Source organism: Micromys minutus, assembly GCF_963924665.1.
Source record: "Micromys minutus genome assembly, chromosome: 29".
NCBI lineage: Eukaryota > Metazoa > Chordata > Mammalia > Rodentia > Muridae > Micromys > Micromys minutus.
Window position 1 is genome coordinate 14,228,971 of NC_137964.1, and position 121,896 is coordinate 14,350,866.

The 121,896-nt window shown below is 44.8% G+C and overlaps 2 protein-coding genes across 2 annotated transcripts; one reads left to right on the forward strand and one right to left on the reverse strand.

Moving 5' to 3' along the window:
• Window positions 1-61,649: 61,649 nt before the first annotated feature.
• Window positions 61,650-63,783, forward strand: FZD9 (frizzled class receptor 9). Its single transcript, XM_080941160.1, has one exon. It carries the CDS (start codon window positions 61,996-61,998, stop codon window positions 63,772-63,774), a length of 1,779 nt encoding a protein of 592 aa, XP_080797286.1. The 5' UTR covers window positions 61,650-61,995; the 3' UTR covers window positions 63,775-63,783.
• A 2,898-nt stretch (window positions 63,784-66,681) lies between these two features.
• Window positions 66,682-121,518, reverse strand: BAZ1B (bromodomain adjacent to zinc finger domain 1B; the record flags this gene model as incomplete). The annotated part of the gene is made up of 19 exons (XM_080941159.1): window positions 121,046-121,518; window positions 113,453-113,569; window positions 110,604-110,748; window positions 104,685-104,886; window positions 100,919-101,040; window positions 99,471-99,668; window positions 91,916-93,605; window positions 88,101-88,239; window positions 86,947-87,080; window positions 83,359-83,461; window positions 81,736-81,834; window positions 80,212-80,389; window positions 78,521-78,703; window positions 73,816-73,963; window positions 72,026-72,173; window positions 70,709-70,824; window positions 68,348-68,478; window positions 67,232-67,335; window positions 66,682-67,039 (listed from the first exon to the last, which is right to left on the reverse strand). Exons 1-19 carry the CDS (start codon window positions 121,150-121,152, stop codon window positions 66,682-66,684), a joined length of 4,422 nt encoding a protein of 1,473 aa, XP_080797285.1. The 5' UTR covers window positions 121,153-121,518.
• Between the last annotated feature and the right edge of the window lie 378 nt (window positions 121,519-121,896).

Here is a 121,896-nt window from a genome sequence, read left to right on the forward strand (position 1 = left end):
GGTGTCTGTGCAATATACAGACATACATGCAGACAAAAAACTCATACACAAAATAGGTAATTTTTTTAAATGGCACTACTGGGGGTAAATCCTTCCACATGCTAATAAACAAGGGCTTTACCACTGAGATACATGTTAAGCTTTGAATTTGACTTCTTCGTGTATGTGGGAATTAGTTTTGTATTGTTGTTTTGAGACAGGATCTTTTGTAGTTCTAAGCTGGCCTAACTTACTGTAAAACTGAGGATGATCTTGAGGGTCTGCTATTCCTGCCTCCAGCTCCTGAGTGCTGCAGGAGTGCGCCACAATACCCAGGTAATGCTGTTCTGTGGCTGGAGCCTGGGTCTTTATGCATGCTAGACCAGCATTCTGTCTACTGACCTGTACCCCAAGCCCTGATTTGTTTGTTGTTCTTTGATTGCTTGAGACAGGCTTTCTCTGTGTAGTCCTGCCTGTCATGGAACTCACTCTGTAGAACAGACTGGCCTTGAACCTCTTGCCTCTGCCTCCTGGGTATGTCACCATGTCCAGCTTCCATCCCTGATTTTGACCTTTGTTGCTTTCCTTAAACCCCAGAGCTGTCACAGACTCAGAAAAAAGCAGGGGTGAACTGGGGGGAGCCTAAGGATTTCAGACCTGATAGATAAAGGTTGTAAAGAGATGGGAGCAGTAGGGTGCTCTTGTGTACAGTAGACAGCTAGCTGTTCAATCATAGTGGAAAGGAGGTGCCAGCCCTGCTATGGTGAGGTGTCAGCATTCATTAGTTGTGGTCAGCATTATAGCTTGAACAGACGATGGATGGATGGAAGAGACTTTTCACCACCCTAATATCCTAATACTAACACTTCATGATTGGGCTAGGCAGTGTGTTCAACAATATTACAACTATGTAACAGATCTTACTTGGTAGGCTTATTAAAGGGAGGGGGGCACAGAAGTGGCCTCTGGGAGAGGGAGGAGAGAGTGGGGAAAGGGAAACTGACTTTTATTGCGGCTATGGCACATGTGCATGGGGACATTCAACAGGGTTGTCAGTGTGCCACCTCTGAGCAGCTAATGATGACATGCCTTGTTGCAAGGATAGGGTCCCTTGAAAGCTAGCTGTAAAAATACATGATTGTTGCAGAGTTACTTTTACCTGTCCCTGAATGTGCCTGATTGCCAACATTTCTTTTTTTTCTTATCATAGAGGGGAATTAAAAGGGTGAGGTGGGAATAGGGGTACCAGATTTTTAAAAGTACTTTCTGTTTGTGGAGAGTGGACTGTGCCACAAGGCAGAAAAACTGGTAAGGTTGACTAGATTCAGGAACCCCAGTACTTCTCCTAATTGAGAATGTTTAAATATGCTCCTGACCAGGTTCCTGTCCAGGAACATGTGGCTGTGACACCCCATAGAGAGGACTGTGGCAGTCAGTCACATAGGGACAACACCTGAGGTCCATCCACATGCAGATGAAGAATCACTAACATCTCAGACTGAGCCAATAGAAAGCATCTGTCTCTAGATCCTACACCATCCCCAAATGTTTATAAGGCCCTATCCACATGGAATAAAGTGTATTTCACCAAAGATCATGAGATGATTGAGCTGTAACACTTCAGGGAAGAGTTTTTTCTCTTGCAGCTTTTGTCACTAGGCCTGGACCAGGCTTAGCTAGCCAGGTACACACACTCAACCACAACCACTTCTTGCTCAATGTCCCCAAATCTGGCTCCTAGCTGCCCACTGCATGGCAAGGCAGCCTGCCTTGCTCTGGCTTCCCCCTTGGAGAGCTGTAACACTTCGGTTATTCTGGCCATGCCCAAGACCTTTTGCTTCCGCTGGCCAGGCAAATGATTCCCTACTGGCTGCAACCCAGTACACAGACCTATGCAGAGAGGCACCTGCTGTCCAGGAATGTCATCACTTTGGGGGTGTAGTTGATCCTCACTGTTGGGACTCAATAGTTGTTGGCATCAGCCTCCTCTGTGTGCAGCAGTTGGTAATCCTGTAAGAGGAACTACTTAATAATTTGTTTGGAAATCTTTTAGATTTGTCATGAGAAGAATGTGGAAAAAAAGGTTGATGAAGCAGTGCACAAATAATAAAAGCAGAAAATGATAAGAAGGTGGGTTAGGAAGGGCAGTATCCATTTCCATATGGGGTTTTCAAAGGCCCAGGGATCAGAGTCATTGAGTTTTTCCATACATGTTTGGAGGTCTGTTTGTAGTTGTTGGATTTATTCTTTCCTATATACCCAACTGATTGACTTAGAAGCAGCACTCTTGGAGAAAAAGGCAAAGGCCACCCTCTTCAGCTGTAAGAAGTTCTAGTCTCTGTCAGTTGTGAAGTGCCACTGCTGCCAGGGAATCAGTCTGTCTTTGAAGAGTGACTGTGGCTTGGGCCACCTGTGAAATCATGGAAAAACTGGGGATGGCCAATCCTGCTGTTTCAGTGGCAACACCTGCAATGGCCACGAGGGACAGGATTTGAATTGCCCTTCTGTTTTTTGGGCAGCTATTGAGTCCACAAACTGCAATTGGTAGGGGCTCGTCTCCATGGATTACCTCCAGCTTAGGGAAAAGAAACACCAGTATGCAAACCTGACCAGCTGGAGGTAAATGATGCTACACCTGAGTTCCATGAAGAATTGACATTTACTGGACAGTAGAACCCTGTGATAGAGACAAGGTATTGAGAATTATGGTTTTGTTACAGTCTAGAGAACATGTGATTCCTGTGTAATGTGAAACAGTCTGTCATGCCAAAGAGAGTAACATAGAAAAGGTGTGGGACAGTGGCAACATCAGGGCCGAACAGTTGGTGAAAATGAAGCAAGGCTATTTGACAGAGTTACTGGAGAGCTGTAAGTGGCAATTGTGAGCTAGTTCTAGGGTGCACACATAGCCAGCAATCTTCAAAGTGGTGAGGTTGGGTGACTTGAGTTGGTAGGCTAAGGTTAGGGTCTAGAGTAGAAGGCAAAATGATAGGTTAGTGTTATTTAGGAGACGGAATGTCAAAGAAATAATGGTCTTGGAGGAATGTTTAATTACCTTCCCTATTTCTCCTATCTCCTGAGGTTAGATAATTGGGACATATTTTCTCTGGATATGAATTGTGCTTATTGAGAGCCCATATTTGTTAGTACATTAGAGTTTTCCAACAGTGTCTGTTTCCTACCTGGGATTCTATGGGTCCTTGATATAGAAGAAGGTCTTGTGTCATTGGCAAAAGAAGCGATTATTCTGTGATGCTAACAGCCCGCCTTATTTTTTGTCTAGCCATTTCTTATAATAATCCTTTATCCGGTCAAAAAGGAAGCAAACAAAGAGGTCATACTATTCAGAAATGGTAGATATAGGGATGATGGCAATTTTTTGGACTTCTGGCACCCAGCTATGGACCAATTTTCTGACCCTATTTAGAGAGACTGTTAGAAATGAGGGGTTCCTTGAACTTTGAATCTATAAACATAAGGATTACCTGGATGGAAACAAACAGCAGGGGAGGAGGAAAAGCCCATATCTAATTCAGTGGGGTGGAGCACAGCTGCCACAGTGGAGTCTCATTCTTCTGGGACTAGGGACAAGGTGGTTGGTTCCAATGTTCTCTGAAGCTTAAGGGAACAGAGTCCTGTTGGGGTCAATGTGTAAGAAAAATAGCTATTTTGAGGTGGAGTAAAGGGCTTGCGGTAAGACAGGTGAACCCAATGAGAGAGTCCCTCAAGCTTAGCAGCTGATGGAGTCACAAGAATTACCTAGAAGGGACCCTGCCATTTGGGGGAAAGGAGTGAGGGGCAATGGTCCAGAGGGAAGAGAAGAACCTAATCTCCAATGTTGACAGGGAGTAAACAGGAGACAGTGTGGCTGTGGTAGAAGGTGGTCAGTCGGTCACTAAAGTTTCATAGGAGGGAGTAGAGATGACAGAGTAAGGAAATGAGTAGGTGATCAGGGAGGGGAAAGGTTTGGGTGAAAGACTAGGGGTCAGAACCAGTCATCTATCCATGAGCTTAAAGGGTGAGATGATAAAGGGTCCTGAGCCAATGTGTCATCCTGGGGTGGGGGAGCACTAGTCCCTCTAAGGTCTCAGTGCAGGAGTGAGAGGTGTACATGATTAGAAAGTAAGTGTGGAGTCTTCTATTCATGCTGCTTGATGGGAAACAACCCTGGAGAGAGGTACAGCCTGTAAACCTTTGTAAGTAAAGAGCTGGGTCAGGTTATGAAAGGAGAAGACAGTAGTAATAGGTGACCCAAAGGTTACTTTTTTTGTATTCTCAAATAAGGAGTTCAGCATCTGCTAAAGAACATATATAAGGTGTCCATCCCTGGTTGGCCTGGTCTAGTTTCTTTGACAAGTATGCTACAGGTGCAAAGGAGAGTACTAGTTGGTGACATAGGACTCTGAGGACATATCCCTCCTTTTCTGTTACATAGATGGAGAGCAGACAGGAAAGGTCTGGGAGGTGTGAGGCTGTGTCTTTTGGAGCCTTTGAAATGGCTTAGTAATAGGTTTTAGAAAAAGTTCATGGGTGGAGCCTAAGGCTGCTTTATATATGGAGTGGGAAAGGAGAAAAAAGGAAGGAACCCAGGAAGGTAAAACACCAGCTATTCCTAGGAATGATAAAATCTCCTTTTTAGTAGAGGAGGCTGCTAAAGGCTAGATTAGATTTTTTTCCTAAGGTAATGGCTTTGTGGGTTGGAGTAATTGTTTGTCCCAAATAGGTGGCCTGAGAGGTGGACAATTAACCTTTAGAAGGTGAGAAGAGCCTTGGTTGGACAGGAAATTTAGAAGAGCAGAGGTGTTTGTTGGGTTAATCTCTAGAGAGGAACTGCAGAGGAGAATGTTATCAACGTAATGAACCATCTTAGATTTAGGGAGAGACAGAGTATAGGTCAGAAGCCAATGTCTGGCCAAATAGCTGTGGGCTATCCCAGAATCCCTAGGTAGAACAGTATAGATAAATTGGGTAGAGGAGAAGTGGGTGTCAGGGTCAGTCCATGTAAAAGCAAAGAATTGTAACTGGGCATCCAGGAGGATAGAAAAAATTGTGTCCCTGAGATCTAGGACCCATAAATGAGAAGTCTCTGATGGGATAGTGGAAAGAAGTGTGGAATTAGCCACAACAGGATGGAGAGGAACCACTGGAGAATTAAGGAACCAGAGATGTTGAACTAGGTGATATATCCCATTGGGTTTTTTTTTTTAAACTGCTAGTACAGGGGTGTCAGAAAGGGAAAGAGGTAGGAAGAAGTTTTATTCTTAGGTCAGAAATTGTAGGCTTAAGTCACCAAGGCTTTGGAGAGGGAGTACTGATCTTGGGTGATATAACTAGAAAACAATAGGGTGATGGTGTTTAGCAACTGACGGGTTCTGGGTGTCCCAAACTCTGGGGTCTATCTGAGAGGCTGGCAAAAAGAAAAGACATGTTAGAGCCGGTAGGTTGGGTGGCTAGAAGAAGGAAGAGAGGGGCTGCTGGTGAGTTTGAGTTCAGGCTTATAGGAGGAGCAAAAGAAATAGAGGCTCCCACTTTGACTGGAAGATCCCTTCCCAATAAGGAAAGGGACACATTGGCATCATCAGATTTAAAAAAAAAAAAAAAAATGAGTGAGAGGAACGCCCGTAAAAGTGCAACTGTGTGGTGGGGTCTGATGAAATTGATTCCTTACCCTGACAATAGGAAAATGAGAAGAGATGGGTTCCCAAAACTCCATCAGGACCAAGTAAGAGGCCACAATGTCTAAAAGGAAGGAGACAGCTACATTGATACTGTAATGACTACTTGGGGCTCCGTGTTGGTGATGGAAATGGTTGAGTTATGAGAGTTCGGGCCCCTTCAGTTGTTCATGGCCAGGCCTAGAAGATGAGCTAGAGGGTGATCTGGGAGTGATGTCCCTCTGCCATGAGCAACAGGAAGACAATCAGCAGCCCAGTTTCACTCTTGATGACACTTTGAACATGGCCCTGGTGGCTTGCAGGTGTTAGCGCAGGTCTGTGCCCAGTGATTCTGTTGACTACATTTGAAACAGTGACCCAGTGGTTTTGAGTCTTAGGAGACCAGGAAGCCCAGGCAATTTTTGAAGTCTGTTGAACAGCCTTGGCCAGCATATAGTATTTGTATTTGTTGGCCTTTTCATCTCTCCCATGGTATTCTTTAAAGGCCAACACCAAGACTTCTGCCTGTAGAGTTAGAGATCCTCTGTGTGAGGCTCATATTGGATCTCTACCAGGAGCCCCTGAATGAGACTCATGGAGTTGGTGATCGATGCAAAAACAAGAATTTTATTGCTTCAACACTTTGGGGCCATCCCAATTCAAGAGGGAGACGGCCCTGAGCAGACTCTAACAGGGAATTATATACATTCGATAAGGGCAGTATTCAAACAATTATAACTGGGCAGGGTACTCATTCGTGGAGCGAAGCAACTTTTAAACTGACTCATGGTCAGTGGACCAACCATTCAAGGACTTTCCAAGGTGGGGTCAGTTGGGAGTCACAGGTGGTTTTGTTTGACAGTTTGACTTGAAGTTGTTCCAGGAACTAAACTAGCTCTACCCTTTCTGGAAAGGAGGGGTCTTTGTGCTCAGAGGTTTGTGGTGGAATTTTCCCACTGCCTTAGATTGACCCCCAACTCTGGCTCTTTCATTCCCCCTTTCTTTTTGCATAGCTTCAGTCTTGAAGCTTGTCGTCCTCTAGCTTGTACTCTTGATTCCCTGCTTCCAGCTGCGTATTTTGTTGCCTTAAAATCATTAAATGGACTGTATTTATTCATTCTCTTACAAAAGCTACTAGTCAGTTTAAAATGGAGGGGCCAAAAGTCAGAAGTAAAAGTAAAATTATCAATGATCCCAACAAGGTAGAAATAAAGGTGGTAAGCCAGGGGGAGCTATTAAACCATGATCCAAACCATCCTTGGACCTGTTCTCTTTCTCTTGGCAAGTCCTCTAATTTTGGCCATGGAATCTTTAACTACTTCTGAATGGTCTGTATAAAAACAGCATTCTTCTCAGAGGGCTACACAAAGACAAGGAGGTCAAGAAAAACAGGTCTAGACCGTGTCAGTTCTGCAAGACCACCTCAGAGAGAGAGGTCAATGACTCTTGTAAATGGGAGATGGAACTCTCAATTCTTTCAATATCTGTATCTATAGCTATCCTGAGTTCTTGTTACCTCCTTACAGGTAATGAAGGGATCTGGACTCTGTCTTGGGCAGTTCCCACTGTCCTACTGGTCTTTGTGCAACACTGCCTATTTCCCAGGTTACCGAGCTTCATACATTATAGCACCCCAGAATGGAGGGTGGGCTTGCTCCACGGGTCTCATGCCCTGTGTTTACACACAAGTATTGGACCAGACAAGATTTCTGTGTATTACTACTGTTAGTCCCACAGATAATATAGCACCCTTTTGAAGAAATGCTAGATAGATGGACAGAGACCACTGAGTCAAAAGAGAGCCTGTAGCTATAACTGTGTCTTTGCTACTGGGGCTGGGGCTGGGTGCAGCAGGTATGGCCACTGGGACCACCTCCTTAGTACTCCAGGGATGGAGAGCTGAAACAGGGTGGTCTTGGGGGCCTCCTGGTTGAATTCCACTGCCACTGCTAGGGCTCTCAAACATGGCTGGCATCCATGATAACCGACTGGGCTTTCTATGTCTTCCCTAGCTTCTGAATGATGACAGAGACTTGTTTATTTACAATGTTTATGGCTTAGCTTAGACTTGCTCCCCAACTAGTTCTTAACTTATATTGACTCATTTATACTATTCTGTGTCTGCCACATGGCTAGTTACCTCTGTCAGATTCATACCTCTGATTTCCTCAGACTCCAGATGGTGAATCTCCTATGCCTATTTCCCAGAGTTCCTATCTCTGTACTGGAACTCTCATTTCTACTTCCTGATTTTTGCTAATAGTCCATCAGCTTTTCATTGACAAGTGACTCTTTGACACAGCGCATAAGAGATTATCCCTACACCTCCCCCTTTTAGACTAGTAAAAGGCTGTTTCTCTGACATCAATAATCTATAAACAATAAGAACAATTATGAAAACTATCAGGCAAGAATTATATTCACAATGTCTAGTCATTTGGCAACTTTGGAGAAACTACTATTATTTATCCTATCTTGGCGAGTTCAAATTTTGTACCTAATTCACTTTCTATCATAACTTGCATTTAGCAACCTAAAAACATCCTTTTACACATTAAGACATTTTCTTTTTTATCTATTTTATATATATGAGTACACACTGTAGCTGTCTTCAAACACACCAGAAGAGGGCATCAGATCCCATTACAGATGGTTGTGAGTCACCATGTGGTTGCTGGGAATTGAACTTAGGACCTCTGAAAGAGCAATCAGTGTGCTCCTAACCATTGAGCCATCTCTACTCTTGAGTGGAAGCAAGAACCGGGAAAGGGGAGGGGGTGGAGAATGGAGGCAGAGCCCACAAAGATTTCTGGAATTCAGACTATGGAGACTAGCATTAGGGTATAGATGTAGTTTTATTGTTTAGTACACTAAACTTTTATACAGTTTTTTTAAAGCCAGTAGTGTTACAGTTATGTAATCAAGAGCCAAGCAGTGCATTACACATATTGTCCTGCCTAATCTAATTTGCTTACCCATGACTCTATAGGGAAGGGGTCAATAACTTTGGGGAGATTTCCATCAAGAGGAGACAACCATTACCCTGGCAGCATGTCCTTTGTTATGTCTCACCAATACCGAGAGCCATCTTAGCTCATGTACCATGTATGCAGATCAGGATTCCTCGAAGAGTCGCAAGAGCCCATGAGGCTTTGCTCTCCATCCCACTTCTCCCTCCACCAGATTCACTCCCACATCCCCACACTTAAGCTTTATTATGAGACTCTATCTAGTCTTCAAAGCTATCAGAGACTGAGAGGATAAATATTACCTGAGTAAACAGGAAGTGCAGAGCAAGCAGCTTCCAAAATTATACACATGACAGGTTGCTGGCTATTTGAACAGTCACCCAAGGTTTTTCTGCAGTGTGGGAGCATCATCTTTGGCCTATTGTCCAAGAGTGTCTGACACGCTTTTCTGTGAAGCAGGACTTGCCCATCTTTCCTTGGCAAAGCTTGGCAGTCTACTTCTTCCATGTTTTACTTGTCCACGACTTGGATAGCATACTTTCTGCAGTTGAAACAAGGGCAGATTTTTACCTGGTGGCTACATTTGCCACATTTGAAACAAATTGCATATGGAGGATCTTCAGTGTTCATCATCTTCTTTGAAGTAGAACGGGGGAACTGCCAGGAGCAGACATAGTATTGTCATGAAATCCTTTATTAATAAAGCATCTTTAAATGCCATATTCTGTGTATCTCTGAGGTTTCTGAAGGCCATCTCTATCTATAGTATATCTGAATAGGCAAACATTGCTCGTTTCTGCCTATTTTACTATCTGTTGATATTCTGTAATAAACAATACTATTTTCTAACATGACCATAAGTTTGACTGACTACTAGCTTGGATTTTCTTAATTGTCCTAAACAGTTTGCAATAGCAGCTTTAAAGGACTAGAACTTAATATTGCATTCTAAAAGAGCTGAATTGGTACAATACTTTAAGAGAGTTAAAACATGCATATATAGATACACATTCAAGTATATATGTAGTATGTTGTAACAAAAGTAATCTTAGATTTGTATCAGTATGCAAAGATCTATACCAAATGTAAAATATTTGGCTGGCTAGATGCTATTTAGTTTAAAAGTTGATTCAATGTAATCTACCCAGTTATTTTATCATTCTGTATCCCCTTTTTATCTTTTCATCCATTCTTCCCTCTTTTCCCCCAACATTAGATAGGAAACAGAGAGGTTAGAAAAGGAAAAAAAGAGAAATCCCTAAATCTGACCTTCTTTATTTTGTATCCTCCCTGACCAAGACCATTAACAACTTGCATCCAACTCCCTTAAAATGGTGAATAGCATTGATCACCTACCAAACAACCAAAAGCTATTCACCCAAATATTTTGGGAATAGGGTATCATTCTCTTAAAATTGCTTTCTGGGAATGATTTTTTTTTTTTGGAGGCCCATATGAACTTGGGATATTGGTCAGTTCCTAAGCTATATTATTTCTTGTTCAATTTCTGTGTGACAGAAAAGTGCAACAGGGCTTAAATGAAGTCCAGATAAAGCAGTCTGTGATGCTGGAGGATCGAGCAAGCCATATTCAAGTTTTTCTGAATACAGATCTTTGAAGAAACAGCAATAGAGGCAATCAGTGAAGTTGAATTACCTAGGCTACTTGTTTTGTTTGGTGTCTGGTCCTTTGGCTCTGCAAACATATAAATTTTCAAAGGTAATATACATTTCTACATTAACACATATATGAAATATGTGGTGTGCACAATTCGGCTAAACATGATTGTTTGCCCTTTGTTCTAGCAGGAAAAAGCATCTGACATTATAAGTCTGTCTGGACTGTATTGCCAGACTGCAATATAAAATCTCTATCCATGTTGTATGGGAGGATGGCATGATAAGTCCTGAAGACTCTGTAGCCAACAAGATTTATTGGCTATGTTTAGCTGGTGATCTGGTTGGAGACATTTTCATGTCTCAGCCAGTCTCTGAGCTGTTCCCATGTGGAGGAATCAGTGTTCATGTTACCTTTTGGTTGTTCTTTATTTCTTCTTTCATGGGTGTGATCTAGATTTTTAGGAGCTGTCTTTGAATTTTGATGGAATCCATAGTTTTTCTTTTGTTGAAACAAAGACAAAACCTGTTCCCCAATGCAACATACTTCCTGCCTTCCATTCTGAAGTTAAAACATAATATATATAGGCTGATCTAACGTAGCAGTTGTTTCTCAAATCTAGTGTTTTTCAACAGTTATGCTGTCTGTCTCAATGACATTTTAAAACTTTAAATTTAATAGAACATTATTTAATAGATCTCTTGGAGATTTCATTTCCCCCTTTGGTTTTATGAGCATATCTTTTTTTAAAAATTATTTTATGTATATGAGTGCACCCTGTAGCTGTCTTCAGACACTCCAGAAGAGAGCATCAGATCCCATTACAGATGGTTGTGAGCCACCTTGTGGTTGCTGGGAATTGAACTCAGGACTTCTGAAAGGTCAGTCAATGCTCTTAACCACTGAGCCATCCCTCGTCCTTGTTAGATCATAAGATATATCTGTAACACGTTCTATACTGTAATGTCTACAGTATTGCTGCATTTTATTAGATACATATGCTGAAGCATTATCAGCTTTAATCTGCAAAGCCATCTCCAAGATAGCCATCATCTTTAATAAATGTACAATCTTAGAATCAGGCATTTCAGAATTCAAGGCAAAAGCCCCTTGGAGTTCTGAACATGCTTCAACTGTATAATATATTAACATGTACATACTTAAAATTTTTAAACAATACATAAGCTACTTACAACAGTGTTCTAAAATGGCTTCAAATATAAACTGCTCTTAACTCAGAAGTCTCTACTAGGAATTTAATCAGCTGCCATTCTGCAATTTTATCAAAAGGTGGCAGCTTAGGCTTTAGATTGTATTCCTCTGAGGATCTTTCGTTTTCAGAGGATTTTCCAATCCCATTTTTATTGCCTCCACTCTAGCATTTGGTTTTTCTTTCTGTAAGTCTCCTTCTACTTCCTACCTTTTGCTAATAGACCATCAGCTTTTTATTAACAGGTGATGCTTTTACACAGTACACAGAGATTATTTCTACATAGTGGGATCTATCTGTTTGGACAAAAAAGCTAAGGCCCATTGGGAGGCCCAAGTTGAGCTAAGACACCCATAGCCACTCCCATCCTTTCACCTCTACAGAGTGGTAGGGGCGGGTGCAGTACAGACAGCCCAGGGCAGGGACCACTTAGAGGGCATCCTGAAGTAAAGAGAAGTGATGGCAGACTGTAGCCAGGTAGGTAAGGAGCCTGGGAGTCTCTCTGTTTGCCCGGTACAGGTGCTTTGCCATAAAGGTCCAGTGGCAGGGGAATCCCATTAGGTCCACAACTAAATGAAAGGATTTGGACCACCAAAGCTGGGGTCTGCAAGTCCTGCAAGGCTCAGACTTGGTCAGAATAGAGTCTTAGTGCCTGAACTGAGTTGGAAGCCCAAGTACATAAAAGCAGGAGAGCATGACTGAGCTTTAGACTGAGAGATGTGATAACCCAGGGAACCAATATAGGGACAAGGCTTGGAAAAAAAGAAGAGAGTTATCTTGAAAGCCCTTAGGGAGAACTGTCCATGTGGCTGTCTTGCATCTCACAGAGTCCTCCTAGGTGAAGACAGAGAAAGTATGAGTCATAATATAGGGGATAGTAAAGAAAGCATTCTTTATGTCTAAGATGGTAAAGTGGGAAATTGTAGGAGAAAAGTTAGGAGGATATAGGGATTTGCTCAACTGAAAAAGCATAAATAATGACTCAGCCCAACTCCACTTCTCTTCTCTTTATTGCTTCTTGGCTTCTTCCTACGAGAGTCACAACAGGCAGCAAATCTCATGAAAGAGATTTATTGGAGGGTCCAGGGTGTGGAGGGAAGAATCCAAGGATGTCTGCTCTCTGTTCCTGGGAGCAGAAAGCAGGGAACTGGGTAAAGGGTGGGGCATATAGGATTTCTTATGGAGCAGAGCTTTTCAGAGCAGAGATTTCCAGATTGAGATTTGTGTGGAGCTCGGGGATTGATGGCTTTTTTACCGTATTTTCTCTGCATCAGACCCATGGGTTAGGACACACACACACACATACACACACACACATACACACACACACACACACACACACACACACACACACACACACCTCATATATTTTAACATACCTCAAACAGCTCAATAGTTTGGCCACTCCCAAACTTCCACACTAATACAATCCCCTCCGATATTCCTGAGTTATTACTTACTAAAATCTATATTCTATCTTTGCTGTCCTAGGGCCACTCTTCACTGGCTGTTACATGTTGGTTATCTCTGTCCTGCCTTCTCAGGCATAGCAGCTACTCCTCTCCCAGCACAGCAGCTCTCTCCCCTCCTCTGCTTCCTACATTTCTTGCCCAAGAATCCTAAAAGTCCTGCCTCTGTCTCCCTGCCCAGCCATTGGTGGCAGGTAACATTATTTAGCAATCAAAACTAACAGGGAGCAAGGACCCTCAGCTTCTTATGTGTGCACATGTGGATTCTTGTACAATTTTGGGGACCCAGTTAACGTAAGTAGCATTAAACCAAGTCCACAACACCCTTGAGGCAGACAAGTCCAAGTCAACTTATTAAAACCTGAAGTTAAATTCAGTCATGTATCAGCAATGGGCTAAGCCACTTTCACTCCTGGCCTGTCACACATGTGCACCCACCTAGAAGCTATCTGGATTCAAGAATAAAAGACACAGGCACATGCTAGTTAATTTAAAAATGCCTTGGCTAGCTCAAAGGCTGGGCAGTTCTAATCCTCCCTTTGGCTAGCATACCTTTCCCTCCTATAATCCTAGCTTAATGCCCTCTAATTCTGTTTTTTATCTTTGTTGCTTTGGCTCCTTCTGGGTGGCTTGACTCCTTAGTCTTTGCTGCTCAAGACGCTTCTGGGGCAGCCCTTTGGGGGGGGGGGTGCATTCCTTCTCATCTACATTTCTGATGATTTTCCTTCTGCAGCTCAAAATTTGATCCAAATCGTGACAATTCTCTGTCTTTCCTATCAGGTTTCTAGGGTCCCAACTCATTCTGCCTGCCCAGCCATTGGCTGTTGACTCTTTATTGATCAATCAAAATCCAATTGGGAACAAAAAACTTCAGCATTTGAACATGCAGATTTTGGGGGCTGGATTAAATTCAAAGCATTAGAGCCAATTCCCAGTACACCCAACCAAAGGCAAAGAGGGGTGACTGCGCATCCAAGGGAATGTTGAAGAAGGTCTAAAACAGTATAAATCTGTCTCCTTGTGGGGAGCATACTGAGAAGAGTATGGGTTTGGCATTATACCATGTATGTCCTCAGTCCTTGTATTTACCTCCCGGAGATTCTGTGTCGGGCAATGGCCATTGGTGCCAGTTTTGTTTAGGAGCAATAGGGGAGTGTTCCAGGGGACTGACAAGGGACTCGGATCCCAGCTTCCATCAGACAGGTAATGTGTTTAGCAATGCCAACTTTGCCTCTACTGACATGGAATAGTGCTTGACCCTAACCTGGTTTGCACAGTGTTTCAGTCTTACAGTGACAGGTGTCAAATGTCCTGCCCAAACAGGAGGCAGTTTCTGCCTCCAGCCTCTCTCAACAAGGATGTAATTTGACTCTTGTAATTGTTTACCGGGGAGAGGAGGTATTCTTCCCCCAAAGGCAATAAACATACAGTAGAAGGGGGGACTAGTTGAGAGTTCAACTGCAATTACATCTCCTTGAAAGACAATTTGAGCCCTTACATTACTTAAAAGTTCTCTGCACAGTGGAGGGATATGGGCAGTCAAAAATGACTGAAGGAATGAGTGTACCTTTTTGGAGATTCACAATTCTGATGGTGGTCCAGGGCTATGATTTTGGTTCAGTGGACTATAGTCCCACTGGCTGGTCAGTAGTCTGTCAGGTTGTTGTAGGACTGAGAGTTGGGCTCCAGTGTCAACTAAATAATTGGAGGGTTTTCCTTACACTTTGAGGGTCACCCAGGGTTTGGAGAGGAAGGCCAAGCCCTGATACCCTTCAGTTCTCCCCTAGACTTAATACGTTGGGGCTAGCCTTTCTGTTTGGGCATTCATTCTTGCAGTGCCTATCTCCTTGCAGTAAGCACATTGGTCTCTCTTTAATAATGGCCAATTTTGCTACTGCCTAGGGGGACAGCCTCTCCGCCAAGGCTTCTCTTTTTCCTGGAATGTGGTCATAAGTTTAGCTGTCTCCCAAAAAGGGGTGTTATTCCCTCCTTGCGGTATGGGAGCCTGACAGGCAAATTAGAAGAGGCTTCCACTAATGGTGAGAGGTGAGGGGGCATGGGTTCTTTGGATGGCTAATATGTGGATCTGGAATGTATGTGGGGGATGAAAGGAAGGAGTTTGGGGGCCTAGGTGGAGATTGGAGAGGAGGTTGAGATTAGGGTTTAGCAAGGGAGGAGTTTGAGATAGGCTAGTTGGAGGTTTAGGGAAAGAGGGACCCAGCTTCAGGATCTGGGGTACAAAAGGGGAGGAAACAGTTGGGAAGTTATAGCAGAAGTTGGGGAACAGAGAGAGGATGAGAAGAGGGATCTGGAAGTGAAACTAGGAGAGGAGTGGAGAGTGATGGGGAAGCTGTTTATAGATCGATGGAGGCAGAGGCTGAGAAGAAAGGGAATAAGGAGTTAATGAGGTCTCTTCTACAGTAGGAAGGACTGCCATTTTAGATTTCAGTGTGAAAGGGGAGAAGTGGGTGTTCCTCCTTTGTTCTGAAGTTGGGGTGCCTGAGTTAGGATTTCTATTACTGTAGTGAAACACCATGACCAAAAAGCAAGTTGGAAGGAAAGGGTCTATTTGGCTTACACTCCCAAAGGAAGTTGGGACAGAAACTTAATCAGGAAAGGAACCTAGAGGCAGGAGCCGATGCAGAGGCCATAGAGGAATGCTGCTTACTGACTTGCTCAGCCTGCTTTCTTTAAGAACCTGGAACCATCCACCCAGGTATGACACCACCCACAATAGACTGAGCCCTCCCCCACCCTCCCCCATTGGCTAATAATTGAGAAAATGCCTTACATCTGATTCTCATGGAGGCTCCTTCCTCCATGATGAGTCTAGCTTATGTCAACTTGATAGACAAAACCAGCCAGAACACGGGGTTTGAGCTATTTCAGGAGCTTTTCCACCAGGGAAATCCAGGCAACTGTAGTTCTACAGCTGAGAGGGGGTCAGAGCATGCTTTAAATCCTGGATGTTCTCATCCAGACACAGGCAGGAGTTCAGCTGCTTCCCTGCCTCGCTCTAGTGCCCACAGACCTCACCAGATAGACTTCCCCAGGTGCTGACATACCCTGGTGCTTGTAGCAACTATGAAAGCTGGTTGCCATTTATCTTACTATTGGGCCTAAAACATCCTGTGCTGGACTTCCTTTCTATATGACCTCATAAGGGTCCTTCCTGTGGCCTCTGCTGCTCCCACGTATGCAAATGAGCACCCTCAATGTTCTTGGCCCTACTAGGGTATAAATATTCCATCTCCCCTCCTAATAAAGGAGCTGAGCTGTCCTCCAACACAGTCTCCCAGGTTTTTTCGTCGTACACTGCTGCTCAGGCTTCCGCCTGGGATTGGGCTAGTGCGCAGTGGTTAATCATACTGGGACAAAGTATGACTTAAGTCCAGCAAGCAATGATGTATGTGGCCTGGATGGCCAAGGAATCCAAAGACAACATTTTGGACTACAAATAACTCAGACAGGTTAAATGAGCACTCAGAGGGCCAGTTGGTTTGGAAGGCCAGCCATTTAAGCTGGCAGAATGTACTGAGTTTCCAGGATAAACTGTCTCTGAAGATGATGCCTGACTTCTGGAAAAACTTGAAATGCAATAAGACAAGGTCTAAGGGAGATGAAACTGAGTGGGGGCTTTGACTCATGTTTTTAAAGTAGAGAATGAGAAATAGACTATAAAAAGAATCATAAATAGAAACAAAATTTGGCGCAAAGGAACAGAGCAATGGGGTGACAGTAGGACATACAGAACATCAGTTCGGTGAGAAAAAAAATGGATGAACAAAATTCAGAACCAAGCACTTCCCCAAATGGAACCAGGGATTAGGGTGTCCCACACCCTAGAAGAAGCTCTGTATCCAGCTTGTCTTCTTTGGTTTCCAGTTTGATACCACAGACTTACCTATAGGACTCAAACAGGTGTGAGTGCTCAGTTTCCTGGACAATACACTTAGTTAGGGTTTTGCTGCTGTGCACAGACACCATGACCAAGGCAAGTCTTACAAAGGACAGTGTTTAATTTGGGCTGGTTTACAGGTTTAAGAGGTTCAGTTCATTATCATTGAGGTGGGAAGATGGCAGCATCCAGGCAGGCATGGTATAGGAGGAGCTGAGAGCTCTACATTTTCATCTGAAGGCTGCTAGCAGAATACTGACTTCCAGGCAACTAAGATGAGGATCTTAAAGCCCTGCCCATAGTGACACACTCCAACAGGACCATACCTTCTAATAGTGCCACTGCCTGGGTGGAACATATACAGACCGTCACACACACCAAATCTTGTGTTGGGGAGAAGCCAAGAAAACTCACTTCCAAGACAGAAACTTAAAATGAAAGCTTTATTCCTTGTGTGGGCAGGAAGGCAGACAGTTCTAGATCTGAACTACATCTCTGAGGAGATTGTACACCATTTTTAAAGGATGGAACTACAAAGCAGGGGGGAGAGGGTTGGGCTGTAACACTGTCCAATCATATTTTGACACAAGGGATTGAGCAAGAAAGTAAACACAGGGCCTTATCTGGGTCACCTGGTTTCAAGATCCTTGACTCAGCTTTTGTAGTCAGGTCCCCTCTTGGACTTTTGGCCCATAATTCATAATGATAAGGGAACAAAGGAGTGGGCAAGTTGTCTGTAGACAATTAAGTCCTGAGTACATTTACAACTGTGTGCCTTAGTTTAGATAACAGCAACTCAGACAGTGTTGAACCACGTAGATAAACAGTTATAGGAGTTAGTTCCTAGGCATGGGGATAAGAACTCAGTTTTGAACCTGTCAGCAAAATAGAGGTCGTTCCTGAGATGGTGGGCCTCCTAATGAGACAGAGCCGTGCTATCTGAGACCTGAAAAGGATAAAGTGATCAGGTATAACCAAGTGGCCTCTATGAAGTAAAAGGATACAGACTTACCTGCTTCCTGGATAGCCATCTGGGATCCTCCATGGTGATCTCAATGGCTTTGTTGGGTCAGAGGTCGTCAATCTTCTGCAGTCACACAGGGCCTTGGGTGACCAGACCCAGATGATCTAAGAGATTTTTCTATAGAGGAGGAATGTTGGGGAACTTTCAGAGGCAGAGTGGGGCAGTCAACCCAAAAGTGTCCAAGGTTTAGACAGGGCCCTGCCAGTGGCTGAGGCATGAGGCAGTTCTTTGTCCATTGGTCAACATTAGCACATTCAAAAGCAAGACCATTGCTGCCCAACTTATCTCTGTCAGGGGGAGGCTTTTTTATTAAGCAATTTAAATGCCTTGTTCATTCATTCAGCACATTATTTTGAGAAGTTTGGGGCTGTTTTCTAATCTATTGAGTATACTGAATTTCTTGTCTGTATAGCCCTGACTATTCTAGAACTCACTCTGTAGACCAGACTGGCCTTGAATTCAAAGATTCACCTCCCTTACCTCCAGAGTGCTTGGAGTAAAGATGTGTGCTATTGCCCAGCTAAGAGTGCCTGATTTTAAACAAATTTTGGTTCTGGTTGCTTGCTTTAAGTTTAACCTTGATACCATACATAGAAGGCCAATGTTTGTCCCTGTAAAGGAATTACATTTGCACTTAGCATGACTATGAACATAGTTCTGAGCACATTAAAGAATTTGCAATTTATAAGTCAATTGACCACTAACTTGCATGTCTTAAGTATTGGTAGCAGTTTACAAGACATAGCTTTTATATGAATAGAGTTGTACAGTTTTATACATATTAAGTTTGAGCCTTAAAATTTAAATGGAAGATTTAATTGAAGATGTTTTAGCATCAAAATAAACTTTAAATCATAAATAAAGTCTACAGAGAGTCTAGGAACTTCATTTTTCTGATCTGATCATAGGTACATAATCTTACAGTTTCTTATATGATTCTGTTTATCTGAATAGCTAAAGTTTAGCAAAGTTAGCAAAGACGAAGAGGCTAGACATACATCTTCACATCAGTTTCTGCCTGAATAGACCATACAACCTTATGAATTTATAAACCTTAATCATCAAGCATACATTGCTAGTAAGTTTTACTTTTTATAAACAAGAATTGGTACCAAGCTACCTACACAATACACTGTAGCAAATATCAGTCCTTTGTTACAAGTTTTAAGCTTTTTGTTAGTTTTTTTAACCACACCTAGTAAATGTATTAGTTCTGAGATAAAGAGAATTTAAACAATGGTCTTAAGACATTTTTTTAAGAGTAGAGAGTAGAGAAAGTGAGAGATGAGTGTTTGGGGATCATCATGTGCTTGTACAGTGGCAGAAGTTTTACAATCTCAGATTGCTTGGAAATTGAGTGTGCCCTTTTCTGGCCATTGAGCTGTACTGAGGTGAAACCATTTATTATAAGACAGTGAGGCTTTAATGAAACTTCTGAGTCTGAGGGAGAAAGAGACTAGTGAAAGCAGGTGAGGAGTCTTAATTCTAAGTGGGAAGAGCCCACAGTTAGATACAGGAGTGAGCCAAAAGCAAGCAGGAAAGAAGACATCCTTCCGAAGCAGATCGAAGAAGAGATGAGAGAGGCTTAGGGGAAAGGTGGCAGACAGGATGTCCTGTTTCAGTAGAGGAAGAAGTGTAAGAGCCTTGGCAGAGAGGCCCTGAATCACAGTGGAGGAGTGTACAGCAGACTCCAGTGAGCCAATGAGATGAAAGAGTCTTTGTATGCGATGGGCACCCAGCAAGGCATAGCAGGTTCCAGGAGCAGAGAAGTGAAGAGGACAGTTCCTAAGCAGGTGAGAAGAGACAGTGGTTAGAGTAGGTGGAGGAGAAAGCATCTAAAGAGTCAGACTCTAGAATTTGAAGTCAAATATAGTAGGTGGCAGAAGCCAACAGAAACAAGTGAGACAAACTTTAGAAGAGTCAATCAGCAGCTTGGTTCGGTTAGAGAACAGGCTACTGGGACACAGGGTCCATTTGTCCTCTTCCCAGGTCTGTTTCTAGGGACACAGTGAAGAAATTGTCTACCTGGCTGCTCCATTGTTGGGGGAAAGTTTCTATTGTGCATAAATGAAAGAGAAAATGTCCAAAGGCATCTAGAGGACAATTTTACCCATCAGCATTTCCTGGCCACTCCCAGGTTAGTTCAGTAGCTCAGTGCAGTAACTAGTACAGGCCTCTGGTGTCTTAAGCTTCATCCTGACTCTCCTGCATAAGAATATCACTATTCTAGAACATTCTTTTCTAGTGTATCAGACCTTCCTGGTGACTGAAAGGAAGGGTGGGGGGAAGACAGACTGAAACCAGGAGTCTGTACCATTCAGACAGGAAAGGGAAGGCCTGAGCATAGAAGGTGGTGTGGAGAGGACAGGTGATGGTCACAAAAGCTCACAGTTGGTGTTGGAGTGGAGCAGATGAGAGAAGCAGTAGAGGAGGCTCCCACATTACCAGTTTTGGTAGCTGGTCTCTCACAGCTCAGCGCAGCCATGTTGTGTTTGTAGTTTTGGAATTTGAGATATTGCAAGACATGAAGATAGAGGTGACCAGCAGACACTTTCTTGGAGGAGACTCTAAGGAAGCATGATTGGTGAGAGAAAGGGGGCCAGAATGCATGCAGAGGGGGAGGGGCTGTCACCCAAAACAGGAAACTCAGGCTGCATATTCTTGAGTTTAGTCACCAGGATTCACATAGTAAAAAGAGAAAACCAACTCCTGAAAGTTGTCCTCTGACCTCCACATGTGCACTATGGACATGCACATCCACCCACACAACATACACATACATAAAATAAGCAAGTGTAAAACTGAAAAGGGGAAAAGAAAACCTGGAAAACAGAGCTGGGCTTGCATGGGCTCTTGCCCCAGGACATCTGCAGGCTTCAACAACTGTAGATGCCCCACCATTTCCATTCTGTAGACCAGGCTGGCCTTAAACTCAGATATCTACGTACCTCTGCTTCCAGGATGCTGGGATTAAAGGAATGTGTGCGTGCGCTCGCAAACACACACACAGTGTTAAAGTTGATTGTTATAAGTAACATCACAGGCCACATCCTTAGCTATTCTTAATTAAATGTTCCCACTCCCAGGTTAGACACCTTTGAGGGATGATTGAGGTCAAATGGCTAAAAAGGACCAAGGTGATAGTGGCAGGCAGTGTGGCAGGGAACAAAGGCCCAACTGCCTGCTGTGGAGAGAATGGAGGATACTTGAGCTGGCACTCCTGGGACCATACCCTGAAAGTAGAGCAAGCCCAGTGCACAGCTTTGGGTCCCTTCCAGAGATGGCAACCAGGAGATCAGAGGCCCTTGAGATTGTTGTTTCTGTTCTGAGTAAGTAGGATTGTAGCTGACTATGGGTCCCAGCAGTGGGGTCTTCTCAAGACATAACCACGAGAACGTGAAGATTGTAAGTAGTAGCACATTAGATGGTGTGACTGTTGTTTTTAAACTGCCTTGAGCTTCAGCTGCTGTGGTAGGATGATGCTGTGAGAAGGGGTAGCAGGTGCTTGCTTCCTGACACTGAACCATGTAAAGGATGGTTCCAATCATCCCCCAGGCTAATGCCTGACTCAGAAGAGGAGGCTAGGTCTTGGCAACCCATGCTGAGGTATAGCAGCACAGGAGGGCAGAGGGACCAGAGGACCAGCAAGAAAGGTGCAAAAGTGACATCAGAGAGTGCTAGATGATGCTAGAGGGGCAAGTAGAGGAAACCTGGCAGGGAGGGAGAGTCTGCTTCAGGACCATTGTCCAGAGATCCAGCTGCCCAAAGTGGCCAGAGCACAGAATCAGTGATGAGCTTCATCTCCTCCAGTGAGATGATGAGGGATGACCAAGGTATTAGTTTTGTTCAGGTGTAAGGCATTCTAGGGAAGAGCTGGTTAAGCAGCCTCTTGGAAGGTCTGAATCTGCCCCATGTAAGTGTGTATGTGTGTGCATGCATGTATCTACACCAGAGATTGATGTCAAGTATCTTTCTCAGTGACTCTCCACCTTATTTTTTGAGATAGTGTCTATCACTAAAGCTAGAGCTTACTAATGGATTGATTGGCTGGCCTTTGAGCCCCAAGAACCTGCCTATCTCTGGGCTCCAGCACTGAGATTACAGGTGTGTCACATGCCTAAGTGTTTATGTGGGCTCTTGGAAGTCAAACTCAGGTCCTCTTGCCTAGTGGCAAGTGATTTGCCCTCCTGTGCAGCTGAGTCCTGCATCTCTCCACTGAGGCTTTGGAGCAGGAGCCAGAGCTTTCATCTGTGGGGTTCATTTTTTGAAACAATGTCTTGATATATAGTCCAGGTTACCCTTAAACCTGTAATCCTGCCTCAGCCTCAGAAGTGTTGAGATTACAGTATACCTATCATCATGTTTTCATGAGATGAAATGTTTCCAGAAGCTTCTCATTAGTGAGGTTCACTTCTGTCTGAGGACTGAGTGGCTGTCATAGAACCATAGGGAAGTGCTGAAAGGGCAGCTACCTTGGGAGAACTGAATTTTGCTTCCTAGCCCTGATCCTTAGCCCTTTGTCCTCAGGTTCCATGTGCTATAGACATCTCAGGTCTGCAGCCTGCACTGGAGGTGGCAGCATTGCCTGTCTTCTCCATCCTGTCTCTGTTAAGTGTTCACACTCTTCTTCAATTACTGCCCATTGTGTGGGTAACAACTGTGGACACTGATTGTATCACTCCATCCAGTTTCTGTTTCACACTGGCCTGTGCCTTGTCCAGAGGCCGTGGGAAACAGCTTGCTCAGTATTCACAGGTTCAGCTGGAGTCTTCCCTCAGACCAGGCTGTGTTGCTTCCATTGTCTTTTGGGTCTCTGGCAGCAAACACTCACCTCTGTGGTGTGCACACTAGGTTTTCACAGTGAAATAGGAGCAATTCTCCTCTGACTCTGTCAGGCTAAGATGTTACTTTTTATCGGTTCCTGTTTGTAAATTCAACTCATTGTACCACACAAAAGGCCTGGTGTGACAGGGATCTTGCCACCTTAGTGCTCAAAGCACACTGAATCTGAGGCATCTGACACAGAACAGACAAAAACTCTCCTCTATCTGGGTGATCACTAAACCTTTCTCCCTGCCTTCTTCCCAAAGGTAAAGAGACTAGCGTGGCTGCCACTGTGTACTCATGAGCTGTCTTTGACATCTAGCAACCAGCTAGCTGCTTGTTACACTCACCTTTTAGGTTTTTGGAAAAAATAGTCTATGTTTAATATTTTGAACTAACATTCTAAAAAGGGACAGTAAGTCTTCCCAGGCTCTGAAACTACCCTACACTGATATTGCTTGTGACTTTTGTTGAAGCTTTTGATAAATTTTTAAAATGTTAAATGTGTATTTTCTCTACAAATACATTATATACTAGAATATTTGTAAATATATTTTGTGTATTTATAAGTCAACATATGAGAGCTACCTCATATTTCTATGTCATGAGTATTCCCCATAATATCCTTTTGTGGGTTTTTAAAGATTCAATTACTGTAGAAAGGGAAAACAACCAAAAGGTGTGATTATTTAACTTGTACACGTCTCTGTGTGGGGGCACGTATAGAGAGAGACACAGGGGAGTGTGTGGATGGTAGTTGGGGTTGAAGTTGTTGATAGTATTGATGTTGTCTCTTGCAGTAACTCATCCCAGGTGTCGGCGTTTATGACATGAGTTGAGATCCAGAGGATTCCTCCTTGTCTTCTGGCACCAGGTTTTACCTAGGGCCTGTAGGAGAAAGCACAGATGCAGGGCCTGAACTCTAATTAATAAGTGGGATAGGTCCCAGCTGTTGGTTGGACCCCCAAGGAAATTTATATAAAATTATTGGTTTGGGTTCAGCTTCTTGTTTATTTTGTTTTTCTACTGGTGTTATGGAAATTGGAAGGAACAATTTATAAAAATTTGAAGTATCAGCTGCTTTAGCAAGTTACTCTCGAGCAGTCAATCCCTTACTTTTTTCTTGCTTATGTATTTGATTTTTGAGTAATAAATGAGGCACTAATTATGGCTTGTGCTAAGGCTTATAGGAATGCCTGAGAGACACGAGTTTCCCAAAGTTGGCAAAAGGAATAAAAGTTTTACATAGGTAAGCAGGGCAACTGTCCATTTCCATCTGTTTGGGGACTCCTGTTACAGAGAAGACAGCGTCTGCAAACAGCCTGAGCAGACTAATGTGTCTGAGCCGAAGGAGAAATAGGGCATGTAGAGGTGTCAGTGCAAACATGAGCAAACTTACAACAACCAAACAATTTATGTGGCTTCTATCCTATTGCCAAAGGTAACTAGGACAAGAGACTGACCCCTTGGGATGGTGGCCCAGGACTGACAGTCTGGACAGTTGTTGAAATTTACATCTGTGGTCATTGGCTTCTTGATAACAGGAGTAAACAACAGCAGCTGCTGAAGAGACGGGACTCTACCATGTGTGATGTATTTGCTCCAGGGGCAAAAATGGCTACTCTCCATAGTGAGATTTTTGATTTCTTTAAAAATACAGAAATATTACAGGAATATGTTTTTGTTTTAATTGTAGGTAGGGGATATAGAGTTGCTTCAGATTGTCCACAGCAGCTGATGATGATTTTTACCTGGTGCCCCAGTAGGGGCGTGATTTTGTCAGCAGCAGACAGTTTTTGCAATTGGGTGATGTTTGGAATTCTGAGGACCTTTTAGAGGATATATAAATGCTAGGACCCCTAGAATTGATTTAGTTGTTGTTGATTATTAGTTGTCATGGTTTGTTAAGTAGTCATACAAAGAAAAAAGAGGAGGAAGAGGAAGACGTAGTAATTAGATATTTTAATATTGAAGATCAAACTTGCCCCAAGGAACTCAATGCCCCTAATCATCAGGACATAGTCTAATGACGGCATCTCCCCCTTTCTGACCCCCAACTTTATTCGGGGAGTTTCCTTTCCCCTCTTTTCTTTTATCTTTTATCTAGTGTCACAGGGTTGAAAGGATAGAAGAAAGGGAGTGGAAAGGGATGGGAAAAAGAACCCACTGAGTAGGAAAAACCCAGCTACAAGTACCTTAAAGTATGTGTACTGAGGGGAGAATGGGCCTGTGTGGGAAGTAATGGAATTCCTTATAGGACTTATAGATGAAGAAAATGAAAGGTTTGTCTTTGAAATAAAACAGTATAAATCTTTTGTTTTCTGAGATTTGCACTGGAACCTGTACTTTTGTTCTCATGGTTGCACAGCAAGTGTTTTGAATCCCTGAGCATCTCTCCTGCTTTCCATTGGCCATCTCGTCCCCTTTATTACTGTCAGATTCTACTCTATAGCTGTCTTCTGAAACCCTCACCACTTCTTGTTTTGTTTTTTATTAGTTAGGGTTCTGTTGCTGTGATAAAAATCATGACCAAAAAGGGAAGATATATTTGGGTTTACAGTTCCTGAGGGGTAAGTCCATCACTGTCACAGCAGTGTGGTGGCCAGCAGCTGAGAACTCAGCTCTCAGACTGCAAGCAGGGAGTAAAGAAAGTGAACTAGAAATGGCATGTGGCTTTGAAACCTCAAAGCTCATCCCATTAACATACTTTCTCTTGCAAGGCCACACCTCCTCAACCTAAAGCCACCTACTAGGGACCAAGTACTCCAATCCCTGGGCCTAGGTGAGGATGTTCTCATTTAAACATTCACAGTTTTGTTTTGTCTTTGAAATTCAGTCTCACTATGTAGCTCAGACTAGCCTAGAACTCAGAGATCCACCTGTTTCTCTCTCAAGTACTAGGATTAAAGATTGTGCCACCATACCCACATCTGCCATATTTTTTGAAACAAGTTATGTCACTGAACCTGGAATTATCAGTTTGACTAAACTGGTTGCTCAGCCAGTTTCAGACAATCCACTTTTCTGTCTTCATCTCCCCAGCTCTGGGGTTGCAAATGTATGTGTACTACTGACTTGCACTGTGGTGGTGATTTTGTTATTTGTCTTTTGTGGGCAGTGGGGAGGGGTTGTTTTATGTCTTGGTGCTAAGAATCAAACTGGTCCTTATGCTTATAGGGTAAATACTATCCACTTTCTCTCTCAGGCCTCTTGCTTTAGCTATCTGAGAGTTGTCAGTCAGCTATACCATGTCAGCAGCGTGCAGGATACACTGGACATCTGCATCCTGAACTGGAATTGCTCTCTTTTCCTCCAAGTTAACATCCTTGTTTTTTTTTTTTTTCAGAAACAGATAAACAGTATATTTATTAAATGAGTTAAGACAAATAAACTTTACAAATAGACAAATAATAAAAGGCTCAGTGGCTAAAATAAACATCCTTGTTTTATTCAGAACTTGTCTGTGACTCTGCCCTTGGGGATCATAGGCTGAAGGCTTAGGGTACCAAGATACCTCATTAGCATGGATAAACATTTCTACAACCTCAGGTGCTACCTGAACAGGTTCTTATTAGGAGAAACAAAGTTGATCCTGTAATCTAACTAAACTACATGACATTCCCCGTGTGTGTGTGTGTGTGTGTGTGTGTGTGTGTGTGTGTGTGTGTGTGTGAATTCCCCAGTCAAAGTCAGAGAAGGAGAAACCTGACAAAGAAGGGAATCTTCCATTACATGCTGAGCTCCAGAAGGCTATTCAGTCAGTGGTGGATTTGGACCTTAATTAGCAGGATTCTCCCACACTTCTTCTCCCTGGTTAGCAGTGATGGACAAAAATTACAGGCCTTTCTTGTCCTGTGGTGGAGCCATGGCCCTTCTGACATTGACAATGGTGCTGGCTCTGAGTTCAGACATTTTTTTCAACTTCAGTTTAAAGAAATTATTTCACTAAGGGCTTTTATCAAAAGCATTACCAAGTACCTTCTAGCACAAAGACTCATTTCTCTCCTCCTCCCCATTTGACTTATTATGGTTTATGTAGTTGCTCTGATGTGGCAAGAATAAATGTGCCAGGCCTCTGTGTAGGCAGCAGCTTCCCTGAGCACAGTATTGCTTTCCCTAAGTAACTGCTTGATGGGATACTTGCTATTGAAAGGCTTTCAGACTCAGTGAAGACAGACAGTGTGCAGCAGCGCTTCCGTGTGCAGTGCTTCAGACAACTGCCTGTATGCCAGCTCGGTTCCCTCCATAGTGCATAGAGGAAGGAGGGGAGCCTGGGCCTCTGTACAGATGTGCCCTTACCCCCACCATTGTGTATTGATCGTCTGCATAGGAAGATTAGTGACCATTGAGAACTTGTCCTGTGCCTCCAGTGTGGATATTGACATTGTGAGGAGGTCACAGTATCCAATGAAAAGCAGTTCTCATGGGTGGCCTTATGGGCACCATTCCATCTTGAGATAGTTTAAAGACATATATGGGTGCTGGAGAGATGGCTCAACAGTTAAGAACACTGACTCCTCTTTCAGAGGTCCTGAAACTACATGGTGTCTCACAACCACCTGTAATGGGATCCAATGCCCTTTTCTGGTGTGTCTGAAGACAGCTATAGTATACTCATATATATAAAATAAATAAATCTTAAAAAAGAAAAAAGACATGTGCTTGTTGAAAAACAGTTGGAAATAACAACTTGAAGAACCACCTGCATCATCACTTTAGATACTCAGCCTAGCAAACAGCCCAAGAAGCCATGCAAAAAAGCCAGGTGATCAGTGGACACCAGGCCAGCCAATGAGACAACCTGGGTCAAAAGCCAAGGCAGGACTAGGCATGGTGGAGCAGTCCTTTAGTCCCAGCACTTGGGAGGCAAAGGCAGGTGAGTCTCTGATCGTTTAAGGCCAGCATGGTCTACATTTCAAAGAAGAAAACACAGCCCAAGTTGGAGAGCCCCTTAGGAATGACCCTTACGGTTGGCCTCAGGCTTCATATACCAAGAAAAGAATTGAGGGCTATAGATATCTTAGTGCTTAAGAGTACTGGTTGGTCTTCCAGAAGACCCAGTTCAATTCCTAACACCCACATGACAGCTCACAACTGCCTGTAGTTCCTGTTCTAATAGATCTGAACTTTGCAGGCACTGCATGCACATACTGCACAGACACATGCAGGCAAAACACATGTACACGTAAAATAAAAATACATTTTTAAGAAAAAGGCGAACCACTTGGAATCTCATCTGGAAAATTTTTTGACCTGATATTCTGAGGTTGAGGCCTATAGATTTTGTTCATGGTTCTGGTTTTCTGAAGTCATCAAGGAGGCCATACTTAACAGCATGTGGCTTTCTGTGTCACCCACCAGGGAGCTATGCCTGTTCCCTGGACCACAGACTCACCTGGGGCCTGGCTTCCTCTCTACTTGTATGGGACACCACACTCTGGTCTTACTGATAGCTGCTTTCTTCTGAGACTGCAGGTCCTGGCATGTGCCTCACACTCTGTTCCTTTCCTAGGGTTTCAGCTACTGCAAACAAGACTGGACTCCTCCATTGTACTGTGGCTGGGGATGGATGGAGCTCCCTGGTACAGACTGTTCCAGCCACCCCTGGAAGACAGCAACACCCTGCCAGCACTATACACAGTAGCAAAGAGTAGTCCCTGACAGCAGAAAACTTAACTGCTCTGAAAGTAGGTTGTGTGCATGTGTGTCTGTGTGTGTAAGAGAGAGAGAGAGAGAGAGAGAGAGAAAGAGAGAGAGAGAGAGAGTGTGTGTGTGTGTGTGAGAGAGTGTATGTGAGAGTGTGTGAGTGTGTGTGTGTGAGAGTGTATGAGAGAGTGTGTATGTGAGAGAGTGTGTGTGTGAGTGTGTGAGTGTATGAGAGAGTGTGTGTGTATATATGTGTATGTGTTTGAGAGAGAGTGTATGTGAGAGAGAGTGTGTGTGAGTGAGAGAGTGTGTATGGGAGAGAGAGTGTGTGTGAGAGTGTGTGTGTGTATGTGAGAGAGTGAGTGTATGTGAGAGTGTGTGTATGTGTGTGTGAGTGTGTATATGTATGTGTGTTTGAGAGAACTCTTGGTTTAGCTCTTCAGCCTCACCCCCACCTCCTTTGCAACTGCTGATGTCAGTGGGTCAGTACAAATAGAAATGGTTTTGTATATTCTGTTGGATTTTTTGAAGAGAATTATGTTACAGTTGTTTTGTTGTAAATAAAACACATTCTTGTCCTAGCAGTATACAATACAATTCATTGTGTGAATTGTGCTCAACTCCTGAAGTCCATGGCAGAAAGAACCATTTTCAGAGAGCAAGAGTGGGTATTGGGTCTGTTTACTAGAGCCACAGATTCTCCCATGCACCTAGACCAGGAGCACACTTGACACCTCTCTTTGGGGAGCTGTGATCAGGCAAGTTCATTGGAAACTGAAAGCCAATTTGTCTTCCTGCTGGCGCCCCAGAGTCTCCCCCAGTGTCCTGTGCTTCCTCTTGGGGCTGAAGCAGAAGTGCCCCTCCTCCCTCTCAGATGCCTCTCAGCTGCTCAGTTCCCAGCAGAATATACCTGGCAGGGTCTTTTACATGGTGCTCACCCTGCCCCCAGGCCTCCTTGCCAACCTGAATATCCCTTCACATTGCTGTGACTGGCCCTGGTCCCCTTGTCTGGCCATCCTTCAGGAATGCTGGCTGTTGTCCTGCTTTTCTCCCCCATGGCAACCAGTTTCCTCTATACTCTGCCTTCCCATCTTTCCACTAAGCTCAAACAGCAAGCTGGCAGGCATTTCAGATGCTGACTGGCCTCCACTTTGCAGCTTTTATTTATGCCACTACCCAGCCAGGTTTCTGTGACCTGCCACCCAGCTTGGTTTCCTTGGTCTCAAGAAGAGCTTCCCTTGAGCTGTCTCAGTCTTCTACCACTGAAAAGTTTCTCAGGCATTCATTGTGTCCTGAAGACACTCCAAGGGTAAGAATAAGAACCCATGGAGGCCACATACCCACTGGAGAATAATGTGCCCCTGACCCAAACAAAGCCCCTGGCTGTGCCCCACCTGCCAGCAGCTTATTTGCTGAGCAGAATGTCTGAGGTAGGCCAGCCTCCTTCTGGAGAAGATGGTACATACTCTGAACTATAGGATTTCTGTTGGTGAGATAAAAGCCCTCACTCCTGGGGTGGGGGTGGGAGGCTTGTGAGACCAGGTCTCTTCTGCCAAAAGGAGCCATTTCTCTTACAAACGGCTACCTGTGGCTACATATCAAAGCCTATGCCTCTCTCTATGTTAGCATCCTGCCCTTCTCACCTCCCCTAGCCAGAACTCCCTCCCTGTAGCTACTTACCCTTCTCATAACCTGGGTAATGCTTTACATCTGTTAAAGAATAAGGGAAAGGTCTCAGTGAGGTCACTGATACAGCTGGGAATGCAGTGTGTGGCACCTGCTAGTGGGGCCCTTGTGATGATCCACATTCCCCCAGGATGGAGAAGGCTAGCTTAGAAAGGACCAGAAGCTTTCAGAACCATCTTTCTAGTCAGACACAGTAGGATGATCCTCCCAGGGCCTGCTCTAGCCAGAGGAATGAATCCCCAGGGTTACTTCAGAATTAGCCTCTGAGCCCGAGGAAAGGAAAGTCTTATATCAGGTGACACATGTGGGCCTGAAGTGAATACAGGTGCTTAGTGTTTAGCACCCACTTGGGCCCTAGCCCTCAGATCCCATTATTCCACCAGTTGCTGGTTTGGTTTGGATTTGTTGCCTTTGTCCAGTGCTGGGCACTGAAACCCAGGACCTTGTGCAGGTTGGGAAATAACTACAGCTAAGCTACACACCCAGCCCTTTGCGTTTTTATATTAAGAGAGTCTCCCTTGCCCAGGGTACCCTCAAGCTTTCTTTTCTCCTACTCAGTCTTGCTTGTTGCTTGTCTCTTTTAAAAAACAAAACTTGAGGGACTCTGAGCAAGCACATAGGGTACCAGCACATGTGGTCAAGCCTGGTCATCTGAATTTCAGCCACAGGGCCAGCGTGGTGGAAACAACTCCAGCTAGTTGTCCTCTGGCCAGCAATATGGCATGCAGACATACACCCACCCCAGGAATAAGCATCAAACTGACTCATGCAGTGTACATCAGGCTATAGGGGGCGACATAGTCCACATCATGCCATCAGTCCCAGCCACTGGTCCCTGAGACATTCATGAGTGGAGGAGAAAGGGGGGTGCAGTCCAGGATGTAATAGCTGCACTCCCGGAGTGGAACAGGTCCTCAGCATATAGTTCCAGGGTCAGAGAGGGGACCTTGGTGGCAATAGAGACAGGCAACACACAAAGGCACAGTGTGTGTCCTGACTCCAGTGGACCCCTCCCTCCACAGACTTAAGACACAGATGGGCTCATTCCTCCAGTACTCTGGAGGAATTTTATTTTGAGACAGGGTCTTAGTATATAGCCCAGGCTGTCCTGAAACTCATCTGTAGACCAGACTGACCTTGAATTCACAGATTTCTGTGCCTCTGCCTGCTGAGTGCTGGGATTAAAGGCATGCGCCACCACCATCTGAATAGTGACTTTTTTAAAAAACAAAATCTCACTCTGGCTGCCTATAACTTGCTGTATAGGTCAGGCTGGCCTCAGTCTCAGAGATCCGCCTCCCTCTGCTTCTGCCGTGCTCATCTTAAAGGTGTATGCCACCAGTCACAACTCCATCTCACTGAAATTAATATTTGTGGCTTTGGGTAGACAGGCTGGGCAGCAAATTCCTGAGATTTGCCTCTCTGCCTCCCCCATGCTGGCGTTACAGGCACAAGCCACCTTGCCTGACTTTTTAACATAGGTTCTGGGAATCAAACTAGGGTCTCATGATTGTGTGGCAAGCACTTTGCATGCTGAGCCTTTCTAGGAAAAGCCCCTCGTTGCTTTTGAGACCCTGTGTTTAAAGCCCGGACTAAAAAACCCTAACAAACTAGCCTTGGCCACCTTCCCAGTACAATTAAAGAGAATGCTGGGAGAAAAAGCAGAGAGCTTTAACAAAGTTTTGTATCTGAAAGAGAGACCAATAAAGAGGTCTAGTGACCCCAAGACTGTTTTGGGGTACTGACATGAACTTTAGGTTTAATCTGAGGAAGAATCAAAGGAGGTAACAGGCATGCATAGTTAAGCAGACCTGGTCAGAGCATAGTCTGGCTGATCATTGTCTCAGCTCTGTAAGGTGATCCTAGAAGTCATTGAGGGGGCACTCTGGTTCAAGTGACTGCTTCTGCTTGGAAGCGGATCTCATCCTAGGTGGTCTGTCTTCAAAGCTTTACTATGTCCCTAGAATCCAAGGTGACTGTGGACTTGGCACAGTGTTGGAGAACCTCAGATCTTTTCTGGAGATCTAGAATGGGGCATCTTAGAAGCCAACAGTAAGATGCCTCCATACCTCCTCACTCAGCCTAGATCTTAGCAAGGCTTTTGTCTACTGAACCCCTTATGGGATGGACTTGGTAATGCAGGCCTGTAGTCACAGATATTAAGGAAGCTGAAATGGGAGGGACTCAGGTTCAAGACTTGCCTTCGCAAGTTTGAAGCTAGCCAAAGTAATTTATCAAGACCCTATTAGGAGGGTGGTGGTACATACCTTTAATCCCAGCACTCAGGGAGGCAGAGGTAGGTTGATCTCTATGAATTTGAGGCCAGCCTGGTCTACAGAATGAGTTCTAAGACAGCCAGGACTACACAGAGAAACCATGTCTCAAAAAACCAAAAATACATACATACATACATACATACTTACTTACATACATACATACATACATATATACATACATACGTACCATGTTTCAGAAAGAGAAGACACAGCGGATGCGCAGCTCGGTGGATCCAGTGATCCCCAGCAAAGAGCTTGGGGGGGTCATGGTGCAGTGATAGAGTTACTGCTCCGCATGTAGGAGACCCCAATTTCAATCCCTAATACCACCAAAGTAGTAATAACAATGATAATTTTGTATGAGACAGAGACTCACTATGTAACCTTGGCTGGCTTGGAACTTCCTATGTAGACCAAATTGCCTACAGAGATAGACCTGCCTCTGCCTCCCAAAGGCCACCACACCTGACTATGATAATAATTTTTAAAATGTTATTTTTATGTGTGTGAGTGTTTTGCCTACATGTATATGTTTGCCCCATGTTTGTAAGCTCTATGTGTGTGCCAGGTACCCACAGTGGCTTGACCAGAGTATTGGGTCCACAGAAGCTGGAATTACAGATGTCTTGAGCTATCATATGGGTCCTGGGAACATTACCCAGGTCCTTTGGAAGAGCAGCCAGTGCTGCTGTCAAGCACCTCTCTAGTCCCTTCAGTAATAATTATTAAAGGAACCCCTGCTGTGAGGAAAGATGGAGTGGCAGTACGTAGCAGGTAGTCTAGACTGAGTCTGCACCGGTGTGCCCTGTAGAGGAAACATAAGTGACCGGCTCTCTTCCCTCTCATGAATTTCTTCTGGTTAGCTTTCACTGCCAACTTGACACAGCCTAGCGTCACCTGAGAAGAAAGAATCAGTTGAGGAATCACCTAGATCTGATTGGCTTTGGACATATTGATGAGGGAGGGAGTTATGATTATTAATTGATGTGGGAGGGCTCAGCCTACTGTGGGTGGCACCATTCCCCTAGTCAAGCAGGTCTGGGCTGTATGAGAAAGCTAAGCATGTGCCTACATGATCAAGCCAGATAACAGCATTCATCTACCACTCCTGCTGGCTATAAGTGAGTTTCCTGGTCACAGGTAATTCTGCTGTTTAGAATAGCAAGCCAGCCTTCAGGTTCCTGCTCTATGTTCCTGCCCTGGCTTCTCTAGATGATGGATTGGGACATGCAAAGCTAAGCCAAATAAGTCCTTTCCTCCCCCCAATTACTTTTGGCCCCCCAGAGTATTTAATCTCAGTAACAGGAAGGAAACTCAAACAGAAGCCCAGGCAGGTCTTCAAGCTGCAATTCTGAGTGCAGCCCCCATCCAGGATGTGTTCAGAGAGCTGAGCAAGAAACCCAGTTCAATAACTCAACTATGACACATTGGGACCTCCCTCCCCGCTGGCCCTGAACACCAAACCTGATGATGACATTCTCAGGTCTGGCTGCACCTTGCCAGACACTAACAGGGAGGGATTTGGGGGAGGCACTGTAAGCTCAGAGTTAGCTGGAAATACAGGGAGAGTTTGGACCCCCTTCTATAGCCCCAACCAACTCAAGTTTTCGCTCACAGATGGCAAGACTCCTATAGCCCTTAAAGAAGGGCCCTGACCCCACTGCCTGCCTGTGTCTCCTTGGCTGTGCTGCCAACTTAGTGTCACATACACACATACCCTGCACAGCCTGCTGCTCAGTGGAGTCTGCCCCACCTAGCTAAGCATTTAGAGAGAAAGGCTGGCACCTGGAGGGGCCTGACCCTATCCAGGCACAGAAAATCAATGCCACAGTGTTCCACAGTGTACAAAGAGCCTCACTCAAGCCCCATGGAATAGATGTAAAAATCACCGAGGTACGTTTCCAACCTCAGGATTCCTCAGCCGCCCCTTAATGCGTCACTGGCTCCCTTTTGATTTCATGAGAAAGCCCTCCCTCACCCTGCCTTTGATTCTCAGGTCTCTCTCCTTCCAGGTATACCTTTCCAGTTCTCTCTCCAGGCCCAGAGGCTGTTCTTACTCCTCCATAAGAAATAAATAACAAAGCTATCTGTCATGAAGGAAGCAGAACTTCCCCCTGCCTGAAGCCCTCTTGCTTTTTGCTTCTTCCACATCTTTCTGCTGTGGAAGGAATCCCTGGCCTCAAACTTGCTGGAAGAGCCTCTACCACTGAGCCATGCCCCCAGCCCCTCACTGGGGGATTCTAGGCAGGGGCTCTACCACTGAGCCACACTTCCAGTCCCTCATTGGGGGACTCTAGGCAGATCCTTTTCTGCCGAAGCCACACCTTCATCCAAAGAAAGAATTTATTATTAATGTGTGATGTGGGGTGTGCTGTGTCAAACATATGGATACCAGAAGACAACTTTGAAGAGTCAGTTCTCTCTCTGCACCTTTATATGAGTTCCAAGGACCAAAGTCAAGGCATCGGACTTGCACAGGAGGTGCCTGTGCTAGCTGAGCCACAGTCCCAAAGAGGGATGTCCAAGAAGAGAGATTATTCAGATGTGGAAGAGGCAGACTCAGAAGTTGCCCCTAGAGACTGAAGTCCTAAGAGTGTTCATGGAAGTTGTTGCTGATGTCTGGCATCTGTGTCTAATGGAGCAGGAGCTGAGACAGCTCAACCAACTGATAGGCAAGCACCGGTTCACATAAAAAGTAAAGAAGTTCAGTGGCGTCGTTCTGGGACACAGTGCTTGCCTGATAGGCACAAGACCCCGAGTTCTATACCCAGTATCACAGGAAAACATTGAAAAGGAGGTACAGTAAAATTCTAACCCCAGGATGGTTAGCGAAGACAGTCTAAAAATAAAGGATTAGAGGCATTAACACTTAAAATAGTGACACTCTGGGCATGGCAAGATGGTGCACACTTGTCTCTGAAGCACCCATGAAGGTGAAGCAGGAGAATCATGAAACTAAGGCTAGCCTGGGCTATATAATGAGACGGTGTTGAAGTGTCAGAGGCAGGGAGTGTGGTTCAGTGGGGTTTTTTTGGGGGGGGGGGTTGTTTGTTTGTTTGGCTTTTGTTTGTTTGTTTTGCTTAGATTCTCCTAGTGAGGGGCTGGTAGCTTAGCTCAGAAGTAGATCACTCACCCGGCATGTTCAAAGCCCAAGTTTGATCCCCATCACAGAAACAACACAATTCCTGTTGGGTTCAGACGTACACACCTGTAATCCCAGCCGAGGTAGGAAGACTGGGGGTTCAAGACTTCAGTAACACAAACCATATATCAAAAAAGCCTGGTGAGGTGCGACACTCCTGTAATACAGAACTAGGTGGCTGGGAAAAGGATCACCTCCAATGAATGGCCAGCCTTGGCCAAAGACTTAGCTCCAAGCTAGTCTAGATTAGAGAGAGACTCTGCCTCATACTAAACTTCTTTCTCTTGTGACTTTCACAAACCTTCCTCCTGGCTCTGCTCTGTCGTTTGAATCCTCCATGCCACATCCTCTTCTTCCTCTTGTCCCTTTCTTCTTCATGTACCTCCAACATGTGGGCTCCACCCTGGATTGTCCTTCCTTTCCCAGAGAGGATTCATCTAAAACAACTTCATAACTGTAATTTTGCTACCGTTATGAATTATAATGTAAATATCTGTGGTTTTTGGCAACTCCTGTAATAGGGTCGTTAGACCCCCCCCAAAGGGGTCTCAATGCACAGATTTAGAACCCCTAATCTAAGCAAAACTCCCAGGACTTCCATCTTTATCCACAGTCTTCCCTAATCTCTTGCTCAGCCCCTACCCTGTGGGGCTTGTGAACTACTAAGCAGTCACTCACTTAGGGAACTCTGGGAGTAAGGATGCACCACTCCCTCCCTCCTTCTAAACACTCTGTCCTGAGGCAGACCAGTCAGTCCCCTGGCTCAGTAACAGGGAGAGAGAAAACAGCCAGGAGCTAAGGGTGTTAGAAACATTGTGTCCTTGAACACAGCTGGAAGCTAAACTATTTCTAACAGGGTCACTGCTGTTTATTCCACCCCATGTGCCGGAGGTGGGAATGGGAGCCGGAAGCCTGATGTGGTGGCACACCTTCAATCCCACCAGCACTTGGGAGCCGGAGGCGGCCGGATCTGTGACGGCTTCCAAGCCAGCCAAACCTACATAGTGAGACCCTGTCTAAAAAAAGATGGATTCCTGGGACTGTCTCCGGACTGTCTCTTGGACATTGATTGGCTCCGCTTGGCTCACTGCTCATCCCTGAACCAAACAGGAAGTTGGGTAGTAATCTCTGATTGGCCGTTTGGTTTTGTCCCCTCCTCTGATTTGGGGATGAGAGTTCAGTAATGAGGTTCTGAAACCAGAGAGCAGGGAAAATGGCAAGTAACCAGACCTCTTCCGTAGGGGGGGGGGGGTTTGGAGCTTCCTTCATGAGGGGGTGGGAGGCATAACCTTGGAGCGGGATGAGGAGGAGGATGTGAACCGTATCCAGAGAGAGAATTCCTGGCTAGTAGTAAACACCTTATTGGAAAAGAGTCATCGTCCCTGCGGTTCCAAGCTGTCCATCTTTGGTATGGTTTGTAGCGGTTCATCCACAATGGATTCATGTGTTTAAAGTTTGATCTGCAATGAGAGTAGATCAAGGATGTGGAACCTTTGACCTTTAAAGATGAAGCACGGAAGGAGGTTCAGTCCTGGGACGAGGTTGGTGTAGTCCTCATGGAATTTGGTTTATTCTCCTATCTACAGACTGCTTTTTTTTTTTTTTTTTTTTTTTTTTTTTTTAATTTTGAGACCGAGTCTCACTGTGTAGACTTGGCTGGTCTAGAACTCAGTATATAGACCAGGCTGGCTTTGAACTCACAGAGATCTCCCTGCCTCTGCCTCCCAAGTGCCAAGATTAAAGGGGTGTACCACTATGTCCATCTAAAATGGATGGCTTTTAATGCCGTCACTAGGGAATAGGGAGAAGAGGCATATAGATCCCAATGAATCCCAGGCCAGCCTGATCTACATAGGAAATTCCAGGCCAGTCAGAATTGCTTGGTGAGACACTATCTCAAAAATCAAACCTGCGCCACAATACAACAGCCAAGACTTGGAGTCTGGAAAGATGGTACACACCAGTAACCCTCTCACCTGAAAAATGGAGGCGGGAGGGTCCGAGGTCACGATGATCTTTGAGTACATGTCTAGCTGGAAGCTAACTTGGTACATGAGCCCTTATCCCAAAGATGGATGGATGGATGAATGAATGAAACTGACCTTTCATTGGTCTCCAGCATCCTTATAAATGTGAGAGAAACTTTCCACAGCCATCATATTTCCTCTCACCAAAAGCGAAGACTGGACAGACAATACTGCCTAATCTAAGACTGTGCTCGTCTGATCCATTCATAATGAATAAAATTAAAACAACCAAGATGGCTCAGTGCAGAAAGGCATTTGACACCAAACCTGGTGACCCGAGTTTGATCCCAGAGCCCACATGGCGGAAGGAGGGAATCATCTTCTACAAGTTGTCCTTTGACCTCCACACATGCCCCACCTAGATAAATAAGATACATTTTTGATTAGTGTTTATGAGTTTGGGCCTTGTGTAGGAAGCACACAGTTCTGGTTTGAGTCCCAGCTAACTCTGGGGACCTGGTTTCAGGTATGTCTGTTACAGCAACAGAAAAAGACCAATATACGTCCTGTCGATACTGCAGTGCTGAGTCAGAGGTGGTGACTTGGCTGTAATCATTGTGCCCCTGAGATCCAGTAGCTTTCTCTGCACAGTTGCACAGACCCTGGCACCAGGGAAAATGAGTCTGAGGCCAGCCTGGGCTATTGAGTGAGTTTGAGATTAGCCTGGACTACATAGCTAGTCCACCTCAAAAGAAAAGAAACCAGGCCTGAAGAGATGGTTCTGGGATGGAGGTGGAGGTAGGGTGGGTTGGGGCCTAGGTTCAATTCCCAGAACCCATGTAGGCACCAGGTACACATGTGGTGAGTACACACACTAACACACACACATGCATGCAGCCCAAACACCCATACACATAGAATAAAATATTTTTAAGATTTATTTATTTTATGTATATGAGTATACTGTAGCTATCTTCAGATACTCAAGAAAAGGGCATCAGATCCCATTACAGATGGCTGTGAGCCACCATGTGGTTGCTGGGAATTGAACTCAGGACCTTTGGAAGAGTAGCCAGTGCTCTTAATCGCTGAGCCATCTCTCCAGCCTGAATAAAATATTTAAAAAATAAAAAATAAAAGCCCAAACAAAAGGAAAAGTCGAAGACTGAGCATGGTGGGTCACCTTTAATCCCAGAGATGGGGGTGGGGGGATGGATCTCTGTGAGTTCCTGGACCACCAGGGCTATGTAGAGAGACCCTGTCTCCATAACAAACAAACAAACAAAAAAAACCACACACACACACACAGCTTGCAGGGGATTGAAGAGATTCCGGGCCCCAGCTGGTGAGCCATCAGACCACTAAGGAGTAGGAAAGAAATTTCACACACAGCGCCCCAGCCACCAGGGCAAGTGACTCAACTAAGAGCCTCCTCTATTTACTGTTCCTCGTCTCTCTTTCATTTATGCTTTTGTTTGTTTGTGAGGAAGCGTCACACAGCTCTTGTGCAGAGCCAGAGGACAGGAGTCTGTCCTTCCCTCCCACCCTGGGGGCTCCCGGGATCAAACTCTAGTCCTCTGGCTTGGTGACCTGCAGAGCCATCTCATTGGCTCAAGTCCTTTTTTCCCTTTTCCTTTCACACCCTGTTCCCTTCTTTTTCACTTTTGAATGTATGGTGTACATGTATATACACATCTGTTATTACACGGTGCACATGGTGTGCACCCTGGAGACCAGAGGTCCCAGGGGGTGTCTCCTCAGTCACTTTCCATGTTATTTTTAATTCCATTGTATTTATTTGTGTGTGAGAGAGGAAGACAGACAGAGAGAGACAGACAGGGACAGGGAGAAAAAGAATGCGCACTTTGGGGGGTGGGGAGCAAGCGCTCGTGAACGGTCAAAGAACAACTTGAAGAAGTGGTTTTATTTGGGTTTGTTTGTTTGTTTGTCTTTCTTTCTCCATGTGGGTCCCCGGCCCTGGCCCTCTTCACTTCTCGGGATGGGTCTCCTAATGAACTTGGAGCTCACCCATTAATCCTTCTGTCTCTGCCTCCCCAGCTTTCAAATGGGTGCCAGGGTGAACCAAACACAGGTCCTCGGGTTTCCTCAGCAAGTGCTTCACCCACGGAGCCATCAGCCCCAAGAGCCCTGTCTTGTCCCCCTTCACCGTTGCAGACAGCGAGGGGCATGCTGCAGGAGGGACACGCTGGTTAGAGGCCTGGCTCTGGTCGCTGGGAGCCAAATGGGCTTCATAGCCTTTATTCAGAGGATAGTGCATCATCACAGTGGTGACACTGAACCGGGTGCTCGCCCCCTCCCCCCATCTCCTAACTCCCCACCCCCTCCCCCACTCTGTGCCCGGAGGTTTCCCACGTTGTCTTTGATTCCAGCGCTGTCAGCAGAAAGCAGCGTGGCGCCAGCTCGGGGCGGAGGGACCGCGGGCTGGAGCGTGGCCGGCGCTGCGCGGGTTCGGATCCGCCTGCATTTGTGTTGGCAGCGGCCCGGGGCGCGCGGCCTGAGCGATGAAAGGGGCCTCTGTCTGCGCTCGACATTCCCTCCTCACTATACTCTTAGCAGAGCTTGGAAGCTTTCCTCCTCCTTCCCAAAATACACGTGCGTGCGTGGAGAGTGTGTTTGGGGGAAAAAACAACACTCTTAGTGAAAGTGAAGGTTACGTCCTGGCCCAAGCACAGGAAATGTGAACCCGGCGGCAGAGGAGAAGGAGACTAAAGCTCTTCCTAGGCAGAGTGGCTGCTTTTCCATCGGCCCAGGAGAAACGGGCTCTTCCTCAGTCTAAATGGATGATGAGTGGGTGCTGCCTCATCGGTAATACTGTCACCAAATGTGGCCGGAGGGGCCCCGCGGAGCGTAAGGAGATGGGCGGATCCCTGGGACTCACTGCCAATCATCTAGTGAATTGCAGGATCTTTGAGAAAGCTCGGCTCATAAACGAAAGGGGAGGGACTGGCTTTGTGGGTAAAGGCGTCTGCTGCCAAGTGTCACAACGTGGAGTTCGATCTCCTCTCCCGGGTATACTGCCCACGGGGGAAGGACCTCCACATCCCCCACACACAGACAAATGAAAGTAATTTTAAAATATCTAAATGTAGGCAGAGAACAAGGGAGGAAGGCACCTGGTACTGACCTCCGATACCCCAGGACCGTGAACTTCGGGTGCTTCTGGCTCTACTGAGATTTGAGGTGCACACAACTCGACTCCGGCTTTATATAGTGCTGGGGTCAGAACTCAGGGCTGTGCTCGCTTCGGCAGCACATAGAGTAAAATTGGAACGATACAGAGATTAGCATGGCCCCTGCGCAAGGATGACATGCAAATTCGTGAAGTCCATTAAAAAAAGAAAAAAAAAGAACCCAAGGCTTCCTGTCAGCTGAGCTACATTCCCAGGTAGCCCAGGCTACCCTTAAACCCCTTCTGCCTCAACCTCCTGAGTGTGGGGATTACAGCATGTCACCCACAGAATCGGCTCCCCCCCTCTGTTTCAAGGCCACTCAGGGGCATCCAGGTACAGTGTACTGAGGACCCAGGTAGTCTCTCTTTCCATGTGTGGACCCCGGGGGGGTCAAACTCAGGGTGGGCAGCTGATACCTTCACTCACTAAGTCATCTTGTCAATCCCTCCATCTTCCTTTTTGAGGCTAGCTTTCTCTGAACTTGCAACTCGGTAATTAGCTAAGCCAGCTGGTCAATGAGTTCCAGCCATTCACTTCTCCCCAGGTCCCCAGCCCCCGGCTTACAGAGAGAAGCTTGGCTTAGTGGCCCATGCCTGTAATTCCCAAACTCACGACCTCATCATTCTCTGAAACAAAGAGAGTTTAAGGCCAGCCTGGTCTACATGAGACCCTCTTTCAAGCCCAAACAGTGGATTCTTTGTCTTTCAAGCCAGAGGCAGGAACCCAGTAGCCCTAGCATTAACCCCCCCCCCCCCAACAGCTTTCCTAGTGGGAGCGTATATGCCAGCGAGAGGGGCCGCAGTGTTCTTGGCTGTGCAGCCCGGAGTGGATTTTCCATCTTGTCCTGCATAGGGAGTGGGCAAAGGATTGTAGCTCAAAAACCACAGGCTCTCGCTGTGCTTCCCATGTGTCAGTAGATTTTCTTGAATAAATGTTTATTCATCTTTTTATATGCCTTTCAGACCCATTCCAAACGGGGCTGCGGTAAGCAAAGTGCCCCCGCTCTGGTCTGTGTACCCCAGCAGACCAGGAAGACCCTTCCCTCCGCTGCCAGGAGGAGGGAGGTTCTGCTGACATCACAGATCTAGGTCTGGAGTTCCCAAAATGGAGCCAGAAATAGATCAAAGAGCTGGAGGGGTGTGCAAGCCTGTGATCCTGGCACCCCAGAGGCCATGGGAGGAAGAGAGAAAATTCAAGGGTAACCTAGGCTACATAGAGAATTCTAGACTTAACCTGAGTGATAGAAGGAGATGTTTGGAAACAGAAGTAAAGGAGAAGGGAGGGAAAGAGGGAGGGCAAGGGGGAGTGGCTCCACAGGGAAAGGTTCCTGCCACCAAGTTGACAACCTGAGTATCAGTACCTAGGGCCCGCATGGGCTTCCACAAATTGACCTCTGACCTCTGCATGACTGGGTCCTGTACCTCCCACCCACACCTACACCCTGACAATAAAAATGTTAAAGGAAGAGAAAGTCAGGTAGGGTGGTACACAGGCCTAATCCCAGCACTCAGAGAGTGGGGCAGAGCAGAGGCAAGCAGATCTCTGTGAGTGCGAGACCGACCTCATCTGTATAGTGAGTTTCAGGCAAGACAGAATAGCAAGGTGAGACCCAGTCGTAAAATAAAAAACAGGGAGGGAGGGAGGGAGACAGAGAGAGAATGAGAAAGGAAAGGCTGTGGGAGATGATGGTTCAGTAAAGCACTTCCCTCGAAGGCACAAAGACCTGAGTTCTGATCCCAGGAATTCACCTAAAAAGATGGCACGTGTGGTGGTGCAGGGGTGGTGGTCCTCGCCTCTGACCACGGCTGCGGTGGAGGGAAGCAGATGTCTGCAGTCTACAGTGGTCACATCACAGACACACACACACACACACACACACACACACCTGCATAAACTTGCATGTGTACACACAGGAAGAAAAAGGAGGAAGGGGAGTAGGACAGACAGTGAGGAGAGAAGGGGGGGCTCAAGGCATGTGACAGTGGGGCATCCTGAGAAATCAGATTTCTAGCCCATTCTAAGGCAGTTCCTGATGCAGGCCAGGAGCGCGTTCACAAATGGCCTCTGAGATGCAGCCTTCAGAGACGAACGACAAATATCAGAGTAATGGCATTACCTCCCTAAGACCTCCATGAGCTGTAAACATGGCTCAGAATAACAGAACTAAAACAACCTCAGCGTTATTAATATACCCTGTGTGGTCGATATTGATTACATATCAGCAGAATGTAGTCACCTAAGAGGCTAATCTCTGGTCCTTCAGATGAGTCAGCCTCTGGGAGGCCTGTGAGGTTGATTGAACTGGGAGGTCTGCCCTGAGGGAGAACTACATTATTCCCCGACCTTGGTCCTGGGTTGAATATAAAGGGGAAATCTAGTGGAGTATTGCTTTTTAAAAAATTGTTTTATTTTTATTTTTTAATTTTATTTATTTTATGTTTGTTTTCCCTGAATGTGTACAGGTGCATCTTGCTTATGCCTGATAACCTCAGAGATCAGAAGAGGGCATCGGCTCCCCTGAAACTAGAGTTATAGGTCATTGTGAGCCACTGTGTGGATTCTGGGAACAGAACCCAGGTCCTTTGCAAGAGCGATGAGTGAGTGTATTTAAGCACTGATGTGTCCAGACACATCCTGTTTTTTTAAAATATATTTTGTGATCAAACTCAGAGGTTATCTCTCCTCTTTTCTTCTTCCTCCTCCTTCTTTGAGACAGGATCTCTCTCTCTCCCTCCCTCCCTCCCTCCCTCATTCCCTCCCCACCCCACCCCACCCCCAGCCCTGGCTGTCCTGAAACTCACTATGCAGACAAGGCTGGCTTTAAGCTCACAGAAATCTGTCTGCCTCTGTCCCCTGAGTGCTGGGGTTAAAGGCACACACTACCATACCCAGCGTAGAGGTCTTCATTCTCAAAAGGAAAACATTTTATCAACTACTCTAGCTCCCATCCCACCCAAGTGTGTGTGTATGTGTTCATGTGTGTGTATGTTCATGTGTGTGTATACATGTGTGTTCATGTGTGTGTGTTTATGTGTGTTCATGTGTGTTTCATGTGTGTGTTCATGTGTATATTTCATGTGTGTATGTTCATGTGTGTGTGTTTGTGTATGTTCATGTGTGTGTTTATGTGTGTGTGTCCATGTGTATGTTTCATTGTGTGTGTTCATGTGTGTGTGTTCATGTGGGTGTGTACACATTGCACCTGTAGGCATGGGTGCAGAGGCCACAGGTTGACATTGGTTGTTCTCCACCTTATGTTTTGAGACACAGTTTCTCACTGAAGCTGGAGCTCAAGTCGGCCAGCCTGGCTTGCCATCCAGTTCCAGGGATTGATTCAGTTGCGTCTACTCCTCCAGCATGGAGGTTAGAGATGCACACCAGACTTTTACAAGGGTGCTCGGTATTGAACTCAGGTCCTCGAGCTTGCCTAGTGAGCACTGGCTGAGTGAGCCATCTCCCTGGTTCCTAGAGTCTCTGTTCTTCATTTCTTCATTATATTCTATGATGTTCCTTAGAACAGAAGTGTCCTGTGGACAGGGACACTTTCCCGTCTCACCCACCCACCCAGGGCATGTATAGAATACAGGAGAGTTTCCCAGATTGGAGCTGTCACAAGCAAACTGTCAGCTGGATTGGAATTTATCAGACATGGGAGAAAACTAACTCCCTCGAGATCTCCCAGGGTTTGGTGTGGCCAGAACCGCTGCTCAAGTCTAATTAGATGAGTTAAGTACCCGAAGGCTCTGGCAGAACTTCAGCGCCAGGGGCACAGTAAAGTTCTGCCTGGCAGAGGTTGATGCCCAGGGAAGGTAGAGGGAGGGCAGGGCACACTGCCATCTCTGGCTTGAACTCAACTGGATGCCTACATCCTGAACATCACAGCAGGGAGACATAGCCAGGTTAGTGACGACTCTGGGTTTGAATGCCAGAAAGAAACTGCGGTTTTCCATTTTGAGTCAGACCGTGTGGATAACTATCAAAGAGACCCTGGCCGAGACCCCTCTGTATACGTAGAAACAATGGATCCAGGTGTGGTGGCTGGTACAGGCCTGTAATCTAGCACTTCAGTAGCCGACATTAGGGGATCATGAGTTCAGAGTCAGTCTGAGCTGCATAAGGTGAGCCTGTCTCAAGAGAAGCCGAGCAGGACAAAGCAAATGAAGTGAAAACAAAAATTAAAATGTAGCTTGGTGTGGTGTAATCCCTGCACTGGGGAGGTGGAGGCAGGAGGACCAGCAGTTCATTGTGATCCTTGGCTACACAGTGAGTTGGAGGGTAGCCTGGGCTATGAGAGATGATTCTATCTCAAAACAAAACAAACACACAAACCCCAAAAAACAAAAAACGTGCTGTTAAATGTGTTGTTCCACAGGTTTTTCCCTGTGATTCCTCCCAGATGCGACCGAAGACCTCATTTACAACAAGGCCACCTCTCCTGACCCCCAGAGAGACTGAAACACCTGCCGGCCAAGGGAGGGTGTGATCTGCCCCAAATAGGTTATTTTTCCAGTAGGTCACTTTTTTTCCACAATAGCTGACCCACAGACAGCTGGAAAACTGGCTGGCTCAAGGGGAAGGGACTGAGGGACAGAGGGAAGTGGGAGGGGTGGCCCTGACCTCGTCCAGCTCCCAGCATCCGTGGAGTGGCAGGACACTGGGTTTGAGGGCAGGTTTGAGGGCTTCGAAGAGCCACAAGCAAGATTACAAGTGTAGACTGGGAAGAAGAGACAAGCCCCCCCCACACACCACCACACCCCAAACCCAAGCTTGAGGACCAGAGTTCAGACCCTGAGATGTACAGAAAAGCTGTCACTGTTGGTGGGGCCTGTAATCCCAGCACTCGGGACACTAAGGCAGGGTGAGTCTAAAGCCAGCCTGAGCTACGTAGTGAGTTTCCAGGCTCTCTAGGCTACGTGGTGAGACCTTGTCTTAAAGTACGCGGGGGGTGGGGGGTGGGGAGGTGGCTCAGTTGATGGGGTGCTGCCCCGCATGCCCGAAGTTCTAGGGTTAATCCCTCACATTTGATAAGCTGGGTGTGGTGATCCCAGCAATCTGGAAGTAGGAGCAGGAAGTCAGAAGTTCAAGGTCACCTCTGGCTACATACTGAGTTTGAGAGCAGTGTGGACTATGTAAGACCCAGTTTCATAAACAAGCAAAATGTAAGTTGCCTAGTGTGGTATGAAGCCCTGATGTGGAACCCAGCACTGCCATGCCCCCAAATTAAATCAAAAGCAGTCTTGACTACACCCCACAGCATCCATGTGTCAAGGATGTACTGAGGGCTCCTGGTGAAGCATCCCCAGACGGCCTATGGCAAAGGGGCTTTCCACTGGAGTCTTGATTTGGGTTCTGCAAAGGTTCTCCATTTCTTCTGCCTCAGTTCCCCCTGCTGTCAGATCACAAAAGGCCTCACATGCACCAGGATATTAATTAGGGGTTCTTTAGCATATACTCCACATCCCCACCTTGCTGTTACACCTCACGGGATGGGGTAGGGTAATAGGTATTCAGAAGGATTCAAGCAGGAGGCCAGATTGGCAGCCGAGCTGGATACCTGACTCCAACCGTCCCTCCATCAAACTTTGTGTTGTCACTTGTCCCTCTCTGAGCAGGCCGGAGACAGCCCAAATTACCAGTCTCTTAGCCAGTTTCCCCTAACCCCGCCTTCTTCAAGTGAGCCTTCCAGCCCTGTTGGGGGGCACCCCGGTCTTGGGAGATGAACACAGTCAGCAAGCTGGTACCATGAGAGCAACGGAAACCTGGCCCTGACTGTCAAAGCAGGCGTGGCCAGGGGGTGAGTCTGGGGGGGGTGGGTGGAAGGTTGTCGAGGCCAACTCCGTCCCATGTGCTCAGGCCTAAGCAGCCTGCCACAGGCTATTTTTACTCATGCTAGGAAACAGTGTGATTTATGTGCGGCCTGGTCCCCTTCAAGGCCAGATTATAAATACACCCAGCCCCACTCTCATTCATTTGAAGAGAAAGCCCAGGCCCTGTCCTGTATGGCCTGGTTCCCACCTCAAATGCTCGCCTCTGTCCCTCAGGTTTAGTATAAGTGAGTGTATCAGGCAAGGCCAGGAAACCCAGTTTATGCAGAGAGGGGTGTCGGGGAAGGGTGCGGGGAAGGGAGCAGAGAGGAAGAAACAGGCTTTGGATTAGGATGGAGGATGGGTCAGGACAATAGAATGGAGCCCGGAGCCAGGCAGGAGGTCAGGGTGAGAGGCTGACTGAGCCAGCTTTGTCTCTAATCCAAAATGTCCCCATAGGACACGCCCCCTCTCAGAACCGTTTCAAGGGGTGTTCAGTCCTCAAATGGGCCTTACCCCATTCCTGTTGCGTCCTTCAGTCCGTCCTCAGATACGGTCATTCACCCTGTACCAGTTCCATTTTGCCAGGTTTGGGAGCTCAGGAAAGACCTGTTTCTCTTTGTTTCTTTGATCCTTGGGGCTGGTGAGATTGCTCAGTGGGCTAACCCGCTTGCTCTTGATTGTTGCTATAGGAGGTCTGGCCCAATGTGAGTAGTGCCACCCCTGGGCAGGCGGTCCTGATTGCTCTATGAAAGCTAGCTAAACAAGGCAGTGGTGATGTATGCCTTTGATCCCAGCACTAGGGAGGCAGGAGGATCTCTGAGTTTGAGGCCAGCCTGGTCTATAGAGTGAGTTCCAGGACAGCCAGATCTACACAGAGAAACTGTATTGAAAGAGAAAGGGTGGGCTGGAGAGATGGCTCAGTAGTTAAGAGCACTAACTGCTCTTACAGAGGTCGTGAGTTCAAATCCCAGCAACCACATGGTGGCTCACAACCATCTGTAATGAGATCTGATGGTCTCTTCTGGTCTGTCTAAAGACAACTACAGTGTGCTCAAATAAACATAATAATAAATACATTAAAAAAAAAGAAAGAAAGAAAGAGAAAGGGTTGGGGAGGGGTCAGGCTGAGCAAACAACCTGTGGAGAACAATCAATAATCAATCCTGGAAGCACTGATCCTCTATGGTTCCTTCCCCCAGGTTCCTGCTTGGGCTTCCTCTGATGATGAACTATAAACTGTCAGCCAAATAAACCTTTTCCTTCCCAAACTGCTTTTGGGGCATTGTCTTTGTCCCAGTAATAGAAAGCAAGCTGAGACATTCCCAGCACCAATCAAGCCAAACATAACTTCTCCGAGAATGTAGAACTTTATACTCCCTCAAGCCTCCCTTTGCCATATATACCCAGTAAGACCTCCCCATTGAGGACACAGACTGCTTCTGTGAACAGAGTTCAGGACCAAGGAAGCACCTAGCAAACACCGGCAGAGAGAATAAATGAAGCAAAATTGGGGAGCATTGGCGGGACAAGGGTGGATGCTAAGCATTGGAGCAGGTGTCTCTTTATGAGTGTGTTAGGTGGCCACAGAGAAGATGGAGCAGATGGCAGGTGGTAGATGGGCACTGGTGAGCAATGGGAATGGATGACAGTCTGTGGGGGATGATGGAATGGATGACGGTCCGTGGAGGATGATGGAATGGATGACGGTCCGTGGAGGATGATGGAATGGATGACGGTCTATGGAGGATGATGGAATGGATGATGGTCTATGGACGATGATGGAATGGATGACAGTCTATGGACGATGATGGAATGGATGATGGTCTGTGGAGGATGATGGAATGGATGACGGTCTGTGGAGGATGATGGAATGGATGATGGTCTATGGACGATGATGGAATGGATGAGCAATGGTATTGCTGAGTATCGTAATACTAAGTGCAGGCCCCCCAGACCTGGTTGCCCAGAGACTAGCGAGTGTGCACATAGACCCAAGTAATGCTATGTGATCTTGCCCGTAAGTTATTTCTGATTGGTGAATAAAGATGCCAACAGCCAATAACTGAGCAGAAGAGACATAGATGGAGTTTAGGATTCCCTGGCTGGGGTCAGAGGAGAACTGTAGCCAGATTATGTTCTTATGCTAATTATGTTACCCAAAAGTCTGTTTGCAGTGTGTGTCCTGCATGAGGAATAAAGAAAGCCTATCCCCAGTTGGTTTTTGACTGGTCAATAAAGTTATCAATGGCCAATGGCTGGGCAGGGAGACAGGCGGGACTTTTAGGATTCCCAGGAAGGGACTGAGGAAGAGGAGGAGAGGAGGAGGGAGAAACGGGAGAGGAGGATTCCACCATAATGAGGGCATAGGAGACTGGACCACACCAGAAAGGTGCAGGAGGGTCAAGTGACCAACATGTAGGTACAGAGGAAAAGTGGCCACAGGAGGGCTGCCCAGCAGGGTCTGTGATAGCAAAGATAAAAATGTAGATTTAGTAAATCTTAACTCAGGAATAGCAGAGGGGAGTGTGTGTCAGCCACATAGAGTTAGGGAGTGGCCCAGCCACTGAGCTGTGTAAGGTATTTAAAATATAAGGTTGTATATGTGTGTGTTTCTTTTGGGAATCCAAAATCCGGGCAACATCGAGAAGTGCATGCACACCCACCAGGAAAGACATTGTATTCCCTTATTACCACAACAGACAACCACAGGAAAGGGAAAGAAGGTAAGAAAAACATGGTCGCCATGATTTAAGACTCAGCTGAGGGCTGGCCAATTAGAGTTAAAAGCAGCTCAGACAAAACATAGTAATAGTTCAGGGTTATCAATAAAAAAAAATAGATTTTAATAGCACAGAGGATAGAGATCTGCCCAGCTTTGTGCAGTTTAAGGCTTATTGTAAATAATAAAAGTTGTGTATCTTTTACACGAAAACTAAATGGGCAAAGGCCTAATTGGGACTAAAATGTCTCCAACAGGTGGGTGGATGATGGACAGACAAGCCATGGATAGGTGATGAATGTGTCTTCTCCATGAGAGAAACGTGTTGGTGGTCAGAGAGACAGAGACAGATAGACAGAACCAGCAAGACAGAGAAACATATGGGGGGGGCATAGAGAGAGAGACAAAGACAGATAGAGACAGAAACAGCGAGACAGAGAGACATACAGAGAGAGGGGGAAGAGAGAGAGAGAGAGAGAAAGACAGAGACAGAGAGACATACGGGTGGGGGGACATGTGTGAAGGTGTTTTGTCTCCCCGTGTTCTTCTTACACTTACGGGGCCGTAGCACGCCCAGCTGGAACCCGGAGGAGGAGGACAGAGAAGACTCGGGCAGAAGCGAGGTGAGGGTGCAGAGCCTGACACCGGAGACTGGAGGAGCTGGTGGACTTCTCTTCTGCGCTCCTTCCTGACTATCATAGTTGTCACCGTTGTTTTATTTAACACGCAGCCTGTGTGGTCCAGGCTAGCCTTAAATCTCCAATTAGACAAGAATAACCTTGAAAGCTCAATCCCCCTGCCTCCATCTCCAAGTGCCAGGCTTGTAGGTGTGTTCCATCTTGTCCAGTTTATGCAGTGATGGGTTCAAACCTAGGGCTTTGTGTGTGTTAGGTAAGAACGCTTCCGTGTAAACTCCACCCCCGCTCTCTCTCGTCTTTTTTCCCTTTTTCTTTTCATTTTTTCCTTTTTTTTTGGGGTGGGGGGTTCTGTGTAGACCAGGCTGGCCCGTCCTCCTTCCTCAGCCTCTGAAATACTGTGCGACAGGCGCCTGCCACCATTCAGGTTCCTCTTCTCATTTTCTTCACAAGAAAATTTAGTCCCACTTGGGCGTTCCTCGCGCGCAGCTGTAGGGTCTCCCACACCCATGGAGACAGCTGAGTGCCTGCATTCTGTAACCGACCAGCCACTCTGAAAGAGGAAATGCCCCCATTTTGAAGCCATGGAAACCGAAGCCAGAGGACAGCAAGCAACTGATCCACGTCAGAGCTGGGGACCAGGTGTCGAGGCTCTCCCGGAAGCGCCCCATGGGAGGAACCCATATCCAGAGCTGGATGGCTGCCATTTCCTTCCTGAAATCAATGCCAACCGGGCGCAGCAACACAGGGCTCACCATGCACCCCAGATCCCTTTTCCGGAAAGCATGCCAGTTGGTTTTGCCCCCTGCCCAGGCCCAGGCTTCCTCTCTGGGGACAGCACTGGAGGAGGGGCAGGATTGGGTACCCAGGGCAGAACACCCAAATCTTCAAGAGGAGCTTGTCGTCCCAGAAGTCAAAGAACCTCAGAGAGCAAGGGCCCAGCCTGTGGGGTGCCAGAGGTAGGAAAACCCCAACACCCCTATCCCCACCCCAGGCCCCAACTTCTCTGTATTTGTTTATTTACCTTGGAAAAGGCCCCAAGGCCCAGGCAGGAAATGGGCCAATTCCAGCAGGCTGAGCTGGGGAACAAGGAGCCACATTGTGTTCCCTGCCCGAGTTCCCCACCCTGGGCCAGCCACAGGAGCCTGGGGACAGGAGGCAGCATGGGGGCCCAGGCAGGAAGGAGGTGTGGACCAGAGCTGCCAGCCCTGTGAAAGGGCTTCTGTGTGGGGAGGGACGGAGGGCTGCTGTGCATGATAGGCTTGGGATGGACTGAGGCTGAGGGAGGGGCAGGAAAGGATTCAGGGACCAGGAAGATTCCCAGCCACGGTTAAGGTACCATAGCACTGACCTATGAGCCCACAATAGAGGGAAGCCTCGGGGTCAGCTAACTGGACGCTTCCATGCTTAGCCTGGGTTCAGTCCTACCTAACATCTCGCCTGTGGCTCACCAATCTCTGGAAATCCTTCCTTTCTGTCCACTCAGAGGCTGGAGGCTGGACAGTGCTGTGGTCTTTGTGGAGAGGCTTGGAGAATACTGACTACCCCCAACCATAGATTATTGTTTCCTGACAGGACGGTGCCTGTGACCGATCCATCCATTCACCCACGCATTCACTCATCTGTTCGTATAATTCATTCCTTCACTTACGCTCGTTCCTTCATGCATTCATTCATGCATTTTCGTATTATTATGCTTATACATGCATTCCTTCCTTCGAGTCTTTGGGCATGCGTGCGGTTCAGGTCTTCTGTGCGTTATAGATCACAGTCCGCGTCTTTGACTCCTGCCCCCACTTGCCATGCACGGTTGTGCCTTGCTGAAAGCAAGCTCTTTTTTTTTTTTTTTTTTTTCTTTCTTTTTTCTAAGTCTCTTGTAGCCCAGGCTGTCCTCCAGCTTGATACGAGGTCAAAGATGACAATGAAATTCTGATCCCCTGCCTCCACCGGCTCCCCGAGTGCTGGCAGTACTGAAGACAGAACCCAGGCCTTCATTAAGTCAGGCAAACTTGCCATCAACTCAGTTAGTCCTCAGACATAAATATGGCTCTCATCCTGTCGTCTTGATTTTCTTTTCCTTTTTAAAAATTTTTTTATTTTATTATTTATTTATTTGTATATACCTTTGTTGTTTGGCCTACATGTATGTCTGTGTGAGGGTGTTGGTCCCCCTGGAATTGGAATTACAGACAGGACCTGCCCGTGGGCCCTGGGAATTGAACCCAGGTCTTCTGGAAGAGCAGCCAATGCTCTTAACCACTGAGCCATCTCTCCACCCCCATCATCTTGATTTTTAATTTTATTTCTAATTTTTTTTTTTTACAGGACAGGGTTTCTCTGTGTAGCCCTGACTATCTTGAAACTCACTTTGTAGACCAGGCTGGCCTCAGACCCAGAGATCAGTCTGCAGATGCCTCCTGAGTGCTGGGATTAAAAAACATACACAGTCACCACCCAGCTCTGATAATGTCATCTTTACCTGTTGCAGTAACTATTTAAAAAGTTCTGTTGCTACCGGTTCCCCAGTCTCACTCCACAGGAGCCCTCACTCCTCGGGAGCCACTCCAGTGTGGAACTGGGCACTCGGTCACACACAGTCCTCTAGGCAGTTAGTTACCAAGCCTGGTACCTACACACCTCCTTCCACGGGCCTCGAGTGCAGGCAACAAAACTGGAACTGCAGGCTCCAGCTGCCTCTCAGCCATTGCTTTCACACACTGTCCTCCACAGCCCAGTAAAATCACGACTCAACAATCAATAACTTATCAAACAGGTTTATATGTTAAAGTCTCAATCCATAATACCTCCAAACAATAAATCCACTGCCAATTAATGAAGATATAAACCACCCACCTAGACAAGATAAATCGATCTAGTTTCTTGATCTAAACCATCCTCCTCTACTGCCTCCATCTTGAATCTCCTGCTTTCTCCTCCTCCACCTTACCAAAGCGTTGTCCCTGCCCCACTCTCTACTGTCCAATCATGTATCACCTTGACCTAACTAGTGCCAGCCCTAACCTGCAAATACACATCAGCCTACGTTTACTTCTCTCCAATAAAAATGCAGACTTGAGTCAGAAGACCTGGGTTTGGTTCCCAGCACCCTCGTGGTAGTTCACAACTATCTGTAACTCCAGTTCTAGAGGGTCCAACGCTCTCCTCTAAGGAGAAAGCATCCTCCGTGCAGTTCCTTCATCTCAGTATTCAGGGACTAAAGATGGAGGATCCTAACGAAACAAATACATGATCATCATTAACACTGTTGCCATTGATGTATATACATGTATATATACCCGCACATACTAATATAAACACAGCTATAATGCCAGCTCTTGGATTTTAAAAAAATATTTATTTCATTATTTAATTATGTATGTATAGGGCTAGAGAGATGGCTCAGGGGTTAAGAGCACTCACTCACTGCTCTTCCAGAGGTCCTGAGTTCAAATCCCAGCAAACACATGGTGGCTCACAACCATCTGTAATGGGATCCGACGCCCTCTTCTGGTGTGTCTGAAGACAGCTACAGTGTACTCATATAAATAAATAAGTAAATCTGTAATTATGCATGTGGAGTGGGGCAGAAATCAAAGGCATTGGATGCCCCTGGTGCTGGAGGCCTAGATGGATGTGAGCCTCCTGGTGTGGGCGCTGGGAACTGAAATCTGGTTCTCAGCAAGAAGACCTCTGAGGCCTTCGAGGGTTCTAGGCAAGCACGGAACCTGTCCCGCTGAGCTATATCACCAGCCCCCAACCCCTGTTTTGAGATTACGTCTCATTGTGTAGCCCTCACTAGCCTGTGACTCCCTCTGTAGACCAGACTAGCCTCCAACTCACAGTGGCGGACCTGCTCCTGCTTCCCAAGTGCTGGGATTAAAAACTGATCCCTCTTGTTTATTATTTTGAGAAAGTGATGCTAATTGACATCCCCCCTCTTAGGACAAACGTATTATCATTAGTCAAAGAATTTAAGGGCAGACTCAAATGGAAGCTTAAGGACAATTTTATTAGAGTTTTAAAGGACAGCCCTGGGCTGGAGAGTTAGTTCAATGGTTAAGAACACTTGTCACCATTGTAGGGAACCCAATATCCACATGGTGAGTCAGGACCACCAACATGATAACTTCTGGCCCTGGAAGGCATCGGGCACACAGATGGGACACATACATATATATATACAGGCCAAACACACACACATAAATCTGAAAGAAGAGACACCAAGGCAGGGGGCTGCAATCTCCGCAGCAGCATCAAGGAAGGAAATAAAGAAGAAAGGGAGGGAGAAGAGGCCATGTTGTCTGAGTTAAACCAGGAGTGGACACGAAGCCAAACAACAGGGAGGGGTGTTTGGGAAAAGAAGCCCACAGTGCCAGGAAAGGCACACATAGGCTCTGGGGTCAGCGCTTCCAAAAAACAGGCACACCAGAAACAAAGGCACTTGAGGCATTGTGTTAGGGGTAGGGATTCCTATTCTGGGAAGAAAATATATATTATCTCATCGAAGGCTAATTATTCCTGCCACCTCTTCTGTACAACTTCGTGTGAACCTGCCTTCCTGAAAGCATGTCCTTGGCCAGGTTTGCCAGTCCAGCTGGCTTAACTCTTAGGGAGAGACAGTGGCAGGCCACCACTCAGAAGCAGATTTTTCTCTTTCTTCCAGGATCTTCCCTGTAATGTGCCTCCAAGTCAGCTGTTCTCCCAGAGTCTCCCTGAATTGTCCCATCTGGCCTTGAACTCCCTCTGTATCGGGACAGGCTCTGAAGTCTATATCCCCCTTTGCCTCTGCCTCCTGAGAGGCCGGCCGCACGCCGACTCTAGAGAATCCCACACTCACCATTTGAGTGTGTACATTCGCTTTATGACCAACTTCCTCCCAGTTCCTTACCCCGCTGTCTCTGAATTCTTTCTTTGACAGTAACAGACCTCGAGACCATGGGACTGAGCCCTCACACTGCCAGGCCAAACCTTCCCATTGCTCCCCAAGACATCACTCCCCTTAACGTTCTCACTGAGCAAGCGTGCTGCCGGCACCAGGTCCTCCCCCTGGCCCACAATGAATGGCCACCATTGTTTTTGTTTGTTTTGAATGTGTAACCCTGTCCTAGAACTCTCTATGTAGACCAGGCTGGCCTCAAACTCACAAAGAATCTTCTGACTCTACCTCCCGAGAGCTTGGACTAAAGGCCTGTGCCACCACACCTAGCTCTTTGGGGTGACATACACATGCCTCAGCCTGTGAGTATAGGTCATTGGACATCCCTCCAGGGTATACTCCTTCCACCGTGTGGGTGACCAGAATCGAACTCAGGACCTCAGGCTTGGAGGCAAGCTCCTTTATTCATCTCTCTCACACAAGGCACACACAGATACATGCAGATACATACACAGGCACACAGATACACAAACAGACACAGACTTGCATGTACGTACACAGATACATGTAGATACATACCCAGACATGCAGACACACACACACACACACACACACAGATACAAACATAGACACAGACAGACACACAGATACACAAGCACACAAAGACACATAGACACAGATACACACAAAGGCACAGACACACACAATACCACCCCCTTTTCTTCCTTCTTTGAGATAGGAAGTTGCCGTGCAACTGTAGTTAGTCTTGAAATCATGCCGGCCCTGTCTCAGCTCCAGGAGTGCTGGGGTCACAGGGGTTCCCTGCCATGTTCCGGAGATATGGTCACCTGGCACTATCCACCCCCACGGACCAGTACCTGGTGAATTTGGTCACCAAATTTCCAACCTAGATTCAATCCCTGGCAGCCATACTGCTCAGACTAGATCGGAAAGATGGAGCTCGGGAAGTAGAGTTCATCCGAGGGGTGACTTCCTGCCGCTAGCCAGGCAAGGTGGAGAGATCTCTATAAAGCCACGAAGCCCAGCTAGACCCTGGCAAATGTTACTGGGACAAGATGAGGCTTGGCAAAGGCTGGGTGCCCCTCCCACCTGGTTGACCCCCACCCGGGGCCATTTGCCACCGCAGAGGGTTGGTGTCCGGCAGGGAGAGACTTGCTAATGGACTACAGGTCTGGAGGACTACCCTCAACCCTCAGGGAGTGTGGGCAATCCCTGGGACCTCGGGCAGCTTGAGGCTTCTCCGCCAGGCTTTTTGAGGCCCCTCCGGGCTGGGAAGGGCTGTGGAAGTTGGCAGGGCCTCTTTCCTCCTCGCTAACTCAGCAGCTGAGGCTTTTTCTTTTTCTTTTTTTCACCCGCCTGGGCCGCCGCTGAACTGGATAAATAAGCAGGAGCGTCCAACGTCAACGAAACAGGAGCTCGCTCCGGGCTCAGCTGCACAAAAGCCGCTTTGAGCAGCGGCGGGCGCCTCCCGCCCGGGCCGTCGGGGCTCCCCCAGCCCAGCCAGGCTGCACTTGGCCTTCGTTCTCGCCCCCGCCTTTTCCCAGCAGCGCCCCCAGCCCCGCTCGGGATCCCGCCTGCCCCCAACAGGGTCTGGTTCTTTGTCCCGGTGCTAGCAGGCGCTCGCCCCTTTAAAAGCTTTCCCTGGCTCTCTGATGCCCTAGGAGGATGGACCCCCGAGTCCTGGCCTCCTCCTTACAATCAGTGCGTCCTCAAGGGCTGATGCTTTTCTCTTTCCCTCCCTCCCTCCTCTCTCTTCCTGTCCCCCTCCTCTGCCCTTTTCTCCTTGCTTCCTCTCCCTCCTCTTTCCCTCCTCCTCCCCTTTTCTCTTCCTCTTCCTTTCTTTTCTTTCTTCCTTCCTTCCTTCCTTCCTTTCTTTCTTTCTTGCTTGTTTTCTTTCTTTTTTTTCTTTTCTTTTCTTTTCTTTTTTTTTTTTTTTTTTTTTGGTGTTTTCAGACTGGGTCTCATGAAGCCCTGGCTGATCTCAAATTCCCTAAGCAGCACAGGATGATTTAAACTCGTGATCCTCCTGCCTCAGCCTCCCAAGTGCTGGTATTTGTTGTGCACCCACACTGCGCATCTTGAACACCCTTCCCTTCTCTTCTCCGTGGCTTCCCCTTGGGATTGAGATTCAGTGAGGCAGGGAGAATCACTTCTCCGCTTTCTCCCCAGCATCTGGACCATCTCTCTGTGTCTGTCTCTTCCGCCTCAGTATCCACAAGTAAAGTAAAGGCTGTGAACTGCAGGGGGCGCAAAGGAGTCTTTGCCTGGCACGGAGTAAGGACGCAGTTAAAGTCTCCAGTTGAAAATCAAGCTATTGGTCACATGCTTTTAATCCCAGCACCCGGGAGGCGGAGACGGGGTGGGGGTGGGGTGAATCTCTGAGTTCAGGGCCAGCCTGGTCTGTAGAGCTAGTAGCAGGACAACCAGAAATACTCAGAGAAACCCTGTCTCAAAAACGGGGGAGGGGGGTTAGAAAGAAAAGAGAAAAGAAACTAAAGACACTTAGTGGCACAAGTCATTATTAATTCTAGCAGGTGGGTCTGTGAGTTTGAGGATACCCAGGGCTATACAATTAGACCCTATCTCCGAACAAACAAATAAAAGAGGTCTTTTCTAAAAAATCATATCGTTAGGTCAGCAAAATGGCTCAGTAGATAAAGGCATTTACCACCGACCTGACTAGTCCCATATAGTGGAAGAAGTGAACTGAATCATAAACTCTGACCTCTGTACTCTTCCCCCTGGCATGTATACCCAATATGCAGACAGACAGACTGACTGACAGACAGATTAAATGTCGAGGGCTGTAGACGTGGAAAAGTTTCATCACCAAACCCCCATGGTAAAAAGAAAAAACTGATCCCTGCAATCTGGCCTCTGACCTCTCCACGTGCGCTATAGCGCTCACACAAAAGCATGTTACATCCATGTATGGAAATGTTATGTAAGACCATTGTTTATCATTGGTCTATGCTAATAAAACATAAACAGAGCCAAATGTGGTGCCATATGTCTTTAATCTCAGCACAAACTCAGAGGCAGGCAGATCTCTGAGTTCAAGACCAGCCGGGTCTACATAGTTCCAGAACAGCCAGGGTTAACCAGTGAGACCCCGTGTGGTAGTTTGAATAGGTTTGGCTCCCATAGACTCCTGTGTTTGAATGTTTGGCCCGTGAAGAGTGGCACTTTTAGGGGTGTGGCTTTGTTGGGATGGGCGTGGCCTCACTGGAGGAAGTGCATCACCCTGTAGGCAGGCTTTGAAGTTCCAGTCAGTGCCCAAGCTCCAACCATTGTGGAATTCCAGAACCCCTTCCTGGCTGCCTTTGAAAGTCAGTCCCCTTCTGCTGCCTGCCGATCGAGCTGTAGAACTGTGGTTCCTCCAGCACCACTTCTGCCTACATGCTGCCATACTTCCCACCAGGATGATCATGGACTGAATCTCTGTGAGCCAGCCCCAATTAAATGTTGTCCTTTATAAGAGTTACCTTGGTCATGGTGTCTCTTCACAGCAATAAAACCCAAACTAAGACACCCTGTCTCAAAAACAAACAACCAAAAACTCAAAACTTTAAAAGAAAAATAGATTTGCTATGTATATAATGTTCCTCAATATGATCGTCTGATTTCTAGTCCAGAGGAGTTTGATGACAGGCTTCTGCCACCATGCCTGGCTTTGCATTTGGCCCTTTATTAACTGTGTAACCTAGGCTGTCCTTGAATTCATGACAATTCTTCTGCTTCCCCAAATCCTGGAATTACAAGTAATTGCCACCATGCTTGGCTTCTATTTTATTTTGAGATGGGGGTTTCTCTGTGTAGCCCTGGCTTTTCAGGAATTCACTATAGGCCAGGCTGGCTTCAAGATACATTGATCCGCCTGCTTCTGCCTCTGAGTGCTGAGTTTAAAAGTGTGTGCCAGCATGCACAGCATGCCCAGGTGGCTCAGTGGTTAGGAACCCTGACTGCTCTTCCAGAGGTCCTGAGTTCAATTCCCAGCAACCACATAGTGACTCACAGCCATCTGTAATGGGATCTGATGCCCTCTTCTGGTGTGTCCCAGCACTCAGGGGGCAGAAGCAGGTGGATCTCTCTCTCAGACGACCAAGTTTGCTTCCCAGCACCCATGCCAAACACCTTACAACCACCTGTAACTCCAGCTCCTGGGTGTCTAACATCTTCTTCTGGCCTCTGAGGTCCCCAGATCTCATGTGCACACACCCCTTCCTATGCAGGTGCACACACATAAAATTAACATTTTAAAATAATTCTTTAAAAGGAAAGATCCCTTTTTAGGGCTGGCAAGATGGTTCATTGGGTAAGGGTGCCTGCGTCCAAGCCTGATGACCTGAGTTCTATCCCCAAAGGTCACATAGTGGAGAGACTCAACCCCTAGGTTGTCCTTTGACCCTCACGGGCACATTGTAGCCTGTGGCAGGTATATACCTCCCTCCCCCAAATAAATACATGTAATAGATTTAAAAATACTTTTAGCATTTCTTTAAGACAGTTTCACTGTATGTAGCGTGCGATCTTTTGTGTGTATGTGTTGCTGGGGTGAGGCGGGGTGGGGGAGAGCGTGTGGTATGTGTGGATGTGTCCGTGCTTGTAGAGTGGACAATCCCAGGTTTGAGTCAAGGCTCAGGTGTCCATTCGTCTGTAAACCAGGGTAGCTAGCCTGGGGGCTTACAGGGACTCTCTCCTGTCTCCACCTCCCATCTCCCTGTGGAAGCCTCTAACATGCCTGACTTCAAACGGGTCTGGAGACTCGAACTCGGCTCCTTACTCAGCAAGTGCTTTACCCACTGAGCTGTCTCTCCAACTCTCTTCAAGCATTTTTAATAGTCCCTCCCTTTCACACGTTCTTTAACACAATGAACATTTATAGGCGCCCACTCCAGGCCAGGCGCCAAAGCCTTGTCTGGCATGGCCCGGTGCCTTCCTCCTGAAACCCCCAGGTTTTGTAGGGGAATCAGACTCTGAAGCAGTTAGCTGCAACTCTGCAGTGGGGTGTCTGGTAGGAGGTGAGGTGGGACTTGGGGGAGGGGCTACGGGTTTATCCTTGAAGGGAGGGAGGTTACAATGTAAGAGAGGCCTAGGGAAGGTTGGTGTGGAGAGGGTGGGAACTCAGGACAGAAGGCTGTCCCTTCCCACAGCGGCCCCCAGCCAAGGCCCCTAGGAAGGCTGGCATCTTCCAGGGAGGTGGAGCTTCGAGGGGCTCCCGGTGGGGGTGGGCATTGATGGTAACCTCCTTCCGTCGCATCGTCTCCCTTTCAGTGTAGACCGGAGGTATTGTTCCTCTTTTGTAAAGAGGGGGATCGGGTAACAAAGCCGGGTGGGTGGGCAGGCAGCCCAAGGGGCCTCTTCTCCTCTCTCCCCCAGCAGCATCTGCACTGAGGGGTAGGCACACATACACCTTTGGCTTTCCAGGAGCTGGCTGTTGCCATAGTGACAGGCAGGCTTTGCATCCCACTGGCCCCTGGAGTGCCCTCCCCACTATGGCTGCCAGAGTTAGGGCCCCCAACTCTTTTGCATCCGGAATGGGAGGCAGGGACATACAAAATAGGACTCCCAGGCTAGGCTCTACCTCCTAGCTGGCTTTGAGGAAAGGGACAACTTTCATCACAGAGAGCCCCGGCCATTCGGACTGATGCTCAGGATGCAAGGCTAAGCCTCAAGATCAGAAATAAGTGCTCCCTGCCCCACGGGTCTGGTGTGGTTGTTAAGTGTTCAGCAAAAAGGAAGGGAAAGATAGGCAAAAGCTCACAGGGCGGGTTAAGGACACGGGGGGGGGGGGGGGACCCAAAACAAAGCCTGCTTCTAGGAGGTGGTGATTGTGTGTCTACTGTAAGTCTGCTGGGATGGTTGGAATAGGAGAAAGGTCTTGGAATGTTTATTAAGAAAAAAAACATAGAGAATGGAGAAGTGAGGGTAGTTCATGGGGTGGGGGTTGGGAGGAGGAATATGAAGGGCGGGAAGCATAACCCTCAAAGTTCTTCTTGTCTCCTCGCCAGGAGTGTGGTCAACAGGTGTGTATCACATCACCTGACTTTGTGGGTGCTGGGGCCCCGAACTCACCTCATGTTTGCCCAGAAAGCACTTCCTGCCTCAGTTATCTCCTCAGCCCCATGTTTAGGATCTTGCAGCAGGACCTCTGAGGACTCCCCGGGGGCTGAGTTTGGTGTGCAGGGCTGGCTAAATCTTCACAAAGCCTCTTCTCTCCAGCATTCTCAGGGGAGGAGGGGCTGGGTGCATGCCAGTGACACATATGCTTTTCTTTGTCCCTGCCGAGCTGCAGCTTGGCTCTCAGGGAGCTGAGAGACTGGGAAATGACCGCCCCATTTTCTCACTGTGGCCGTCAGCGCTGCCCCAGCTCCTTTCTGAATCCCAGCGCTAAATATAGCGGGAGGGTATTGGTCAAGCCCTGCATCTGCCTTTCCGAACACGTGCCTCGGTGCGTGTGTGTGTGTGTGTGTGTGTGTGTGTGTGTGTGTGTGTGTGTAACAGGCAATTTTGAGCAGGGAAACAATATACCTGCCAGCCTGAAACCTAGGAGTAAGTCTGAGTTCTATAGGGCCACAATACAGGCTGAAAGCATCATTGTGAAATGCCTGGCTCGGGCACTGGAGTACTTGGTACCCATCACCTCAGCCCTTGTGAGGCGGAAGCAGGAGAGTGAGAAGCCCAACAGCATTCTCTAATGCCTGGACAACATGAAACAGTTCGGGAAACAAACAGGCTAGAACGAACAGCATAAAATTCATGATGTGGTGGCAGCCCTTATGAGAGGATCAGGAATTCAAGGTGAGTTTGAGGCCAGCCTCGGTTATATGAGACCCTGTCTCAAAAACAAGATCAACAAAAATAGTCTGGAGAGGAGAGAAAGGGAGGGAGAGCTTGGGAGACCTTGGGATGATCCCCTCCCACCTGGAAAGAAGAGGGCGCACTTGACATTGCGAGGGAATACACTGGAAAGTGTGTTCCCGCGGACTGTGGAGTCTGCAAAGGAATGGAAAGGAGCAGAAGAGTTACCCCACAAAGTCGCCTACACGCCTCCAGCGTGGCAGAGAGGCGCGGCACCTTTAAAGCGCGACGGGGGCGTGCCCAGAGGGACTGCCCCGCCCCTGGGCGTGTCTTCCTGCTGACCACGCCCTCGGGGTTCGGAGCTGCGGCTGCAGGCGGCAGAGACCGCGCCGGCTCGGGCTGGAGTGGTGGCAGCAGCAGCGGCGGCGACGGCGGTGGTGGCGGCTGTTCCTCCGAAGGCGCCGCGCGCTCCGCGACACACGTGGGCGGCCGAGGGATGGCGCGGGACCCGCGACGTGGTGCGCAGATCCCGGGACGCGGGATGGAGCGGTGCGTGTGAGCCGGGGCGGCCGCGCCGCGGGGCGATGGCGGTGCCACCGCTGCTCCGCGGAGCGCTGCTGCTGTGGCAGCTGCTGGTGACGGGCGGCGCGGCGCTGGAGATCGGCCGCTTCGATCCGGAGCGCGGCCGCGGGCCCGCACCGTGCCAAGCGATGGAGATCCCCATGTGCCGGGGCATTGGCTACAACCTGACCCGCATGCCCAACCTACTGGGCCACACGTCGCAGGGCGAGGCGGCCGCTCAGCTGGCCGAGTTCTCGCCTCTGGTGCAGTACGGCTGCCACAGCCACCTGCGCTTCTTCCTCTGCTCGCTCTACGCCCCAATGTGCACCGACCAGGTCTCTACTCCCATCCCCGCCTGCCGACCCATGTGCGAGCAGGCTCGCCTACGCTGCGCCCCCATCATGGAGCAATTCAATTTCGGCTGGCCGGACTCACTCGACTGCGCCCGGCTCCCCACGCGCAACGACCCGCACGCGCTCTGCATGGAGGCACCCGAGAACGCTACCGCAGGCCCCACCGAACCCCACAAGGGCCTGGGCATGCTCCCTGTGGCACCCCGGCCCGCGAGGCCACCGGGAGATTCAGCCCCTGGTCCCGGCAGCGGTGGCACCTGCGACAACCCGGAGAAGTTCCAGTACGTGGAGAAGAGTCGCTCGTGCGCTCCGCGCTGCGGGCCAGGCGTCGAGGTGTTCTGGTCTCGGCGCGATAAGGACTTCGCGCTGGTCTGGATGGCTGTGTGGTCCGCGCTGTGTTTCTTCTCCACCGCCTTCACCGTGTTCACCTTCCTGCTGGAGCCTCACCGATTCCAGTACCCAGAGCGCCCGATTATCTTCCTTTCCATGTGCTACAATGTCTACTCCTTGGCCTTCCTGATCAGAGCCGTGGCAGGTGCGCAGAGTGTGGCCTGCGACCAGGAGGCCGGGGCTCTGTATGTGATCCAGGAGGGTCTGGAAAACACCGGCTGTACCCTGGTTTTCCTATTGCTCTATTATTTTGGGATGGCCAGCTCACTTTGGTGGGTGGTTTTGACTCTCACCTGGTTCCTGGCTGCAGGCAAAAAATGGGGCCACGAGGCCATCGAGGCCCACGGCAGCTACTTCCACATGGCAGCTTGGGGCTTGCCAGCACTCAAGACTATCGTGGTCCTGACTCTGCGCAAGGTGGCTGGGGATGAACTGACTGGGCTCTGCTATGTAGCTAGCATGGACCCGGCAGCCCTCACTGGCTTTGTGTTGGTACCCCTCTCTTGCTACCTGGTACTGGGCACCAGTTTCCTCCTGACCGGTTTTGTAGCTCTCTTCCATATCCGCAAAATTATGAAGACGGGCGGCACCAACACGGAGAAACTGGAGAAACTGATGGTCAAAATCGGAGTCTTTTCCATCCTGTACACAGTGCCTGCCACCTGCGTCATTGTCTGCTACGTTTATGAACGCCTCAACATGGACTTTTGGCGTCTTCGGGCCACAGAGCAACCATGCACTGCAGCCACTGTGCCTGGAGGCCGGAGAGACTGCTCGCTGCCAGGGGGCTCGGTGCCCACTGTGGCTGTGTTCATGCTCAAAATCTTCATGTCCTTGGTGGTGGGCATCACCAGTGGAGTCTGGGTATGGAGTTCCAAGACTTTCCAGACTTGGCAGAGCCTGTGCTACCGAAAGATGGCAGCTGGCCGAGCCAGGGCCAAGGCCTGCCGAACCTCGGGGGGCTATGGCCGAGGTACCCACTGCCACTACAAAGCTCCCACGGTGGTCTTGCACATGACTAAGACAGACCCCTCTCTGGAGAACCCCACACACCTCTAGAACATAGACTGGGCTATGAGTTATGGTTGCTCCCTCTTTGCCCTCCCCTCCCCCTTCAGAGACAGCTGACTAACAGCTGTCCAGCTGTCAAGGTCAGACAAGTGAGACACTGGGGGCTGAGGACTAGGGTGGGGACCCAGTAAAGCTCAGGGCTTTGTCTTTCCTTCTCATGCAGGGAGTGGGCCTAGTTAAGTCCACAGAGGGTCCTAAGATAAGAAGGGGCAGAAGGGAACAGAGCGGAGTTTATTTAATGATGTAATTTATTGTGGCATTTCTCTGGAAGCTGTGACTGGAATAAACCCTCGTGTGGCACTGCTGTGTCCTATCTGGGCTGGAAAGAGAGACAAGACAGGAGGCCGAGAAACTTTATAAGTAGAACTGGGGGTGAGAGGCCATGAGGTTCATCCTCTGACTTCCTGTAAAGGAGGAAGTCCCTCCATGACCGTGTGTGCATGTGTTTTCTTCTCACCTGTCTCAATACTGAGATCCTTGTCAAACAACCTTGTGAATACCCAGGAACCCCTGGCTGTGACGTGGCTACTTGTCATCTAGCCGGTTTGGGGAAGCAGGACTGGCAAGAGAGCTCAGTGGATAAAGGTGCTTGCCCCTAAAACTGAGGCCTTGAGTTCAGTCGCTGGAACTCACACGGGGGTGGGGGGCACCACACACAACTCAAGTTGTCATTTTGACCTCCACTTGTGCTGTGGTACAACTTCTACCACACAGATAAGTAATAAGATTCTCTTCCATGAGAAAACCTCCGCACTGGGAGTGGAAAGGTTTGCTCAAGGACCCGTAGGACTTTGGCAGCCAGGGTACTGGAAAGGGAAAGACGGGGCCGTGTTGAGGTGGAATGGGCAAGCAGTGCACCCACGTCCCTTGCCAGTCAGTAAGGGACCATCAGCACTTGCTGTCCGTGCAACAGAAACAAGACTGGTGTCGGTTTCTGGAGAAACCAGGAGGAAGACGGGACGGAGATTGGTGGTGAAGGGCATGATGCCTCAGGAATAACCACTGGTCACAACTCAGGAGGACACAGAGGCCCTGCTAGCAAAGGCTTCAGGTACCTAGGTCCTGTTTTATAGCAGGGATGTGTTTGGAACAGGCTACAGCCTCTCCTGGGGCTCTAGGCAGGTGCTGTAAAGTTTACTGTCTGTTCATGCTTGAAATACCCAGCTCCCAGGGTGGCACTGCCACCACTGCCCCCAGAGAAAAAGGAGCCATTAGAGTTGTCTCTTCTTTATAAACACAAGTACATAATGTTTATTTGAAATTCCAATTTATTACAAGTCTACCCTTTACCGTGGCCCTTTCTCCTTTAGGACAATTTAAAATGCAGGTAGATGTCACTGCAGTGGGAACACCAGCTTTCTGCTAAAACACCAACACCTAGAGTAGGAAGCAGGGAGGCAGCGGTGGCAGGGATCACAGCGTGAGTGTTAGTGCTGACCTCAACCAAGCCTGTAGGAGGGAGCAGAGAGGAAGCTGTCCTCAGTCACTGTACTGGGCCATCCCCAGAGCCACAGCAAGGCTTTCTCCCTCAGCCCTGAGAATGCTGAGCTTCCAGACCTGGATTGCTTTTCCTTTAAACAAGAAAAGCTGAGGGACTCACATTTTCCAAATTCAAAATCGATGGAAAAGAAAATTAAACCCTGTCTTGTACTTTTATCAAAATCTGTCATAAAAGGGAACGCAGACTACAAACTTTTGCCTAAATACAACACAAGGCTAGACTGGCTATGAAGGGCAGAGTTGGCCCTCTCCATCCTCCAGATGGTGACAGCAGTTACCATCCACCCTGCTGAGAAGCCCTCTGAAGGAGCACTAGGTCTGCAGTGGGCCCTGGAGGAACAGCACCCACAGGTAGGTGGGGTGCCCTCAGGGCAGAGAGGCTCAACCCCAGATCTTGCTGCCCACTGGCCTCTTTGAGGGTAGTAAAGCGAACACGTATCATAGAAACTGTACTGTACATGTGCCAAAGCAAGATGACAAGTATTTTACAAGATGTTCTTTATACAATATCACTGCGGAAACAAGCAACTTTAATAACTACAAAAGTCAATTTAAAAAATTAAACATTTTAACTTCTTCCTGCTCTTTTTCCGGCTCCCTAAGGGCTTGTCTGGTTTGTGGGTGGGCTGGGCTCCAACACCCTCTGGCCAGACCCATCAAGCCAAGGTCATAGCATGATTGGAAGCAGGACTCCAGTCTATGGGAAGTGCCTTCGTTTGTTTTGTTTTTATGAGGCGGTGAGTTGGGTGAGGGTGAGGAAGGGCTGCCACAATGGAGACAGTCCTCAGGAACAGCTCCAGAAAATGTCCCTCTGCCACGATCAACTCAAAGCCCACACTGTCCCAAGATGCTGGTGAACACAGAATTCTGTATGGCACTCTGATACTGTCACCTGAGAGGGAGGAGGAGGAAGAGACAGTGCGGACGTAAAGAAATAGGACTGTGTATAAATATAAATTCAAAAGACCTGCACCTCACCCAGCACGGCCAGATGACATTCCTTCCTACTGTGGGGTACAGCACCCTCTGGGACTGGGGGGCTTGGCACTGCTGTCGTGAGGTGGGAGGAGGGAGAGGAGGAGAGCAGGGCAGATCTCATAGGAGAAGCCCTATCTAGGCTTTACCCCAACCTCTTAGAACTCAAGGTGAGGTCCATGTCTGCTGTTGGCTTTCTGGGCAGGGTTCATTGGGCTAGCATGATGCTCCCCAAGAGCTTGGCCTTGCTTGAAAAAGGCCCCATGGGAAGTTGAAGGAAAAAGCCCAAGCTTGGCCTGACAGGCATTTCTGGATGCTAGTTGCTTCTTTAAATTCTCCCAGCTTTCCTGCCTCTCCCACAGTCCTTGGAGGTCTCCTCCTATGCCCCCTCCTCGGTTCCCTCACTAGGGCCTTGCCTCTTTACTTCTTCTGTCTTCGTCCCTTAGACTGTCCAACAGACTCTGAATCACTGTCCCCTTCATCATCAGCAAGCCTATCAGGAAACTTCCTGCGTTTCCTGCGGATGTAGGGGTGGCTGGGGAGGTGTTTTTGCAGCAGCGCCAGCAGACACTGCTCTGTCTTCTCCATGCAGCTCAGCACGTGGCTGCCACGGCAGTTATAGAGCTCAGCATTAGCAAACACTTGCTTCACATCTGTGAGGAACTCTTGCACAGATCGATAGTTTCCACATGAGCATTTGTTCTGTATGGTCTGGAAGTCCATGGGGTGGTCGATCACATCATAGTAGTCCTCAGCCTCATCTCTGGTCACAGGCTCCCTGAAGGAAAACACCAATTGAGAAACATACCCAGGCTAAGAGAAGCACTAGACCAGGATGCTTGCAGCCACAGGTCAAGCCAACCCAGGAGACAAGGTGTGCTCCCCTTCTAGAGGCCTGACTCCCCATTCCCTTGCCAAGACCTGTCTCAAAGAGAAGGGGCCAGAGTAGCCCGTGAGGCAGAGCACTCACCGGAAGGGCCAGCTGAAGCGGTATTTCACCAGCTTGTGAAGGATTTCCTCACACTTTTGTAGCTCCAGACTCTGCCTCCTTGAGCTACGCTTGGTCTGAAGTACCTAGCACCAGAGGAAGCAGAGTGCCGGCCAGTCATTACAGGACTTTAAAAAGTAGAAGAGAGGACACACACACACACACACACACACACACACACACACACACCTATCTGTTAAAACACAAAGGAAGAAAGACAGTTCATCACTTCCCTGGGCATCATAGTTGGGTAATGATATTCAGGGCAGAGACAGTGGTTAAAGTAGCAGAGGGGAAGCAACAGGTGCCCATTGACAGAACAGAGAGGGCGGCTAGAGAGGACTAACCCTGTGAGAGATGGATCCAGGATTAGGAACATGAACAAATAGTCTCAGAAAGCAGCCGCAGACCCCAGTAGCCAGCTTTGTGGCTTAGGAAGAAAAGCAGGAGTATAGCACCAGTCCTCAGCCGGCTGCAGGAGGAGGTGGCTAAGAAGATGGGGGTAGGGCACCTTTCCAGGCAGCCACAACTGGGTGGAATGCCCAGTAGTAGGAACCTCACACAAGGCACTGGCAACTTGAAGGACTGTTCCTCTCCCTAATGGCTTCTTTCATGTCCTCAAGCCCAAACTGAACTGTAAAGACAAAACAGTTCCTGAGAGCTTCCTTCTGTTCAAGCTCCAGCTGTATCTAAACTACTGCAGTGACGTGGTGCCTGACAGAGGAGTGGGGCAGCATCCTCCTGACAACTGTGGCTAAAGCAACAGTTAGTGGCTCTGGCATTGCTGGCATTCCCACAGGGAGGCCCACCCCTCTGGGCCCACCAGAGACACATGGATACTATTTTAAAGTCCTTAATGAGCTGCAGGCTGCTGCTAACTAGGGGAGACTGTCTGCAGGCTAGGCAGGATGCCGGGCATAGCTGCTCCTAGAGGGAGCTGCCTAGTCTGCCCAGAGCATATCCATCTGCTGCCTCAGCCCCCAACCCAAGTGGGGGCAGGGGAGGGAGGGCAGGCTCCCACCTGTTGCCTTGTGAATTCCCCATTGTGGACTAGAACATAAAGAATACAAAGACTAGAGGAGGCTAAGTAATTCTTACCAGCTCATCGACCTCTGTGTCATCTTTTGGTCGTGACCTTCTAGCAGAATGTGACCTCTTACCCGGTGGTCGGCCTGGCCTCGCTGCAGGGATGACACTCTGTTTGCCTCGAACGGTCTTCCGAGGTCTCACTGAAATGAAACATGGGCTCAGAGCACAGCAACAGAGGAGGGTTAGGGAGGGGAGGAGCGAGACCACCAGAGCAAACAGGCAGTGACTCTCTGGGGCTGCAGAAGGCCAGGTCCTACACTTCTATCCTGTCTCCACCTGTTTCAGCTATATTCAAGTCAAGGTCTCTGAGGAGTCAACGGTCAAGTAACTCAGTAGGAAACATGTTTGCTAACAAGGCAGCGTGGCTCTCCTATAGGCCAGACTTAGCCCAAGAGAATCTACACACTTCCGAGTACAAGGGAATCTGACTTTGCCTTGTAATTCCCAGTTACTCTATGCCCTTTACCCAGTGTTTTCAGGGAAAATTCCACTCACACAGTGGCCACAACATTTTGCAAATCCAAGTCAGAACCAGCTTTCTCATGTTTCTGAAAACCAAGATGGTAGGTGAGGACTCTTTCCGTAGAACCCTGCCTGGAATCTCTGAAGAGAATAAACTTGAAGGCACGTAGACTACTCATGTCGCTGGTGGGCGACAGGTGCTCAGGACAGGCAAACCAACATTCCTTGGGATGCCCTTGGGAACATTCTCTGCAAGGATTAGCTCAAAGCTTCTTCACCACTAAACCATTTTCCACAACCTTTCCTTACTAATACCCTGAATGGGGGGAGATGACATTTGGGCAGAGAATGTGTTCAGAGAAACAGCTATGTAGAGAACCAATGAACGATGCTTCCCATTCTATTTCTGGACCATGCTAACCCTTCAGTGGCTATTTTAAGGCTTCCAGCTCCAGACAAGGTTCATGAGGAAGAGGCTAAGGCTCAGGTCCTAGGTCTGAAACCACACAAGGGAACCAACACTGGTGGCCTGAAAGGTTGAAGGCACCAAGGGCTCTGAAGTACCAAATACTTCCTAGATTCTTGGGCGATAACCCTAGGAGCCCAGCAAAAGAAAACAGTTGCCTCCATTAAGTAGAGGTGGGAAGCAGTCATGATATGAAAATAAACAGATGCAGCACGCTGCTGCATTCAGCTATCTAAGGACAGTGGGCACCCATGCTATACATCATTATGAGGAGTCTCTTCACGGCACAGGTCAGCCCCGCACCCCTGAAGTCAGCCCAAGTGAACCAACAGTCTAGTGTGGTAGCATGTGTCTACAACCCCACCAGTGGGGAGGTATTCCAGGATAGGTTTGAAAATATACCTTTAATCAGAGCATTTAGAAGTTCTAGGCAGGCATCCTGATCTATGAAATTTGAGGGCATCCTGACCAACACTGCAAGTTCCAGGAAAACCATGGACAAACGGTGAGTTCCTGTCTCAAAACAGCCTGAGATGGAAAAGATCATTCAATTGCTGTGCAAAGTGTGAGGTAAATTAGGACAGGCATGGAAGCCAGAACACATGGGATGTGTCACCATAGTAGGAAATGGCCACATCAAACACCTGCTTTTTTTTCTCCTCACAGCTGTGAAACCTGTGCTCCATTTTCTACTGGCTTATAAAGACAATACCACTGAAAGGATGACTAGAGCCACTGGCTACATCAAAGACATCATGAGCATTCTCAGCATCCCTATGACGGAACCAAAGGAAAACCAGCCTTATTTTTCCAAACATGGAAAGCTGAAGATGTGCACAATTCAAGGAGCATCCATCAAGCAAGTGTGATGAGAGAAGCAAAGTCGCTGAAACCACCCCTGGACCATAGGCCAAAGACCACTGTGGCCCCTGTCACTATGCATGAATGGGGCTAAACAAGAAACCTGTCACAAACATGCTTGAAAGCCACTAAATCTTAGAACAAGTGCTCTGCTGTGGGCAGAGCTGGGAACCACACCACCTGTTCCCTGACAGCTTAGGAAGATTTATTTGAAACTATGTTTCTATGTGAGCCTGTGTGTACTTGTATATATGTGCACATGAATGAAGGTACCCAGAGTCCAGATAAAGGTTCTAGATCCCTGGAATTGGAGTTATAGGCAGTTGAGAGCTGCTCAACAGGAACACTGGGAAGTGAACACTGATCATATGGTAGACGGGTAGATTCTTAAGAGGTGGTGGGCAACACTTCTCTACCCTAGCCCATCTTGAAAGCCAATACAGACACATGGCAGTTCATTTACCCACACCCCCAAGAGAGAAGAGGAAGACAGCAAAATGGCAATGCTGAATTTCTCCTGTCAGCCAGACTTCTCTGGTCAGTTTGAAACTGAGGACAACTGTGCTGTACTAGACACTTACACCGCAAGCCAGCCACTTCATAATCCTCTTCTTCCTCTTCCTCCTCTTCCTCTTCTTCCTCCTCACTGCTCTCATCATCCTCACTGTCCTCAGAGGTAGACTCTTCAGTGTAATTCCTATGGGGGAAAAAAGCCAAGGAGAGACACGGTTTTAGTTTAGTCCAGGATGGCTTAAGGAGAGATCTCTGCAACATTTCTATTCATGGACCAGACTGAGCTGACAGTAAGGAGAGAAACCCTGAGGGTAGGCCAGCAGTTTCTACTATTCTTCAGCAGTATCCCTCCCTGTTCTAAGTCTAAAATGGTTTAAGGGACACCCATGGGGGAAGGGGACCAAGAACAAAATGCAGCCTAAACGATATTACTACTTTTGTCTTACAAAAGCCAGATAAGGTAACATTTTAGACACCAAAGTTACCAATGCTGGGGTAGACTGAGAGCCTGCAGGTGTTACTGCACACCTCCATGGCTCTCTTCCAGGAGCTGAGACTGCTTTTGGATGACCACACAACAAAGCAACTAATCCCAGCTCAGACCAGCTGGAACAAAACACTGAGCAACACGCCTCATGGCCCTACTAGAGGACATGGTAATGGAGGTAGAGGAGAACTAACTCAGCAAGGCTGTTAAGATGTGGTTGGAATTAAACAGCTTTAAAGTAAGCAATGAGGTAAATTTAATGACAGAAGATGCTATTGCTACTGGAGAATGAAGTGTATCAAGGGGCTAAAAGAGATGGCTCAGAGTTAAGACAGTGGCAGCTCTTCCATTGGACCTAGGTTTAATTCCTAACACCTACAAAGACTATCACAATCTGTAACTTGTGTCTCAAGAGGATCCAATGATCCTTTCTCACCTCCATGGAAAAGATATACATATTACTTATATACACACTCAGGCAAAATATTTATACACACAAAAAAGTAAAACGAAGACACACACCCACACACACACTCCAACCAAACCAAGGTCATATGATAGCACCTAAGCTCCTATATCCGTACCACAAATGACCAAGCTTTGTGTCCAAATAAGCTTAAAGCTCCTTGGAAACACTTGGTTTTGAGTAACTGAAACTAATTTTCCGATAAACTTATCTGATGGTCTCATATAGCCCAGAAAGGCTTTGAACTGCTTTGTAGCCAAGGAGTCAGAACTCCTGAGCCTCCTGCCTCAACCTTCCTAGTGTTTGGGACAACAGACTTGCAGCCCATGTCTGACTTCTGTAGTGTTAGGGATCAAATCCAGGCCTTTGTGTATGCTAAGTGAACCTTCTACAAGATCCCCAACCCCCAACTTACTTTTAAAAACTTCTCACCTGCCACGGGAATTGCGCCTGGCAGTAGGAGGCTGGCAAGCTGGACACTGCCACTCACCATCTGGTACTTCATAGAGGGCCGGCCTCAGACAGAACAGGTGGAAGGCTTTATTACACTCGTCACACAGGATCAGCTTGTCATCCTCACCTGCAAAGACAGACGCACACAGCACTGTTGGCAGCACAACAGAACAAACACCGCAGGACAGCACTTCTCTTTCTCTTTTAAAGATTTATTTTTATTTATGTTCACGAATGTCTGTGGGAACGTATGCCGTGTGTGCTTGAGAGTCTGTGAAGCCAGAGAGAGCACTGGATCCCCTGGAACTGGAATTACAAGGGTCCTCCAAAGCAGCAGCAAGCGCTGTGAGAGATGAGTCACTACTCCAGCAACTCTTTCTTTCTTTCAAGACAAGGTTTCAGTGTGTAGCCCACACTAGCCTAGAATTTGGGGAGCTCCTCCTTCCCCTGCCTCCCAAGTGATGAGATCACAGGTACATCCCATCATACTCAGCTGCTTTTGTGTGTGCACATGTGGAGGCTAGAGGCTAACATTGGTTATTGTATTTGACGGCTTTCCACCCTCTATACCAAGTCTCTCACTTGAACTTGAGCTAGACACTGGTTCTGTAAAACCCCTTGTCCTCACCTCCTAAGAGCTGGGACAGGTGGGCTACCATGCCCGATTGGCATTTATGTGGGTGCAATAATGATTATGTGCAAACACTTTACCCACTTTATCTTTGCAGCCTGTTTTCTTAAAAACTCACTTACTTTCTGAAAATGGACAATTTAGGGAGAGTTCCTAACTCATCTCCTCAAAACTACCAATACCAGGGCAGGACAGTTAATATTCACTAGGAGTTAACCGGGCATGGTGACACTCCTTTAACCCCAGCACTGAGGAGGCAGAAGCAGGTAGGTATTTGAGTTTTGGTCTAGCCAGAGTTACATGAGACCCGCTCTCAAAAATAAGTAAGTAAATAAATAAAACATGTTTAATTTTATAGATATATTAACTAAAAGGCAAGGGGGGAAAATAGCTGAAGATTCTGCTGTTCTTCTTGGACCCCAAAACTCTTCCCCACGTGTCTGCATGGGTCCTCTGTGATCTGGTTTCTCTACAGTTGACAGTAAGTACACCATATGAACTCCATCTGATTAACTTCCTTTTCTAACTACCAGTCAAGTCATTTTACAGCAACCAAGTCTACATAGTGCCTTACCCTTTGGAAACTGAGTCCCTAAGCTAATTCATGAGAGAATTAGTCAAGGAAAAGGGAAAAAAAAAAAAAAAAGAAATCAAATGCTTGGCTCTGGACTCAAAGCTAAAGACTCAGGTCTGGGTGTGCAATGTGTAAAGACTGCCCCCTGCTGGAAGCACCCACCTCAGCTCACAGGTTCCTGAGGAATTGTAGATTTTAGATCAATGAACTTGCTCCGGTACAAAGTCTGAAGCTCCAGTCACACACTGCAGATGGGTCACTAGCATGAAATCGCAAAGGGGAAATCTGCCCTCCCACAGTTAGAAGTGCACTCAGGAGAAAGGCTAAATGATGGACAAAACACTCCTTCAGAGGGTGGGTTGTAGTGGTGCACTCCTTGAATGCCAGCATTTGGGAGAGAGAGGCAGGCAGCCAGCCTGGTCTACAGAGCAAGTTCCAGGACAGCAAAGGCTACACAGAGAAATCCTGTTTTAAAAAACCAAAAATTCCTTCAAAGGAACAAGGAATCTTTGAGTGGAAAGCCTAGTCCCAAACACTCAACAAGCAACTCTCCTCAATGCATACCTTTCTTTCGACAAACTTTGCACCTAGCGTTTTCTGCAGACATATCCCACTTGATACATGCATCCAGCATCCCAAGTAGAACGTGCATTCTGGAAAAGGTCTGTGCTTCCCGGATTGCTGTTTTCCATTTTTCCAGTGCAGAGGCAACCTAAACAGCAAGTGAAACAGCCTGGCATTATGATTGTGACCTCAAAGATCAGAAAGGGCTCTGAGTGGGTAAGACAGGATTCAGAAGATATTTGCCTTCTAGAGTTTCATTAAAACCACCCACTTACATGATACTCCTCAAGGCTTTAAAGAATAAAAACAAGCAGTAAATCTTATCCATAAAGCTTGTGTACCTGGTATAAAGCTCTCCTCTCATCTGCGTGTCACCAGCCTTTAATGAAAATGAGAATTCTCATGTCCTGAGGACTGTCCAATTAGTTCTGGACATTTACCACCAGTATATGCTTTGCACCCCTGCCTTCCATCAGGAAGTTAAATGAGAATTAGGGTGGCAAACATGGCACTCTCTCCCTATAAAGTGGGTATTTGATGTCAATGACATTGCTCAGTAGACACCTTATTTTGATACAAGTCCTGAAACTTGGAATGCTTATAGTGTGGAACAGAATTCAGGAAGGAGCTTCCATGTCAAACCACACCATTAGCCCCTAACAACAGAAAAGCAGCTAGCGATCCTAACTCTGAAAGGGATGGAAGGTTGCACAAAAGTCTTCCATAGAACACCACTGAAAACGGGAAGCTTTGCTGGGCTGACAGAACACACCAGTAAGGGACTGCTACATCAAACATCTGAGGTACACGCACTAGGCAAATCCATGTAATTAAGAACACTTGGTGCTCCTGCAGAGGACCTGGGTTTAATTCCCAGTACCCACATAGTGGTTTAAAAGAATTTGTACCTCTAGTTAGGAGGTTCCAACATCCCTCCTTTTTCTTACCTCTGTGGGCACCAAAAGCACACATACTATATATACATACATACATATGTTCAAATCACTCATATGAATAAACTAAATCCCGACAGGTTGTGGTAATGATGCAAGCCTTTAATTCTTAGCACTGAAGTGGCAAAGGCAGGAAAATCTGGTCTACAGAGCAAGTTCCAAGACAGCCAGGGCCACACCAAGAAACTCTGCCATAAATGCACAGATAAACAAATGAATGAATGAATAACTAAATAATGAAGTGTGTTTAAAGAGAGAAATGCTATCTATTCTGACTTGGTTACTATTTAGACTGTATCTATACTAAGTTACATTGCATATTATAAATTTATACAGCTAAAATAATAAAAGCAAGTTAAGCCAGGTCTAGAAGCCTTCAGAAGGCTTGTAAGTCCTTGTGCACACAGATAATCACCAGGGAACCTGGAATGCACAGGGCTTTATTTCACAGGAAGGGATGCAAAACCTATTATCCTCCTAGAATGCTGGGAGTAGACATACATTCTAGCCTGGTGACCTTTGTGATATCTCTGTGGCTAAAGGCCACACCAGATCCTCTCCTAAATCCTTATCCTAAGTTTGTTTTTTTTCAACCATAGAAGCCATCTATGGAAGGTGTCACAAGAAGTCATGTACACATCCTTATGGATTGTAGTTAAAATAAGTAACCTGGGGTGAGACTCCTGATGTCATGTTGAACAACTGCCGTCTTGTCTCCCTTGGACCATTCTATGCTGTCTGTGGTGCTTAGAGACTCCCGTGTTGACTCAGATATGTAATTTCAATACTTGGGAGGCTAAGGCAGGAGGATCACTATGAGTTCAAGGTCAGCCTGGGCTACAGAGTAAAACCTTGTCTCATAAAAAAACAAAACAAAATGAAAAAGTGGCAGACAACAAGGTTGTCAGAACAAATGCAAACAAAATAGAGACACAGAAAGCCAGACATAGTGACTGACACACATCTGTCACTCCACCACTCAACAGGCTGAGACAGAATTACAGATCTGAGGCAAGGTTGGACCACATGGTTAAGACACAGTCTCAAAAGAAACAGAGAGGGAGAGAAGAGAAATATAGAGACAGAGAAAGAATGCCAAATAACCCAGGATTTTCTTAAAGTATGCATTATCTTTCTCAATTTAGAAAGAGCTGATGTTACATTTACGTAGACAGAGTGGCTTACAATTCAGAGTACCTGCTCTTGTAGAGATCTATGGTTCAGTCTCCAGCACCCACATCAGGCAGCGGACAACTGCCTGTAACTCTAGTTCTAGGGGAGCTGATGCCTTCTTCTGTTTTTTGAGAGCACTGTATGTACATGGTGCACATACAGACAAGCAGGCACACACATATCAACGTAGGTGAAAATAAATGCTCTTTTTCAAAATTTTAAGAAAATTTTGTATAGCCCAGGATCATGTATTATACAAAAAAGACCAGTGAAACGATCTCATAGAACCAAAGAAACTAGATCCCAGATGACAGACTGACATAAACTCATGTGGCAGCCTGGTCCTAGCCAAGGAAACCCTGGCCCTTGCTAAGTGGAAACTTTCAAAGCAAAGGACAGTGGAAAATTTTGAGCTGTGGCAAAGCTGACCTTTGGTGGGATCTGCAGGGCAGGATATTGCTAGAGCAGCACAGAGCAGAACCACTCAGCAAGCCGCCTAGCTGATTTTTCCAGGAAGCTCTCCACTTCTGCACTCTGTCTAGGGCTTACATTTATTTCAGCTCAGGGTTCAGTACACAAAGGAACCTTAATGGGACTTAATTACCTGTTGGTCTTCAGTAAAATAAATAGCAAGGAAAGATTCTTCCCAGAAGTTTTCCAATAAAAGTACGTACACAGCTAGGTTAAAGGCAACGTGGCTCACAGGGTAAAGGCAATTGTCACCAACCCCAACAATCAACATTCTATCTGTAAGACCTATGACGAAACAACAGACTCCTGCAATTTGTCCTGACTTCCAATTGTGGCACAGAAATATGTGCAACACATACACAAATAAAACAAAAACGGAGTTAACAACAAAAACCATGTAGCATTTAGCAAAACGGCATCTCATAAGCATGTACAATGTTTAAAAAAAGAATACTTTGATTTGATCAGTATACACACTGCACAGACGGAATTATCATACTGTACTCACGAATTTATACAAGCAAAATAATAAAGAAATTTAAGGTAGGTCTCTAACCTCAGCACTGAGGCAGGAGCTGTCTCAGAGATCACCTAGAGTATCTGGGTGCTAAAAGTCATTAAAAGGAACTCAGGAAAGACTGTCCCAGGAAATACTGACATGGGTGTGAAGTCCCATTGTGAAGTAAACCAGCTTCTTACCCCAAATGATCCTCCCTGAATCATATATCACTGCAGTCTGAGAAAAGTAAGGAGAAACACAATTGTGTATAAATTCTTGAGGTGTTTTAAGGAGAATAAGAGACTTACTCTTAAGCATTTTTACTTGTAATCACATATGCTCATATAACAGGGTTTGTTGGACCAGGAGCTCAAACCCAGCTGGAGCTACATTAAGACCCTGGATTAAAACAAAACAAAGAAAAGAAAAAAACAAAAAAAACAAAAACAAAGGCCAAGCATGGTGACACACACCTTTAATCAAAAAGGCAGGTAGAATTCTGAGTTTAAGGCTAGTCTGGTTTACAGAGTTCCAGGCCAGCACAGTGAGACCACTGGCTAAAACAAAAACAAAAGAGAACTAGATAAATTTGAGACAGACTTCATTCTAATCTGCACTTAAGGTTCCTTCGAACCCAGTCCCCATATATACTGCTGGGAAGCTCTAACACCGTGGTGCCCTCACAAGTCAGCTCAAGGGCACTCCTTTCTGTCAGCACATGGCCTGGATTCATAAGGATTCTTTTCTTCCTTTTAAGGCAGAGTTTTTGTATAGCCTTGGCTGTTCCAACCTTGAACTCAAGAGACTTGCCTGCTAGGAGGGGTTGAGTTCTAGGATGGTATGAAAGGGACACTTGTTTAGTAGAAACCCCATGTAAGCTCATCTTTTCTGAGCTAGCAGTGACATGCTGACATAAGCACAGTCCTCTCTGGTAAAGCTGAGGCAAAGTACTGGCTGGTTTTGTGTCAACTTGACACAAGCTGGAATTACCAGAGAAAGGAGCCTCAGTTGAGGAAATGCCTCCATGAGATCCAGCTGTTAAGGGATTTTTCTCAACTAGTGATCAAGGGGGGAGGGCCCAGCCCATTGTGGGTGGTGCCATCCCTGGGCTGGTAGACCTGGGTTTTGTAAGAAAGCAGGCTGAGCAAGCCAGGGGAAGCAAGCCAGTAAGTGACATCCCTCCATGGCCTCTGCATCAGCTCCTGCTTCCTGACCTGCTTGAGTTCCAGTCCTGGCTTCCTTTGGTGATGAACAGCAGTGTGGAAGTGTAAGCTGAATAAACCCTTTCCTCCCCAACTTGCTTCTTGGTCATGATGTTTGTGCAGGAATAGAAACCCTGACTAAGATAGGCACCGAGCCACAGCAGAAGCTGACTGCACTGTTACTAAAGGAAGAACTGGGACTTTACAGCACACTGTAATGCTAGATGATGCTGTGCCTGCCACAGGACAAGCATGTTCAGTGTGCTTTCCATCTTTCTGTATGTTCAACATACGCTGTTCACTAGACCAGGTAACTCTACCACTGTCAGTGGCTCTCTCCTTCTCAGCCTGGTATTCACAAAAGTACCCTAAAGCAAGAACTCTGCTTAGATTCAGCAACTCAATACCTTTGCTTCCTCTACCATTTTTTTCTCTTCATCTACTTCCTCGGACTTTGTGGAATCTTCACTTTGGAGTTTCCGTTTCTTCTGTTTGGGAGCCATGAATCCTTGCAGAAATTTCTTTATGACACTGGCTTGAAGGGCAATGACACATTCACCAAAGTCCTTCAGTTTCTCTAAGGAAATGACCTAGAGGAAAGATTTAAAATTGAGACCAAGAGGAGGACAAGACCAATAAAAAAGAAGTCGGCTAGTTCCCTAACATTCTCAACCCAAAGTCCAGAACCGTTCCATGAGTTGCCTGTGTTCCTTCCATGGTAGATTAGGGATCTAACAGTACCTGACTACTTCCACTTCCCCAATGAAAGGGTCGAGAACAATCAAATTCTATCTACTCCAAGGAATTCAACCTCTCAGTAATTATTACTACTCCATGTCACACTTGAGGGCTGAGGTACAGAGGCTTATTGTGGAACTCCAGTACCATAGAAAAACACAGGCAAGAAAAGCAAAGACGTAAGTATGAGAAGACTCAAACTGTTCTGACTTTCTGGCTGAGGGTAAGCATTGAGCTTTCCATTCTCCCACTACACTGAACCTCTGTTTACCCTATGGATGAAGAGACAGGCACCAAATCAGTCTCAAAAGTCTATTCTTTATGCAGCTGCAGAGATGGCTCAGCAGTAAGAGTACGTACAGCTCTTGCAGAGAGCCAGGGTTCAGTTCCCAGCACCCATGTCAAAGCACTCAAGATCAGAGTCACTCTACCTCCAGTGAGACCCAGCACCTCCAGCTCCTAGGACAAGAACATTCACGTGTGCACACGCACACCAAAAATAAACTTTGTAGCTGGGAGTAGTGGCACAAGTCTTTAGTTCCACTACTTGAAAAGCAGAGGCAGATAAATCTGAGTTAGCAGCAAGGCTGTCCAACACATCAAGTTCCTTACCAGCCAAGGCTACATAGTGATGCCCTGTCTTAAAAGGAAAAAAAAAATTATATATATATATATATATAAACAAATTTCTGATGCAGGGTCTCACTAGGCAACACTGGTTGGCTTGGAATTTACTATGTAGACCAAGCTGGCCTCCAAATCATAAAGACCCACACTGTCTGACCCTGGCACTGGAGTAGAGTTGGGCATGAAAACTGAATGTGGTGCTCTACCACAGCGTTAAGTGCTTAGTCATGGAGCCACCTCTTCAGTTCACAAAACTGTGTTCTTGAATGTTGTGCCCTACAATCTTGTCAGTCACATAAAAATAAGTGTGGTGGTGTACACCTTTATTTCTTGCACTAGAGAAGCAGAATCAAGAGATCACTTGTATTTGAGGCCAGCTTGATCTTACATAGTGAGTTCTGTAAGGTCCATGTAGTAAACCCTGCGGGGGGGGGGGGGGGGGGGGGAATCAAGCCAGAAAGGAAAACAACAACCCAATGTCAGCAAGAGAAAACTAGATTTGGCCCACTTCCTGATACTTAGCAAACAAGATGACATGCAAAAAACAAAAACAAAAAGCCCCTCACATTACATCCATGATCTTTTGGTTCTATACATGTATTATGCAAAATAAACCTAAACCAAAACCCGATCCTAGCTTTATGTTAGCAGGTAAGACAGCAGCTCTGAAAATAACTCCATGCTGAGTTTCTGAGAGCAGCAGCTTTCCAAGGGGTTTTTCTTGCACTCTTACCCGGGCTTCAAACTCAGATGTTCCCTCCATGTAGCCGAGTCCTCCTTTCTGCAGCCTTGTGGCCACTTCAATAAGATCACTCCTCAGGAAGTTTAAAAGCTCCTGGTTGCCATCACAAGATTTTAGACCCAAATTTGGCTTCCGAGCCAGATAAATGGAGTGAGTAATTTCTTGGTATCTATGGGAGTCGAGATAGGGGAAATTATAGAAACTTTTCTTTTTTAGCTGTCTTCAGACACACCAGAAGAGGGCATCAGATCCCATTACAGATGGTTGTGAGCCACCATGTGGTGCTGGGAATTGAACTCAGGACCTTTAGAAGAGCAGACAGTGCTCTTAACCGCTGAGCCATCTCTCCAGGTCCCTAAGGGAACTTTTGCAAGTACTCTCTACATAGTCCAGCAGCTAATAAACAGCTGTTTCTGTGTCATCCTATACTGGATAATGAGGCATCACATAAACAGAACCATACAACACACGGGTTAGCACAATGTTTTGATACTTACCCATGTGGCAGCACAAACCAGGCCTTCACTATATACAGATTTTTTAAAATGTATATGAAATTTTTATCTACATGTGTTCTGTGCAACCATCTCTCCAGTTTGTATCCCTTTTGTAAGTGAATATATAGTCACACAGCTCACATTCTGTCTTTCTACCGATCAACCGGTAGACAGGAATATGAATCAAGACATAAATGAGTAACATCAGTTTTGAACATTAATTCAGGTAGAAATGCATTTTTGCAATACTGTTTAACTAAAATGGCTCATAACTTGGTGCAGGGCATACACTAGTCAAAGATCAAGTATGCTACCATGGATCATTCTTCTAAATAAACGCGATGCTCAGAAAGATTACAAATTATGTGAACATCAAAGGTTACAGACTTATCTTTGTAACTTTAATAGATTATCAACAAAAGTCAGGTATTTCACACAGCTCTAGCCAAGAGCTCCTTGAAACCTGCCCAAGCAGAGGGTAGAGGCAGGAAAGTAAGAAGTTGAAGGTAATCTTGTGCTATAAAGTCAGGGCTAGACCTGTTTCACAGAAGTATACAAGTTGAGGCTGGTGAGATGACTCAGCTGTTAAGAGCACTGGATGCTCTTCCAGAGGACCTAGGTTTTGATTCCTAAGCACCTATACAATGGCTTACAACCATCTGTAACTCCAATCTCAGGAATAGCCACAACTCTTCTGGCCTTCCACAGCACTGAACACATGTGGTACAGACATACATGCAGACAAAACATTCATATACATAACATTACTAAATTAAAAAAAACCAAAACACACATACACACAAAAATCAAGCATGCAAACAAGCCCAAACAAAAACCGTCTTGCTACTGAGTATCATGGTGCACCCTTTAATCCCAGTACTTAGGGAGGAAGAGGCAGGCAGGTCTCTTGTGAGTTTTAGGTCAGATTGATCTGAACAGAGACCCTATTTCAAAAGCACACTGCCCACATACTGACATCAACACTGAGAAGACTTGAACAGCAAAAAGAAGCACTTACCTTTTCTCCAGTCTCTCTTTAAGCTGACTTTCCCTTATTCCCTGAGGATGAAGGCAATTTAGCAACTCATCCAGATCCTTCTGACTATCACATAGAAACCTGTAGAAGCAAAACAATCCTTACAAGTTGGAAGAACAATGAAAACCTAACAGAGAAATGCAGAATTCCAAATTGTTTTCAGTTTAATATCTACCATTAGAACACCTCATATTAGCTTTATTGTAGGTTATGGGAAGAGTGAAGGTCTTCTACTACAACATAGTAACATTTGTTTGTTTTTTTCTGAGACAAGGTGTCTCTCTGTAGCCCTGGCTTTCCTGGAACTCGATCTGTAGACTAGGCTGGCCTCGAACTCAGAGATCCACCTGCCTCAGCCTCTTTTCTGGGACTAACAGAGTGCATGCAGCAATCACATGGCTTAGAAATATACTTTATAAAGGAAATAGAACACTGTCCTTACAACTTCAAAAAGTAAATTATATCTTAAATTAAAACAGATAAGTGACTGCACTGAACATATTTTATGTAACCAAAATCCAGTTCTTTGCCTAAAAGCAGAATTGTACATACCCAGAGACCAAAAGCTATTTTTAATTTTTTCCCAAGGAGTAAACTTTACTTAATAAATATGTGTACTTTAATTTCATTTTACTTTGTATTATTTTGTAAAGTGTAATCACCAAATTCAAAATAGTTCATATTCCCAAACTGATTCAGAAGCATTCAACAATACTACATAAGATGTATAGCACAGCAGACTTGTACATGCCTGTAATCCTAGTACGTTGGGAAGCTAAAACGGGAAGATCTGAGTGAGCTCAAAGCCAACCTGAGCTACATAGTGAGTTCCAGGCTCACCAAAACTGCAGTGTAAGACTATGTGTCTCAAGAATTGGGGGTAAATCCAGCACATAATATACAAAATTATATTATAAAAAGGTCTGATGGCTAATCCAGGTTGTCAATTAGATACAGCTATTATTAAGAGACACTCTCTTAATAAAATGCCTGTGGGGCATTTATTGATTGCTTTCATACTATGGGCAGTACCATCCCTAAGCAAGTCAGTAAACAGCATCCCTCTCTGACGCCTGCAATGAACTAACTCCTCCTTCCTTCACCAGCTCCCTTGGAGGATGGATTGTAACCTATAAGCTAAAATAACCATTTTCTTCTCCAGAATGTTTTAGGCCACAGTGTTTATCACAGCAACAGAAACCAAAGTAGAACAAGCGGGGGAAATGAAGTCCTAAACTTTGAGAAAAATAGCTGGTTACCAAAAGATCACATCTGGTTTTGTAACAGTAAGGTTTTCGGATTTCTTTCCTTTGACACAGGATATTATGTGGCCCAGGCTGGTCCTGAACTTGATATGTCCTGCTTCCATCTCCTGAGCACTGGGATCACAGGAACGCACTAGCACAAACAGCTTAAGAGATGCTGAAGACGCAACTCAGAGGTTCACTCATGTTAGGCACACTCTACTTAGGCATGCTTTGATATGCAAAAAGTGAGCAACATAAAATATCTTTGATATTACGGTGTTAAATATTTTTTCCTTAATATTGGAAAGGAATAAAAATGAGCAAACGAGCAAGCCAACAATCCAATGGGCGTTGTTACCATAGGTTCTGTCCTTGCTTGGGCACAGTGGTCTCCACAGCGTCTACTGATGACCCATGATGTGCGTTCACACTTGCATTTTTGCCTAGGTTTGCTTTCTTACCTAAGAGAAATGTACATGTTAATAAGCTTAATACATTAAAAACCCAACTCCCTGTTCAGAAAACCTAAGTAGACTTCATGCCTGGCCTAATAAAATACAGATGCTGCTTATTAAACACAAAATACACATTTATAATTACTAAACTGTTGAATTTTAATTAACAAAATTTAAGAAATATAAAAACTATTTCCAGATTTATGAGTAATTATAATTTAATAAGACCATTACAAAATATAGTTATATTGCAAAAAAATTTAAATTCTAAACCTTGAGAAAGTATGTTTGCTAAACAAAGCAAAAAAAAAAATGTTTTAAAGCAGTGGATATTAATATCATACATGTAGTATGTTGATTCTCACATGGTCCCCAACTCTTTTGTTTTATAGTAATAATGACAGAGTTCGTACTGAAAACTGTATTTCCACACCTTTCCTGGGGCTCAGATTTGCCCTTTCACAATGCTAGGCAACCATCTTCCACTAGCATAAAAAGCTGGCATGCTACACTGCAAGTAGAGCTAAAGGGCTAAGCTACATACCTGGAAGGGTAGGTTTATTACATGCATTTTTTAACATACAGTACTTTAAAATCTTTTGATGGGGTTATCAGACACAACCCTGTCATTAAGTTAAGAGCTTCTAAATTTCTTCTCGACAATTCAACAGCTGCACAGCTTAAGCCTTAAGCAAACTAATCTTTCAGGATATGATAGTGCACACCACTAATCCCAGCACTTGGGAGGCAGAGGCAGGGAGCTCTCTGTGCACTCTAGGCCAGCAACTTCTATGCTCTATATTGAGACCTTGACTCAAGATAAATAAATTTAAATCAATTTAAAAATCCACTAGAGGCCAGAGAAACGGCCCAGCAGATAAAGGTGCCTGCCACCAGACCTGAGAGAACCTACCCTACAAGACATCCTCTGACCTCTATATGCATGTACCCATACATATACGCAAACATATAAATACATAGAAAAAATCCAGTTAGGCCTTTAATCCCAGCACTGAGGAGACAAAGGAAGGTGGATCTGAGTTTGAAGCCAACCTAGTGTACAGACTGAGTTCTAGGACAGTAAGGGCTACACTGAGAAGCTCTGTCTCAAAACACCAAAAAGTAAAAAAAAAAGAGGAAACAAAAACCAACAGGATGCTCTAAATTAGCTTTTGAAGAGTCCCACATTCTGTTGGAACTGTTCTCTAGTTCAACTGCCTCAGACAGGCCCTCACATATCTGTAAAATACTAAGAACCTTTAAAGTTTCCAGCTGTATAAAGAAATTAGCGGTTCTATTATTAATAATAGCTGCATTAAGTTTGTTATTAGGAGCGTCTCCAAAATCAAGCACTATTTTAAGACAATAATAAAACAACTTCCTAGTGAAATACAATACTTGAGAAACAATCTTTATCAGGTTATTATGGCCCAGTGGCTCTTTCACAGGGACTGTGTCAGAGGATGTGCTCAGGGTCTGGAGACATTTGGACATGCCTACTGCCATCTAGTGGGCAGAGGGTGAGGTGCTACTAAATACTGAATATCATACACAAAACCTTTTTTAACTAAAAAGAAACCACCAATCCCAAGCATCTGATCTGAAAGTTGCTTTTGTTCTTGAATATATTCAACACATATACACACAGCTGAAGAAAGAGTAAATCTTTCCAGAAAACTACACTTGCATTTATTTTTTTCAATTAAGATACCTCATAACCAAAAATGTTATCAGTGACTCGTCATTACTGTTTTAAATCACCTATTCATGTTTTTATTGTTTAGAAACAGGGTGGCCCACAACTGCCTGGGGCTGAGGACACCAGGCCTGTACACATGTGCTGCACAGACACACAGAAGCAAAGAAGCCACAAACATTAAAAATTAAAATAAAATACATGTCTACCTGTCAATAAAAAAGATGTATTCCTATTTCAAAGAGAATGAAAATCAAGCAAGATGTAGCATGCCTATAATTCCAGAAACTTGAGGGGTAAAGGCAGAAGAATCAAAAGCTCATGGTTGTCCTAGGCTACATCAAGGAGACCAAAGCCAGGGCTCAGGGGTTAAGAGCACTGGCTGCTCTTCCAGAGGACCAGGGACCAGGATTTAAATCCCAGAACCTATATAGCGGCTAACATCTGTAACTCCAGTTCCATAGAATCTGATGCCTCTACTGACTTTCACTGCCACCAAATGCACACAGTGCAGACACACAAACACCACATACTTTAAAACACCCTGTTATATGAGGTCCCAAGTAGATGGTAGGAGGTCCTGGTTTTGTCCTGTTCAACAACTGGGCTCAAGCACTCACTCTGCTTCAGCCTTCCAAGGAACTACAACTGTATGACATGCCACTGAGTCAGCCTCAGCCAATCCCCGCACCCACCCCACAGAGTCTGACTACAGAGTCCAGGGTGGCCTCAAATCCACAACCTCCTGTCCCAGGCTCCCAAGTGCTGAGATTACTCGTGCAGTTCCTGACATAAAATGAAATACTATTTTCTCTTTATTAGATTTGCAGTGAAGTGACATTCAGGACCTTATCCGTCTTTTTTGCAGTCAAATCCCCAGCACACTTAAATTTCCTCTGCACAATACAAAGTATTTCAGAATTTAAAAAGCAGAGAATGACGACAAACAACTGTTTCCTCCTTGGTCTCCTACCCCAATCTTAGGCTTGACACTTCTACAGACATTTCCAAGGTACAAAATCTGAAAGCTATTTCTGTAAAATCTACTACCCACATGTATTAATTCTTCATTTTCCCTCATTATGCTAGGAACAGCTCCTAGGTTCTCCCCTCTCTGAATGCTCCTCTTCACTCGGAAGCTAGGGTGGTAATAAAGAAAACACACAGCTGGGAAAAGGGGACAGAGGAAAGCCAGTCCTCAGTGGGGATCCTAAACAGTCCCTACTTAAATATTTCAAAGCCAGGGTGGAGGTGCACATCTGCAATCCCGGCACACAAGAGGCAGAGGCTGGAGGATTGACAGTTCTAGGCCAGCCTGAACTATAGCAAGGCACTCCTTCAAACAAATAAAAATGTTTCATCTTTACAAAAGAAGGTCAAAACACATTCAAAAGAAACAATCCTTAAATCTTTTTCTGAAACAGCAATGTGCAGCAGTGTTTCTTGAGCAGGTCGTAGGCAGCCACACACCCAACTAAGGAAACCAATACTCTGCAGTGCTTTGTGCTGTGCTGCTTCATAGTTCAGACTTACTCAATGCATTCTGGACAAAACATCTTCTACCCATGACAGGGTGACACCATACTCAAGGCAGTGACTCTGAATCTTATTATGCTGCAACTCTTTAATACAGTCCTCATGTTGTGGTGACCCCCAACAATAATGCCTTATTATCAATTCTCGTGAAAGGGTCTTCCAAACCCTGCAAAAGGGTCTCGACTACCACCCATGCCCCTCCAGCCCTGGCTGAGAAGTGCTGCTTTATGTCAGCAGCCTCTACAGCCCATATACTTACTTCGAGGACAGTAATCATCTTCAGATGAATTGTTGTGGTCTTTGCGATGATGCTTAAACCGGTAGTCAATACTGTTATGGACCCAGCCCTTTTCAATGAATAACCCTGGGACTTCATTTGAGAAGAGCCAGTATCTACAAAGCACAAGGGATTAATCAGTGACACCCATAAGTGAGACAGTGGACATGGAGAAGGTTGGGGTCTTTACTGCTGGAGGCAGGAGTAGCACTGGTCACAGCTGACAGTGCCTTCCTCACAATCTGACATAGAAGAGTTGTAAAAAAAGACAGGGAAGCGCTGGAGAAATGGCTCGGTGGTTAAGAGCACAGTTTGCTCTTCCAGAGGTCCTGAGTTCAATTCCCAGCAAACACATGGTGGCTCACAACTATCTGTAATGGGATCCAATGCCCTCTTCTGGTGTGTGAAGAGAGTGACGGTGTATTCACTCACATACATAAAATAAATATTTAAAAAAAAAAAAAAAAAGACAAGGTAACAAAGATGTTTTGGCATCTGGAAATCATCTAATGTCTCTGTCATTTCTGTAATGTATATTCTATTTCTTTAAGTTCCATACAATGAATGAATTTTAAATACCTGTTTAAGTGTATCCTGTTTTGCCTTCGTGTGTGTGTGTGTGTGTGTGTGTGTGTGTGTGTGTGTGTGTGTAAATGTATGTATATACACATGACTGATGCCCCACCAAGTTCACCCCTGGAACTAGAGTTACAAATAGTTAAAGTCACCATATAGGTGCTGAGATCCAAACCCAAGAACAGAAAGTGGTCTTAATCACTGAACCATCTCTCCTAAAATACTGAATCATTTTAAAAGAATTATTTGGATTAAAGTTCATCTGTCTGTGTTATTTAAATTTCCTATCAAGGGTACCCACACGGATAAGAGGGAACTTTTTTCTTAATCATGGGAACAGAACCCATGGTTTATGCAAAAGCTCTGATATAAACTACAAATGAGTCTGGGAGATTGTCTTATTTAACTTTGTAACCCTAGCATCTGACACCAGTAATTGAACAATGAGCAACCATTGTTCTACTCACAACTGAAAAACAGAACAGGAACAGTTCATTTCTAGCACCTTAGCTGGCTTCCCAAATTAGTAACTATGATCACTCAGAAGTTGAGTAAATCACCTGTTATGGTTGCGGTCTGTACCGATTGGTGTCCTGCGCAGGACGAGTTTCGCCTTGGCAATTCCCTCCTGGAAAGCTTTCTCTGCAGCAGCCTTGTGCTTCCGCATCCGTTCCTCTTCAGCTTCCCGTTCCAATCGCACTGGTGAAGATTAAAAAACAAGTGTCTGTATGAAGCATATGTTTACCAGACTTTCTTCCTTTTCCATGTAGGGTAGAACATGACCATCTATGATCCTCCTATATTCCTTAGGATGTCTCACCCCTCACTGCCACAGGATCCCGAAACAGACCAGGATGAGTTATAAAGAGAATGTTTCAGTCAAGACAGTGGGTGTGGACGAGACCCAGGGGTGGCGATGTCTTTAATTTTAGTACTAGGAAGGTAAAGGCAGGTGAATCTCTGTGAATTCAAGGTCAGCCTGGTCTACAGAGTGAGTCCTAGGACATCCAGGGCCAGACACATAATGCCTGTGCAGGAAAAAAATTCAGTCAAGAGGAACCTGTGTCATCTTAAGTATGTATGTATGTATGTACATGCAGGTTGTCACTATATACCTCTGGCTGTCCTTAAACTGCTATGTAGACCTGGCTGTCCTTCAACTCAAGAGGTCTGCCTCTGATTCTGAGTGCTGTGATTAAAGGTGTAGGCCAACCTGGGCTCCTTAATGTGACTGATAAAGGGGAAGGAAAAACAAAAACAAAAACAAAAAACAAAAACAAAAACCCAAGTACAGGGAAAGAGCAAAGAGCAGCAGTAATTATAGAACTAGAAATGAGGCTCAGTGATAGTTTGCCTACCATTCAAAGCCAAACTCCAGACATAAACGCACCAACATGTGGCTAATCAGAAAGCCTTTCTTTCTTCAGAAAAGGTCTCACTATGTATCATTGGCTGGCCTGAACTCATGAATTTCTACCTATAGAGTGTGGAAATTTAATATGGTACCACTGTACCACTCACAACTTCTCACCAAGAGGGTTTGAGTAGTTCTGGCTGAATTCACAGCAACCTGTCTGCCTGTCCCTGTTTCCCTCCTTGGTTTGAAAAACTTTTTTTTAAAGTTATTTCTTGGGGGCTAGAGAGATAAGTCTGAGGCTGGGAGCACTTGCTGATCTTGCAGAGGACCTTGGTTCACTTCTTAGCACACTCACATGCAGCTCACAACTATATGTAACTTGGATTCTAAGAGATACGACCCCAGAGAGGCATACGGTGCACATACATATGTAAGGACAGAGCAATTATAAACATACAATAAATTAAAAATTAATGCTATTACTTCACTGATGGAATAAAATTATGGAGTTGAGACAGTATCATGTAGCCCTGGCTGGTCACCAACCTAGTTAATATGTGGAATTTTGCTCAATAAAAACAATCTATCGGGGGCTGGAGAGATGGCTCAGTAGTTCAGAGCACCAACTGTTCTTCCAGAGGTCCTAAGTTCAATTCCCAGCAACCACATGGTGACTCACAACCATCTGTAATGGAATCTGATGCCCTCTTTTGGTCTGTCTGAAGATGGTGACAGTGTACACATATACATAAAATAAGTAAATATATTTTTAAAAAAACCAATCTATCAATCTACTATTTTAAGTTTTTGTCTGTCAAATTCTACTACTACAATTTACAAAAGACTGCTATTTTAAATGTCACAATCTTTAATTTATAACTTCCCTGATAATCATACATGGAATATAGTAAGACCTAGGATCTTTTAAAAGGTGAAAATCTTATTTATCTAAAAACAGAGTGACAGAGGGGGGTGGGAGGAAGGGAGAGAGAGAGCGTGTGCCAGCGAGCAAGCAAGCAAGCTGGGTTTGATAATATACACATTTAATCCCAGCATTTGGGAGGCAGAGCCAGGAATATCTGAGTTCAAGGCCTGCCAGGCGTACACAGAAGAGTTCCAAGCAGTGAGAGATAACCTCAACAAAACTAAGCAACAGCCAGGCAGTGGTGGTATATTCCCTTATTCACAGCACTCCAGGCAGATATTTAAGTTCTGAGTTCAAGCCAACCTTGTCTACAGTGTTGTAGAACATCCAAGGCTACAAAGAGAAACCCTGTCTTGAAAAACAAAAAAGTAAACCAAAACAACAAAAAAGACCCCAACCTCCCAAAAAACTAATCAACAGAAATGTTGGGGTTGGGGTGAATGGTATAGTGCTTGCCTAGCACATCCAAAACTCTTATATGAGCCCCGAAAGCACAAAAATATAATCAAGTATAAAATCTGTGGCCTTTAATTAAATTCTCTAGACTAATTAACTATATAATTACAGCAGTTACAGAAGAGTACAAAAGCAAACATTAAAGGTAGTAAATGTTAAAGATACATCTGGTGTAAACATGGAAAAATTAGAACTCTTACCTGATGACAGAGATGTAAAACTATACAATGGCTTTGTAAATGGCCAGGGCACTCCTCAAACGGTTAAGCATGGCTACAGAACTCAGTAATTCCTTTATAGGCATATACCCCAAAGGCACTATGCTTAGTCAAATTAAATTCTTTATAGAGGCATATTAATAACAGCCAAATGATGCAGGCATCCTAACTGTCTACTGACTGGTGAACAGTGAATAAAATAAAATAATATTATGTGAATCTTGAAACCATTCAAATGAAAGAAATACAACATTAAAGTAGATTATATGACTTTTATTACTTATGCATGTGTCTGTGTGAAGGTATGTACATGAGAATGCAGTTGTCCGAGGAGACCAGAAGATTGTTGTTAGATCCCCTGAGCTGGAATTACAGACAGTTATAAGTTACTTGATGTGCCAGGAACAGAAGTCAGATCTTCTCAAAGAATAGTATGCTATCATTATCACTGAACCTCTCCAGCCCAAAATGATCCTATTTAATATATAACACATATATATTATATTTATTTATCCTGTATGTAGAAAGGTCAGATGGTAAGTCAGGAAAGTCAGTTCTCACTTTCTGCTCTGTGGGTCCCAGGAGCAATCTCAAATTGCTAGGTGTGGTAGCAACTGACACTGAGGTCTTTTACTGGCTCAAGGAGATTCTATGTAAATGAAATGTACAGAGCACATAAATCCAGAAAGATCAGTAGTTGTCAGAGGCTAAGAACAAGGGATGACTTTCGAGGTTTCTTCTGGGATGGTGAGAATAGTTTGCAACTAAGTAAGATTTTTTTTTTTTTATGTATTGGTTTCTTCCAATAGTTTTACATGCTATAACACATATGAGCCTCTCAGAAAAATGCTCTGGTGCACATATATTCAATTCCAGGGCAGAGAAATTCCCTTAAATTCAAGGTCAACCTGGGACTGTCTCAAAACAAACACAGTAACAAAAAAGACATGGTCTATGTGCACGCAGCCAGACAGGCCCCTCAACTATTTATTCATTTAATAGTATGAATGGGGTTTTGTCTGCATATGTCTATGCACCACTTGCATGATTGTGGAGGCAAGAAGCAGATGCTGGATCCTTTAGAAGTAGTTATGAACCTTTCCTGCAAACACACACACACACTCACTCACACACACACACGGAGTATGCAAGCACACAAAGCTATTCAGCTAAGCATGGCAGCTCATGCCTGTAATCCTAACATTCTGAAGGTTGAGACAGGGGGATGTGTGTAAGGCCAGGCTTAGCTACAAAGTTTCAAGAAAGGCTGAGCTGGCTAAGACCCTATCTCAAAACCATGAGAAAATAAAAATATCTTGGTGAGTGATAGTTTATGACAGATACTCTACCATTATTCTAGTACTTTCTGTTCTTCTCCCCATGAAAGGGCTGTCCTGAACCTCTCAGGACAAATTTTACCTTTTGTTTCTCTCTCCTGGATTTCCCGCTTCCTCTTAGCTTGCATGCTAAGCAGCCTTCTGCTCTTGACGGCACTAATCATGTCATCTGCTTCCACTTCCACTGGTTCAATCTTGACAATTTCCTTCTTCGCTTTGCCTAGCATATTCTCCTCTTTGCCATTCTCTTTATTTCTGGCTTCCATCTCCTTCCGTTTTTGCTTCTCTGCTCTCTTCTTATCATTCTCCTCTTTCAGCACAGCAAGCCGCTCCTTCCACAATTCTGCAGACATCTGCTGCCTTGTCTCCATGTGGTCCTGCACAGAGTACGTCATGAGGATCCGGTGACATAGAGCTGTCAGTATCCGTAGCTTCTCCTCTGAGGTCAGCTCAAAGAATTCTGATGTCTCCAGTTTTTCTAGGAACTCGTCTTGTACTTCATTGTCCTCAAATGGTGTGGAATCTTTATTGTCATCTGTTTCTGAGCCCTCACTGTCCTCCTGGACATCACACCTACGCAAGCAGAGCCGGACCAGCTCTGAGACAGAATGCAGGGTGAGGGGGATTTCCGACAGCTTCATTCCCAGTTCTCCATAGTCTTCTGCAATTTCATCCTGAAGTAAGGTCTGCAGCAGGATGACCAGCACTCTGTTCAAGTACAAAAAGCCACCTTTATCTGCACTCAAAGCTTCCATTAGAGACACAGCAGTGATAGGGTACTGAGCATCAGGCAAGAGCAACCCAGAGTAACAGCTCAGGAACTCCACCACCAGGGCCACATCCCCAAAGAGAGTGTTGGGCAGCCCCTCAGGGGTATCTACCAGCCTGAATGCAGGGAGGCTTTTGCCGCCTAACTCCTGGTCTTCATACCGCTTCTGCTTTTCTAACCTCTCCAGCATTTCTTTCTCTCTCCGTTCTCTGGCTTTTTCCCGCAACCTCTCCTTTAGCTCCTGTCGTTTCTTTTTCAAATATTCTTTCCGTTGCTCTTCAGACATAGAGGCCCACCTCTTTTTATGCTCCAGGAGCTCATAGCGCTTCTGGACCAGAGCCCGAAGCTCTTCTGGAAGACGAGCTCTATCTTCATTGGAGAGGAGACGTGCTGTTTTGGAGATAACACAGGACAGGGCACTCTTCTTGTCCTCTTTATCCTTATTTTCTTTGTAATAGGCAATGAGATGCAGAGCGGCAGGAGGCAGGTGTTTATGAGGTTTACCAGAAGACCTTGGCACACCCCCAGAACTCCGTGGGGTCCGAGTCATCTTCTGAGTCCCTTTGGCCATATCCAACAAAGTCATCTGCTTCATTTTGGTCTTAGGAGTCTTCACACACTTGCTGGGCGATTTGGAGTTGCCTGTGGACTTCTGTCCATTCAGGATGCCTTTGCTTCTGCCCTTGGCCTTCAGAGGTTTGTCGCTGTGCTTCCCTGGCTTCTTGGTGGATGGGCCTTTCTTAGGAATGTGGAAGCTGTGTAGCTTGTTGGGGGACATAATTTTCATCACCTCTTCCAAATGCTCTTCTGGAGACTTGGAATTCTTTGAGTTCTTCACTTTTAGTGGTGGGCCATTTAACGACTTCTCCAAGTGCACATGACACCACAGCTTAGGGTTTAGTGGGGAACTCAGAGAAGAACTGTCTCTCTTAGGTTTCTTTGAGGGCTTCCTGTCTGGAGATCCAGTATTCCTCCTCTTGGTAGAGGGATTGAGAGTCATATACTAAAATTTAAGAACAGGAGCAAAATTACTTTTAAAAACGTGTAGCAAGCACTGTAAAGCCACACATCCAGCGTCCCAACATAGTAAGACCTGTCTGAAAGCAAAGCTACACTTGGCCGATGTAGTGGAAGAAAAATCAGCGGTCCCCAAACTTAGGAAGTGAAAATAAGAGGATCAGAAATTTAGTCTGTCTTTGTTACATACCAAGTTTGGGGGCATCTTGACTCACTTTAGACTGTCTCAATGTCCCCCATCCCCCAAAACGCACTGCACTGTGGAGCTATACAGCTCAGTGATAGGATGCTTCTCTGTAACATTTGAAGACTTGGGTTCTACCTTCATAACTGCACAAAAGCCTACCATCCTCTGAATGTTAGATGCTTTGATACACAGCTAACTTTGTTTCCATATGCATTAGTGGTTCTCAAATATTTTTATGAACTCTATGAAAACTTTCTCCAGCAACAACATATAAAAACAATGCATACAGTTTTCAAAGTCTATCCATTGGATCAATTATAAAAGAACTGATCTAAAAACAGAAGCATCTCAAGAGTTTAAGAAGTACTACTCTTAACCTGAGAGTGTAGCTCAACTATAGAGCACCTTCCTAGAACCCCCAAGTCACGGGCTGACTCAATGTACAACACTTGCCTAACATACCTGTATTCTATCCCTAAAAATGGGTAGGGGGCACCCCACGCACATTCAGAGGAAATAATCCTGTTCTTGAAATAGCAATTAGATTTCCCAAGCTTTAATTTTATGTCAGCTTCAATAATTTGTGCTTTAAGCAGAATATACTATATAAATACTTAATCTCAACCCAGAGGCATACATTCCTTTACAAACAAAATTATGCAGAGTGGTAATAACACCACTCAGATGAAGAACCCTCCTGTATTTGGCTCTAGGCTTCTCAAATCCCTCTTTATTCTATCCCACAATGAAAAAACTCACTTCTATGAATATATTAACTACAAACACTATAAATTCTCACTTTTTTATACAGTTCTTTAAAATTCTTCTAACACTTTCCACTGTTATCTTCTGTATGTTGAGTATATTTGTGTTGGGTGGTGCTATACACACACCAAGGTAGACACATGGAGGTCAGAGGAAAACATGAAGGAGTTGGTTCCTACCATGTGGACCAAAGGAATTGGATTCAGGTGCTCAGACTGCTACTGTCAATCCTGACTGTAAGTTTGAAGCCCCACCCCTTCATTTTCTCAGCTACTCTAGTCTACAATCTTCCAATCTCACAAGACTTTTTCCCCCCTTTGTTTTCTGAGACAGCCTTGTAGCCCTGGCTGTCCTGGATCTATCTCTGTAGACCAGGCTGGCCTCAAACTCAGAGATTCTCCTGCCTGTGCCTCCCAAGTGCTAGGATTAAAGGTGTGTGCCACCACCAGCCGGTATATCTTATAAAACTTTAAATCCATTAATTTTATCACATTTTCAAGATCCTAACCGGTTGTCCTTTTTTTAAAGAGGTGAGGTGTCAGAGCCAGGCACAGTGACTTACACCTATGATCCCAAGCACTTAAGATACAGGGGTATGAGCATTTCCAACTTTCTGGACATCCAGTAAGCCCTGTCTAAAAACACACTGACAAATCCCCTCCAAATAAACAAAAAGATAGAGTCTCACTATAATACCCAAGATAGCCTCAAGACTTTGAACAAGCCATGATCCTACGCCTGAGGAGTAGGTGGGAGTGGGTAGGCATGGACCACCATGACTGGCTTCCATCCTTCCTCACTTAAATTTAATTCTAGGCAATCATTACAATCCACTCATACAAACGAACAATTTCCTTCATATTCTGTATTTACTTGGAAAAGCACAGTCTGTTCTGCTCCAAGCTGTTTATGGTAAACACGGTTAGAACAGAAACTACAAATCCATTGCTGGCACTCCAAGAGACCCTAGTTGGCCCTCTCACAGTACATTGCCTCAGCGTCCTTCCCACTACTTCTCTCACATCTTCTGGCTCCTCAAGCTTCCCCACCCCATTTCTCTCTACAGAATTATTAAGAAACAGCTTAGCATGCTTGCTCACACCTGTAATTCAAGAACTCCAGAGCTGAGGTAGAAAGACTGTCAGGTTGGAAGGAGTGTCATATGAGTCTGAGGTCTGCCTGAACTACATAAAGTAAGACACAGTATCAAAAAGAAAGCAACAAGGCACATGTGAAATTCCAGAATTTGAAAAACTGGGAGAACTTCCTCATGGAAGTTCCTGGTCACAACAGGAGTTAACTGATTTTACTATTTTAAACAATGTAATTATAAGTCAGGTGTGGCATGTAAAAGCCTGTAATCCCAGCACTTGGAAGACAGGAGCAGGAGGATAAGGGCAAGTTCAACCTGGACTATTATGAACCCATCTCAAAACAAAACACCCCAAACAAGCCAAAACAGTTAAAATACAAACTAAATTAAATAGTCTAGCTCATTTTAGCTAACAGAAAAAAGACTACTAAACAATTTCTACTACAGGAAGCAGCTATGCATGAGGAACCATTTGGAATAGACAGGGCTAATTGGAATGGTGGCACATGCCTGTTATCCTAGCACTCAGAAGGGAAATGAGAAAGGATTAGTTTAAAGATTAAGGACAGAATCAAAGAAACAAACCCATGGAACCCAACAAAACAGAAAGAAAAATGTCTGATTGCAAGAAGAGACCATGATTAAACTCTTCTTTTGAAAAATGAGTAAATCCCAACTTTAAAGCTGAAGCTGACTTTTCAGAATTACAGGCAATATTGGCACATGCCCCTCATCTAGACCCTGGGAAGGATGAAGAACTGCAGGCTTAGTCTTTTAGCTGACTGCTTACTAGTGCCTGATTAAAACGGAATGTTATGTATCCTAATACCTTTGCTCAGGACAGAGGTTCACCATCTTATAGAACACAAACACTAGTCATGACTCCTGGGATACCTTCCTCACTGTAGAATTTTCTAGTTGTAGTTTTTCAGGACCAAATATCAAAACATTAAGAAGAAATAAGCAAAAAGGGATGACACTTAGGGTTCCCTCGTAGACAACAATACTGTGAAGTGTTTCAAAATCAGTGCACTTCTGAGACTGTCCTGCAATGCCAGCAACAAGTGAAAACAAGTATGTGCACTCACGCTGGCCCTCTTCAAGCAGCTGGAACAACTACACAACAGGGCAAACACACCAACACTCCTGCTGGTGCTTAGGTGGATGCTTACAGTTGAAAGAAAAAGAGGCTAATCAAGACAGTTTTGTTCTAACATTTTAAACAGATACCTTTAATAGGTATCATTGGAACTGGGATGTCCAGGTTGGAGAGATGACTCAGTGGTTAAGAATGCTGATTGCTTTTCCAGAGGTCCTGAGTTCAAATCCCAGCAACGACATGGTGGCTCACAACCATCTGTAATAGGATCTGATGCTCCTTTCCTGTGTGTCTTAAGACGGTGACAGTGTACTTAAATATAATAAATCTTAAAAAAAAAAAAAGAAAAAAGAAAAAAAAGAACTGGGATGCCCAACTTATGATTCTCTTTCTAGTTAAATGATTTCAAAGTTACAATATGATGCTTTTACTTCTACTTGGAAACAGTGTTCAGAAACAATATGGACCATTAAATGGCAAGAGTTCCAGTCTCTACTTTCATCAAGTCAAATCACATTAAAAAATTTTTTTCTGAAAAAAATGAAAGAAATGAACTCACCCAACCCCCTCCCAACAGGCCGGCTCCCGGCGTGAGCAGTCCTTCAGTAGCTGGATCATCTCAGCATGGAGCATGCTGGGTAGTCACAGCCAAATGGGAGCCGGCATGGCTGGACTCAGGGGGATCTGAAAAAGTATAAAACCACTTATGTGCCGAGGGTCTCCTCTATTTCCCACTCAGCACAGTTCTACAAGATTAATATAGAGAGGGAAAAATGAAAAAGAAATTGATTTTGGTGAAGGCCCTTTCTCAGTGTTGACTACTTATGACAGCAACATGAGAGGCCAAAAGAAAGTGGACATTATTCTATTTTGTTCCCATCACAAAGAGTATAACACCACCAGGACTATAAGTCAAAGAAAACTTTTGTTGATAACAATGAGAAAACAATCTGCAGCAATTCAATCTGAAGCTGAATTTAATAATAAAAATAGTGTATCTAACCAATTAGACCTATTGCAAAACTTTGTCAATGCAGTTGAACTGAGTGGCCACAAGTGTCAAATTTGTGGTTGTGGAGTCACCGCCAGTTGTGAGCTGCCTAATGAGGGGTGCTGAACTTGGGCCCTCTAGACAAGAAGTGCTCTTAATCACTTAGCCATCTCTCAAGCCTCACATATCTGATTTTTATTCCAGTAGGCTGGTTTTTGTTGTTGTTTGTTTTCCTTTGGGAAAAAAATGTAATCCTGGCTGTCCTGGCACTTGCTCTGGAAATTAGATTGGCACTGAACTCAAAGAGATTCACTTGCCTACACACATACACGCAAACAGCTCCAGTTGACTTACTGTATATGGGATGGAATACAGGGCCTCTCATGACAGACAAGTATTCTATCGCCGAACTCACTGCTTTTCTACTCTTCTCATTCGCTGATGACAACATAGCAGGAGTTTGAGGGCAATTTATATAGTTTATGTCAACCTCTGTATGTTTTGGCCAGTAAGTCAACTAGAAAGGTATTTTTTGGTTTTGTTTTGTTGTAGTTTTGGGTACTGAGCCCAGAACCTCACACAGAGAGGTAAAGAGGAAGGGAGACAAGAGAGGAAAGGAACATGGGAGATAAAAAAAAAAAAAAAAAAACAAAAACAAAAAGAAATCCTGAGGCTGGAGAGGTGGCTCAGCAGTTAAGAACACTGACTTCTTCCAGAGGTCCTGAGTTCAATTCCCAGCAACCACATGGTGGCTCACAACCATCTGTAATGAGATCTGATGCCCTCTTCTGGTGTGTATGAAGACAGCTACAGTGTACTCACATACACTAAAAAAAAATAAATCTTTAAAAAAAAAAAAAAAACAAAACAACAACAAAAAAAAAAACCTGTTCCTTAAAAAAAAAAAAAAAAAAAAAGAAATTCTAAGCCAAACTCTCAATTTATCATCCACTGTTATTTGGTTCTCATTAGATTATACATCAGATTCCCCACTTATAAATAAAACTAATAGATACACCATAAATTATATAAAAATGATTTAAAGATCAAAATGGACAATTCAAAAGGAAGGGAAAATGTACTCTCAAGAGGGAAATGCTTGTTTCTATTAACATATCTCATAAATTATATTCCAGGCTTTATAGGATTGTCAAAGTTATCTCGCCTTATATATAAAATGTTTTCCTTCCACCCCCATACCCCTTGTAGTCCTGAAACTCTATGTATACCAGGCTAGCCTCGAACTGAGAGGCCTGCTGGTCTCTGTGTCCCAAGTGCTAGGATAAAAGGCACATGCCACCACGCCTAGCTCAGTTTTGATATCCGTGTTAGTATTTTGTCATCTTGACACTGACTAGAGTAATCCAGAAAGAGGAATGTCAACTGAGAAAATGCTTCTGAGACTGATCACAGGTGAACTTGTAAAGCCTTTTCTTGACTAATAATTGATGTGAGAAGGTGCAGCTCATTATGGGCGGTGCTACCCCAAGGCTGGGCAGGTGGCTGTGAGCTGTATAAAAGCAGGCTAAGGAAACACAGGAACAAGCCATTAAGTATCATCCCTCCACGGTCTCTGCTTCAGTTACTGAATGAATCTGCTGTTAAAGGTCCAAAATCTGCTATGAATCTTATTCTAGAGAAAGAAACTTATCTAGTAAGGCTTTATTTATTTATTTATTTATTCATCTAGGTGTCCAACATTAATAGTGGCCTTACCTTATATGGGTCAAGTAAAAAGTCACTGAACTTGCTAGGCAGGGAATATTTCTTCACCAATTCATCTTCTACCACCCAAGGTGCATTCTCACCAGTACCAGCACGTAAAGCATTATGCCGAATAAAGTATCGAAGTATCTCCTTATTTGGTGGTCTCTCTGTCCGAATCAAGCTGTCTGCTGGCACATTGCTGATGATCTAGGTGAAAGAATAACAAAGAAATCAGCACTCGGGTGGGAAGCAGTTAAACAATGAGCACAAAACATACCACAACTGAAAGAATCACAAATCCATGTTGGGGAGGGGTCACTACTATACATTAGAAGGCAAAATTTTGAGACAGAATTTCAAAATAAACAATCCCTAGGTTATTTGTCAATAAATATCAATTAAATTAAGTATACCATTCAACTTCACATCAGCAATTTTTATAGTTATGACTTTACCTTAGCAAGTCATTTAATAGCAAAGGAGGAAGAGCAAGCATACCTAACATCCATCCTTCACAGATCTATGCTTGGTGGTACACACCTATAATCTCAGCACTCAAGAGGCTAAAGTAGGAAGATAATGAGCTTGTGGCTAGACCCTTTCTCCAAAATACCAAAGGAAACTGGGGAGTAATGGTGAACAACTTTAATCCCAACACTCAGGACACAGAGGCAGGACGATTGTTACAAGTTTGAGACCAACCTGGATTACACGACCAGCTTTAGGCCAGCACAAATACATAGCAAGGCCCTTAGCAAGGTTATACCTTCACTGGGCTGAGCTGTCTCTTGTATGAAACAGTTATCTATGAAAACTAACACATGATTATTTTCAACATCCTAGCCCTCTTTGCAATAAACTTATAAGTTCTATTCAGGTGTGTGTAGAAACAGCCAAAATAATACACCAATATTTTTTAAATTTAGATTTAATCAAGGAAATATTTTATTTACAAGTTTAAAACTTTTCTGACACAAGGTCTCATGGTGACCTGACCTGTGACTCCTGATTCTCCTGCTTCCATATCCTAATTACCAGGAGCTAGGAAATAAACTCTTGCCAAATGCTTTAAAGATAACCTGACTCAGAACATATTGAAAGACATATTAAAGGTAGAGCTGGGAACAGTTCAGTGATTGTACTTGTCAAACATACGGAAAAGCCTTAGTCCCACAAGAAGAATTAAAAATGTAAAAACCAAACACTGTATAGCTCAGATAACTTTGTGTGGAATATTTGCCTAGAATAGCAATGCCCTGAGTTCAATATTCAGCAAGGGACTTTAAATAAAGGTAAAAAGGCAGTAGTAAGCTGTTTTGTCATAGTTGATTCATCATGTAACTTTACATTTCTGAGATGAAAACATCCCTTTACATTTTTCCTTAGCACATTTTCCCCAAGAAAACCACCCCTACAACAGTTTCTTAAAATCTATTACTATAACAAACTTAACCCACCTTATCTTCATTTTGTAACTTCACATCATATTTGTGAGGCAGAAATTTTGGAGGAGCCCATTTTCTTTCTCCTTTTTTTAATGACGTAGGAAGTTTTCGTGGAGACCTACGCGCTCTGTCATCTAGTCAAATCAACAGGAAATTAGCAAATAATAATAATAAATTAATTCAACTCATTTAATCACAACTAATAACTTCATTCAGTCCCTCAGGCACTGGTTGATGAGCTGTATCTGTCGTCTATGCAGGAAGTCAGGTAAGTAAATGCCTACAATTCCACAATTTAGGCTGACAAACAAGAATACTTTGAAAGTACAGAAAAGGAATATTCCAGAAGGTAAGCATGAAACATCTTAAAAAGAATATGACTTGTGGGCTGGAAAAATGACTTAGACTTGGACTAGATTCCCAACACCTACATGGTGGTTCATAACTGTCTATAACTGTATCCAGAAGACCTAATGCCTTTTAATGAACTCTGTGGCACCAGACATCTGTATGGTGTACACATACATGTAGGCAGAACACCTATACACATAAAGACATGAATAAAAGAAAGTGAAGAATAACAGGATAACCACCAGTGCTTAATCTAACAAAAAACATTAAAACAATTGGGGCTGGAGACAGTTTGGAAGTTAAGTGCACTTACTGCTCTTTCAGAGGACCAAGCTGGGTTTGTTTCCTAGCACTCACATGATGGCTCAAGCATCTGTGACTACAGTTCCAAGGGAATCTAAGGCCCTCTTGTGGACTGCATGGGCACTGCATGCATGTGGTACACAGATACATGCAAAATACCCATACACAGAAAATAAAGTAAATTTAAGATTAAAAACAAAACAAAAACATAAAGCAAAAACAAAAACCCTGGATTTTTTCAAGAGGACCTGGGTTTGATTCCCAGCACACAGTAGCTCTAATTGCAGGGAATCTGGCCTGGAAGGGCAGCGGGCATGCAAGTGGTGCACAGACATATATGCAGGCAAAATACTGACACATATGAAATCTCTAAAATTTCAAAAAAGTTAAAAAGTCTTAAAAAAAAAATCTCTGTACCTGGCAAATGAGAAGCCATCTGCAACCTGATTAGAAAACTATATAAGTCATTAAAAGGCAAAAATTATTAATGCAGGCATGGAAGCATACATTTGATACACCTGTAACCCAAAAACTCAACAGAGGAAGGCCAGTCTGGGTCACAGAGCAAATTACAGTTCTAGGCTGTCATAACAGCCTGCAAAGAAAAAGTGTCAAGTATAGCAACACAAGCCTATAACAATATCCAGTATTCTCTGGGTACAGACAGAAAGATCAGAGTTGGACATCTCAGATACATAGCTTGAGGATAGCCTACTTGAGTCACTGTCCCTAAGCAAAAAAGTAAAGTCAGACAAGTTAATTCATAATTAGTATAAAGGAATCAACCACTGGTCAGTACGTACAAAAAGTAATACAAGACTCTCAGAATAAACAGGATGGAAGAGTATCATTGGGTTGGTGACCAGAAATTCAAGGCCAATGTTTAAAAAAAAAAAAAAAAAAAAAAAAAAAATCAAAGAATAAAATATCAAGCCAAAATAGGAACACAGAGCTAACATGTTCATGCCCAAATTTCCCCCACCAAGAAAGTATTATGGAAACTAGAATTTTTTCACATTTCTTCAGAAATCTTAACTGTTTAGAGAAAACATTCAGTGTTTTGTAACGTTAGTTCAAACTGCCTACCCACCCTTTTTATATATTAGAAATATCACTAGATCTTAGTAATGAAAAGGCAAACACGCTAAAAAAGAAGTCAAAGCCTAAACCCTGATTTATGGGTACCAATGTTTCAGGAATGACTTCAATCTCCGTATCCCTGGTATCCCAATGACTGACTGATTCTGCAGTCAGAGAGAGAAGAGTAAGAAAATATCCTCTTCAGTCAGCTCCTCATGAAAACAATGTTCAACCTCAGGTAATCAGAATGTCCACATTTTAGGGGCTGGAGAGAAGGCTCAGAAGTTAAGAGCACTTGCTGTTCTCCAGAGGACACAAGCTGGGTTCCCAACACCCACACTGGATGACTCACAATCACCTGTAACTCTGAATGCAGAGGATCTGATCCCCTTTCTTGTCCTCTGCACAGGGCATATACTCACAAATAAAAACAGAATAAACTTACAAATAAAAATTTAGTTTCAAAGAGAGAACCTGGAAATGGTACAAATATGCAGTTTCAACAGAGCAGAAAACACAGCTGAAATAACAAAACCGAAAGGCCTAGTCTCAGAAGTCTCCTTCAGAATACTACTATAAGGACTTCTAAAATAATCAGCATGGATCCAAAACATCTGGATGCAACACAAGGGACAGTAGGGAAAGTGGCAATTAAAATAGTGAGGTGAAATTATTCAATCAAACAACAATTACAGATACACCAAATACAGTTAAATATACACCAAATACTGTGTGCTCATTTTGAGACAAAAGAATTCTATGACAGTTAATTTCCGTATTTAAAGAGTCTTAAGTCGAAATAACAAAGGCTTAGAATGAACTGGCTGTTTTTGCATGATAACTGAGCTAGAAACATCACAGAGAAAAGAGCCACAGTTGAGGAACTGTCTCCACAAGATCCAGCTGTAAAGGTATTTTCTCAATTAGTGATCAGTGGAGGAGGGTCCATCCTAGGTGGTGCCATCCCTATACTAGACCTGGATTCCATAAGAAAGCAGGCTGAGCAAGCCATGGGGAAGCAAGGTAGTAAGCAGCACCCTCCATGGCCTCTGCATCAGCTCCTGCCTCCAGGTTCCTGCCCTGCTTCAGTTCCTGTCCTGACTTCCTCCAGGGATGGACTGTGATGTGGAAGTGTAAGCCAAATAAGCCCTTTCCTCCACAACGTGCTTTTTGGTCATGATGTTTTCACTACAGCAACAGAAATCCAAACTAAGAAACACTCTCAGAGAGGTTTTCCAAGTAAACAATGCTCTTAGTTCTTCTAACTGTAAAGTACTATTTAGTCTCCACATCTGTAAACATATTTGGTTAACACCAAATATTTAGTGTTTGATCTGAGGAGTCAGGTCAAAATAGATAAACAGAAAAGCTGTATCGGAAAGCCACCACACTAGGCTGCTCTGTGAGGGCCAAGGGTCGGGAGGGATTAGAATGTGCTTTGTCTACCTGGATTACTGCCCTCTCTACTCTCATGTACATGGTTTTGGGCTTTAAGAGTAACGGCAAGGTGTGGTGGCACACATCATTAATCCCAATGCTTGGGAGGCAGAGGCAGGCAGATCTCTGTTCCATGCCAGCCAGGTTTACAACACTGAAAGACCTTGATTAAGAAAAAAACCCAAACCAATCAACAAAAAAGAACAAAGAATAGGAAAGAGTCCTAAATGCATCTTGGTGCATACCTGTAATCCCAGAATTCAGGAGACAGAGACAAGAGGACCACTCCAAATTTGAGGCCAGCCTAGACTACATATTCATACCCTGACTCAAAAGAAAAAACAACAAACAAACAAACAAACAAACAAAAAAGGTAGGAAATTTTTTTAAAATCCAATTTTCTTTCCATTCTACTTGAGGATGGGCTTAATTACTGAGGGCTTTAAGTCCTAAGTCAGGCTGGGGTATGTTGGTGGCTTCTGAATCATAATAAATAAAACCATGGCTATATAAAGACCTAACTACATATGTGGCTACTATAAAGTTACATTTTTATGTAACAATGAGCACCATCTCAACTCAGGAGCAAGGCTAGCATCATACATACTAATACTCTCTCTCCTGCCTTCATCCTCTTTGACTACTGTCTCCTTCTTCTGGTGGTCCTGAGCCATTTGACTGGAATTCTCTTTGTCACTTGATGGAGAATCACAGGCCCCATCAGATTTCTTCTCAGCAGCCTCTTCATCAACTTTCTCCAAAGGATGAATCTTCACAATCTTCACCTTGAGCATTTTCTCCTTTCCAACCTATGCATGCAATACAAGAGAAAATTAAGATACTTAATAAATAGAACTAGAAACCTAAGAAATATAAAATATGACCCAGTATACCTAATATGGTGATTTTAATAAAAATGGCCCCCATAAGCTCATATATTTAAATGCTTAGCCATCAGAAAATGGCACCATTGAAAGGACTAGAAGATGAGACCTTGTTAGACATGTAACACTGTGAGTGGGCTTTGACTTCAAAAGTCCAGTGTCTGTCCATCTATCTGGCTGTCTCTCTGCCTGTGGATCAGGATATAACTCTCAGCAACTGCTCCGGTGACATGTGTGCCACCATGATGAAAATGGAGTAAGCCTCTGAAACTGTAAGCAAGCCCCCAGTTAAATGCTCACTTTAGCCAATGGCGTCTCTTCACAGCAATAGAAGTGACTAAAGATTTATTTTTTTATTTTTTATTTGTGAATACACTGTAGCTGTCTTCAGACACACCAGAAGAGGGCATCAGATCTCATTACAGATGGTTGTGAGCCACCATGTGGTTACTGGGAATTGAACTCAGGACCTTTGGAAGAGCAGTCAATGCTCAAACCCCGAGCCATCTCTCCAGCCCAGAACTAAGTTACTAAGATACCTAGCAAACAAAAACTCACAAACTCTGAAGTATCCAGGCATAATAAACTTTGCTCCTCAAATTTCTAGGCCTAAATATACATTTAAAAAAAACAAAATGAGCTTGACACAGTACCATATGCCTGTAATTCCAGTACCTGAAAGAGTGAGGAAGATGCTGTGAGTACAAGGCCAGTCTGAAAAAGCAGTGAGCTCTGGGTTAGCATAGGCATGGTTTCAAAACTCAAGTAAACCAATGATTCTCAATCTTCCCAATGCTATGGCCCTTTAATATAATTCTCATGTACGGTGACCCTCAGCCATAAAATTATTTCATTGCTACTTCACAACAAATTTTGCTGCTATAATGAATCATAATGTAAATTATCTGATATACAGCCTCAAAAAGGTCATGACCACTGAACTAAACAAACACAAAGGTCTGCCACACAATACCATGCTGATCTATAATCCCTAGGAGGCTAAGGCAGGAAGATCAGAACCTCTCCATCATCTCCTACACAGTGAGTTCAAGGTCAACCTGGGCTACACAGCAACAGCCTGTTTCAACAACAACAACAAAAATTAAAATAGAATAAAGTAGGGGCTGCATAAATAAAATGAGCAGTTGCTCTTCAAAAGACAGGGTTTTGATTCCCTGTACCTACATAATGGCCTACAACTATCTGTAACCCCAGTTTTAGGGGCTAGAGCACACATGTGGTACACATACATTCATGTAGGCAAAATGTTTATAAACAGAGTAAAATATACCTTAAATAATATTCCACTGCATAATTCATGTACTAATGTACTAAGGGCAATTGTTGTGCTAGCCTAAACTGTATGACAAGTACAGTTCAAGAACTGCATTTTTTGGTTCTCACTGTATACCTACCTGGCCATCCTGGAACTCACCATGTAGAGCAGACTGGCCTAAACCTCGCAGTAATCCTCCTGTCCTTTCTTCTAAAGTGCATCACCACACTAAGATAAGAATTTTATTTTTCAAAAATAAAATACCTAGTTGTTACAGAACCAATCTGCTAAAGGACTATCTTTTCTCCACTTAATTATCTTTTGGTAACAATTACAAATCAGTTGTCTGGGTATATTTTTGGATGTTAGTCTATCCAAAGGACTATGTCCTACCACAGAAACTAAATTGGCTGGGCATGGTGGCACGTGACTGTAACCCTGAGCTCTAGAGGAAGAGGCAGGAATGACATGAGGAAAAGGTAAGCCTGGTCCTGTGGATTGCCAGAACAACCTGTGCTACAATAAATCCTATCTCAAAAAGACACAGTAACAGCAACTGGGGGGTGCGGTGCGGTGTGCGCTGTTCACAGCCACCTCTTACTCTAACTCAAGGGGAATCTCTGACATCTATGGACTCTTGTACTCATTCACATACTCACATACATAATTAAAAAAGAAATCTAAAAGCACACGCACAAACCAAGTCCTTTGGCTAAGCAATTATAGAATTAAGATAACACTATGGCACCTTCATCACCAAATGCACTATTTTTTAATCACTCACAAGACAAGAAAGCATAGCGGCACATACCTGTAATCCTAGTACTTAGAAAGTGGAGATCAAGAGTTAAAGGCCACCCTTGACTACACAACAAATTTGAGGCCAGTCTAAACTAAATCATACCCTGTCTCCAAAATAACAAGGAAAGGGGGAATAGCACCCTCTCCTCCACATATATCTACAAGTGCAACTTTAACAGGTCTTAAAGTAATCTACTCTCTACCTCAGAGACTGACAACCATCGTATTATTATGTTTTGACTTCAGTAAATGGAATCAAGGCTGTATTATTCTGTGACTACCTTCTTTTAATTTTACATTTCTTTTTACTATTGAGTGTTCAAGGCCTTAACAATTTATTCATTCAACTGTTGATGGGTCCTTAGGTTATTTCCTCTTTGAAATATTATAAATACTACTAAGAGTTCTTAAGCAAGTATCCTGAGACGATATTATGAGGATAAATGTTCAAAAATGAAAGCCCAGTCAAACGTACATGCATATTCAACTGTATTAGCAATTCTAAAGCATTCACCAAAAGAGCTGTAGTGTTTTTGTAGTGCCTGTGGTGAATGAGTGTTGGCAATATACCTCAGAAGTAACACACTTATAGCATGTGTAAGGTTGAGTGCCACAAACAGTACAGCAACACAGGAAAATGTATAAGCAGTTCTGTTCTCTTATTAAACTTCGGCAGTTGCTCACATTTACTAATCTTATATGTATGAAATAATCTTGACTGTGATTTTGATTTGATTCCTGAAGTACAAATGAGTTTAAACATTTTTTTCATGGTTTGGGACATACATATTCCCATCCTTTGCCTCGAATTGAGTATTTTATTCTCAGTGCTGAGGATGGAGTCTTGGGCCTTGCTCATGCTGGACAAGTATTCCACAGCCCTCACGGCCAGGCAGCCTCTAAGCACGCAGCTATAACTGAAATACATCTCCAGGTCTTTTCTGTCCTGCAGATATGCCTAATGCTTTTTTTTTTTTTTTTTTTTTTTTTTTTTTGGTCATTTTTGTTGTGTTGTTTTTCTTTCTTTTGCTTTTAAGTCTAGTCTTTCTTTTCTACCTGGCTCGGTGTTTGTAAAGGCTAACTATTCTGGGTTTCTGTGCCCTCCAGATCTTGATGATCAGCCCATAGGAATCAGAAATCACACAGTAATCAGAAGCACACAGTAATCAGACATGGGAGAAGTGAAGTGGGGTTATTTCTGGTATATTTCCCTGAACAAATTCCAGGCAAGATAGCTATATCAGATCACTAAATTATTCTAATAACTACAACTAGTATTTCTTACATTTTGGACCCACTGCCTTTCCTTTCTTTCCCTGAAGTTTGTTTAGAAATGACAATATCCCTACTGCTCATAGCAACCAGGACTTCTTGTGAAGTGTTGCTTATGCTTGACTGTCTGATTTCAAATGTCCCTTTACTAAAGGCAATTCAATTACACCATTCTAGTCCTCCAGCTGTTCTGTCGAGATACCAAACTCACTAAGAAACCAGATTTATATAGCATGTAATCACAACACTTAAAAGCAGGTGTGGTGGCTCATGAAGGCAAACTCTGAGTTGGAAGCCAGCCTGTTCTACAGAATAAGTTCTAAAACAGGCAGGGGGTATGTAAAAAGACCCTGTCCTAAAAACAACAACAAAAAAAGACAGAGCAAGAAAACTGCTTAGAATTTAAGGTCCGTCTAGCATACAGTGAGACTCCCAAAGGTCAAACCAAACCAACCAATAAACAGAACTACTGATATCTCAGACATTACAAATAAAAAATATAAAATACACAGAACAAGGGTAAAATCATTAAATTCATTAGTGAAATAAAGTTCAAACAGAGTAAGGTATCAGACATCTGTGAACTGAATATTGATCTTACTTATTGGCTACTGCAGCACATTATGCCCCTGAGAAAGATAGCCTGCCACTCAAAAACCCTGACCTGGCAATCATGTTCCTACCTTGTAAAGATAGGTAGCTGTTTAAACCAACATCTAGGTGATAGCCTGCAAAGATAAGGGGTTGTTTTATTTTTGTTTCTGGAAACATTTTCTTCTACTTAGAAGAGCACTTCTGGATAGTCCTCCGTTTGGAGCCATTTCCACTCACAGAAGTTCTTTCTCACTTCTCCTAAATAAATTTATGTTTAGGCTGGCAAGATGGCTGAGCGGATAAAGGCACGTGCCAACAAACCTGGCAAACTGAGTCAATTCCCATATGCTGGAGGCCAAAAACCAACTCCCACAGGTTGTTTGCTAACCTCCACGATGTACTATGTTACAGGAGTGTGCTTGTATATACAAAGACCAACATATAAATGAGTGAATAAAAAATTATATGAAATAAATCTGTCACACTGCTCTTAAAAAAGAAAAGAACAAGAAATCATGCATGTACTTCTTCAGCTATACTCCCAATACTGGCGAGGCTGAGGCAAGATGCCCACAACTTAAGAGGGCAGCCTGGGCTACAGAGGAAGTTCTGGGCCGGCATGGGGTGGAGAGCAACATCCTAAGTCAAAACAACAAATTAATAAAATAAAATTCTTTAAAAAGTATTTCCTCACTCCAAATACAATCACAATTTCAGAACCAAAATGTAACAAGTCTAGAGCTGTGAGGGAAGCTTCCAAACCATGTAAAGCCTTGGCTTCCCTCCTAATGGCATGGTGAAGAGGGGGTAGAAAACAAACTGTCAGCAGACACTGTGGTGCACTTAGGAGGCTAAGATTGGACTACGAGCTCCAGGCCAACATGGACTCCAAATCCATCTCTTTCAAAAGAAACAAAAGAACATTACGCAACCAAGCTAAGGACCACAAATCTGTGAATAATGGGACAGAGTCTAGGTTTCAGAACACACCCTAGCTGGGCACTTGGGGTCACACCTTTGATCCCAGCACTCAAGAGGCAGAGGCAGGGGGATCTGAGTTCAAGTCCAGTCTGGTCTGCAGAGTAAGTTCCAGGACAGCCAGAGCTACACATAGAAACTGTCTCCATAAATAAACAAATAAATAAACAAAAAGAACCCACCCAATTTTCAGGTATGAACTTACTCAGACAAAAGTGAAAAGGAGCAACCAGTGTTAATCAGGTATTTCCTTATCTTGAATTCATCTCTGATATATGTCAATATGAATACCTATGGAAATGTTACCTTCCAATTTCTCTTCAGATTCGTTTTTCTTATGTAAAGCTATCCCAAACATACAGGCATTAAAAAAAAAGGTTGCTTCAGCCCGACATGGTAGTATATGCTTTTAATCCCAGCAGATGCAGGCAAACCACTTTGACTTAAGCTGGACCACATAGCAAGTTCAAGGCCAGGCAGAGATAGATAGGCAGTGAGGCCTAGTCTCAAAAAAACAAAACAAAACAAAACAACAACCAAAAAAACAAAACAAAACAAAACAAGCCAGGTGGTGGTGGTGGTACAGCACACCTTTAATCCCAGCAGGCAGGTTTAAGGACAGCCTGGTCTATAGCAAAGAGTTCCTGGACAGCCAGGGCTATACAGAAAAACCCTGTCTTGAAAAACAAACAAACAAACAAACAAACAAGAATCCACTTACCTCAAAGTCACACTCTTCTCCCACGGCATATTTGGTCATGATTTCTAACCAGGCAGAATCTACAAGCTTCTCTAAGGAGGCTGTGTTATGGTGAACCATTTCCAGGACAAGCTTCTCATACCAGTTAGGAAACTCTTCCTTCAAACTAAATAAATGTCAACAGTTATCGAGGAAATACAAAACAAACTTTACCAAGAGATTTCAATTCAAACTTAAAAAAAAAAAAAAAAAAAGACATTTTAGAGCAATTTAAAACAATGAAATAATTATTTCCTTTTAAAAAATTATTACTTAAAATTTTATATGATGTGTTTCGCTCCCTACCCAAAAGAAACTTTCTTCAGCAAATACACTCAGAGTGCTGGAAAATAAAGAGTAAAAAGCCCAAAGTGGGGCTGGAGTGAGGGCTCAGTAGTGACATTTGCTCTCTGAGTCTGAGGACTCAAATTCAGTTTCCAGCACACACATAAGAACTCACAACTGACTGTAACTCAGTTCCAAGGGATCTGACGCCTTCTTCTGACCTCCCTCTATGCCAAGCAAGCATGTAGTGCAAATACATAAATGTAGCCAAAAATACTCATATGCATAAAACAAATACATCTTAAAAAAAATAAAGGGGGCTGGAGAGATAGCTCTGAAGTTCAGAGCACTGACTGCTCTTCCAAAGGTCTTGAGTTCAATTCCCAGCAACCACATGGTGGCTCACAACCATCTGTAATGGGATCTGATGCCCTCTTCTGGTATGTCTGAACAGCAATGGTATATAAAATAAATCAATCTTTAAAAAAATAAATAATATAAAATAACAAAAGCAAAATTAAAAAAAAAAAAAACTGTCCAGCTACCAGGGTATGGTAGGTCATAAACAAGAACAAAACAAATAAAGCAGTTCAGATGGCAAAAGCAAGATCTCTCAGCTCTAGGCCAGTGTGCAAAGAGAGGGATAAACGGGAGATTGGAAGGGAAAGACCCATCAGTTTAGAGAAGAAAGCAAACTAAAAAAACTCTTAAAATACTTGTCAGATTATCCATCCAGGTTAGTTTTTTCACTCATAAATGAAAATAATAGGCATACTACTAGTAAGTTCAACATTTCCCCTATTACTTTCCTTTTTAGGGTCTCAAGTGTTGTTCTGAAACTCTATGTAGACCAGGTGGGCACTGAACTGTCTGCCTCTGCCTCCTTGTGTGCTGCAATCTAAGATGTATAGCGCCATCAAGCTCAGTCCCATTGCTTTGCTTTTTTCTTCCTTTCCCTTGATTATTTATGTTTGAAATACATTCAGTCACTTCTCAACATCCCATGAAATGCCCAGTATTTTTATTTTACAGACAAAAGCTTCAAGGAAGGTTACCTGTTCAGTTCCTGACTTGAATCTAAAGCCCTCCCAAAGTAAAAAATGAGCTTTAAATAAGAGTTCCTTCAATTACTTATCTAGCATAAAATAATTTTAATTATTACACCAAGGATGGCTGTGAATACTACAAAGTGGTCCTCAGACACTAAAGATTATTAATCTGTTCCAATCCTTTTGAAAAGCAACTGGGGGGGGGGGGGGGGATGAAGATATGGCTCAGTGGTTAAGAACATTGGCTGTTCTTCTAGAGGAACTAGGTCCAATTCCTAGCACCCATATGGAAACATATCATAAACATCTGTAACTTAGTTCAAGAGGATTCTAGCTTCTGAGGGCACTGAACTCCCACGCAGGCTTAACACCTGTACATAAAAAATAAAATCTTGAAAAGAAAGTAACTAGGTAAGACTTTTCAAAACTGATATATATGCAAAGATGTTCATAGTTGAATTCCTTTAACAGAAAATAAAAACAATTAGACAACTAGACATGCAATTTCAACTAGAAATGGCAGTGTTATGTGTACTTCATTGAGTTACTAGAGGCTGAACCCAGGAGCATGTCAAGTAAATCTTCCACCAAAGAGCTGTACCCCAGCCTTGTGTTAGGTTTTGTATGTCTTGTTTTATTCTGTGCCAACCATGGCTACCTAGAGTTCTCTAACTTGGATTTCAAGTCTCTTACTGCACTCTACAAAACAGAATTGGAAACAGAACCTCTAGTCTGGGTTAAGGTAAGTAGTCAACTTCCTTTGTACTCTTCCCAAAGACCTCCTTATTCTCCTAAGATGTCCTAAGACTCTTTAATTCCATAAGTTTTATGGAATTCCTAAAGCCTATAAATTAAATCCCTATCCATTAACTCTACCAAGTCAATCAAGTTTTAAAACCTCACTGTCTATAGGAGAGGCTGAATAGTAGAGTTCAGATTCTCATATACCTTTTTAAAAATTTTTTATTTATTTTATGTATATGGGCACACTGTTGCTGTCTTCAGACACACCAGAAGAGGGCATCAGATCCCATTACAGATGGTTGTGAGCCACTATGTGGTTGCTGGGAAATGAACTCAGTACCTCTGGAAAAGCAGTAGGTGCTCTGAATGGTGGAGCCATCTCTCCAGCCCATACTTCTAACATTCTTAATTACCAAATCAGATATTTTGTAGAACCTCTGGCCAATACAAGTTTAGTCTGCTTTTTTGCTACCTTGATATTACTTCTAGATCATATCAGGCCTTTACTTAGAATTATATTTTCAAAATATTTATAAGGTAAAAAACAAACAAAACACCCAAAAGCTTAGTAAAATACCCAGTAAGTACGCATATATAAATACCAGCAAAATGCTACTAACCAAGGAGCACTCCAAGTACAGCACAATCCCATTCAAGTCCCAAACAATTAAATACAAGCACTACCTTAAGGGTGTTATCCCACCTAACTTTTCTCATATAGTAAAGATGGTGCCAAAGGGCAAGGTTACTCACAGTTCAGCAACTTCCTGTTCCTCTTCCCAGGCCTCCTTGTGTGTTAGCTGACTGCTTCCTGTGCTCTTACATGTCCAAATGCGTTCGCTGTATCTTTCCAAGCGGGCTTCATACTCTCTGTCAGAAGTAGCTCAGGAAAATAATATTCAAGCAACAAGGATACCCAACACCCAACACACACTCAGAAAAGACCTATCTATAGAAAAATGTTCAAGCATCCTTTCTTCAAGGTAGTACAAGAGAAAATAAGGATGACATCTATTTAACTCATAAATCCAAAGTATAATCATAATTGAAGGATAGTAACTGATCACATTTTTTGTGGTTTTTCAAGACCAGGTTTCTCTTTGTATCCCTTGAATTCAGTAGACGAAGCTGGCCTCAAACTCAGAGACCCACCTACCTGCCTTTGAGGTGGGATTAAAAGCATGCACCACCAAACGCAACAGGAAAAAGGATGTAAGATTAAGTGAAACTGTAACACAACTTGGATAGTTAAGATATTTGAGGAATCATTCCAAGGGGGCTCAGGAGAGACAGCTCTCAGTTAAGAGCACTTGCTGCTCTTCTAAAGAATCCAGTTTAGATTCTCAAAAACATCTGTAACACCAATTCTAAGAGATTCAGTACCTCCTTTGGATGTCCTCAGACACCAGGCATTAATGTGGTACATGTACATATGCAAAACATTCATTTACACATATAAAATGAGATAAACAAATGTAAAAACAGATTTTTAAAAAATCAGTCAACAGTAAGATAAGATGATCACATCCCACAGTTTGAGGTAAATGCAGACTAGTGACTCATTACAACCACCCTTTCTGTCTACCTTGGAACATCTGTTCCTTCTTAAGGCTTGAAAAAACAAATTCAAAGCTGGGACTGTCACTCAGTGGTAGGTAGGGCATCTGTCTAAGCATGCACTGGACTGTCAGTTCAATTCCAGTATCACAATTAAAATAAGTAAGCCAACTGCATCAACACCTAACCTAAACATAGCTTTGACATTATATATATCTCCAGTTTTCATGTTGGCTCTGAGAACACTAAACTCACCAAACCATTAACAACTAGTAGTTGTTCAGTCTTCCTGAGTGAGATGGGAGAAGAAAGCATGTCTCAGACTATGGCAAATTCCTACCATCCCAACTGGAGTTCACTATCAGTAGGCATACTCAAATTCAAATAGCAAGTAACTAGTTTACTTCTATGTATCAATAGTAACAGATGCTATACAAGAAAGCAAACTAAGCTTCAACTAGAGTCAGCTGTCAATCCTAGTATATTCCATGCAACATGCTTCATCTTGGCACAAAGTATTTAAAGCCAGGAGTGGCACTAACCAGTAATCACAGAACCTAGGAGGCAGGGGCAGGAAGATCAGGAGTTCCAGATCATCCTCAGTTACACAAGGAGTTTGAGACCAACTTGGGCCAAATGATATCCTGTCTCAAAAAACAAAACAAGAAGCGTGGGGGGGGGGGGTTAGCCTTTTAAAGGATATTGAATCAGAGCCCCTAAATTCTATTTTAGATTTGAGGTCACCAGAAGTCACTCGCAAGTAAACCACTCACAAAAAATGTCAATTGAGGTTCTTCTATTTCAGCAACTGCTGTACTTGTAATCGAGACAAAATGTCAAAGCAATTCTTAAAAGGTTAAGCAATCTATAACTGATCGGGTACTTTGAAGTCCTTGACTATATCATTATGCACTTACTTTTCTTGACTCCAAAAACTATTCTTCTTACCACAAGATGATGCTTTATTCTCTTCAACCTAAAAAGGCTTGTTTTCTTTCAAAAGTACCTGACTGTGGTGGTTTAAGTAAGAATGGCCCCCAGAGACTCATACATTTGATGCTTGGTCATTAGTGCATGACACTGAGAGTAGGTGTTAGGTGTAGACTTGTAGGATAAATTATGTCAAGGAGATGGGATAGAGGGCTTCCAAACCCCAAGCCAATCCCAGAGTCTTCTCTTCCTGTTGCCTACAGAGCAGGATGCTGAACCGTTACTCTGCGTGCCACCTTCTTCCTGCCGTGTTCCCCACCATGACAATAATGGACTCAACCTCTCAAACTATAAGCAAACCCCAATTAAATGCTCTCTTTAAAAAGCACTGCTGTGGTCAAGGTGTTATTACAGCAACAAAACACTGTTCAAGACACTGACAGTCTAAAAAGTGGCCCAACAGCATACGGAGACTCAAATAGCACAACGAAAAGCTCTGTGGCTAAGAGCACCTGATGTTCCTGCAGAGGGCCTATGTTCTGTTCCCAGAACTCAAATGCACAACCATCTGTAGAGCTCCAGGAAATTTGATGTTCTCTCTGACATCCAGACACTAGACATGCACATGGTGAACATACATACATGCAGGGAAAGTCTCCATACACATGAATTACTCAAAAACCAAAAACAAAACATGTAACTAAAAATGGGCATGGTGGTATACACTATAAATCCCAGCATTTCTGAGACTGGAGCCTATTGCCAACTCTCAGATTTGGTTTTTAATCCTATTTTTTCTCTCTTTGGATCACAGTGCCAAGTAACAACTCTAATATGGCATCATTATTATATTAAATTAAGTAGGCATTGTCATACATTTGTAATCTCAATATATAGGAGGTAGAAGCAGAAGACTGCCTGCCCCAAGTTCAAAGCCAGCCTGTACCACATAGAAAGTTTGAAACCAGCGTGGGCTATAATTAAAAAGAAAAATAAACCCTACCAAAACTACAATTTTGGGAACTGAAGAGATGACTCAGTAGTTAAGAACACTGGCTGCTCTTCCAGATAATCTGGATTTTACTCCCAGCACCTACATAGTGGCTCACAAACATCCTTAACTCTAGTTCCCAGAGATCTGACCTCTTCTCTTCTGGCCTCTGAGGGAACCAGACATGCAAATGGTACACAGACATATATACCAGCAAAACACAGATAAAGTGATTAAGAACACTGGCTGTTCTCAAGAAAAACCTTGGTTTAATTCCTAGCACTCACACTGAAGCTTGAAACTGTCTGTAACTACAGTCCCAGGGGATCCAACCCTTAATTCTGACTTCCATGAGTATCATACATACATTTATGTCCATAAACATTCACACATAAAATAAAACCTAAGCAACAACAAAACATACATACCAAATATGATTCTAATCAATTAATGTTATTCTAGTAACATTAGATGGTAAGTATCTTATTAGACAGTAAGTATCTTATTAGATAGTATTTTATTAGATAGTAAGTATCTTGCCTATGGCACTACCCTCATGGAAGAATAGCATAGGTTCAAAGGTAAAGTACAATTAATAATCTATGATAATAAAAACATAAATCATCACTTTTCAGAATTTAAAAAAAAATCAAAAATGTAAAAGAAAAAAAAGTTTAAAAAGCACTTTTCAGGATTAAAAAATCAAAAATGTAAAAGAAAAAAAAGTTAAAGAAGCACTTTTCAGGATTTAAAATCAAAAATGTAAAAAAAAAAGTTTAAGAAGCACTTTTCAGGATTTTAAAATAATCAAAAATGTAAAAAAAAAATAGAAAACATAAATCATTAATTCGGGCATTATCTGAAACTTCCATTTTTTTTTCTTAAGATTAAAAATGTTAGGGTCTGGAGAAATGGCTCAGCGGTTAAGAGCACTGACTGCTCTTCCAGAGGTCCTGAGTTCAATTCCCAGCAACCACATGGTGGCTCACAACCATCTGTAATGGGATCCAATGCCCTCTTCTAGTGTGTCTGAAGACAGCTATAGTATACTCATATACATAAAATAAAATGAATCTTATTAAAAAAATTTTATGTGTGCAGGTGTCTATGAATGAAGCATGCCATGTATGTGTAGTACCCACAGAAACCAGAAGAGGGCATTATGTTCCCTTAGAGCTGGATTCTTGGGAGGTTTTGAGCCTGCAACCAGAGTTTCTCTGGTAGAGCCTTAAGTGCTCTTAACACACTGAGCCATCTCTCCAGCCCTTTTGTTTTTGAGACAGGGTCTCTCTTGTAGCCTGGCTGACCTAAAGCCCCCTTTCCCTCCTGCCTTAGCTTTGGAATGCTGGGATTACAGCCATAAGCCTCCAGTAAGCTTCCACTGTGAATTCAATGAAGATGTAGTACAAGCTACCTTTCATACTGACTCACAGCTTCCAGTTAAAATAGAAAAACTTATTTTAAATATACATACAGTCAAAATGAGAAAATTATTCATTAAAAATGTAACCATAAATATAAATCGAGGAGTGGTAACACTTCAAATACAGCTGTTGCTCAACCATACATCTGCTTTCCTCTATGGAACCACTAACAGCCTCCTAAGGACACATGCCAACTAGCCAGCCACAAGGTCCAGCACCCTCAATGTGCTCCCCGCTTCTGGAAATTTCCAGGAGAGCAATTTCCTCTAAATATAATCTTTTTTAAAAAGAACTCTTTGGTTTAAAAGTTCTAAATACTGGTATAAGAATATCTAAAACAATGTCTATTAAATGTCATTTAAGATGGTTCAGGTTTCAGTTTTCACTAAGAAAATGTCTGCAACAGTAGGGAAATAGTACTAGCACACTACACAATGTGCAGCAAAGCTACACGTGACCACACACCCACCCCACCTACAGACAATAAATAAACAGTAAACAATTCCTTTGTTAATAGTTCTAAATTAGCTGGCTATGGCCACTTTTCAAATGTCTCAGTGTATCTGTTAAGACTTGAAATTTATCTCTCTTATGAAGTACTTATTATACCGCACTATAATCAGACTGAAAAAAACAAAATCCACCTCTGATAAAATTAGTATGACCATCAATAGTTCAAAAAGAATCAACAGCTGGGTGTGGTACCAGGAGACTTTAATCCTATCACTCAGAAGGCCAAGGCAAGCAAACCTCTGAGTTTAAAGCCAGCCTGGACTAGGCCAGCCAGGGCTGCGTAGTAACACCCTGTCTAGATAGAGATAACTGACATGTAAGACTATGTCAGAGTCCCAGAAATAACTTTTACTCTACTGACATCATGGAAATTGTTTTCTAAAGCAAGTATGGTACCTTTAGAATAATGTGCTTCATAGATCTAAATACAGCTTATAAAATCTAGACTAATATTCCAACAAAAGCATAGGGGATGGTTACTGGAGAGACAGCTCAACAGTTAAGAGCACTTGCTCTTCTTGCAGAGAATCTAGGTTCAGTTCTCAGCTAATATATGGCGGCAACCATGAATAGGCACACAGAGAAGGTGCATACACATACATGTAGGCAAAACACTCATGTCCATAAAATATGCAAATCTTTAAAAATGATTTAATTCAATTAAAATTGAAGGAGGATGTGTGGCATAGTGGCACAAGACAATCCTAGAACCCAGAAACCCTTCCCTTGGTGACTGAAGAGGGATTAAGAGCTCAGGGGCAACAGGGCCTGTGTCCAACACTGCAGTGCAGGCATGTTCAGCACATGCAAGGCCCTGGGTTCTATCCCTAGCATCACAATCTCTTGTTTTCCCCTTGGCTTATTTACAATGACATAGTAATCCCAACATTCACCATTTATACTCAGACTCACACCAATTTCAATTCCTTGGGCCCACTGGGCAAGCAGACAGGAAATCTGGACCATCTCTAAGACCCTTTTCAGCTCAGAAATGCTATAAGCATACATAAGCAAGCCTTTAATCTCAGAATTTACAAGAGTTTGAGTTTCAGGCCAATCTGGGCTACAAAATGGGTTCCATGTTTTATGTAGCCACACACTGAAACCCTACTGAAAGAAAAAAGGTGGGGGAAAAATACCCAGACCATAGTCAATGGTGAGGTTCATGCAGAGAACCTTGGTCAGTACTCAGCACCAAACATTATCTCACAATCATCTTAACTCTAGTTCCAAGGGATCCAAATCTGGCCTTCCAGGGGCACCAGGAAAGTTTCATAGACACACAGGCAGGCAAACACCCACACAGACAAAATTAAAAGGGGCCAAAAAGACTTTTCCAAGTCTCCCTGTAGGTGGATACAGCCTTTCAAAACTGATGCTAACAAAATTGTAGCTGTACTGAGGTCTATTAATCCCAGATATTAGGGAGGCTAAAGCAGGAGAACCAAAAGTTCAAGGCCTGTCTGAGCCACATGGTGAGTTCAGGGCCAGCCTCAGCAATTTTAATTATGCCCCTGACTCTAAAACAGAGGGCTATGGAAGGCGCTTACTAATACTGCAGGGCCTATGTTAAATCCGCCAAATATTGAGGAAGGGAAGGGAGTGAAAGTATCCTAAATATCAGAACACTGTATTAAAGCTAAACAGGTGATGTCTGCCATCCCATTTAGGAGATTAGGCAGAACATCTCATTCAAGGCCAGCTTAGCTTCCAACACATAAGTTAGACATCGACCTAGGTTACAAGACAAAAACAAAACAATAAAAAAAAAAAAAAAACAACAGGAAAGAAGGCCATGAGCAAACTGAAATACTTCACCTGAATCCTTCCTGCTCTTACAAGTACAGCAAAAAGTCCCACAAAATCTAAGTCTTTCCCTAGGAAAAGGGATGCTAAAGCTAGCAGGACACGTAAGTCTAGTAAAGAAGCCTTTTTTTTTTTTTAAATCAAGCTTTGAAAGATTCATTTAACATTTCCCTGCTCCCACCCCCCCCCCCCAAAGTAATACAACTTTTAACTAAGAAGCTATGTTTGGTCCAGAAATCTTAAAGTAATGATTGGAAATGCAGACTTCCTATTTTAAAAGACCAGTTTCACGGTCCTAATAAAAAAGAGAGAAAAGAGAACGAATGAAAAGCAAGCCAGCTGGATCCGGAATGCAGTGCCCAGGCTCTACCGCATACTGAGTTCGGGGCCAGTCGGTAGTACATGAAGAGGTCTCTCAAAAAAGACAGAAAAATGAAACTTCTAAATTTCAAACTTTTCTAGATTTTCTAGAAAAGGCCACTAGCACCATCAATGTGTCTTTCTGCTCCTTCCCATCCTTCAGTAGGCAAGAAGTTAAGGCCAGGTTTTGTGATTTAAGGTTCTGTCAGTTCATCCCTGGCCTAAAGTCCACTCCGGAGGAGAAAAAAGAAAAGGAAAAAAACAAAAACAAAAACCCACAAGCCACATCAGTATCCCCACACAGCCCAGACAGACGCAGTAGAGGCTTGCACAAGCCGGATCACGCGGCTGAGCCGGTACAATTTCAAAAACTTAACTTGACGGTTTCATTTATGATAGGAGAGAGAAATAAAATGCGCAAAGGAAACTCGGATACCCTCGCTAGTCACTTAGGGCCCGAAGCCAAGTTGAGGAGGAGGGGATTGGTGCTGCAATCAGCACCGAGGCCGCGGGGACAAAGTAAGGGGGGAAAGGATGGAGGCGCGCGGTTCCGGGAAGGACGGCAGGAGACGGCCCGGATGGACCTCGCCGCAGAGATCGAAGCCCGGCGAGGCAGGGCCCGGGCATCACGGCCCGCGGATGGCCCCGTGCGGTGACAGCTGCCCCGCGAGCCGCGCACGGCCCTTTCGCATCTCGCCATCTCCATCCCTCGCCCTGCGCAGCCGCGGCCGAGCGTCCACACCGCGCACGAAAAAAAAAGGATACTCCCGAGTGCGGAAGGCCTCTTGAGTGTGCGGGATGGTGAAGAGCGGCTCCTCTCCGGGCAGCGGTTTCACCAGAGGAAAGGGCTTGCGGCCCAGCAGTGGCGCCATCGCGGCGGCGCCGGCAGGGACAGAGCGCCGAAGGCTCGGCCGCTCCGCTGCGCAGCGCTAGGCCCCGGCAGCCCCGGGCGAACGAGCGAGCGAAGCGCCTGGCTCCCGGGGCGATGGGGGAGGGGAGGGGTGAGAGGGCGGCGCGAACTCCGGCTTCCCTCAGAGCTGGCAGGACCGCGCCAGGGCCATGGAAGCAAGGGGAACGCCTCGAGGGGAAAATCCGGAGAGATTCTCCTCGCTCCTTCCGGAAGCTTTCACCTTACACCGATCTCCGCTGCGGCGACTGCTAGTCACGACTCTTCTCCAGCGGGCACGGGAGGAAATTATTGAAAAATGGCGGGAGATTCCCTTCCTCCCCCCCGCTGCCGGGCCAGCTCACAGACTAACTTGCTTCTCCGTGGCGCCCTGGGGCGGATGTTCCGATAGGCGAAGAACTAGTTGGCATTCGTAGCCTATTGGCTCAGAGAGACTGCCGCTCCGCGGCCGAGTCCCGCCCCCTGGGCCCCAGCCGCGAAGTTTAGTTGCAGCGCACTAGAGGGCAGTCTGAAAAGGTGAAAGGTCACGTTATGTAAGAGCCGGTGACGGGCATGCGGGACTCCAGTAGCGGGCTTAAAAAGCAATGGGACAGCAAGTGGGAGGGGGAGGACGAAAAGCGGAAGACTCAAAGAGGTCAGAGCAGAAAGCCCTGTCATAGATACAGACATTGCGCCATCTGTCACCGACGGCGACACCGACATCCGGGCA

Bases quoted from the DNA above. Each gene is read 5' to 3' on its own strand.
- FZD9 (XM_080941160.1), top strand. From the start codon at position 61,996: ATGGCGGTGCCACCGCTGCTCCGCGGAGCGCTGCTGCTGTGGCAGCTG.